The following is a 121482-nucleotide window of genomic DNA, read 5'->3' on the forward strand; positions in this document are numbered from 1 at the left end:
GGCTGGGGGAGCTCGTTCACGATGTCTTGGGTGAAGAGTAGCTCCTTGGCGGGCTGGTTGTTAGGTTCTGTGGGTCGGACTATAGGAGGAGTCACGCTTCTGTCAGTTTGGCTGCATTCCAATTTGGTCAGGCGTTGCCTAAGCACCCTGATCTTCACATCCCTATTGTCTGGGGCCGCATGCATGGTCCTTTCTTTCTTTGGCATCATAGGGCGGTCTTTGATTGAGTTGGATTTGGTAGTGGAGACTGGCCACTGTTGCAGATGTTGGCCGTGCCTTTCTTTCACCGAAACTCGGGCAGAGCAATGCGTTATGCCACGATCATCACATACATGAGATCGGGTTGGAAAATCCGATCTTCTTGATGGTTGTTGCCTTTCTTGGTCAGATCATGCCCCATGCTTGTCCGAGTGGCACTTTTTGGGGTCCTTGGGGCGAGGATCGGTTGTGTTAAGTGTTTGGACAAGAAGGGGGACGGTTTGAGGAGGTTGCGTTGTTTGCCCCAGTGTTTGCATCATCACGATGATCTGGTCAACCTTTTGCTGCATCGCCTAGAACTGGGAGGGGTCAACCGTGGTCTAATGTTGAGGCTCGTGGTTTGGAGGGTTGCAATGAGAGCAAGATCCCCGAGATGGGGATCAACCTATAGAGCGGTCGGATGCATTTCTTAGCATGGTTCTTGATTGCACAGAGAGATAGATTTTGGAATGGCTTTTTGTGCGATTCTCACAGACGACACCAATTTGATGTTGTCTGATCCAAGGTATCCCGAAGCAAGATCGCGGTTAGATAATCCTGCCAATTGGCGAAGCCGATGTGGAAGTACGAAACCGCGCACCAAGATCTGAAACAAGAAAGTAGTCGGAGGCCCGAGGAGTTGTTCCCTGGGTAGGCACTGCAGCTCTCAAGTCAATCAACAATAGTGGGTGGTCAGGCCAAGCAGTTGAGAAAAACGTGTTGGTTCGAGTAGGGGTAACCTACTTATAGCCAAGGATTCATGTCCTGTTTGGATGAGGCTTCCGGGGTTGTTAGGATGAGGTTGTCCGCCGAGGTCTTCGGGATAACTCCTAATCCCCAGCGGAACTATCCTCTTCATTCTCTTTGTCTTTGGGAACCTGTGTCCCATAATTTTCCATCCCATCTACTCAAACAAACAGTGAAACAAGGGAATTTAATGGGAATATCCCCATTTTCCCATTCCCATCGTAAGAACCAAACAAACCAGTATAGTAAAGCCACCCTCAAGAGCTTGATATATTTCTTCTTTATTTATTTTTCTTTCTCTTGTAGACTTTAGTGTATATGAACCATTCATTATTTGAATATTTGTATATCTTAATATGGAAGAAAAAAGTAGAGTAGTCCTATTAAATTTAGTTCATTTTTTGAGAGCCAATTTTAGTCATTTTTATGGGATAATTGTAGATCCATAATTATGAAAGAGTTATTTGAAGTCCCTCTCACTATTTTTAACCCAAGAAAATATGGAAAAATTAATCCCTTTAGGCTTAGTTTGGTTTGTGAGGTGGGAAGGGAGAATATGGGATATTCTAGAATATTCTTCTCTTCCCATGTTTGGTTTATGGGATGCCATGACATGGGATTAGAAAAATGTGGGATTATATATAAATCCCAATTGTTGGGATGTGAGATACTGGAATACCACCATTTTGGTGAGAAACAACCGGGAATGGAGGGGTAAACTTGTTTAATAAAAAAACACCTTCATTGTAGTGTTTATAAGAATTAATAACTTAATATTAGACTCATGACTCATTAATAAACTATTATTTATTTAATAATATATAAATAAAATAATTTAATTAAAAATAATTAACAAAAATATTAATCAATTAAAAACAATTTAATAATTAATTAATATTTCATAATAAATTATTAAAACCATTAATTAAGTCATAAATATTAAAAAAATAAAATATTGATAATAAAATACAAATTAATAAAAATTAAAATATTAATTAATTGATTGCGAAGAGAAAATAAGCATGATATAAAACAAACTTCATTTGATTACAAAAATAAATAAATTAATAACTTCAATTAGAAATACTTCTTACCAAGGTTTAACGTAATGACACTTCTTACCAAGGTTTAACGTAATGACACTTCTTACCAAGAAATACTTCAATTAGAAATCCTATATCTTTTGGCCAACCAAAGAAACATAGTATTTGTAAGTGTTAAATACCCCTAAAATTGACTCCCTATAAAAATGTTAGAATAACAAAGTAAAAATAAAAAGTACTTCATAATATCAAAACACCCAAAACGTATACACATGTATTACTTCTTAGCTAATCAAGCACTAACCTGAGGAATCAAACTATAAGAGGATGATATATCCGTGTATTCAACATCAGTTAATTACCGTGTACCGAAATGGAGACAAAAAACGGTTGAGTCTACAACCATGTGACCATCTCAACCACCAGACTTAAGTACCTGCCTGGCCTATGGAACGGACCTATTCAAGTAAGGTCATGCTATTCTATCTTTTGCATATTTTGAAGCAATGTTCAACTGTGATCGAACCATGATGATGTAACATATACAGATTTACTAATAGCCACTAATGCGGGATAGTTTTTCTTTTTTTTTTTTTTTTGGTAAGGATGTGGGACAAAATTCATCTAATAAAATAAATTCTCAAAATGAAATTGAAAACTTCCATCTATGAATCCAGATTTGTTACTCATCGAGCTTGCTTCACACCAATCTCACAAAGCTTTTAATTGTGCATTGAAAACATCAGTGTACTTGTATACTGTCATTTATGGGAAGATATGCACGGATGCCAGGTGTGAGTGTGTGAGGCGCTATGGGGAGCAAATCCAATTTCTCTATGTGTCATGCATGATGCAGCAAGCGGGTTCTAGACATAAATATTCATATATGTTAATTGTTTTTTTTTTTTGGAAGCCATATATGGATTAATTGTTGAAAAGTTCTATTAACGTGTTTGTAGGAAGCCCAAAAGAAGAGAGAGAGAGAGAGAAACAGCTTAAAACCAAAAAGTGAAATTTGGCAAAAGAGAGCTGAAAGCCTTTCTCTGAAACACTTAATATCAGAGCCAGGTTTCGATCCTGGGACCTGTGGGTTATGGGCCCACCACGCTTCCGCTGCGCCACTCTGATTCGTTATTTAACTTGCCTTAATCTAAAAAATTCGGTTTAATAGCTTGGGAGGTTGGCTTTTTATTCCACGGTTTAATCCCGCCTGCCACCAGTAATGTTGATGCATTTGAGCCCAGCGGAATATATATTTATAAGAAAAGGAAAAAAGGGGAAAGTCTTGTCAGAAATGGGCTGAGAACGATCCTCTACGGCCCGTAGAAACTCAAATCTTGAGATCCCAAGGCAATCAATCACGCTCTGATCGCACGGTTCGAATTCATCCACCAGACGTTGATTCCTGTCTCCTTAAGATTCAAGGATACAGAGGTACGAGCCTATAGAACAGATCCCGTTCAAGTAAGGTCGAACCCTTTGAAAGCTCGGGCGCTTTGAAGAACACGTCTACATAATTATTAACAACCGATATGGGACAAAGTGCAATTAATAAAAATATGCGAAGTCGGAAGCTTTGCCAGGTTCATGGGAATTGCGAAGATGGGGCGCTGGCCTTGTTTCGAACCAATGAAGGGGACTGATAGTGATAGATTCTTTCAGTTTATTTGGTGTTTTAGTTTCATGATTCATGGAACCTACAGGCTACAGGGTTGGGTATAGATGTTTTAGGTAAGGTAGGTCTGCAATTTACGAGTGTTTAGTCTTAGAGAATTCATCAAATCAAAATAAAAAAAATGCTTAAATACCAGAATTTGATTACTTTCTCCATTTAAAATGTTCTCTCAGGGTAAAATTTTCCTCACCCCACTCAAAAAAAAAAAACAGGCTATCTTTAATAGTTCATTTGGTACTTTACTTATCTTACTGATTTTTACAATACTTATTGTGCTCAATGCATACTTTCGAAAATAAATTGTTTTTGGAAAAAATAAACTGTCACCGGAAGCCTTTCTCCTATATCAGAGCCAAGTTTCGATTCTGGGACTTGTGGGTTATGGGAGCCCACCACGCTTCCGCTGCGCCACTCTGATTTGATATATTTTGTTTTAATTTAATTGAATATAGTACATAAAAGAAGCATGACCACCACAGCTATATATATTAAGAAAGGGATAAGTAGACTGTAATTCACATCCGAACTCTAAATTCCAATACTAGATTATAACAATTCAAAATTTCAAATACCTCCACCTAAACATCAACAACGCCTGCCTGTGTATTGACATCAATTCTGAATTGGCACTTACCTCAACTGTATGGTAGAGATAAGATTTCTGGGGTGGACTGAACACTAAAAAACTATTAACAAAAAGGTCATTTACTAGAATACATCTATAGTTTCATAGATTTAATTAAACCAATTTTATAATTTGTATTTTATTAAAAATACCTTATAATTTACAATTTAGTTACTTAGTGGCATTTGGTTGCACTTTTAAGATATCAGACCTCAAACCCGTTTAGTGTCTCCTCTTAAAACCGATCTGAATTTTGTTTTCATATCTGAAAATTATAATCCAGGAGCCGGATCTGAACGCACTCAGATGCATTTCAGAGACAGTGCATGGTCGAAATTACCCTTCAACTTTTTTCGAAGTGGCACACTCTCACACTTGGGCCGAGTGGTTTTAGAAACTTATTTAATGTGTTTTGCCACCAATCACACTTAAGTTCGGATCATTTGTCCCCTAGGGACAAAAATTTTTCTGTCCCGTCCAATACATTTTGAACACGTCATAGATCTTTCTACATTTGAAATTAACGGTCTAAACCTTTAACGGCAGCCTCGACTCAAAAATTGATGAAATGCATTTGAAATTTTGACAACCCGCCCAAACACTCAAGCCTTTCATTCCTTCCTCTATCTCGAACTCGTCTTTCTCCCTCTTCTTTTTCTTCCTCCTCTCTCACATCTGGTTCCACCAGTGCCACTGACCGCCAGAGATGTTGCTACCAACTGTTGGAGACGGTTGCCTCAGTCTGTAAGGTTTGCCAAAACTACGGGTGGAGATATCCATATTTTGTATCTAGATCCCTAATTGCCTCACTAGCTGTTTACTGGAGTAATTTTCAACCATGTACATAGCTGTAGGTTCACCTTGCAACCACCCATATTGTTGCCATCCATGTTAGTGGGTCAACAAGAGGCACATTACCCTAGAGGAGAAGATGGATGGGTTATTTAACGGCATAGGAGAAGATGGGGAAGTAGGTGAAGGGTGGTCACTGGATGTCTGATCTTATTATCCAAGGAAAAGAGATTAGGCCTAAATAAAGTAAATAAATAATATAAGGCTTTTCTTTTGCTCTACTCTGTATATAATATTACCTTTTCATTTCAATGAATGTTACATATGGGAATTGAACAAGCATGTTTTGACAAAATCAATGTAAAATTCAGCTATATCATCTGTGCTCGTCATCCTAGTTCTTGATCCATTTGTGCTCTATGGATTCAAAAATTTCATCAAAGATGGAACAAATTGGATTGCAAGCCTGAAATCCATTAAATTATTGTTGGTCAGATTCACATCATTATACTAAAATTAAAAAACATTGGCAATGTTTGATTAAAAAGATCGGTGTGGTTGTTTACTGATTTCTAATTGCCATTTAAAATCCCATATTTACAATATTACACTCCAGATTGTTGCAGGGGCGAAATAAGAACCACTAGAGTTGCAAGGGTGAGGCAAGGTTATGGAGTTGACCGGAATATAGCACCAGCGAGGGTTGCAGTGGCGAAGAGGGTTCCTGTGTAGCCAGAGTACAGCAGCGTATTGGTGGGGAGAGAGAAGAACTGTGAGAGAGAAACTTGAATCGGTGGCCGGAGTATAATAGCGTGTCAATCGGTGGCGAGAGAGGAAAACCGCAAGAGAAAAACTTGAATCGGCGAGGGATGGAACTATCGGCAGCTGTAGTGGCAAAGGGGCGGTGGGTGGAGAGGGAAGGAAGAAGAAGAGACAAACTCACAGTGGTACTTGGGAATGAAAAGAGAAAGTGGGTACGAAGGGTGAGTGGGTTAAGCGTATTTGATAAATAATGAATAGGATTGGATTGGAGGAGACAAAAAGTTTTCTGTCCCTAGGGAACAAACGATCCAAACTCTTTTGCCAGCACACTCTCACAATTGGGCCCAGTGGTTTTATACCACTTATCATTTGGCAACCAAGTTTACTTCCTTCCAGATCGGTATGCCTCCCCCTCCCCTCTATCTTATGTCCCAAATCCCAGGCACTGCTAAGGTACAAGTAGTTGACGACCTTTTGATAGAACGAGACCACATACTGCCTGAACTCAAGGAGAATTTAGTATGAGCCCACAACAGGATGAACAACATGGCCACCTTGAAGAGAATAGAGAGAATTTAGAAAGAATTGAGCCGGTGACATACAAACTCACCCTTCCAAATGACTGCAAGCTCCATTCGGTTTTTTATGTCTCTTGGCTCAAAAAGAGATTAGGCCCTACCAATTCCACCATGCCAACCCTACCCCCATTACTTCCCCATGGCATCATTCACTGACAACCCATGGCAATTCTATCATTAAAATGCATTTTGTTGTTGTGAGGACAATGGAGAGAGGTAGCGTTTACACAGAGGAGTAAGATTGGGAGTTTATACTTGAAGGGCATTTTTGCCTTTTACATACCACTTAACGACTGATTAACACCGGATACTAGATTGTCGCAAATTAAAAATTTGGGTATTAGATTGTCATAATTTAAAGTTCAGGTACTAAATTGGCACTCAGCCTAAAGTATAGGTTACCTATCGACAATTTTTCCTAAAAACAATTGTCTCCTGTCAATCTTGATTATGAAAGGATGCTCTGTTACACATGGGAAATGTAATTGCAAAGCTGATATTGCAGAAGGTTGTAATTGGTCACACAACCTCTAATACAACCTTCTCGGTTCAGATATTTCGGGATATTGAAAAATAGGTCACATATAATAAAGTGTGAAATGGTAATCTACTAACACCTATTAGAAGGTCAAGTTACTGACGTGGGTTCCTTGGGCGTTTTAAAATGTTATAGTGTGTTTTAAGAGAAATAGTGGAAAGTAAGGGTGATTTTTAACAAGAGAAAATTCCATTTTAGAACCTTGAACTTTGGGGATAGTGTTAAGTTGCTACCCAAACTTTCAAAAAGTGTCAAATTGGTCACTACCGTTAATGGACCGTCAGTTATCTGATCACTGATGACATGTTGATGCAGCGTGGAAGCAATGGAAATTGGAGCTGGCTATGCAAGCACTGGGTGTTTGCTAGCACCTAGCGAATAACACCGATTTCTCTAGGAGAGAGAAAAGGTGGCGAAAACTAAAAGAAGAGAACTCAAGAAAATCTGAAAAATAAGAAGTATGAATTCAATCATAACTCTGGGAAATATATAAGTATTTATAATACATTGAGAAATTGTAAAATAATTAGGAAAGAAAAAATGTAATTGATCTAAACATCTCAAACACATAGTTGGATTTAACTCTTCTTGATCTTGGTCTTGATAGGATCGAACTCTCTTGGAATTCTTGGGCTTGATCTTCCATCGTTGGATTTAATCCATGAATCTTGGAAGCCTTGGATTATCTTGATCTATAGGATTCTTGATTATCTTGAATTCTTGAATTATCTTGAATTATCTTGGATTATCTTGAATTCTTGATAATTCTTGAATTATCTTGAATTATCTTGGATTATCTTGACTTCTTGCCTTATCCTTATCCTAGAGCTACCGCCCCTAGGGGTGAGATGGGCTTTCTTGTGATGGGCCTCCATCATTCTCCCCCACTTGGAGAAAACTCGACCTCGAGTCGTGATTAGGATAGGCAAGTGTGATCTCTGGCAAGTACCGGTGAAGGTCAGCAATGTTGAAGGTCTTGGATATACCCATATGATCTGGTAGGTCCACTACATAGGCATTATCATTTGATGTAACCGTTTTCGGCCACGTACCAATGTTTTGTGATGTAAAATTTTTTGGCTAAGTACCTCGTTATTTGACCCGGTGGTGGCGTGCCTAAGTGATGAGCTACTTGGTGGTGAACTGCCTACTGGCGAACTGCTCGGTGGAGAACTGCTTGGGGGTGAACTGCCTGGCGGCGAACTGCCCGGTGGTGAACTGTCTGGTGGCGAACTGCCTGGTGGCGAGCTCCCTGGTGGCGAACTGCCTGGTGGCAAACTACTTGGTGGCGAACTGCCTGGTGGCGAACTGCTTTGTGGCGAACTGCCTGGGGGCGAACTGTGTGGCGGTGAACTGCCCGGTGGAGAACTGTCTGGTGGCGAATTGCCTGGTGGCGAGCTGCCTGGTGGCAAACTGCTTGGTGGCGAACTGCCTGGTGGTGAACTACTTTGTGGCGAACTGCCTGGTGGCGAACTGCTTGGTGGCGAACTGCTTGGTGGCAAACTGCCCGGTGGCGAGCTGCTCGGTGGCGAACTGCCCGGTGGCAAATTGCCTGGTGGCGAACTGCCTGGTGGTGAATTGCCTGGTGGCGAACTGCCTGGTGGCAAGCTGCTCGGTGGTGAACTGCCTGATGGCGAACTGCTTGGTGGCGAATTGCCTGGTGTCGAACTGCCTGGTAGCGAACTGCCTACTAGGCGGCCGATGACTTAGAGAATGCTGGAGCTCCCTGGTGCGGCGCAATCCGACTGCCCTCAGCATGAGGTGGTCTTCTTTCCTTTGTAGGCAGTGGGAGTTGAGGGACCTGCAAGAACTCCATCTTTTCCTCCTCTTTGTAGGTGGCGGGAGCTAAGGGACCTCCGAGAACTCCATCTTTTCCTCCTCTTCGTAGGCAACGGGAGCTGAAGGACCTGCGAGAACTAAATCAGAGGTCCTGGGGGTATTTTCCCGGTGGGGGCTCTCCGACGCTTAAGTTAGCACTCTTATTGTAGAGAGCTTTGAAGATAATATGAGAGAGCTAGAGAGCATGGTTACTTCCCTTTCTTCATCCCCCTCCCCTTTGGGGGGTGAGGTCTTTATATACCGGAGTCCTCGCGGGTTAGGTGGGTGAAAAGCCTCCAAACGGTAAGACTCGTCGCATCCTGTCAGAACCGGGGTACGGTGGTTAACTCCTCGAGGTCGTCAGGCTGGCGCTTGTGTCAGGCGGCCAGGTCGGTGCTTGGGCCGGGTTGTCAGGGGGGAGCCTGCGTCAGTCGGCGGGTCAGTGTCTAGGCCAGGTCGTCAGGTCGGTGCCTGTGTCAGTCGGCGGGTCAGTGTCTAGACCAGGTTGTCAAGCTGGTGCCTGTGTCAGTCGGCGGGTCTGTGTCTAGACCAGGTTGTCAAGCTGGCGCCTGTGTCAGTCGGTAGGTCAGTGTCTAGACCAGGTTGTCAAGCTGGCGCCTGTGTCAGTTGGCGGGTCAGTGTCTAGGCCAGGTTTGTCGGTGGGCGCCTTATGGGCGGCTTGGCCGGATCATGCGCTAGGCTGGTCCAGGTCGGCCAGGTCGTGAAGGCCGCACGTCGCACGCAGCTCGCGCAAGCCGTGTGCAGTTCGCGCAGGCTGCGCACAAGTCGCGCGTGCTGCGTGCAAGTCGCGCAGGCGCGCGTCAGGCCACGCGCAGGTCGCGCCAGGCCGGCCAGACTGGTGCCCGGGTGGGTCACCAACTTCGTAAGTTTGTTGGCTGGGTGTTTTCCTAGTTGTCACAAGGTGCCACGTGTCACAATTTCACTGGAGGGCCAAATCTGCCCTCATCAATAGCCCCCCACTCCCGAGTTGATAGTAACTCAGTGAAGGGAGTAGATTTCTTTTGGCCCGTAAGTCGATGAGCTAGTAAGTGCTGATCCAATTACTAGTGTGGCCCGTTGGCTTTGGGAGCGACTTGTAGTCTACTCTTCTTTGACTTTTGCCCGTGCCGGAGAGGCGACCGGGTCTTTAGTAGTAATGTGGCTTGTAGGCTTTTGGAGTGACCAGTGGTCTACTCTTTTCTAACTTTGCCCGTGCCGGAGAAGCGACCGGGTCTTAAGTATTAATGTGGCCCATAGGCTTGGCTTGCATCAGCTTCGTAATGCCGATCACCTACTCCTACAAGAAGCTACTAGGGGCTCGACCTTCGGGGGCAGCACTACTAACTTTAGGTTGCCAGCTCACACGGGAGCCTTGGAAGGCTCGACCAGTAAGGGCACCTATGTAGTCAGTTGGCCGCCAACTCCCGCGGAAGCCACGAAGAGCTCATCTTGGTAGGGGGACCTTGCGGAGAGGACTGATGTGGCATTATCTGAATTGAAAGTAAGGTTGGTAGAGCTACTTAGTCCGTTAGCTCCCTGCATAGTCTCTGAGTTCATAAAAAATGTAAACTATAAAGCGATAGCTTCAATTTCTAAAAAGTGAGGACTTAGTTTTGGCAAGATGAGAACTTAGCTTTTGTAGGATGAGAACTTAGCTTTTTGTAGTGTGTTCCCACAGGCGGCGCCAATTGATGTAATCGTTTTCGGCCACGTACCAATGTTTTGTGATGTAAATTTTTTTGGCTAAGTACCTCGTTATTTGACCCGGTGGTGGCGTGCCTTAGTGATGAGCTGCTTGGGGGCGAACTGCCTGGCGGTGAACTGCCCAGTGGTGAACTGTTTGGTGGCGAACTGCCTGGTGGCGAGCTCCCTGGTGGCGAACTGCCTGGTGGCGAACTGCTTGGTGGCGAACTGCCTAGTGGCAAACTGCTTGGTGATGAACTGCCTGGTGGTGAACTGCCTGGTGGCGGACTGCTCGATGGCGAACTACCTGGTGGAGAATTGCCTGGTGTCAAACTGCCTGGTGGCGAATTGCCTGGTGGCGAACTGCTTGGTGGCGAACTGCCTGGTGATGAACTGCCCGGCGGCGAGCTGCTCGGTGGAAAACTGCCTGGTGGCGAATTGCCTGGTGGCGAACTGCCTGGTGGCGAGCTGCTCGGTTGCGAACTGCCTGGTGGCGAACTGCTTGGTGGCGAATTGCCTGTAGGCGAATTGCCTGGTAGCGAACTGCCTACTAGGCGGCCGGTGACTTAGAGAATGCTGGAGCTCCCTGGTGCGGCGCAATCCGACTGCCCTCAGCATGAGGTGGTCTTCTTTCCTTTGTAGGCAGCGGGAGCTGAGAGACCAGCGAGAACTTCATCTTTTCCTCCTCTTTGTAGGTGGCGGGAGCTGAGGGACCTACGAGAACTCCATCTTTTCCTCCTCTTTGTAGGTGGCGGGAGCTGAGGGACCTCCGAGAACTCCATCTTTTCCTCCTCTTCGTAGGCGGCGGGAGCTAAAGGACCTGTGAGAACTGAATCAGAGGTCCCGGGGGTATTTTCCCGGTGGGGGCTCTCCGACGCTTAAGTTAGCACTCTTATTGTAGAGAGCTTTGAAGATAATATGAGAGAGCTAGAGAGTAGGGTTACTTCCCTTTTTTCATCCCCCTCCCCTTTGGGGGGTGAGGTCTTTAATACCGGAGTCCTTGCGGGTTAGGTGGGTGAAAAGTCTCCAAACGATAAGACTCGTCGCATCCTGTCAGAACCGGGGTACGGTGGTGAACTCCTCGAGGTCGTCAGGCTGGCGCTTATGTCAGGCGGCCAGGTCGGCACCTGGGCCGGGTTGTCAGGGGGTGCCTGTGTCAGTCGGCGGGTCAATGTCTAGGCCACGTCATCAGGTCGGTGCCTGTGTCAGTTGGCGGGTCAGTATATAGACCAGGTCGTCAAGCTAGCGCCTGTGTCAGTCGGTAGGTCAGGGTCTAGGCCAGGTTTGTCGGTGGGCGCCTTATGGGCGGCTTGGCTGGATCATGCGCTAGGCTGATCCAGGTCGGCCAGGTCGGCCAGGTCGCGCAGGCCGTGCGTAGTTCGCGCAGGCCGCGCGCGTGCTGCGCAAGTCGCGTGTCAGGCTGGCCAGACTAGTGCCCGGGTGGGTCACCAACTTCGTAAGTTTGTTGGCTAGGTGTTTTCCTAGTTGTGACGAGGTGCCACGTGTCACAATTTCATTGGAGGGCCAAATCTGCCATCATCATCATTGATCTTCTTCACGATCTTGCATGGGCCATAGTTCCGGGACTTCAACTTATTGTAAGTACCCGCGGGAATTCTTTCCTTCATTAAGAAGACCATAACCTCGTCACCTACATCAGACACTTGAGACCGGCGGTTCTTGTCTGCGACCATCTTGTATTTGGCGTTGGTTTGCTCTAGCTTCTGCTTCACGACCTCTTGGATGGACTGGATTTGTTTTGCCATTTGCTCTGCTGAGATACTGGCGCTGTGTACTTGGGTAGCTTCACTAAATCCGGTGCATGGTTAGGGACTTTCATGTATACGATGGAGAATGGGGATCTGCCTGTAGAACTGTGTACTGCGTTGTTATAGGTGAACTCAGCCTGGGCAATGGCGAAGTCCCACTGTTTTGGTCTCTCCTGACATATGCTGCGAATTAAATTCCCTAAGGTCTGGTTTACCACTTTTGTCTATCCATCTGTTTGCGGATGGGCTGTACTGCTGAAATTAAGTAATGAATCAAACAACCTCCATAGGGTCATCCAAAAGTGTCTGAGGGACCGTGTGTCACGATCTGAAGTGATGGTCTTGGGTACCCCATGCAAGCGGACAATCTCCCTGAAAAACAATTTGGTTGTTGTGAATGCATCTACTACTTTCTTGCATGGGAGGAAGTGAACCATTTTTGAGAATCTGTCAACCACCACGAAGATGGAGTCCATGTTCCTCTGGGTCATTGGCAAGCCTAGCACAAAATCCATGGACAAGTCTTCCCATATAGTAGTAGGAACAGGTAGGGGCATGTAGAGACCTGTGTTTTGGGCTTGTCCCTTAGCTGTCTAACAAACATAACACCTGCTTACAAGGGTAGACATGTCCCTTCTTAATTTTGGCCAGTAATATCGCCCCTTAACTGCTTCTACTGTTTTGTCCCTTCCCAAGTGTCTTGCTAATCCACCCCCATGCAAATCCCTGATGATCTTTTCGCGGAGGGAAGTCCAAGGGATACACAGTTGTTCCCCTTTCATAAGGAATCCATCATAAATAAAGAAGTCTTATGTTGGCTGCTTGTTCACACATTTCCCCCATACCTGTTGAAAGTCTTCATCCTGGGCATATAAGTCTTTTAGGCACTCAAAACCCACAATCTCAACACTGAGGGTCTTGATAAGAGCTACACGCCTACTAAGTGCATCAGCCACTTTATTTTGCTATCCTGTCTTATACACAATTTTATATGAAAACTTATCTAGGAAAGCAGACCATCTGGCATGTAAATCACTTCTTAATTGCTTTTGCCCCCTAAGATATTTTAGGGCCTGGTGGTGAGTATAGAGAACAAATTCTTTTGCAATTAAATAGTGTTCCCACGTCTTCAAAGCTCTAATCACAACATAGAACTCCTTGTCATAAGTAGATCAATTTCTCTTGGCTTCACATAGTTTTTCACTGAAGAAAGCGATGGGTCTTTTCTCTTGGGACAATACAGCCCCTATGCCAACTCCGCTGGCATCACATTCAACTTCAAAGAATTTATTAAAGTCTGGCAAGGCAAGAACATGAGCAGTACATAAATTTTCTTTTATGAGAGCAAAACTTTGCTCTTGTTCTTCTCCCCATTGAAATCTACCCTTTTTCAAGCATTCAGTAATGGGAGCCATGATACTACTAAAATTCTTAATAAAGCGCCTATAGAAGGTTGCCGACCCATGAAATCGCCTGACATCTGTGACAGTGGATAGAGTCGGCCACTCCCTAATGGCTTTCACTTTTTCCTCGTCTACTTTCACTCCATCATTGCTTATAATAAATCATAGGAATAATAAACTATCATTCATAAAGATGCATTTTTTCAAATTAGCATATAATTTATTTTCCCTCAATGTTTGCAGACCTCCCTAATATGTCCCACATGCTCAGTGATAGATTTGTTGTATATCAAAATAGACTACCACAAATTTACCAATGAAGGGGCATAATACCTAGTTAATTAGCCTCATGAAAGTGCTGGGTACGTTGGTTAGTCCAAAGGGCATGACTAACCACTCGAACAAGCCATCTCTAGTCTTGAAGGTTGTCTTCCATTCATCTCCAGGGTGGATCCTGATTTGATGATATCCACTCCTAAGATCTATTTTTGAGAAAACTATAGCTTCGCTTAGTTGGTCCAACATGTCATCCAACCTAGGAATGAGAAATTTGTACCCAATGGTAATCTTATTAATGGCCCTGCTATCGACACACATTTTCCAACTGCCATCTTTCTTAGGTGTAAGTAAAGCAGGTACTGCACAAGGACTCATGCTTATTTGAATGTGTCCCTTTTAAAATAATTCTTATACATTTTCCCGTAAGATTTCATTCTCCTTAGGACTCATCCTGTAATGTGGGAGGTTAGGTAGACTGGTACCTGGAACAAAATCAATATGGTGTTGTATATCTCTCATGGGAAGGAGTTCATTTGGTAACTCCTCTGGAACTACATCATTAAATTCGTCCAGTAGTCCATGTATTTCAGCTGGAATTGTATTTTCATCATTAACATCTCATTTTACTACTAACAAATGTATTTCATGAGTATCCTTACATTCTTTAATAAATTCAGCATAATGATGGGTGATGGTAAGGAAATTCTTCTCATGTGTCTTTGGAGCATTTGTAATATTTTTTTCAGCTATGGGTAACAAAGTATAACGTGTACCCTATTTTTTCAGTTGGTAGGTATTATTCCTACCCATGTGCCTTGCATCTATATCAAATTGCCAAGGCCTCCCTAACAAAATATGGCAAGCATCCATATCAACAATATCACAATATACTTCATCATGGTACTTACCAATTGAAAAAGGTACCTTGCAGCGTTCTTCCACTCGTACGCCGCCTCCTTCCTTGATCCACCCAATTGTGTATGGGTTGGGATGTTTTTCAGGAACCAGTTGTAATTGTTGGATGACATCCCTGCAAATAATATTTTCATGACTGCCACTATCAATAATTAAATTAAATATTTTTTCCTTGACAGTGCATCTGGTACGAAATAATCTGTGCCTTTGAGAAGTATCCTTATTTTTCTAGGACAACATTAATTTTCTTACCACACAAGTATACTCCTCATATTTGTATGGACCTCCCCATCAGGTCCACAATATACTTCATCCTCAATATCTTCTTCATCCTCCATTTCTACCATATTAACTGCCTTCCTCCTGGGACAGTCACTGGATCTATGTCCCACCACATTACATTTAAAACATTTAATAGGAGCAGGCCTTGCATAAGGGTTAATGGGTTTAGGAGGGTTGGAAGGATTACCTCGCATATGTCCTCCTGTAGTAGCCTTACCAGCGTTACTTGTGCTTGCCGGGTTAGAAGGTTGTGCTGTCGGGAATGATTTGTTCCTGTCGACAGTTGCCGGTCTATTGTCGCTTCCGCTGTATCAGCGGTAATTATCACCGCATGCCTTGTATTGGAACATTAATTCTGCTTTCAATGCTAGGTTCCTTGCTTGCACATTGAGAACCATCTCAAACCGCTTAGAAAATGGGCTGCCTGCTGGTTATCACTTTCAGATAATTGATTTCTCTCAGCTAATCTCAAAAATTCAGATGTATATTCATTAACACTACGAGAACCCTGCGCACACCGTTGGTAAGATTCAAACATGTACTATTCATAATCTGGGGGTAAAAATCTACCTCTTATAAGTTGTTTCATGCGCCTCCAAGTTCGAATAGGACCCCTTCCTTCTCTCATCTGGGTCTCTCTCATACGTTCCCACCAAATAGATGTGCCTCCCTTTAATCAGAAAGCTACCAGTTTTACCCTTCATTCCTCTGGTATCTCCATATAATCAAGGAACCTATCGACTTCTGTGATCCAATCCAGGTGTCCCTCTATACCAAGATCTCTACTAAAAGTAGGAATATCTACCTTGAGTTTAAATTCATCATTATTCCTACGGGGATTGAAATTACATTGATTGTGCCAATTTCTACCGTTTCTGTCGTTGCCGGGAAGAACTGGAGCACCACCAAATTTGGAATCATCCTCATTGTCATCGTCAAGAATTGGACGTTGGGACACAGTAACGACGGGTGGTCTGTCGCGGTTGTCTCCTTCGATCTGTTGTGGATTTTCTTGGTTCTGTGGGACAACCTCCCGTAACAAGGTTTGTAGTTGCTCAGTCACCTCTGCCAACTGCCGCTCGATGTTACGTGTGGCTATGCGATGTTCTTCAATCGCTCTCCAACAGCTGGGAACCCCTGATCTCCGTCATGGGGTGGGTTGCGACTGCTACCATCTTGGTTGGCCATCTGACTGGGCGAACTTCCTGCTCTGATACCACCTGACACAGCGTGGAAGCAATGGAAACCGGAACTGGCTATGAAAGCACCGAGTGTTTGCTAGCACCTAGCGAATAACACCGATTTTTCTAGGAGAGAGAAAATGTGGCGAAAACTAAAAGAAGAGAACTCAAGAAAATCTGAAAAATAGGAAGTATGAATTCATTCATAACTCTGGGAAATAACAGTATTTATAATACATTGAGAAATTGTAAAATAATTATGAAAGAAAAACTGTAGTTGATCTAAACATCTCAAACACATAGCTGGATCAAACTCTTCTTGATCTTGGTCTTGATAGGATCGAACTCTCTTGGAATTCTTGGGCTTGATCTTCCACCGTTGGATCTAATCCATGAATCTTGGAAGCCTTGGATTATCTTGATCTCTAGGATTCTTGATTATCTTGAATTCTTGATAATTCTTGAATTATCTTGAATTATCTTGGATTATCTTGGATTATCTTGAATTCTTGATAATTCTTGAATTATCTTGAATTATCTTGACTTCTTGCCTTATCCTTATCCTAGAGCTGCCGCTCTTAGGGGTGAGATGGGCTTTCTTGTGATGGGCCTCCATCACATGTGCAACTTAAAATTTTTGAAAATGTTAAAACCTTCAAAAGAATACACTGTTCATTGTCCTCTACCTTGAGACTGAACCGATTGAGATGTTTGAAATTTTGAACTAATGAAGACACCATTCACTGTTTTCTACCTTTAGATGCTAGGCCCACTTCTAACGAAAACAGGACGGAAGAGAGAACCAGGATAGGTCAAACAAGTTTAAGAATGTCATACAGCCTGAGCATGGCTGGAGGAAATCCAAACTCAGACCTGATTTTGATCCTATCAGAAGATTTGAACTACTGGAGACTCACATCCCTCTTTCCCTCCCCACCCCTCCAAAAAAAAAAAAAGGATAAAGTCCCAAATTGAGAAGTATGCCACATCTGTAAATGATGCAGATAAAAAGTAAATAAGGCCAATGATAATATATACCTGATTATGGGGTTGTTGATCTCCTTTCCTGTCAAAATTGGTTAACTCAGGGCAAGATTTCTCTGTATTCAACTTTCCCACCAAAAGCATGTTTTCAGGCATAACTTTTTTATCTAAGATGTGTGCATGTGCAATTTCATCTTCTACGTACATCTGTATTTTTCTCATCTTTTTGAAACAAATCCTTGGAATTGCATTGGCAATCAGTATTTATTTTTTTGCAATCACTTTGAACCAAAGATTTCATCATGTCTGAATCAAGTGTTACTGAACAGCGTCTTCTTTTGAAGACAATGAAGATTTGAGTATTTGCTAATAAAGACAATGAAGATTTCATCACATTGTGGACCTCTTTCAAGGCGATGGTGAGACACTGAGACCGTCGGAGAGGCGAACAACCTTGTAAACGTCAGAGTAAGTGCCATAACCTACTTGTTCAAGAGTCTTGTATCATTGAGTGATTTCTATGCAGCTGAAGATGCTCCAACTTTTTAGAGGGAGGATCCATGGCGAATACAAGGCCTAAGTTTTCTGGTCACATCGTCAATCTCCATATGCATTGCTTTCGAGTTTTATGTGTGTAAGATGCTATAGCTTCAATGAGCATTTGTAGAGATATGGTTTTAGAAGCTCATTAAATAGCTTGGCATAGATCTGGTAAAAGACATTTTTGTCATTTTATATGACATTTAACGTATGTTAATGGTTTTGGACCAACTTGACACTTTTTGAGACGTTAAGAGTTAGACCTGTTCATAGGCCGGGTTTGGGTTTGGCTTTTGCCAAATTTTGAATGGTGCCCATCCCAAAGCCTAAACCTGATACAGTGTAAGTCAGGCCCGTAACCCGGCCCGTGAATGAGTCTATTAACGATTTCGGACCAACATGACACTTTTTGAAAGTTTGAGTACTCGAATGATACATTTGAAAGTTAGAGTAATAACTTGACACTACCTCCAAAGTTGAGGTACTAAAGTGGAATTTTACCTTTAAACAATTTCCTCTCGCGTTCTTTTGATAAAAATACATCATTCTTTTTAGGGTAAATTACAAAGACCCCCCTGTATTATAACCGTGAGACAAAGACCCCCTTTAATCCAAAAAGGCCTTGCAATATTTTTCAATCTCCATATTACCCTTCTAAAAGTATCCGGACGAAAAAACACTTAACAACAACGGTGATCCTCTTCGCCTCATATTCCTTCACATCTCTCTCTCTCCTCCGATCTCTCTTCAGTTCTTCCCGTTCCCCTTTCTCTCCTCCTCTTTCTTCTTTCCGCTCTCCTCTATTTTCCGTTCCTCTCCCCCATAGCCACCACATCTCGTTGCAGGCTAATTTCGGCATACCCCCTGCTAACACTCATTGTGTTCATAGAGGCAGGAAATGATCTCTATTCTCGGCTCAGATAGGTTAAGATTTCGTTTTCAATCAGGGAACGGGTCTTTGTTTTCCAATTTTTATAGTATCTCTCTCAAGTTCCAATATGAACCCGTATCGATTCTGTACCTATTGAACAAGGGGCTATTTGATTATGGCTTAAGTGGCCGAAATAACTGTTCCTCTGTTTCTTCAGTACTTTCTTCAGACATTAATTTTTAACGAGTTGATGAATATAACTTGCATGTTAATAGGATATTATCAAATGCCAAGATAATCACAAAACTTGGATCTACAAGTTTTATTCCTTGAATTTGCCATTCTGAAACTAGAAACAAGATAAAGTGAAGATATTTCTGTATTTATGTTTCTTATGGTCCTCAAATGGTTTCAACTTTCAACTACTTGTTTGCTAACTACTGGTCCTTTTTATTTGTTTTGTCATTTTGTGGATTTCGGATTTCCAATTGGCAATTGCAGTTTGCAAAAACAGAGGCAGTTGAAGAATATGAAACGCTTGCCTCTTGTTAAGAGTTAAGAGCTGCACAGACCTTCAAAGTTCAAGCTCTGCTTCCTGCTGCTATTGTTTCAGCCTGTAGATTCATGATTGGGTCAGGTGAGATGCTCTTCTGAAGTTTGTTGACGTCCAAGTGACAATGCATCAGCCAAACTCCTGGTTTTTTTCCCAAATAAAATAAATAAACGCATCAGATTGGTGAAACTGTAATTGAAGATGCAGAGGAGGTAATACCAAATAAGAACATAATTAGAGTTGGTGTTTTGCCTGGATTATCAGCAACAAATCGGATTACTGCCCATCCATTCACTGGAACTGCAACAGTACTCCTCATTGGTGGATCGACAAGATTGAACTTAGCCGTGTCAGTTTGCGTATTAAAATTCCCAAAGCCCTCTGCAACGATGTAGAAATCATATCCATGAATATGAATTGGGTAGTTCTCGGCTGAAAAGATACTTGTACCCTATAATACAAGTTCATCATCTTGTACCCTGTTCATCGTCTTCAACCTTGAGACGAAGAGGAGAGTGGCAAGGCACGGACTGCGTGGAAAAAGAAAGGAGAGGAGAGAAGGGGAAGGGAATGTAGAGAGATCGGGAGAGAGAGAGGGAAAGAGATGGAGAGAGAGAGAGAAATGTGAAGGAATTACTGCCACTGAGGTCAGATAAGATGAACAGTTTTTTTCTCGTCCGAATGGTTTTTACAAGGGTAGTATGGGATTAAAAAATATTAGAATGGCTTTTTGGATGGAAGGGGTCTTTGTCTCACACGGACCCATAATACGGGGGGTCTTTGTAATTTATACTTCTCTTTTACTTTTTGAGGAAGGATAAAATACAACACTCTCTTTACTTTTCAGAAAACGATGTAAAATGAACCAATTTGCTCAAAAACAACCAAAACAAAAACAAAATGCCAGAACAAAAAAGCAAAAGAGAACCTTTAACAACAGCCCAAACGAGAAGATGACCTTAAAAAAGTTGCAGGAGAATAATTGCAAGCAACCTCTCCCTCTCTCACCCAGATTTAACAACTCTGAGATCAATGAACGAGAGATGTTTTAGTTGCTTCCGTAGGGAATCAGACAATGTAACTGGCTTTTGTCTTTTTGACTTCAGAGTCGAGCTTCAATTCGAGTCGGCTACTAAAAAATGTCATTTAAACCCACTACAGAACTTCTCAAACCCACGACATAACCAGGATATACTGCACAAGGTAGAAGCTTGAAACCATCAGATATGGCGAGCATCATCCCAGAAGAGATCATGGTCGACATTCTCTCAAGGTTGCCCGCCAAGTCTCTCTTGCGATTCAGGTGTGTTTGCAAATCCTGGTACACCCTTCTCCATCGTCCTAGTTTCATTCAAATCCATCTAAATCGAGCTGTTGAGACCGAGAACGATCGCAAAATCATCCTTGCATGTTCCGGAACTCGAAGCCTTTACTCTGTAGACTATGATGCCTGTGACAAGGCAGTACTACTTAAGCACCCACTTGGGAAATCAGTGGTTGAGCTGTTGGGTTCCTGTAATGGCTTATTGTGCACCAAGGCTTCTGATACGGGTGACATGTTCATATGGAATCCATCCACTGGGGAGTACAATATAGTACCCAAAACTGATACTAAACCCTGGAACGATTCCGAGGTATGGCGATTATCTGTTTTTGGATTTGCCTTTGACCCAATGGTTCACGATTACAAGTTGGTAAAGATTGTGTCCATTTATAAAGCAGACATTCACTTCTGTGAATCAGAAGTCGAGGTCTACACGCTTGGCAGCAATTCATGGAGAAGGATTCCACACATTCCTTTTAAAATTTTTGGATACTATGCTGGGGTGCTTGTCAATGGTGCTCTTCATTGGATGGCTTCTAATGGATCCTCCGAATTGATTGCTTCTTTTGATGCCATTACTGAGGAGTGCCGGGAGATACCAAAGCCCCAATCAGCTTCTGAGCAGTTGTTCAATTTAGGGGTGTTGGGGGGATGCCTCTGTGTCTCTACAGCTCATGGTGTTGGTGTCATGATCGAGCTTTGGATGATGAAGAATTATGGTGTTGGGGAGTCTTGGACCAAAATTTTTACAATTTTGCAACCTATGCGGACCACGCCTCTTAGGTACTTGAAACCATTGGGCTATATGAAGAATGATGAAATTCTAGTTGAGCGTGGTGATGGAAAGCTGGTTTTGTACAACCCAATAGCTGCAACAATTAGAGATCTTTGCATCCAGGGTATTTCTGCTACTTGGTTCAATACAGAGATTCTTGTGGAGAGCCTGGTTTCTCTCTATTCTCAAAATGGAGTTGATGGGCAGCAACAGGCTTAAGAGAAAAGGGGAAAAAAAGAAAAGGTAGAGTCTTAGAAATTTTAAATAGAAACTGTACTCTTTTCTCTTGTAATAGCCTTTTGCCATGTCGGGGATGATTGTCATTGTTTCGAGTCCAGATCTGCTCCTCACATGGACCTCACAGCATGTATCTGCCGCATATCGGAAATGTCTCCCGTACTTGTATGTTATTATTCATAGGAGATGTTCCCAATACACGGTGAGATGTGGCTGTCAGGTCGGGTGTGAGGAGTGCTCTGTGAGGAGCAAATCCCAATTCCATTGTTTCGTCTCTGACCCATTAAATAAAAAATGAACTGTTTGCTCCATTGTGACCTGGGTGACAAAGGTTCAAATCTTGGAAACAGCTGTATGTGTAGGAGTAAGGATGCGTACATATGTCCCTCCCCAGATCCCACATTGGCAGGAGACTTATGCACTGGGCTGCCCTTTTGGACAGAATTGCTTGTAATGAACCAATGATGACAATAACTATATATCTGCCTTATTATCCATCATATGATTTCTTTGTCTTTTCTGGTTCAGTCATGATGAAGTTCCTAGCCTCAAATATCAATCTAATCTAGCTTTAGAGATGGTTAATATAAGAAACTGGTAGGTCGCTCTTTCTCCTGCAATGGAATGGGAATTTCATAATCCCTCTTCTCCAATTATGCTGTTCTAAAATATGTAGAGTTAGAAATTCAGGACATAGTATTTGAAATATATCTCCAATGGTCTTTTTTTACAAAGAATTCACTATCCTAATCTGCATGTATTTGATTTATACCCTTCAATATCTCATGTGATTTGTTTACTTCTACTAATGTAGGTGATGCCGGAGTGTAAGTGGCAACAAAAAGCATATGGGAAGGAGTATACAGAAGAAAATGGATAATATAGTGAAAATAATTATTTTACTATGTAACTTTTTGACCATACATCTTCTGCAATGTGAAGTTTATGTCATAACTGTTAAGTTTGTTGATGTTCTGGAAGTTGGAGCAAGAAACATGTGGGAAGGAGTATTAGCAGAAGAAAATCGATAACAGAGTGAAAAGAATAATTTTACAATGTAACTTTTTGACCATACATCTTCTGCAATGTGAAATTTATGTCTTGACTGTTAACTCTGTTGATGTTCTGGATAGGTGGAGCATTGGAGATTCGCACCCTTTTGGTTAATAGATCATCTAGAATATGAAGTTTGTATCTGAGTTAACTCTAAGGATATAATGTGCTTAATAATTTTCATTTGTAGCTTTTATTTTCCTTGAAATCGAAGCATTGGTCCTCAATCTCACTTCACAGCAAACTACCTGATGGGTGCTGTATTTTCATGCATGAACCTAGATTCTGTAAAGACCATTTGGTATGGCAGTGATACCATTTGTTCCAGGAGATTGAATTGATTTAGAATTGATGCTATAGGCTTTTGAGTGATGAAAAATAAAATGTTGTGTTAAATAAACAGATTAGATATTTCACTTATTAGTCCTTATGGTTGTAGAAGAATGTAAAGCTTCAGTTCACTCTTGTGGTTTCAGATGGAACACAGATATGGAAGCACAAATATATTGAAGGAAGATTGACTGGACTAAAGAAGGGTCTGTAACCCAAAACTGGCATACAAGGCTGGGGAGTATTGACAAGATACTTTATAATGCCACCTAAGTCCATAGGCTCATTGATAAGACCCTAGCCGTTTGAAGATTCAAGATGGAAATTTTCTACCAACAGATGAAAAGAAACTATATATAATAATCCCTGAACTGAGGAACCAATGAATCTAAAATATATCTAAGCAACAGAACCATTTCCCTGTTGGTTTTTGAGGAAGGTCTGACCAGATTTCATCCTTCTCCTTCTCAGTCTCTGTGCAATTGCAAAAGCCAAATCTAGGGACTGTGAAGCATTGAGCCTTGGATCACAATGTGTTCGGTATCACAAATTCAAGTCATCAAAAGTCACTGTCCTTGATCCTCCAATGCATTCTGTAACATTCTGACCTGTCATCTCCAAATAAACACCTCCAGGGTGGCTCCCCTCTTGTTCATGAACATCAAAGAATGCTCTCAACTCCGACTAAAACAGATAGAGAAGCAAAGCACCTTATTAGTCCTCGGGATGTAGAAATTGAGTGCAAGATAACTAAATGGTTTGGGCAATACTTTAATCTGATTGGCTGAGTTCTTACCCTGATTGCATCAAATGAGCGTGTCCTGAGGCCACATGGAGCCTTAATGGCGTTCCCGTGCATAGGATTACTCACCCAAGTCACAATAAGCCCAGCCTGACGCACAGCCCTAACCAGGTGGGGGAACTTCACCCGCATGTTTTCAGCTCCCATTTTAGTGATTATTGTTAGCCTCCCAGGCCTGTTTTGAGGGTTCAGAATCTCACACAACTTCACAAGCTCCTCGGGTTCCATCTTGTCACTCACCTTCATGACAAGTAGCAATTTCATGTTGAGCCCTAGAAAAAACTCAATCTTAAAAACTGAAGAATTAGCTTAAAATAATGTAACCACTCTATGTTATCTTAACAGCAATAGAACAACTAACTGGTCATGACAAGTAGAGAGGAAGGGTTTGGAAGTTAGGATCAGAATAACCCTCAGAAAAAATTAAGAGAAAACTAACAGATCTTTAGATGGTTAATGTGGCTCACCACCTACCTTTATGCCAAGAGGATTGGCTACTCCCCTTAGGAACTCAACATGAGCTCCATCCAACTGTCGAGTTCTCTCACCCACCCAAAGCATGTGAGCAGAGCAATCATAGTAAAGGCCAGTTGTTGAATCCTCCCTTGTTAATGCCTGCTCATATGGCAGATGAAGGCATTCATGAGACGTCCAGAATTCAGTGGCTGTCATTGTAGGATGATCTAGATCAAGTCCAGCAGCAGCCATGAAACCCAGAGCTTCATCTACCCTTTGTGCAAGTTCCATGTACCTGTCCTCAACCAGTAAAGTATATCTACCAAGTATCAGCAAAAAATATTCAATATAACCACAGCTATCTGCATTAAGAACTAGATCTTGGAGAGGTAGAGAAACCTGTCTCCTTGCTCAATGTGTTCTGTGAAATCTAGGTTCCATTGTGAGACTCTTTGCATATCCACCGGTAGCAAATGCTCTAAGAAGATTTAATGTACACCCAGACTGGTAATATGCTTTTATCAGCTTTCGGGAGTCTGGTGTTCTAGATTTTTCATCAAAAGCATGACCATTGATGATGTCTCCTTGATAAATTGGGAGCTTCACCCCATCTCTGGTCTCAAATGAGGTAGACCTAGGTTTTGCAAATTGGCCTGCCATCCGTCCCACCTGTTCCATAATCAAAGAAGAGAAACTTCCATCAGAGGAAGTACTGAAGTATCTTATCAGAATAAACAACAAATTTCTCCAGAAAAAAAAACCAGCAACGTGTTGCAACTGGAACACAATATATACCGAAATTCCTTTTCTCAAGAACAGTTATCTATTAAGTTTAGTAAAGTGTATGACAAGATTGCATATTTCATTTTTCAAAGGAAAAAGCTATAAACTGAGAATTTTTCCTTTTCGCAGCTGATAAGAGTTAATCCAGCCAAATATATGAAATCACGGTTCAAAGTATCGATATGTATCATGATTGACCCCTCTGAACCGGTTTTGAAAAATAAATAAATAAAACTTAAAAAAAGTATCTATACAGGCTGATATGCCCTATCGTATAAAATGCTAAGCAGATTAACTGTTGATTTTTAACCCTACCGTATGAAATGCTAAGCAGATTAACTGTTGATTTTTAATTATTCTCTTGTTCCCCTCTTTCACCTCAGGCAAGTATAAAGTAACATGGCTCAAATAGAAGGAACCAAACTATTCTTCTTAACCCAAATTCTATTCCTTGATTTAAAAGGATCAAACCCAAATAAATACGAAGAGATTTAGACCCCTCGATAAGACACAACTAGGGCATCTTTAGATAACATCAGTGATTATGACCGAAGATGGAATCAGACACATAAATAATGAAAATGTGCAAGCAGCCACAGTGGACAACGAAACCCAATAAAAATACAGATGACTAGAGAAAACAAATATTTCTACATACAATTGATGGAAATAGAAATCTTCCTGTCAGTTGAATTAACATCACAGAAAACCAGATTATGGGAATATTTTTGTGTTGAGAAATTAGATCGCTAATAAGACAATACACGTATAAAACTCTGTTCTTTAAAAACCTTGAAATACATTTGGAAGTTGAGATGGCAGACCAAAATGGCTTACCTCTCTTTCCATTAGTGTTGCATGGAATGGACATGGGCGCCAGAATCTGACACGTGTCCAAGAGTCTAACTCAGGAAAATGGAAGAAAAGCAGGACTGATGAACATGTCTATGGAAAAATCTTATATTAGTAAAATAATTCATAGGGAAATTTTCCCATTAGTACATTATACTTTGGGTTTAGTACCACTTTTGTTCCTAAACTTTAAAATGCGACAATTCAATACCCGAACTTTCAAAACATGACAATCTAGTACCTGCTATTAACTAACTTAACCAGCCGTTAAATGGCATTTAAAAAAGACACAAATATCCTTCAAGTGTTATCTAATTTTCTTTATCAACCATCTAAACGTCGACAGAAAAGTAGTAGTCCTAAATCTTTGCATTTTCCATTCAAAAAAGTTGAGGTCATATTTGAGTGGGCCATATGGTGATCCCAACTTTTTTGAATAGAAGAGGAAAGGATTTGAGGTTGTTAATTTTTTTTGTCAATGTTTGGATGGTCCATAAAGAAAATTAGATGACACTCGAAGGACATTTGTGTCTTTTTCAAATGTCACTTAACAACTAGTTAACATCAAGTACTGGATTGTCATGTTTTGAGAGTTCCGGTACTGAATTGATGCATTTTAAAGTTTGGGGACCAAAGTGGCAGTAGGCCCAAAATACATGGTACTAATTGGAAATTTTCTCTAATTCATATTTTTAGAATTCTAACATTATATACCCACAAAAAATGTAACTGTGCTTTTGTTACTAAATGGCATTTGATGCAAAAAATGGATCCATCTTGTAGATTCATGTCATCAAATAAAGGGGAAGATAAAAAAGGAAATGTTATGTAGAAGTGCTCTCAAGAATCTGTGGAATGCCCAATGGTTGTCCATTTAGAGGGTCCATATATGCTTTCCATGTTGGAATTTCAGCTTCCAAGATGAATTGTGGTTCTCATCACGAGATTGCTCTCATCTGATAACCACTCTAGTTAGGCGAGATACATGTGGTGGTGGCCCTGAGAGTAAACGGTCTGGTGGAGAAACTCCATTACAGGCTAGAGCTAAATAACCCCTCTTGTTATTTTAGAAGCATCCATATCAGAACCACAGCATAAACATATAAAACAACAGGAAAAATGGCAAATCCAGATCTCAACAAGCTGTGAATTGCTTAAAGAGAAGCACCTAAACATCCTATGTAAAAAGATGAGAAAAAATTTTATGAAGGAAGATGTAGGGTATCAGAGCCTTCTCTCTCTCTCTCTCTCTTCCCTGATAAATCATCACAATGATCAACTCAACAAAGCCGACTAAATTTGCATGGAACAAATTAATTTCTAATAGAAGAGCAATAATGGACAAAGTTGAACTAGCGTTAAAACTATACAGATAAAAAAAATGCTAACATATTCAGACATGAAATCCATAGAATATATACAACAAGAAAAACCCGAGTATGAGATCAAGAGCCATAAAAGACAGACCTTGATGACAGGCATCTGAGCTCCGAAGGTCAAGATCACTCCCATCTGCAACAAAACCCTGAACGTATCCCTTACTTTGTTTGCACTGAATTCCTTGAAACTCTCAGCACAGTCTCCACCCTGAAGCAGAAAATCCTTTCCAACAGCTGCATTCGCAAGTCGTTCCTCCAACTTCCGTGCCTCCCCGGCGAAAACAAGTGGAGGGGAGCTCTCAAGCTGCTTCAGAACCTTGTCAATCTCTTCGTTACTTGGGTAAGCTGGAATTTGAAGAACTGTCTTTGTTTTCCAGCTATCGGGAGTCCAGTTCAATGACCCAACCTTGGTTTGGACAGCAACAGTTGAGGCAGGTTTCTCTGCTGGGATGTTCAGGCTACCTGCAATTGCCAGGGCCATTGCACGTACAATTCGAAGCTCAGGGAGAGTGACTGGGTTCCTCCTTTACTCTAAATAGTTTGCAGAGAGATAGAATGATCCAGTAGGAGAGAAGCAAAATCTATATGAAGGTCCCTTCTCTTCTCCGAGGTTGGTTTTCAATTGCATGTCTTTGCAGTTTTATAGATGGAATTGTCTATATAACTCACGTAAGTACCCTGGGAAAATAAATTTAGTTTGACAGTTTTGACTGTTCACATTAGTGGAGAATTAGAGCAATCTATCATCCCACGCACCATTTCAAATTCTATGTTTCTATCATCTCAAGGGCCCAAAGTATGGTATTGCAAGAGACTAAGGAAATTTTAAGTCATTAAACATATCAATATTAGTGAATTCATTTGTTTTAAAATGGCTTAAAATTCAAACCATCTCAACATTTGATCATTGTAGCCAAGGTTTAAAATATCATATGATATCATCGATACAGTGTCGATATAAAAAACCATATATATATATATATATATCCTCTACAATAGTCTTTTGTCATTTCATTGTTTCCTATTTTCATTTCCACTTTTTTGGTGGTTCATTGCAAAAATATGGCAACTTGTGGTCGGATTTGTGATGTTTTAGGTCTTTATTAATATAGATTTTTTCCAAAAAAAGAAAAATCCAAAAATTACAAAAGTAATTTATTTTGTCTTAAATAATTTCTGTCAACGATTTATCGAACCCACTATAATAACAATTTATGTCAAAAATGATATTTTATTTCTTAATTTTTGGTAATTTACATAAATAAAAATAATAAAAAATTAAAGTAACTATAATAATATTGTATGCATCTTAGGAATTCTAATGGACCTTATATATTTTTAAACTAAAATGATCTATTTCTTTAAGCTAATAATTAATAATTTAATCCACAATAAATAAGTAAATAAAACATATTGATTATTTGAGGAAAAAATATTTATTAAAAAATTATGAATAAACAACAAATTATGTTGAACTTTTGGTTATATCTGTAATGTTTTAGGCTTCTATTAATAGATTTATGGGTTTTTACAAAAAAATTGGGAAAATCCAAAACATATATGAGGTCCATACGTTACTTATTGTAATGTGTTTTTCATGTAAACTATTAAAGTATGCATTTATTATATGTTTATACATAATCCAAGATTATTTCAATATTAGATTTTATATTATTAATATATTTGTGAGATTTATGTATCTAAGCATATCCATATCTTTCTACCATCTTCATACATATTCAAAACGTATGGTGATAAATATATCCTTTTCCAAGCTTATTAATACATTATATAGTTGAGTATTCATCACTCTCTGTTTTGTGATTTTTTGGGTAGAAGAGGAATCAAAAGAAAGCTACAGAGAGTACAGGGAGTAACCAGACCCCACAAATCATAGAAGAAAACACAAGACATCTCTCTAATCTCACCACCAGATCTCATAGACCAAGATCTCAGTCTAGCTAGCTTCATTTTCAAGTCAATCAACAGCCCTAATAGCTTCCCTATAGATATGAATGGATATGAGAAAATCTACATTTAACCCTTTATTTATAACAAAATACAACCAATTTTAAATTAGGGAAAATCTATGATGTGGGAAAGACATATTATGGAAAGAGTTTACCAATCAAAACCCACCCATAAATTTTGATAAATAACACCTGATTGACTATCACACTTATGATTCTAGTTGACCAGTCAGAAGTTATTCAGATATCATATCTTTCCTGTATCATAGTTGAACCCAATAAATTATATAAATTATTCTCCAGGGGTATTGATTTTCTTCCGCAAACAGTCCACTGTTCACTCTCTAACAGCAACTGCCTTGACAACATTGATGGAGACCACATCTACCACACAAACCCGGATCTGCTCCCCACACAAAGCTTCTCACACCAATCCCATAACACATTGCAACTATGCATCGGGAACGTAGACCCCATGAATGACAACATACAAGGGGTAGGGATAAAATGCTCCCAACAGGCCACTGCAACGGCACATTGTGAAATTACTTAATTAAAAGTTGTCATCTAAATAGTTGTCTGAAAGTAATGTGGAAATTAATGGCTATACAACTATCAAAGTTATGAACATTGATGAGAAGGCATGAAATAAATGGGGTTTACTAAATTGAAAATTTAGACATAAATAATTGTTGAAGATTGCTAGGAAAAAATCAGATTAAGGCTCAGTTTGGAAGGAATACATATACGAATATGTAGAGTGTAAAACCTTATATTTTGTATGTATTTGTACTGTACATACACAAAATACCTAAAAATTTGCAATCTAGGCTTTTGGGCTATGCATAGGCCGAACTAAACATTCTATTAATTTGTCTTTTAGGCGACCAGTTTGGGAAAAGTACAAATATATACCGTACAATACAAGATTTAGAAATACATTATACAAGCAAGGTGCCAGCTAGCTAGTTGGTAAGGTTATAAATACAAATATGTGCAATGCAAGTACATACAAAATAATACAAATAACAAGGTCTTACACTCTACATATTTGTATTTGTACTCCTTTCAAATTGAACCTAAAAAAACAAAATAACAAATCATTCAGTTGAGCCTCTTCATCTGTTGTATCTAACCACTAACCGGTAACCACTCCACCCTTGAGTCAGTGTACAAAGTCATTAAAGCTGTTCTTTGTGGGCCATGTGAGAATTGCAGCATATTGAATTATCATACCCACAAGAAGTCAAATTATATTATGGACATATAATCTGGCAACATGGCAATTTTATGTCTAGTCGTTGGGAGGCATGCCCTCATACTCCCATTCCACCTCCACCAAGCAAGTAGTCATTGCAGTGCAAATGACCAGTACAAAAGCATGGAAGTAAAAATAAAATGAAAGTGAATTCTGGTTAATTTCTGTTTTACGTTTTACTTTACTTTGCTTCAGATTATTCATTATTTCATTTGCAATGCATGCAAACAAAACAAGGTAGAACCTGAAAATTTAAAAAAAGTAAATCAGAATTTGCTCCCAACTCATTTACACTTATATACTTTTGCACTAATGCAAATAAAATTACAAACAAATCAAGTCAGTTTGTTAAGGATAAATTACAAAGACCTCCGTGACAGAAGACTCCGTTACTATATTGTTTAATCTCCATATTACCCTTATAATAACTATATGGACAAGAAAAACACTCTTCATCTTCCCTGACCTCACGTACACTAAGAACAGCGGCGGACCGGCAGTAATCCCCCTCTACCTCGTATTCCTTCACATTTCTGAAAAGGTCAAATGGCTTAATTCGTTAATTTTCTGGGTTCCGACGTCTTCAGACGATCCTGTTGATGAAGAGGTTACGAACACCGAGTGGTTCTTTCTTGTGCCGATGACGCAGTCGTTCATCAACGGTAGTGGCCTTCCTGCTCAGGCTTTCTTCGCGTCGTCTCCGATGTGGCTTACTTGGGGTGAGAGGCTTGCGAGTGGGCGAGACAAGGTCAAATTTTTGGCTTGCGGACGATGGTTTGTATACCTTCGGCCAACGGTGTGGTTGAATTGGGTTCGACGGAATTGATTTTTCACAGATTGAGAAAGCTTGAACTCGTGACAATCACAACACCATAAGTGGCTGAGCAAATAATTCTATCAGCAATCCCATGGCTCTGAGTATTTGAATATTTAGCTCTGTCTGCAACAAAACAAGCTATTTCCCTGGAGCTCAAGCTCTGATTTAAGCCACTTACAGAAGCGTATCAGATTGGAATTCTGGCCATGGAAGCCTATATAAACATCACAGCTCCTGAGTTTTGCATTAGGAGAGTTAGAAACGGAGGTTTTCGCAAAGGAAATCCGAGGGACAGGGAAGGTAAGTGAGATTTCGGGGAGGTGCAGGTCACAAATTTAAGCTTTTGGTCAGATGGGTCATCGCAGAAATCCAATCTTTCTGTTTCTGGTGGAGGGGTGTAGGAAGAGCTTGGGATGTCATTAGATACAGAGCCACAGTGAGAAACCGGAGGAGATGGATGTGTTGTTGGAGTTGGGTTTTCTGGCGTAGTAGATGGAGTCACGTTTTCTGTTGTAGTAGATGAAGTCGCGTTTTCTGGGGGTGGTGGAAGCAAGGCCCTTGGAGATATGTAAGGTGATTGTAAAGCTGAGACGAATGCTGATGATGGTGGGGAGATGAGGGATGGGGAATTCAACGGGGATGATTCAATTGAGCTCTTTATGCATGGTGAAAGCAAATCGGAAGGAGATACAGGGAGAGATTTCTTACAACTCGATTGGCTACTGCAGGAACTTGATGTCCTGATGGTCAGAGGCTTAGTTGGAACTACAGAACTCTCTTCCTCCAAAGCTATGATATCTAGAGAAAATGACTCTTGAGGAAGTTGAGATGGTGATGTTGCATCCATGAAGAAAATACAAGCTTGGTGGCAGTTGTAATATCTCAAAAGTTCAAACAATGCTGAAAAACCAGAATCCTAGAATAGATTAAATCTTCATTTCCTGTCGAAGAATGGATGCCATATAGTCCTACTAATAGATTCTCAAGAGCAAAGCTGTTGAAACTAGTCATTTCCCAGAAGACCAACAAGAAAACTTACAAATTTGCTGTAGTTGATCATGTTGGCAATTGCACAAAATGGTGAATCTGATGAAAGACCAATGTAAAAAATGACTATAGGAGAAGAGCCAAAAGAAGAAACATTTAATGATTTTATGTTTAGATAGTTTGTGGGCCTCTCAGATTCAAAAGTTCAAAGCCAAAAACTTTTTCAGCCACGGAAGAAGATCTGAGTGGAGAAACAAAAACAAAGCACATTTCCCAAATGGGGCACACACCAATGACCATGACCAACCCGATACTCTTCCACTACATCCACATCTCAAAGACTCAAGTTGACATAAGGATAAAGGTCACAAGTTCGCGGAAATCTAGTTCAAGGAACAAAGAAATGACCAATGGTTTCTCTACTTGATCCCCATGATGCAGAAGCAAAGACGATAAACAAGAATACATCAGAAAAGATCCATCATCAGAAAAACCAAAATACTGCAGAATTGACCTGCATCTTTCTTCCAGTTCAGGCACAAGGATAAAATTGTTTCGATGAGATTGCAATGTTCTCAAAATAACCGATGCTGCTAGAAAGGCAGAGGTGGATAAAATTGTTTTGGATGAGACTGCACTGTTTTTAGAAAACATCGTTCCGACTTTGGAATCACGAGCCCTCCTCTCTCTCTCTCTCTCTCTCTCAATCGATCTGAATCGATCACTTACGGATCGGAATACCATAAGTGAAAGGAGCAAGATTAAATTAAATGGGTTCAATAAGGGGAAGGGGAAGAAGAGAGATCGGGGGAGAGAGAGAAAGAGATACTGAAAGAGAGTAAGAGAGATAGAAATGTGAAGGAATCTGAGGTAGAGGGGAATACTGCCCATCCGCCACTGCTGTTAATGTATGTGAGGTCAGGGATGATGAACAGTGCTTTTCTTGTCGAAATAGTTATTACAAGGGTAGTACGGGGATTAAACAATATTGTAACGGCCTTTTTAGATGAAAGACTAACGGAATGGGGTCTTTGTCTCATGGTCATAGTACAAGGGGGTCTTTGTCGCAAAATAAAGTACAATGGGTCTTTGTCACAGACCCCATAGTACAGTAGGGGTCTTTGTAATTTATCATTTTTTTTAATTACAACACTGGATTAAGGGATTAATCTATTATTATCTACTATATATAAAAGTGTGAATGTAGTGTGAAAGCTTCTTTTGGAGTAAAATTACCTTCTATTTCTTTGTTTGAGAAAGGGTATAAAAGTCATTTTATTATATCTTTAATGACAGCTTTAATGGCTACTAAAATGTCCATATTTGTGTATTTAATCCATCTCTAATTGTAAGGATTCAAGATGTAACTTCAATTATTACTTTCCACCTTATTTAATTTCCTCTAATTAAGTCTTATACTTAAGGAATTAAATCCCATTTTATCTTACTAAATCATATATTTTAAGTTATTTTTCACTAATTAATGCTACTAAAGAGATCTATGTCAATGTTTTTAACAGTACAAATCCATATATTTTAAAATTAACTAAAAAACAAAATCATTATTTATCCAAGTGGTGGTTAAGCAATTCAACCATCCGAATCAAATTGATCAATCTATGAAATCGTAGTTAGGTAATAAAATTTTAAAAATAAAAATAAATATAGAAAATTAAAAAAATATATATAGAAAAAATAGACACATTTGTGTAATCAAATTATTTTTATTGATAATGAAAATGAAATACATAATATAAAACTAGCCAAAAATGAAATATAAATATTAATAATAAATAATCCAAATTTTGGGTTAAATGTATTAAAATTTAATGTCATAAATAAATAATAAAAATTAATATAATATAAAAATATAAAAATACATACATTTTGCAAAAAAAAAATCAAACACATGTATAATATCATATATTTATCAAATTAAACAAAAAGTAAGTGTAAAATATTAGAATTAGTTTTACACACAAAAGTACAAAAACTATAGTAAAAATTGAACACATCTATAATTCTATATTTACACTATTATTAAAAATATGAATAAGATTATGGAATTTTCTTTTGACTAAAATACTCATTTTTTAATTTAGGCACTATTTAATTATGAGGTTTAAATTGTAAATTGAGCTACTACTTTTTATCACATTCAATTCACTACGTTTAAATCTTATATTTTTTTTATAAATGAAAAAAAAAAGATACACAAAGAAAATAAAACATTACAAAATGAAAAATCTAGCCAAGCAATAGGGGTGCAAATGGATCGAATCGGGTCGAATAATAGGATTTGACAAAAAACCGAATCGAATTTGGATGTGTATGTGTTATTTACAAATATATTATTTATATTGCATTTTTTATTGAATACTTGTATTTTTTTGTTTTTCTTTATTTAATTTTTTATACTTTAATTTTCTTTTAATATTTTATTATTTTTTAAATTAAATTGGAATGGATCAGATCCAAATATCTGACTTCCTCATCGGATTTGTATTCAAAGCCATATATATATGAGATGCGATCAGATCTGTTGTTAATAGTATTGAATCAGATTCGGATATACCCTGGTTCGAATTTGATCCAATATGTTCGCATCCCTACCAAGCAGGTAGGCTTGTCAATGATACCTGAAACTTCACAAACTCATCCGATTATCACATATTTGGATGAGATGTTTATGTAATCAGATTTAGATTTTGCAATCTACATATGACTAATAATATAAAATATAAAATATAAAAACAAAAATAATACATGAAAGTTTATAAAAAATTTTGGATATATTATTACCCTCATTATCATCATCTAGAATTGCTACATGCATGCTTAATAGTATTGTAAAAAGTGGATACTCTAACCAACTTAAAAGGAAACCCACCTTCTAGGAAGTCCTTGGGTTGCGCCCTAACTTTTATTAATTTCTATAAAAAAAAGCCATGAAACCCACACAAACATCTGAAGTGATTTCCCACTTCCATAATCCATTATATTTTTTATCCATATCTTAGTGTCATTTCCTCAATTGCAGTCAATATTTAGTGGGGTTGAATGGGAAACAAGTTTGGTGTAGTATAAGTTGAGCTCATATATATTCCCTCCCTTAACCAGATCTACTCCAATGAAGTGGTGTGCAAAGCAGAGAGGTCAACAATGAAAAACAATGAATGTTGTTGCTGTAAAATGTAAACCTTCATTTTGTTAAATGAGATTAACTTGTGGGATTTTCAGTAAAAGAAAATATTTATGAGATTGAATTGATATAAATGATGTGCCATGCAATATGCAAGTAAAAATAAAATGATTTTTTTTTTTTTTTGTTTTATATCTCTCATCTCATTGATTTGATTTAAAAATCAAAACAAGGTAATTACCTTTTTATAAAATATTAACTATGAGTAAAATACTGTCACTTGGAATTTATGGCTGCCTAGAATCCAAGGCAAGTATTGGTATTGTATAGGTGGTGTTTTGCATCATTGATGTTTTTGAAGATAACGACCACGCCTTGGAATTCGGTAAAGTAATTCCAGGTTTTATGCATATTTTATATTGATATTTGGTGCCAATTAGGCTCTCTGACAGACAAAAAGCTGAAAATGTTATTTTCATTTCAAGAAATGTTAAAAGGATGTTTTCTTCCAAAATGATAAGTATTATCTAAGAATCAAAAGAACATGAATAAATGTTATCTAAGAAACATTTACTTGGATAAGTGCATTTGCATAAATGAGAAATTTGTAAATGAATGGGACCTAAAATAAATAAGAAAAAGTGAAACAGAGAACATAACATTATTAATGGCCCCAACACTGATATGTATTATGTAGCACATCAATTAAAAAGAGAAAATCTATGATAATAGAAAGAGCTTTGACCAATGAAAGCACACCTTGGCATTTTGATCAATACTGCTTGATTGGCGTTAAGTTTTTCCTATATCATGTATTTCTTTTATTATAGTCGAATCCTAAAAACCTGATAAGTAGCAGGTGATGTTAAGTCGGCCCGCTGCTCTGCAATTCTGCGTGCATTATCAATGGCCTCAACACTACCATTATTGCTATCTACCAAAAAAACACATAAAAAGAAAAACTGGTGCTCTTTGTTTTGCTCTTACGTTTGTTTGTCACTGAAAATAATAATCTGACACCAAAAATTGGATCCACTATTTGATATTGTATTTTCTCTTATCTTTTAATTATTACCGGCAAAGTCAATTGTTTTGTAGTTCGAAACAGTTGTCGATGAAACTGTACGATCGGATCATTCAATCCATGACACGGTGTTTTATTGTCGGACAAGTACGGATATACACGACGCACAATTCTGAGTTCCAGTCCCCGCTATAAATTACATCCAGCCCGTGAATTTGATATTAATTTACGGTCAGATGCATTTTTCCTGTATTTTAGGGTTATAAATTTCTGATTTGGGTTGATTGGTCATTTTCCTTTTTATTTTTTATTAAAAAGATTGCAGAATTCTGAAATTAGGATTATGTGGATTCGGCATTTATAGTAACTTCCTTACGTATTCATCCCATCTTTACCGTGGGACTAACAATTTTGAGGTAGACTGAATAATTATTCTTCCTAAAAAACTATACATATTAAAATTTGTCATGTCATCATACCTCTCCATGCTTCACACCCCTTCTTAATTTTTTGTTTTTCTGAAATTTTTATTTTTTTAATTTTATCCATTAAACTAATAAATAAATCACACATGCTTAACTATTTCTAACAACCATAAAGAATGATGGACTTTTCTAATGTTCCAAGTGGCACTAATTTCCTCCACTTCCTCCTAAATTATCTCTAATTCCTATTTATCTCCTAAATTATCTCTAACTCTTATTTATCTCTTAAATTATCTCTAATTTACTAGAGAGATTTTCTCCTAAACTATATCTAATTCTTATTTATCCTCTCCCACTTTTTATCTATATCTATCTAAAGAAAGTTTAGATTAAAAAAATTCAGAACTATTTAAATGTTATAACAAAATTATATACTAAATTTAAAATATTTATGCAAAACACAAAAAATTAATAAATTTAATAATATTCATATTATTAATAATTCAATATTTTTACAAAATTCATCACGAAACTATGTAGTAACAATATAAATTATTATTTTATGAATTATTCAATTTAAATATTATTAAAATAATAAACTTTAAAATTAAAACATAAAGCATTATTTAAATATTTCAATAACTAAAAATCCTAAATAAAAAACAATAAAAATAGCAAAATAATATAACAAAGTATTTAATATTATGTAATAACATTAAAATAAATAAAATTCAAATAATGAAAATTTTTAAATATTTTACATATTATTTAAATATTTAAATAACAAAATATTTAACAAGGCAAAATTTTAAATAGTTAAAATAACGAAATTATGTAATAACTTAAAAAAAATAAAATCTTAAAAGTAGAAAAATAATTATAATAGAATTCATAATATTCATATTAATAATAATTTAATATTTTACAAAATTAATATCGAATTATGTAATAATAGTACAATTATAATTTTATGGATTATTAAATTTGATAAATAATTAATATTTTAAGAATTTAAATAACAATATTATTTCAATAACTAAATAATATTGTAAATAACTAATTTCACTTATATCAATTAATAATTATAGAAAATAACTATCAATAGAATTATATTTATTAGTAATAATTTTACAATAATAGTGTATATTCATTATATATTTATATATACTATAATTAATATTTATTTTATTTTCAGCAATTATTTATTTTTTTTCATAAATATGCTTTCAATAATTATTTATAAACAACTATTATTTTTATCCAGTCCAGTTTATCGTATTTATTGTATTTTTGTTATAAATTTTACTTTTAGTAATTATATATTTTTTATAATTTATAGATTAATACTTATTAGAGATTAAACTATTTTTTAAGATTACACTATTTATTGACTAATTTAATATATTTTTTGTATTTATTATATGTTTGTAATAATTGTATTTTTATTATCTATCTATCTATCTATCTATCTATCTATCTATCTATCTATCTATCTATTTATCTATCTATCTATCTATCTATCTATCTATCTATCTATCTATTTATCTATCTATCTATCTATCTATCTATCTATCTATCTATCTATCTATCTATCTATCTATCTATTTATCTATCTATCTATCTATCTATCTATCTATCTATCTATCTATTTATCTATCTATCTATCTATCTATATATACATATATACAAAGCGGTCAAGAAAATTTTCTCCTTTTTTTGAATTTTTAATTTTTTATTCCATGTCATTTTTTTAACAACCAATGAGATGCACTTTCCCAATAACTTAAATAATCCCTTCTTCTAAACTACCTCCGCCTCTATCCCCCACTTTCTCCAAAATTATCTCTAATTCCTATTTATTTTCTAAATTATCTCTAATTTCTATTTATCCTCTCCCCTACTTTTTATCTATATCTATCTAGAGAAAGTTTGGATTAAAAAATTTAAGAATTATTTAAATATTCTAATAAACATTTTAAAATAACTTTAACATCTTTATTAAAAACACAAAAAATAATTTTATATTTTCACAAAATATATCACAAAATTATGTACTAAAAATTTAAATTATGTTTTTTTTTCTGGATTATCAATTTAAATGTTTTTCAAATATTTAATAATACATAATAGATTTAAATAAATAAAATTACAATAACAAAAAAATTAAATATTTTATAGATTATTTAAATATTTAAATAACTAAATATTTATGATAACTAGATTTTAAATAGTTAAAATGACGAAATTATGTAATAAATTTAAAAAACTTCTTCAAAGTAGAAAAATAATTATAACATAATATTCAAATTCATAATAACTTAATATATTATAAAAATAATAATGAAATTATTTAATATATATATATATATATATATATATATATATTCCTATTTATCTTTTAAATTATCTCTAATTCCTATTTAACTCCAAAATTATCTCTAATCCCTATTTATCCTCTCCCTTCATTTTTATCTATATCTATATAAAGAAAGTTTGGATTAAAAATTTAAGAATTATTTAAATATTCTAACAAAATTATATGATAACTTTAAAATATTTATTAGAAAAACAAAAAATAATTTTATAAATTTATTACATAATTTTGTCATTTTAACTATTTAAAATCTAATTATGATAAATATATAGTTATTTAAATATTTAAATAACCTATAAAATAATTAATTTTTTTGTTATTTTAATTTCATTTATTTAAAGCTATTACATAGTATTACATATTAAAAAAGTTTAAACTGATAATCCAGAAAAAAACATAATTTAAATTGTTAGTACATAATTTTGTAATATATTTTTTTAAATAAAAAGTTTATTCAAAGTTGAAAAAATAATTATAACATAACATTGAAATTAATAATAATTTAATATATTACAAAATTAATAATGAAATTGTGTAATAATAGTATAAAATATGATTTTAAGGATAATTAAATTCAATAAATAAATAATATTTTAAATTTTAAATATTTTACATATTATTTGTGTATATAAATAACTAAATATTTTAAATAGAAAAATATTTAAATAAATAAATATTTTTACACAATATTGTAAATAACTAATTTCACTTATATCAAGTAATAATTTGAGAAAATAACTTTTTAAAAAATTAATATTTATTACTAATAATTTTAAACTCTTAATCTATATTTATTATACAATTATATATACTAAAATTAATATTTATTGTCTTTTGTGATAAATGTATTTTCAATGATTATGTATAAATTTATTTTGTTTTGTTGTTTAACAGAAAACTTTCAATAATCATTGGAGATTAGATTACTATTATTGAAAATTTTAAATTTAAGTTCTTGTACTTATTGTATTTATTGTATTTTTGTTATATGTTATTGATTAATATTTATTAGAGATTATACTATTTATTGATTAAGTTAATATATTTTAGTACTTATTGTATTTTTATAATTTCTGTAATTATTGTATTTTTCATTATCAATATATTTTTAATAATTGTGTATTTTTGCTATAATTTTTCAATAATTATTGGAGAATAAACTATTGTTATTTATCAGAGATAAGACTATTAATTTAACTAAAATAATGAGTGTTCATGAGTTGGTTCGGTTTGGTCATAGGCTATTTGACTAATCAAATTGGCCTGGTTAGGTTAGAGAGTTGGTTAACTGAAACCGACTAACCTTTTGTAAAAACTGACCCACTCAAGTTGTATTGGTTTGGGTCAATTTTTTGGTTTGGTCAGTCTATTCAAAAGATTTAAACTTAAAAGTTTAATTTAATTTAAAAAATTACAGTACAATTAATAAAAAATAATTTTAATATTTAGATTTATGATTAAAAATTATATTTAAATTTTAAAATATTAATATATATCCATGGTTAGGTTGTTCAATTTTGGTCGATTTACAAATAGCCAAAGTGAAACTGATCCAACTTGGTCGAATTGGGAAGTTTTTGAACGAAAGCCAACCTAAAATACTAGAAAACGACCAACTCGGGTCAAGTTAATTGGGTTGGATGGTTTTCATCAATTTGATAAATAAACCTAACTGAAATTAATTATTGTTTATTTTTGTATTATAAAAATTTTATTAAAATTAATATATAAAATATGAATAATTATTAATTTTTTAAAAAGTTAAAAATATAAAACAATTATATACTCTTATGTGTTTCTATTAGGCTCATTTACTAGAACACACTTTTAGGGATGGCAATTTTCTCCATCATTGTCGGGGACCCGACTTCCTTGACCCATGTGGCTGGGGATGGGAATTGTTTTGGTGGGGTGGGGACGGGGGTGGGGATTGATGTCCTCGCATACTATTATATATATATAATGTTATTTATATTAAACATACTATTATATTATTTTTATATCAAAACATATTTAAAACATTATTTATAATTTAAAATTTTTATTTATTTTAAATAAATTTATTTAAAAAAAATACTATTATCTGAAAATATTTTGGGGATTTGGGTCCCCACGGGGAACCCATCCCCGTCGAGGATCAGGGATGGGGGTTAATTTTAGAGTTGAGGTCGAGGACGAGGAATATGATCCTTGCCCCGTTTACATATTTACTTAAACCTACCTTATAACTTTCATTTTACTGAAACATCCCATATATTTTACAACTTATTTACTTAATCAACCTTTTGTTAAGGAGTATTTGTTTTGCCATTAGGTCCATGATTTTTTATTCCAAAAATACCCTTAACACTTTTTTTGTATAGAAAAAAAATTGACCAAATATAGCTAATAGAGTGGTTGCACGTGTCTTATTAAAGGCAAAAATGGTATTTTTATTTTCTTTTGATTAAATTTATTTAAATGAACATTACAGTTAACACTATCATTTTTCACTGTCATCTAATGAAAGATTGATTAAATCCATTGCAAATTATAAATAGTGTTTTAGTAAAATACTAACTGCATGGTAGATTTTAGTAACTCCGTGAAACTATAAGGAGTATTTTAGTATATGACTCTTTCTATTATCTAGCTTTCTCTTAATAAATCCCATACATCGCACAAGTCCCCGCTTGTTAAAAAATAAAACAAAAATATTATCAAAGAGAAATCTCTTAAATTTTACCTAATTTTTAAAAACTAATTCCTTAATTTCTTTTTAAGTTTTCTGACAATTGATATTGCCGCTGGACAGAAATCTTGAAATATCTATTCACCCTTCATTATTCTTCAAATTTTCAAATACATATTACGTTTGTTTGTCCCATTTCGTGAAAATAAGTATTAACATGGTCACGGATGACTTCATGGGTCACTGTCATTCGACTTGGGATGAGAATTTCATGCCCGGTCAAACTATTACTTATCCCATGATGGAATGTGATGAGAGAAATACTGACCTAAGATGATGATAAGAGTATTACTGGGTCATGTGGCTGAATTCGGTTTACATGAGTGCAAGCCCGTGCTTACACTGTTCCTCACTTGCAATCTTACATTGGGAATATCTTTCTATGAAATAAAACATACAAGTATGGAGATATTCCTAATGCAAGTTGTAAAGGCTGTTTGAACACTGCATTGATGGAAGCCGAACTCCATGTGGCTGCCCAATTTTCATCCATATTTCCTACAATGTAAGGTGGTGTTTGGTAGTATGAAAATAATGGTCTCTGTCCACAAAATAGTGTGGACAGGAACAGACCACACTCTAATTTATCGTCCACAGTATTTTGTCGTAGATGGTTCGTGAGAAAGTTTCAGTGTAACACATTTGTGTTACATTGGTCCAATTACTTTCATTTTATTTAATCTTTTAATAATTTTAATATTTTATCAATAAAATAATAAATTTTAATGTTAATTTTAGCACAAGTTTGACGGTCCTCATTCTCAACTCTTTTTTCATTATTTAAATATTATTTTTTTATATTTAAAATAATATTTTTTTTAATTATTTAAAAATACAATTGTTGTCTATATATCCATGCATTTTTTTTTGAATTTATTTACCATATAAAATGCAAAAATTAGACATTTATGATCGAATGTATAGATCTCCCATAAAATGTATATGAAATACATGGAATCAAAAAACACCTATAGAACACCACCATGGATATGAACTAGTCCAATTCAAACAATCTATCTACAGTTTAGAACAATTGTGGATTGCGATATGGTGTGGACTCATCCACACTACAGAACACCCCCTAAAGTTGTGAAATCAAATATACTTTTCTTTGGTAAAACAAGCAATTGTTCTACAATAGTCCCCAACCATCACAAGACCTAATAAAAGTAAGATGCCAAGGCAACCTTGAAACACTAAACAAAGATTCATTCAAGGCAGTATGTGATATGCATCGAGTCAACCAATCAGCAGCTTGATTAGCGTCATGGAAAACATGATGATAGCTGACACCACCACATAAGTATTGGCACTCATCAAGCACAATCTTCAATCTCCACGAGACACCCCTTAAAAAGTCAATGACAAACTTAGAATCTCCTTTAATGATATCGGAAAGCTTCAATAGTTAAGCATGGCCTTGTGAGTTCCCTAAGCAACCCATGCCTCACCAAGATTAATCGTAGTAATGCCCAAAGGATAGGCTTTAAGATTTCTAGTAATACAAGCAACAAGGCATAAACTATTGAGATCATGTAATGCTGAAAGTTTATGTATATCTAGCATAAACCATTGGCGCATTTCTAGCAATACACCAGTGGAGTATTGTTTAAGATTTCTAAAATTCTTCCCTTAAGCTGAGTTTGGTTGCAATGCAAATAAATTTGCACTGATGTAAAACCATGGCAATGCAATGGCAGTGCAAATGATTTGAGTGTAAATTCTGATCTATTTCTAATTCAAATTTTAGCTTATTTTATTTAATTGCAGCAAACTAAGACATAGAGCAGAATGAAGTAAAATCCAAAACAAAATTAAATAAAAACATTGTATTTTTTACATTTGCACTCCCATACATTTGTACTAATGCAAATAAATTCGCATTACAACCAAATATAGCCTTGTATTGGTCCACATCGGTGTCTAAATTAACGCTGAACACTAGGGTACTAATAAAGTAATAATCAAATATATTACTTGATTCCATACTGTTTCTCTTTCCCCTTTTCTATTTATTAGTATAATGAGAATGCAAATAAAACTTCAACTTCATGTCATAAAGGCATCTCAAACCTAAATTCCAATATTCACGCTGAACACTAGGGTACTAATAAAGTAATAAATCATATATATTACTTGATTCCATACCTTTTTCCCCTTCCCTATTCATTAGTACAAGTGAGGTTGGCAAAAAATAAAATTTCAACTGCATGTCTTAAAGGACATCTCTCACCAAAGTTCCAATATTTATGTTAAGATATAACATATGGGGAAAAAAATTAAAAGAGCATTTTTTACCATAAAGGGCAAATTTGAGTTTTAAAAAAGTTACAATAGTCGCATGCAATCACATGTAGATGATATGTGATGACATTTTAACGATAGGGGTAGAGTTAATCAATTGTCGTAAACGTAGGAATACTTTTGGTTTGAAGGAAAAAGTAGGAAAAGGAAGGGAAACATGTACAAACCTTGTATAGGTTTTCCTGTCTTTTCCTTCTTTTCCCTACCTTTTCCTTAAAATCAAATATTTCAAACAGCAAGGGTCTTTTGATCCATTTACTAAAACTTAGAGGTAGTAGAGATTTTCCCTTTACAAAGTATGTGAGAATTTAATTCATTTATCAACAAAATTGTATGATGTATATATATCTTCCTATGTATTAATTGTAATGGATTTTTTGTATGTATTTGTACTTTATTCATCATTATTTCAACCTTGTATTTTTCAGTGTATTTGCAATATTTATAGCAATTTCCCTAATATATCTATCCATCCAAACATCTCTATATTTTTGCATTAGGGGTCAACTAAAAAAACCAAAAAATTGAACCGACCAAGAAAACCAACCAAAACCAAACAAAAAAAAATTGATTAACCGAACCAGTCAGTTCGGTTTCAATTCAGTGTTTTTAAAAAACCGAAGGTACTGGTTCGGTTTTGGTTAACCAATATAAAAAACCAAAGGTTAACCAAACCGACCGGTATACATATATTTTTATATATTTTATATATTTATGTATATTATATATTTTATATATTATAAATTAATAATTTTTTTATTATATTTATATATTTTTATAATATATTATAAAAACTAAAAAACCGACAAACCAAACCGATCAACCGGTTAACCGATTGGTTTTGGTTTGGTTCCGATTACCGATTTTTGAAAATCGATGCTTCCAATTCGATTAAAGAAAATGCCCCACAGTTTGGTTCCCTACTTTGCATTGTACCCATGCATTTGCAAAGCATGTCTATATCCAAGCTTAGAAATACAATACTTGATACAAGAGGTGTTCACGAGTCGATTCGATTCAGTTAAAGGGTGTTTAGCCAACCAAACTGACCTAATCGGATTGTGGAGTTTGCCACTAAAAACCAATCGATCATTAGTAAAAACCGATCAATTCGGATTGTATCAGTTTTCAGTTTGGTTTGCCAATTCAAAAGATTTAAACTTAAAAAAATTAAAAATTAAAAATTAAATTTAACTCTAAAAAATTACATTGATATTATTTAAAAAATAAAATTTAAATTTATAATATAAAATATTTTAAATTAAGAAATAAAAAAAATTTCCAATTTCCCATATTAAAAAATTTATATTTACAATGTAAAACACACACATTCTTTTTTTCATGACACCAAAGAACTAATGTTGAATTTTGTAACATTTCCCACATTATTTTTTTCACATAAACAACCTTTTGTACAATAGGTAGGGCACTAGTCTATAAGCAATAAAATTTAGTTCCCTATATGCAGATTACAATCAACTAATGAAAAAAAAATTTAATTCCCTACAATCACACAAGAAAAATCTAAATACAAGTCATGGAAAAATTTGGAGGGCCATGGTGAGATGAAACACTCCATACTACATGGTTTTGACTTTAGAGTGTGTGGTCACTCGTCAAAGACGTCGAGGCTTGTAAGTAACAAAGTAGCGATAATTAGATTCGCTTGGAGACTGCGTACAAGTTAGTTGAACTTTTTAAACTCACAACATGGATGGATACTTGGCATCAAGGAAATCCCTCAGCGTCCGAGCAGCTTTCTGACTACCCATTAGTTCCGCTAATTTCTCAACAGGAAGCAGGGCAAGTTCTGCCAAACTATTACACCCGTCCATAATAGCCCTGTAGTTGGAATCTGTCACCCCTGGGAGCCGCCTCAAGAACTCCATAGCAGAGGTGTTGTAAGTTTCAGCTCTGTCATGCAGAAAAAAGGGTATATTAGTTTAATGAAAGATAGCATTGAATTGGTACACATGCAAAACTATTTACAGTTATTACAAAAGTTGAAGAATGAAGATATCCAACACCAATAGAAGAGAACAACTGCTGGGCAAACTTAATAAATTAGGCATGCCAATTACTGAATGACTGAAATTGAACCTCTGGAGTTTTAAAGGATGGTTCGATGAGGGGATAACCCTTCGTAATCCTACTTGAATAGGAGAAGGTCAAACAATTTCAGCAGCTAATGGTTTCGCCAAGTTGAAATTTGATGGAAGAAGTGAAAGGAATAGGTGATTAACTTAGCGTCTGTTTGGCATCGTTACCGTTGCTCTAGAAAACAGTGCCACGTCAGAAAAAGCAGTGCTCTAGGAAATGGACATTTGTTTGAAATTGTTTTTTCCATAAAAAAAAAACAGTACTCCAAGCCACCTTGGAAATCGGGAAAACATGATTTGGAGCAATGTCGAATTTGGTGTTTTCTGGAGCTGCAGCTCGTTGCTGCCAACATAAACATGAGGTGGCAGTGACGTGGCACTGGATAATGAGTACTAGTGCAAAAAATGTTTCCTGGAGCATTAATACCAAACAGAAAACGTTGATGTTGCTCCAGAAAACGTCCTACCTAACAGCAACATTTCCAAACAAAAAAAAAAGACACCATTTTCTCAGAAAACAGCACTTCCAACCCACACATCAGCAGCACCATTTTTTGATGCCAAACATATACTTAGAGAAGAGGTCTTGGTGACAATGGTAGGCATACAAAGGGCAAAGGAGATTATCATTAGAAAGCTGATTATTGAAGGTTATTCAAAATTGGTGATAAGTTGTCTGCAAAAGGGGTGGGAAGAGGTGGAATGCTTTGGGCACTGTTGTATCCTTTTAATGTTCATGAGGCTCAATTTGGGAAGAGTGCAAATACAAATATTTACAGTGCAAGTATGTCCAGTGCAAAACCTTATATAAGGTATTTCTAAACCTTGTACTTGCACTGTACATATTTGTATTTGCACTCTTGCCAAATGGAGCCTTAATAAATTGTGTTTTGTTTATAGATAAGAAAAATATAATCTTCTATCTTAATAGAGATTGAGGGAAATTTATGTTATTTCAATGTCTGTCTGCCTGAATAATAATAGAATGAGTATGGTTGTTTTGTTTCTATCTTCAAGGTAAGAGGGAGAAATAAGCAGAGGTATATTAGAGATTTAAGCAGTTGTCAAAAACAAGGAGAGGTTCAAGCAATTTACCCTTCTATATATTCACGTACATGAAAGCAAATAGATAGAATAATACAAATAACAGGTGTCATGGCTAAAGCTACTGTTAGATGAGAATAGAACGTGAGTTGATATGGTTCAAAACACTCTTGCAGGAAATCAATAATGTAGGCCTGAATGGGGAAATAGGCTCCAAGTGAGATTTTAGAGTGAAAATCCAGTTGGATTGCTTGCTGTTTTGAAAAAGATATTAGAGGAAGAATGAGGAAAATCAAAGGGGACCCTATAACTGTAAGACTTAAAACTTAACACAAAAGGAGGGGTAAAAATTCTTAACCCTCCCAAGAAAGCAATTCAGATTACAATGTTGCCCATAAGAAATTAACTCTTCCCACCCGTTGTTTGGCCAATGAATCTTCCAAGGAGTTGGCGCACCTCTTTATCGATTGAAACTTGACTTCCATATTTTGGGTTAGATGTCTAAATTTCTTTTTTTCATTCAGAAACTTCCAGACTACAAGTATCCTTCATCAACCAATTTATAGTCAACTTAGAGTCACCTTCCCCTATCAATTTTCTGATATTTAACTCTTGCGCTCTTTTTACCCCTCCTTTTGTACCTTTTCTATTATTAACTTTTAATAAAAGTCTCTGTTATTTATCAAAAAAAAAAAAAAACTTAACACAACAATGACAGGACAAATAACTCCTACTAACTGGACCTCACCGTGAATAATTAAAATGACCAAAATACTTTTAGATGTATTTTGACAATATCACGGATGAAGTTGTATTTTGACAATCGAGCAACCTCTCATTTTTGTAGCAAAAAGTAATTTAAGCATATGGAGGTGGACTGACCCTTCATCCCTTGGTCAATAGAGAGTTATCATTCTCAAAGATCACAGAATAGAATAAATGGACAACTAAGATCAGTTTAATCCTTCGTTTTAAAGAACTGCCCGCAAACGGAACCATTCTGGCCACAGGTTTCCAGGTCGATGGACCAACCGTTCGATTCAAACGGACGGCCCATTCTGACAGACAAATTAAAAAAAAAAAAAAATTGGTCAAAACCATTGAACGGGTCAACAGGTTGACTTTTTCAACGATTTTTTGCCAAAAACCAGATTTGGGGTAAAACGGAATTGATTGCTTAGACGATTCCCAAGCCGAACGGTCCAACCATCCAGGTCAACAGCAGTTCGAAAACCTTGGTTTAATCTCCCTTCCATTTTCCTTCTCCCCATCTTCCTCTTCTTCACTTCCATTCACTTCTCCTCTTCCTTCACCCTTCTTCTTCTTCTTCCCCTCTCTCTCCCACTACCCCAGTCTCTATCTTCTCCTATAACCAGCCATTGGGGTGGATTCAAGTCAAGCCAAGCCGAGCCAAATACTTGGCTATTCGAGTTTGGCTCATAGGAATAGTATTAGCCATTAGGCTCGAACTCAATTCGAACTAGAGACTTGTGCTCAAGCTCGACTATAAGCTAAGTTTGTTTTTTGAAAAAATAAAAATTATATGTATAAAATTATTTTTTTAATTTTCAAACAAAAAATTAAGAATTATAAAAATTGTTTACTATTATACATAAAAATAAAAATATTATTATATATAATAATTTATTATATATGTATGCATATAATACAAATTATTTATTTAATACTAGGTTTGCAAGCCTCACGAGCCAAGCTTTACTAGGCTTGAGTTCGGCTCGATTAGCAAATGAGCCTATATATCGGACTCAAATTCAGCTCGAAACTCAGTTTAAACTGAGCTGAGTTAAGCTTTTCATGACCCAAGCTCAAATAGCTCGTGAAAGGCTCGGCTCGAGGCCACCCCTACTAGCCACCCTCTTTCTGATTGACAGAACAGAAAGACCACCGTAGAACTTCACAGCATCTTCACAGCTAACCCACCCACCCCATGGATCAACATTACCCTGAGACCTACCAGCCACCCTCTTTCTGTTTGATAGAGCAGGAAGACTACCATAGAACTTCACAGCATCTTCACAGCTAACCCACCCACCCCATGGATCAACATTACCCTGAGACCGTTGGACACCCAACTCCAAACCATCATACCAGTTCAGAACTTCGGATCTTCAACGCTTTGATCCCAGTGTATCACCTATCATTGAAGCTCGTCATTTCCATTCCCACCTAGCAATCGGTGACCAACTGACTCCACCATTGCAGCTCTTGAAATCAACCACCTCCTCTGGCGTTCTGTAATTTCTATATTTTGTCTGAATTTTCTGATCTTTTCCCTACATTTTTTATATTTTTTTCTGTAACTTAATATATTTTTCTACATTTTTACATGATATCTTTTATTTCAATCAGTTTGGGTTGGATAGGGTCCAATCCAATTCATTTGGAAAATATGGATCAGACTGGTCCCTCTGACCATTAAATTCGGGCTGGATCAGATTTGGACTGTTTAAGCGTTGGCACCCCCCTAGGCAGGTGCCTAGAATTTTATTTGTTAAAGAAGCCTAGAAATTGAAATCATCATATGGACTTCACTTTCTTCTTGATGTTTCACAACAGGTTCAGCCTACCTCACATCATTTTCCACAATGCCATCGTCCGTGGGAACACCAACTCTCATTGCCTTGCTCTCATCAGGCTCATCCTGATTTGCCTTTAGTGAAGCAAAAATCTCAGCTGTGGCGTGTAAGCTGCGGGACCAGATAATGCGCAGGCGGGGAAAATGCAAAGCAAGCAATGACAACTTAGATATTATGCTAGTTGGTGAAACATCATCACCAATCTCACTTGCAGACTGCCAAAAAAACATGTCAATCCAATAAATAAAACAGAAAATATAATTAAAAAGGAGCCTTTACCACATTTCTCGAAAAGTACAAATTATAGTTACCTGAAAGGAGAAGCTTTTGTCTTGTGAAAACTCAATTAGAAGCACAGGTATGCGATAGTAGCGGACCATTGTTTCCACCTGGTGATACAGGCGACCTGACGAAAAACTCTGAAAAAGATCTTGGAGACTCTTTCTCTCCACACAAATTAATGGTGAAAGGACATAGTCTCCAACTTCCAAGGTCACTGGTATAATGCGCATGCCCCTCTGGTGGAGAACATTTGGAAGGCTGCTTGCAAACTCCCTCATGTCCACTATAACCTGCAAAAACAGAATGAAATATCCCAAAGTTTAATGTTGGATGATAAGATATTGGAACTCTATTCACATAAAAGGCAAACAATCATCTACCTGCATATCTTTCTCCACTTCCTTCCTTCCACCTGCCTTTCTAGTTACTGAGTTCTGTGAAGCAAGAGATTGTGCCTCATCGGAGCTAGTCAATCCAAGACATCGACCATCCTAGGAACATACAACAAGAAAACATAGATGAAATCAGATAGAACCTGGAATTTGTTTAAAGAAAGGAAGAGAAATAAAAATAAAAGAAAGCTAATGTAGCATGACAATAGGCATTAAGGGGATTAAAAGTTAAAGCTCTTTTCTCCTTTTCTTGGTACAATTCAAGTTCCTGTCTCTGTAGTCTGTACCCATATGCTAAGAGCTGTAGCAGGGTCATCTTCCAACAAACACAATAACAACAATTTATGTATGTATACACAAGTACATACTTATGCATGCATATATGTACATGTGTGTATTTATGCATGTACAAATGACAAAACTAAAACTTCATACACACATACATAGGCATGTGAATGTCTTTTTTTTCCTGACAGTAATGATATTTTTGTTGAAATAAATGCATGTGAAGAGGCACAAGAGCTGCCATCTTTGGGATCCTGAAGAGAATTGCAAGAATAGAAGACTTAAGGAGGCAATAATTGAGATTGTGTCACCAAGAATGATGAGCTGGATCAAGAAAAAAACAACATAAAGTGGGTGTCAAACATGTGTCTACCCACTCAAATGGTAGTTACCTCCACTATAAAGAAAAACAAAAAAACAAAACAAAACAAAAACTCATTTCAAATTCAAATGATGTACCCATAAAGTGGGCTATTATTTAGAAATAAAACTTAATTTAATCTCTTAAATTAAATAACAAATCTAAACATAAAAAATCAAATAAATATTAACCTAAATTTACAACATAAAAATGGGTGTCAAACAAAATTCTTAGAATACAGGGATCATTCTAATAGTGATGATATATTAAGAGGACGGCAGTATACAGAAAATTCGTCAACTTCTAGATCTATTATCTCCTGAGATTGAAATTCGCCTGCCTTAGATCAGACAAACTCAACTTCGATGGGTGTAGCCTTGGAAATCCAGGCTAATCGGGAATTGGAGGAAATTTCAGAGGCAGTTCAGGAGTCATTCTTTCTATTTTCTCAGGCCTTATAGGTGTGGAGGACCCTACAGGGCAGAATTACTTGCTGTCCTCCAAGGATAGAAAATTGGTAAGAGGTTGAAAATGCGGAAGTTAGTGATTGAAGGAGGAGACCCAAAAACAGTAGTGAGGTGGCTAAAGTATGATAGTCACAAAACATGGCAATAATGGCACATCTTAAGGGAAATCAAGCAACTTGATGGGGAGCTGATTCACTTGCAAGACAAGGGGTAAACAGGGATTTTTTTTCTGAGAAAAGGTAAAGCATGAATTCCATTAATAAAAACAAAAGGATCCCTGTATGATAAGAGGCTGTACAAACTAGTGTGCATGTAAATATAATGTGGTGTTAAGTAGCTAGGCTAGCTTAACATTCGTATATGCCCTGTACTATATTAATCATTTTTTAAATCAATAAATCTATTTGTTACCTATCAAAAGAATGTAATGTGTATGCTGCATATAGAAGCGACAAAATTGTAGTTACATATATGCAAGTAAATAAAATGCAGCTATAAACATTGAGGGCCCAAGAGACAATCAGTTTCCAAGATTACTTTTTGTACTTCACAAGTCTGCTAGACAAAGTGTTTCTACAAAAGTGTCAATGGAATGTGCAGTGTATAAGGGAAGCAAAAAGAATAAGCCATAAATGCAAAATAATCTCAGACTGAAGCTTCATAATTCATCCAAATGCAGAAAATTAGCATATGAACCGATATCATGCCATATAGAATACCATTTGATATAAGCACAGAAACAGAATATCCTAACTGACCAAACAAGGCAACCCAGTCACCACTCAACCTTACTGTTTTAAATTTTAATATGCCAGTTCAGGCAGTTTTTGTGTTGAACAACCAAATCAAGTTTGAAAAATTGGACCCTGGCTCCTTTCCATTGTAATGCCAGGTCTGATTTCCAAAATATTGGATAAAGGAACAATTATTTTATTCAATCAATACAAACGTTGTAAATCAAGAAAACACAGGAAAAATAAAACGACTACAAGATGGAAGGAAAAAAAAAAAAAGAGCTCAAAGGAATAAACCTGATCAACAGGAATAATCATTAGTGACTTCTGCCTTATCAAAGATTCAAAAGCTCCATTTTCCCTTCTAATACTTGCCTCAAACTTTTGTACTTCAGCAGAGTCTTCATAGAAAAGAAAATAAACTTTCAATCTGGCTGATGGATTTTCTGCTTTATAAATTTCAATTTCCCTAACAAAAGCCATGTCTGGATGGTAAACAACAATTACAGAAGGCTTCAGATCATCAAGTATATTATGCTGCTCACTTTCTAGGGCATGAAAATGAACTGGTGGGAGTGGCTTAGCATGTGTCAAGCCTTTAGCATCAACCCCTTGATTGTGCTTCCGGAGAAACCCTTTTTGTATATATAGAGCTCCATCTTCACCTTTATTGAAATCATCCACTTCTACTGGGTCATTTTCACCACTTTTGCCTTCATTGTCAGATATACATGTTTCAGATCTATTGGTTTTCTCTCTTTTCTTAACATCGTCTTCACATCCTGAACTCTTAGCATTTACTAGAGCTTTTTTGCCCCTTCTTTTCACTTTTCCCTTTCCACATCCTCCAACACCAGGAGTAGGAGGAGGATTATCTCCAACAGAAATATTTTCTGCTACTGGATTACTTAACCCCGATGCTGCTGCCAATAAGGCATCACGCTCCAGCTTGCTGATACTGGCAGTTTCTGCATTCTGCCCATGTGTACTTGGAAGCACCCCATTCAGAATGCCAAAACCTTTAGGCTCCTTAAATTTTCCATCAAATACACCAAAACTTTTAGGTTCCTTATATTTCTTTCTATTATGTGTTTGTAAGCCATGCAGATCAACTTTGCTCCGCAGGTACTTTTCCCACTCTTCTTGCATGACCTTGTGAGTGAAATAAAAAGCAACTCTTAGCACCAAATACAATCAGCCAAGATAAATCATCACATGTATCAAAGAAAAAATTGAACAATTACTGTTATACAACCTCAGATCATATCAGGCTGTACCAATGCTCCACAATGAGAATTTAAAGCCAAGATACTTTTTTTATTTAAATAACCCACTTCATAATGTTTGGGTTTGCAGAAAACCCACTTTCTAATGATGTGTGTTTTGCAATCAGAAATGCATTTCCTAGAAAAAAGACTCCTCAAGGAATATTATAAAATAAACTTCAAAATGTCTTAGTTGCTCATGCAGGAAGCATGGTACACAGTTAAAATAACAAGAGTGCACAAATACCATGCAATTTCAACTCAACATAACGAACTTCAGACAACAGAGAAAAAAACAATTCTACAAGATCAAGTTCAGAATAACCAAATTATCCAATTTAGGATCTGCCTTTTACTGAATACAGAAAGTTGGACATGAAAATCTTGTCGCAAATCTAAGATTAGATTGTGACAGAAGAAATATATACAATCATATATATAAAAACCTATAAAAAACCAGTATATACAATACTAATTGTACTTAACAAATTTGATAATTTAATGTTTTCCCCTAATGTCACAATTGCTTATAAATAACCTACTAAGGCAAAATGGACAACACAATGACAAAACAAATTTTCTGGACCAAAGAGCTGGATAAAACTATTCCTTTGCTTCAATGATATGCTGCTGATGCTGTATAAACCAGAAAGACAATGCATAACATAATTTCTGCAAATGAGAATGTGCAATTATCTAATGCAGAGAAAAGAGACATGTCATAAGATATTAGATGGAATATTGACCTGCTGTGGGCCCTTCATTATGTAATCTTCAAGCTGCATGCATGACCGTTCATCTTTGCAAGCTACCAAAACAAGGCTGCTATCCTCTACTCCTTCAACCATAAGTTCTCCTTCCCTTGACAGAGCTTGATTTTGTCTTTCTTCTGCTATCTCTTCCAACACCTCCTGAAATGAAAGAAGTATCAAATAAATTTAAAATTGAGTTATCAATACAATAATTTTTTCTGAGTCAAACTTTTATGAGGCTAAAAAAGTCATTTCCAACATAAATGTGTGCTTGAATTTGGGACTAGATTCTTAGTCTAGAGCCCCACAATCAATGAGCTAAAAATTATTCCTAGTATTACAAAGAAAAGAAATGAAACTCACTCACTCACACGTAACACCTTCCACTTTGGTGCTTCCTCCAAAATTTCCTCAAGCACAATGCCAGAATTCGCACTCGTGCCAGCAGAATCCCCATTAGCTACATACCCAGAGAAATAAGTAACTAACAAAATCTAATGAAACATGCAATGATCAAAACCTGATGTCTTCTGATACCAATCTATTTGTTTTGATTATTGCTATATGCATAAGATACTAAGATTTAAGGGGGGAGGGGGGACGACAACACCCTAACTATAGACTATCAAAACAACCCACCCTTGCACCTTGAAATCAACTCGCTTAGATAAACAAGAGAATGCATTTATGGTAAACCAAAATCTAACTATCTAAGGCATCATACTTGAAACCATTCAATGTTAAAATTATACCATCTTTTTCATTACTTGCATCCCCCTTCACTTTCCTCTTCTTGCTCGCGACACTCTTAGACTCCCCAGCCAGGTTTGCACCATCTGATCGCACCACCTGATAAACCCGTTTCTTCGCGAATTCAAATATCTTATGGCTTGAATCCGCAAAAATCCAAACAGACCGAACACCCTCTGACACTCTGAGAGTATCCAAATACTTCAAAAAAGCCACTGCGTCGTACCTAAGCAAATCAAACATGAGAGATTGATTGTATGTAAAACCAAGATTACGACCAGACCAAATAAACAACCCAAGACAATGGCAACTTTCTAGATTACCTGACAAGATAATCCACCAATTTCCTTAAAGTCTTCAAATCCCAAACTAGCTGCTTCGTCTTCATTCCCAACGTATGCCAAATTGGATCCAGTTGCCGCCTCACGATCTCGTCGAACGACTTAAACAACCCTTTCTCCACCGTCAAATCCTCAACATCAACCTTATTCGTCTTCTGCATCTCCTTCAAGCAGGCATCCATAACCTCGATTACCGCCTTCTGAATTCCATTCATGAGGGGCGACAGCTGAACCCTAATATCCACAACCGTGGGAGGGTCTCTCTCCAAGTCCTGAGACACATAGACCTGAAACCTCGGCCAGAGATGCAACCTCCTGACGAACAAGCACTTCATGATCCGTTCGGCCTTGGAGAAGCCGGAGACCATGGCGTGGGGCTTATCAGAGAAGGCACGAACATAGGCGGTGCGATTGAGGGAGCGGAAAATACGAACAATAAAGGCCTCTGTGCAGGTCTCGGAGAGGTTGTGGGCGTTGAGGATGATGAGACCGGCAAGGTTGGAGGTGGGGACTTTGGAGTTGAGGAGATCGACGATAAGAATCCGGGAGGTGATGAAGAAGATGGAGCCGGAGGAGTAGAGGGAGTGGCGGAGTTGGGCGGAGAGGTCGGATGTGATCTCGGTGGGAAGATCGGGGTTGGGATTAGGGTTTTGGAGGGATTGAAGGGATTGGGTGATGAAGGACTTCTGAGAAGGGGAGGCGGAGAGGATGAGAAGAGTCCCTTGAGATGGGGAGTGGAGGAGGAGGAGAGAGGCGATGAGTTTGTGGAGAGCGAGGCCGGATGAGAGAATGACTAGACCTCCATTCGAGTCTTCGAGAAGGTCTGAGATTATGTGTTCATGGAACTGTACCATATCTCACTCTCACTCTTCTGTCGTTGCTTCAATCCCTTGAAGATGGCGGGAAGAGGAGGGGTTCGTTCGTTGGAGTCGCTCCTCTTTCACCTCACGTAGCGAGATTCAAGTTTTCACCTGCTTTTGGTTGAAGGAACAGACAGACGCATTTGAATCCCTTCTATATTTGTCTCTTTTCGGAGGTGCATTTACGAAAGTACCCACATGAGTGACTTTACCACGTGTCTTATCTTTTAACAGTGGATTGGGGACTTCGTGGCCCCATGTGTATGGAGTTGACGTGCTGGACCATAATTGGTCAAGTCTAATGAATAGAGCTCTGTCTCCACATCTCACCTGGGACTCGATGTGCGGAGACAAATTATGTTGAAAACGTGTTGGCACAGTTTTTTTTTCGTTACGAGGGGCCTGTTCTGTGGGGAGCCCATTCGAACTTTCTAGTAAATGGTGCAATCTAATATATTAGTGCATTTCCACTCCCTCCTTTTCCATCTAATTACGAGGAGAAGCCCATGGCCACTTTCATTTCAAAAGAGGCTTGACCCAGTCTCGCCTTATTTATTTATTTATTATTGGCATGAGGTCCTCACCCAATTACTAAATAATCTAATTAGTTCATGTCTGCATAGAATGTGCCAAATTATGTCCTAATGGCATACTTATCACGCATTTCTTCTTTGTTTATGACTGAATACTTTTCTATAAGGCTGATCTACTGCAAATCAAGACCCTCAAACAAATACTTCATAACTTTCAGAAGATATCAAGACAGAGAATCAATTATGGGAAATCTAGCTTGATGTTTAGTAGAAATGTACCTTGTAAGCATAAAAAATTATTCTTCAGAATTCTCAAGGTGAGCAAATCCATGTGGGGTACTAAATACTTAGGTTCAAGAGTAGAAATAAATGTCAAAAACTAGTTTTCTTTGCACATACATTCTAGAATTAATTAATGGAGCTCAAAGCTACTTTCTTAAGTAGGAAGAACCACATTAGTGAAGTCATTCATGCAATCCATTCCAAATTACTCAATGGCATCTATGGTTATTCTTAATAAGTTTCATACCCAATGTGACAAGCTTACAAGGGACTTTGGGTGGCAAGCTGAATTGCATAGTGTTAAACATACTATCTCATAGAAAAAAATTGTTGTGGTGTTTGGCATCGATGAGAAAATGGCGCCATGTAAGCACCACATTAGAGAAAGTGGTGCTTACAATGCCCTCTTATTTGGTACCATTTTTTCTAAAAAAAAAATGTTGCTCTAGACCACGCCTTGAAAATCAGGAAAGTGTGATATGGAACAATACCAAATTCAATGTTTTTTAAGAAAACTGTGCATTGCTACCAGCGGTGCAATGATGTAGAATCATCTTTGGCGTTGGATAATATAGATCAATGTTGAAAACGTTGCTACCAGCACTTGTACCAAACAAAACTAGAGCTATTTTCTCAAAAAAAAAACACCTATATGGAAGCACCGGTTTGAAACAAAAAATAAGCACCATTTTCTGATAAAATGATGCTTACAAATCCACATGCCTAACATAATTTTTATGAGAAAACGGTATGATGTTCCCATTACCAATGCCAAACACCTACTATGCCTCCCTAAAGCAGCTAGAGGACTAGGATTTAGTAGAGCTTACTAATGATTTAAGCCATGTTCAACAAACAGATATGGAGGTTGTTTACTCAACAGAACAGTCTATGGTGCCAACTAGTTTTTCCTAAATGTAATCCTTTCTCGGCAAAGAAAGAGAGGCAAAATTCTAAATGGTGGAAACAAGCCCATAGTTTATTGGCTAATTTAAACCCAAATTTGCTATGGATTGTCAAGGATGGCTTGTCTATATCAGCTTTTGATGATCCTTGGGTACCAACTTTTCTAAGTGGTATATTGCTACCAAGTCCTACATGTGAGTCACCTACCCTGAAGTCTGAAGTCGAAGGTAGCATACCTTCTAAGTGGGGAAGGTACATGGGATCTGAGAGTGTTGCAACAATTATTTGATGTGGCTACAATGAGTCGCATCACACAAATAAGACCTCAAATAGATCTAGTAAGTTATCAAATGATTTGGGAAATAAGCAATTCTAGGGTTTATATAGTTAAAATCTTCATATAAAAGTTTTCTCCCATTATTCCCTTCCCCTCCAACCCCTCACTTCAATTGGAATCTACTTTGGAAGCTCAATATCCCTTATTGATGCCAAGTCTTTATTTGAAAAGCTGGGACGGTGTATTAACAAAGGACATGTGTGCTAAATGGCTATCTCCACATGATCAAATTTGTTGTTTCTATTTACAACAACAAGAAACATTTCATCATCTCTTCTTTACATGCTCTTATAGTAGGGTTGTTTGGTGTGAACAGGGGTGGAGCTAAGTATCTTTGTGGGATACTCCCCCCACCCAACCTTTTATTAAAACAATTATTAATATGTGGTTACTAAGTGGAGGTTGGATCAAAATCTAATAAACTAGTTTTTTGCCCCCTCCCCCCAAAACATCAACTAAAATGTAAAGGATTACTCTTTAACACTCATCCAACTCTCAAAATAAAACAAAAAATATTTTTTTTCTTTAAAAAAAATTGTAATAGACCCAAACCTTCTAAGGCCATTTTCCCTCAAACCCTACTTCTTCTGCTCCCTATCTCATTTTATTGTGTAACACTTTAATTTAGCCCCTCCAAAAGAAAATTCCTGGCTTCTCTACTGGGTGTGAAGCACAAATTGGGATTAACCCAAACACAATGGTAATTCAACCTTTGCAACTCTTAATTGAAGAATGGCTTAGTTCTTTGCAATTCCAAATAAGCAAGCAAGAGATCTCTCTTCTTACATTGAGAAATTTTGTGTAATGATGTATTCCTAATATGGCAGGCACACAATATAAAAAATATTCGATGGAATTGAGATGATGCCTTCTGGTATAATAAGAAAAGCTAAATACTACCTCTCCAGTGGCAACAATCTAATGGCAAGTGGCATGCAAATACATATCATCAACACGATAGGTGAAAGGGATTGTGCTTCTCTTCACATAGATGGCTCATTTGATCCAAATACAAGCACTGTAGGACAGGCTTTCATTCTCCAAGACACTAGTAGAAACCTCACAATAGTTGATGGAAGAAGTTGTTGGGCCATAGAAAGCTATGATATTGTCAAAAACTTGTTAATCTCTTCACAATTCATACCGGACCAAGTTCATGGGAAGAAGTTGTCCTTTTCGTTTCATGTAAATAGACGGTTAAATCCAATGGCCCATCTTTTTGCTTACTTTGCTTGTAAGGGTAAAGTCGCTATTGTATATAACTTTTATAGCTACAATCATCTACAAGTTATTTTCTAATCAATGAAACTGCTTTTGTATGCCAAGAAAAAAAAAAAAAAAAAACACACCAACACATTCTAACATCATCTCTGCACACACATCTCAAACAAATCAGGATTTGCTCTTGACAAAACTCACCTCATACCGACCTCACAGCCCCATCCCATCGTATATTAGGAACATCTCCCCATGAATAATAATACAATGTATGGAAGATGCTCCTGATGGATGAAACACATTGCGAGGTTGATGTGGGGAGCACTGTGTGAGGAGCAGATCCGGACTCATCTCAAACATGTTCATTATGTTGCGACGATCATGCTGAACGAGACCGGATTCAGTCCTCACACCATCCTCACAGCCTATTACAGCCGTGCATTGGGAACATCTCCATATTTGTATTTTTTTTTTATTTATGGGGAGATATCCTTAATACGCAACTGCAATTTGGCTGTGAGCACTGTTTTCTGAGGACTGAATCCAATTTCATGTTGAACGTGCTAGAAGAGTTTTTTATTGGGAGGAGATCCAGATTCTCATGTACACAATGTAGGAAAGGCTCATTCTTAACATTACCAATGCATGCTCCTATCCACTGAGCTTAAAAGGCATTTGGGAATCGCGTAGAATGGCAACGCTTTGTGTTTTCTATGTTTTATTAGTATATTCGATAGATTTTAGCCATTGAATCTGTGCATTCGTGCATGCATTCAAACACCATGAGAATTTGAGAACCCAAAATAAAATTGATTCAGTTCTCCAAGTCCATGGTCTTCAGAAGACCCACCACTATTCCATGAAAATACATCAAACCTGACATAAATATTCGATGGCTTCAATCCGTGCAAAGGGACTCTTGACTAAGGAATAGATCCATGTCCAAATTGAGTGATCATGCCTTAAAATGCTGGTGTGGGTGATACTTTTGGGCCCCAACTAGTTTGTTTGTTTTTTTTTTTTTAATACCAATTTTTTTCTTGATGATCATTTTGTTAATTTCCCTACTTTTTTTAAGGCACCCGGGTTTTCAACAACTTGGGGATTCAATATCTGTAAACCAGGCATACAAAATTGAATAAATTCAAGCTCCTACAAGATCCTTAACTCACAAACAGGGGCCCAAGAGTGCAAACAGATGCACAAAGTTGAGGGCATGCAATAACTAAGAACCATTTGAATCTGAGTTTGCATTTGTGTTGAGATTCAAGTCTCCATGACTCGTCCTGATTCTTCGGAACCTAAAAGGAATAGGTTTCTCCAAAACAGACACATTAATGTTATTCCACACATCTGGTTTAGTAGGAAGCTCTGCAATTTTCTCTGCAATTTCCATATCTTCAGGAAGAACAGACCCAAAAACAGTATAACTTTTTCTCCACTCATTGTGATTTGCTAGGCTTATAAAAAATTCTGGGCCAGAACCAACCCATGCAACTGAACCTCTCCTTATGGGCGGACAAGCTTCGGTTGGAATCTTCTTAAATGTGGTTCCTTGGGCTTCAAGTGTGCCCTGAATCAGTGCAAAAGGAGGGCCAAAAGGAGCCTGCATGGTTCACAACAGAAGCTATAATAGGAAGATAAGCAGAGTAATACTTGGGCTTAAAAAATTTAAGAATATTTAGGAATTTCTGGATCAGAGCCAGTGGTTTTGAACATCCAGATTTACCTTCAAAATCTCCAGAGCAAAGTTGTGATGGGCAATCAAAATGGTAAGGGGAGATGAAGCAGAATATTGGGATTCCAACTTCCAAAGTGGGCACACACTATTAGTAATGCATCCAATGTATAGCAAGTAAAACATACAATTTTTGGGGTTTTCTCATTCTATTATTTTTTTGGCTCTCCAATTTTTATTTATAATAAAAGGAGAAGAAACTTTAATTGATAGCTCAAAAATATTTCTCTAAAAAGACAAAAATAAGTATTGCGGAGATGTGAATGTTGGGCTTGAGATGGATGGGTGGTGAAACCAGAAAGGATTAGGATTAGAAATAACTACATGTGGAAACCTAGGAGTAGCCCCAATAGATGATAAAATCAGGGGAAGTAGGCTAAGATTAAGATGGTTTGAGTATATGCGCGGAGAGGGACCACCTTACACCACCAGTAAGAGCTAGGGGTAAGCCAAAAGTGACTTTGATGGAAGTAGTAAGAAATGATTTGAGGGTTCACAAATTAAAAATGAATATGGCCCTTGATAGAATAGAATGGTGAAACAGGATTTGTGTTGCAAATACTACAAAGTTGGGATCAGGCTCTATTAGATGATTTGAGTTGAGGGCAAAATTTATTCCATATGGGATGTACCATAGTTATCGAAAAAGGATAGGCTGAATCAACACCATTTTCTATCTACGAAGGCATCATATGTATACTTTGCATCAAATTATCCTTTCTTGTTGGTCTTTTTTTATTATTTTTTGTAAGAAGGCTATCATTTTTTTCTAAAGGTCCCAATTTTCACCTATTTTCCCTTTTAGATCTTTTTTACTTTTTTCTAAAGGCTACCTTGCAACTTATCTCATGGAATTCAGAAGGGGGAGAAAAAGAAAAGAAGGATTAAGAACTGAAAAAATGGGAAGACATTCAACTGTCAATATAGTGTCCACTGTACTAGCCTAATCAAATTTTGTGGATGAAGAATTGATGACTTTCAAAGGCAAAATTCAATAAATCTTACATTGTTAATGTTGTTTCCTTTTGAATCCCAGGAGCTTCCACGCCCTTCTGCACGATAAAATTGGCAACCCGCACAATGATGTAAACCCAACAGCTCAAGAATGTAGGCCACAGAATGCGGTGCACAGTCGGGAAAGAGCTGTAATAAATTGAAGATTATCAATAAAGGGGGTGGATTTTTTTTTTTTTTCTTATAGAGAGGTACAAGGGACTTCTGCATGTGGTCTTTAGTTCTATGAAAGTAATCAAACTAATGGAGTACTTAAAAAGGCAAAGATTACCCTGAAGATATCCTTGAGATCACAAAAAAGGATGCACCAAGCATGAAAATGGATCCACTCAAACTGCATCATCATCTACCAGTTCACTATAACTTGTCCTCTAGATGTTTTTACCATGTAACTCCAATCTGTCTGGTATTCGGCCCATGCTTGCACTTAAACCACAGCTTGTTCCAAGAAATTTCAACTATCAAAATAACATTATCACTAGAGCTGTCAATGGGTTGGGTCTGGTTCAGGGCAGGGTGTACCAGTCCCAAATCAATTATTAATCAGTTTCATATTGATAGACCCAGAGCCATCCCAATTATTAATCAGAACAATTGAGTCCGACCTGATTAGACCCAATTACACTTGAGATCTATAATTACCTATGATAATAACAATTTAAAACTTTATTTTTGATAATATTTTTTTAAGACAAATAAAAAAGAAAGTTCATTAATCTGAAAAAAGAGTACAATCGGAATGGCTGATGAGAGATCACCAATCAAAAGAAAAAAGAAACAAAATCCAGTGCAATAAAAAAAAAATTCAGTCCCTCCATTCCAGTTCCAAAGCAGACCAAAAATCAACCCCTAAATGACTCTCTTGACACCCCTGAAAGCTCAGGAAGAATCAAAATATAGTCCACAATTTTATTAAGGTTATTTTTTATAACCTTAATAAAAATGACAGTGAAATAGTAAACTGTTTGTATGTAGATAAAACAAGTGTTTTTGACCAAAATTATCTTATATACTATTAATCAAATTTACCCTTTTGGACATAAAATATAACAAAATTTACAAGAAAACCAGGAGAACTTGATATATTATTAACTATATAATTGGTTTGGGTCTGAATCAGTTCAGAACAGAAACAATTGGTCCCGACACAATTATTAATTGGGACAAAACCACAGAACCAGAACCAATATAATCAGTTTGGTTCTGTTGGATAGACCCAACCCGTTGGCATCCCTAATTATCACCCTAATCTTGGGCTATCCTTGTATGCATGCTCTTATCTCCATGAGATATCATCTTCTTACTACATCTTCCACCCAAAGTGATGAACAAGAAAAATGCATAGAAATGAGAATAATCCTACAGCTTCTATTAAATTTTGTAATAAAAAAGAAACTTATTAAATGACATTCATTCCCAACTATCTATCCCTCATTCAAACTTTACATTCATACCCTACCAAATGCATCTGCTAGGAAAAATATACAAGTATCAAACTTAAAAACCTCTGCATTAAGGATGTGAGATCTTTGGCAATACAAAATCAACATAACAACGCATAAATATCTGTATCATCAGGACTAGGTTGAAAATATGAGGACTTACTTTTATATGAAGAATTCCATGTTCAGTTTCCAAGCAAATGATACCCTACAAGGGGGGTGGGAATCAAAAAAGGGAAATTGATCAAACCACTTCAGATTTTCAACTAATCAGAAATCACCCGGATTTAATGGTACTGAACCCGGATTCAATGGTTCAGTTTCCAAGCCAATAACACATGGTGCATGGGAAATGGAAGACAATTATGATAAGAATTTCACAGAAAACAAAGTCCAATACAAACACTCATGACTATCTATTTCCATATTGCAGTTTATAAGAATGTGTACAGAATTTATCAAAAGGACAGTAAAAATATATATTATTCATAGCATTAATGGTATTTATCAAGAAGAATAAAGACCAAGTACCCATTTTCTTTTTGGAGTTAGCTCTAAAATCAGGTTTTGAATTGGAATTGAGGCCTCCATCCTCTAGTTTGAGCTCAAATGTTTGGCAGACTACTTTTAAAGGTAGAACTGGAATTAGACCCAACCATAGAATTCTCTTATATATGAGCATGTATGGAACTTCCAGAACACACTACATTGCATTACTGGTAATTTGAACTTCACCTGCAGCCAAAGAATCAATTGAGTAAACTACACTTTCACCAGCCAATTCTTACAAATTTCAACAGATTGTTCCCAACAAAACTACAACTTGGTGGTTCTCCATTGCTGCCATTGTAAACCAACCACTAGATTTCTCCTGGAATATTATTTTACTGCAGTTTGTGCGACAATGTCACAGCCCAAAAGGAAGCTGGAAAACTGGACCTTCAGTACTAGCCTACTGAAAGTCCGCAACCAAGTCTAACACCATCCTTGCTTACACTGCTTTATCATTCAGTTGTGGAATTTCCCTTAAATTAGAAATTGGAAACCTGGAAAAGGAATTATATCTCCCTTAGAGGAAGAATAACTTCAACAAAATCCACCTTTGCAAGCATCCCTATATACTACTTATCAGTATTCAAAATTCCAGTCAAGGTAGCAAAGAGATTGGTAAGTATAATGAGGAATTTCCTATGGCAACTTAGTCAGTCCAAAAAGACCACTTAATCTATTGGTGTACTGTGAGAAAAAGCAAAGAAGGATGCTTGGGTTAGGTAAACTGATCCTTAGAAATCTCTCTCTAGGGTGGCTATGGTTGTTTCCTCTGGGTATGAAAAATTGTGGCTTGTTATGATTAAAAGCATTCACTATATTTCATTTAAGAGTTGGGATGCTGGTCTAACCTCTAGAACCACTTCTGAGGCCATGTGGAAAGCCATTTCCTCCCTCTTAACTCTGTTCTTACTTATACAAGAATTGATATACCTTATGGAGAACAATGAAAATTATGGGAGGATCTTTGGCTAAGGGAACCTTTGTTGAAAGACAAATATCCTACCCTCCATTCCTTTCTCACAACAAAAACCAAAAAATCTCACTATGTGTTACTAAATCTACTCCTGGGACTGAGATGAGGCTAAGGGAATGTGAAGCTTCACTTGCTTTAGACCTTATTCAACCTCTTGAGAGTGTCTCCTTTGGCCCATCTGTTCCAGAACAACAAGTGTGGTGTCCAATTTCTAATGGCATCTTCTCAACCACCTTTTCCTTCCTTGTACTTTCTAGATTTTTCTTCCCAACTTTCTGGCTAGTGCTATTTGGAAAGGGCAGGTTCTAACTAAAATGCTACAAAGAAGACTGGGCTGGTGCTTCTCTCTCTACATTTGACTTCTTTGCAAAGCAAGTAGTGAAACTATTTCTAACTTGTTAATCTCCTATACGTTTACCTCTAGAATTGAGAGTATGTTTTCTCTTTATTTAGTTGTAGGTGGGACCCTCCAGATAGTGTAGGCAACACTCATGTACCTCAATGTCAAAAAGGAGAGGAAAAATCTTATGGAGATGCTCTAGAGCAACAGTGCTCTTGGCGGAAGGAGACCTAAACATAACATTGAAGAGCTTATCAAACAGCAATTCAGGCCTATGGAAGAATATATTAAGAATATAAGAAAGCTGGTAGCGGAGTTGAGAGTTTAGGTTTGGCAGATCCCAAGGGAAGGAAACACTATGGCAGACATGTTAGCTAAACAAGGGATGAACATCAATGAACAGAATGTATAGATAAAAGGTTGTATTTATGTTGGTAACAGGGGCTACTAGGGGTCTTGCAGTGCTTGGCATTTTTTGTACAGTTATAGACATTCCTTTATATATTTAATAAAGTTCAAAGTTACCAATAAAAAATAATTTCAATTAAATTGCTAGTTGCTACTATGAGATAGCTCCAATAGAACCATTTCACCCACAGACATAGTCAGTCTACAGAGAATAAACGCCTGTGATCTCCTTCAGAAGAAAAGCTCGGGAAGACTTTACATTTCTCACGCCTGTTGCTTGTGTCTCAAGATGGAGAAACAACTGATCACCTTCTTATTCATTGCAAGTTCACTCAAAAGGTCTGGCTGCAGTCCTTAAACCTGACAGGTTATCATTGGGTTTTCCCAGAGCACATTCGAGACTTTATTCATCAGTGGCAAGGTTATGGCCTAAGCAGAAGAGGCAAAGCCTACTGGCAAACGGTGTTACATGCAGTAATGTGGGGAGTTTGGGAGGAAAGAAATAAGCGCTTATTTGAAAATAAACTCAGAACTCTCATTGAGTTAATTTCAGAAATTTCCTATCTCTGTAATTTATGGGTGGCTAATTCAGAGCTGTTCCAAGGTCTCTCAACTGATGATCTTAGCAGAAATATACAAACCATTCTAGTTTTTCCACACTCCACTTAGACTCCCTTAAGACAACCAGTAGTATTAAGTGATGGTGTGATGATTTTACACTTCGATGGGAGTAATGCAAGTAATTGGGAGCATCTTGAGGGATGAAAGAGTTAATATTTGTTGGGTTTTCAGTGGCCCAATTGGATTTACAGACTCAACTAACGATGAAGTGCTGGCTGCTCTCACTGGAATCAGAATAGTAAAAAGCTTGGGTATTCAGAATCTCTCCATAGTAGGAGACTCAGCAAATACCATTTAATGGCTAAGGGATAAGGAAGGGGTCCTCGGAGGTTGAGCCACTACTTGGCAGAAGCAAGGGTCTCCTTGAACTGTCTAAGTGCAAATCTGTTTTGGATCCCAAGGGAGCTAAATCCTATTGCAGATGGCTTAGCTAAACTAGGTGCTTGCTTAGAAACGCTGTATAGTGACAGGCATTTTTTCTTTCCTAGTTTAATGAAATTTGTCTAAACTTTTCTCCAAAAAAATATAGTCAAATCCAATTCCATGACACCAAAGATGCCACCATGTCTCTACCCTCGACCATAGCTACTGCACCGTGTCATCTTTAATCATCATTCAGCTATTTACAGTCATAAGACTTACATCCCACCAAAACATCAGATTACAAAAAGAAATAAGGATTTAATGCAGTTTCTGAAGGCGCAGCAGGGGTGTATAAATCTCCATTCTTTACTACATGGCATCTGAACAACATATTTCTTATCATACAATTTGAAATTTCTGAACATTCCTTGAACTGCAATTTCTAAAGCCTATTCCAATGCCTTAAAGAAAATACATCCTTAAGGTTGTGTTAGCCTGTTAGATGACAACGCAAAAAATGGAATTGAGTTCCATCTCTGACCCAGTTGCATTGAATTTAAATGATTACTCTCCCATGGATTTTCAAAGCAGAAAAAAGATTGGATTGGAAGGTTTGAAATCATCTGTTTCTGAATTCTGCACCACTATATATATCCTTGAATTCCTCAACCCCAAAACCACCTAAAAGAACTATTTTCTAGTCACCTTGAACTTTTTGTAAGGGATTTCCAAAATGCCACCTAATGGAACTTCATTGATAGAATTCAAGGATTCAAATTGGCTTTCTAAAACAACTTTCAAGAATTTTTAACTTCGACATAAACCAGTTCTGAAGAAAATGTTTGTGTTTGTCTTCATGCCTCTAAGAAGCATGAAACAAACAGAGTGGTAGGTACCACTTCTGCTAATTTGCTTGATTATCATCAAACTACTATTTGTTCATTGTTCATAACTCTCAGCCATGTCAAAACTACCACCAGATTATTTCCTAGGTTTTAGTGCATAACTGCCACAAAAGATATGGATCTATATAGTGGCATTTATAATATTACAGCAACAAGAAAATTATTTTATTTATGTACAGGACAGGGTATTAACAACTAAAAGTGTAAAACCTTAAGGGAGGTCTGCATGCTATGTATAGACATAACATGATTATTTTTGGTTGTTCAGAAGAACTGAATGAACCCTTTTTTTTTTTTTGAGAGAGAGAGAGAAGGTAGTAATGAACCAAATAGTTTTATCTGAGCTGCTTGGACAATTAGTTTCATATAGCTCCTTCCCTGTCTTCAATATCAACTGTCCATTTGGAGTGAATGCTCGTCTTCTAAGAGATAAGACCATAAGCATCACCAACATTGTTTGACCAGCAAGGTTGTCCATCAATTTGCCAACTTTTCAATTACAGTGGTGCTAGTTTCCAAATGTCAAACAAGCAGGCTATAATCTCAGCAGAAAGTATCTATAGGAAAGAAAAGAGATGATTCCTTAGAATGCTAGTATAATTGTGACCATGATTCAACAAGTTTTTAAGCACCATCTGTGTAAATCAAAGCAGTCAACTAGTGACAAGTGTCATTAATTTCAATGGAAAAGGATAATTATTCTAGACCTACTATAAGCATAATTAAACTTCTCCAATCTCTTATTTTTCATCATATTTTCTCTATTGTGTACATCTTTCGGTATTTCTCCTTTTCAGTTGCAGTAAAACATGTGGAAAATAGCTAATATGTTTCACACTGAAAATTTTCTGCCCCTTTTAAGTTGAAAGAAAAGGAACCTTGTAAATAAAAGTGCTCTGTTTTTAATATCTAAGATCAGAAAGGCCAGGTAGGATGAAACAGAATCGTTAACTTCATTCCAAGGCTAGATAATGTAAGAAAAAGCAGTTAAAAGTCTTGAAAACTACATACATCCCCTTTTCCAAATATAAGCCCAGAAGTCCAAATTTGTTGATCTCCCGACTCCTGGTGATCAGGAGCCAATGCATCCTTCTGCTTCTTCAACCAGCACTAAAAGCAAGAAGATGATATAAGAAAATTAGGTGCTGCATAAGGAACAGCTAAGGGTATATATCCATCTAAGAAAGCCATATACAAAAAAGGCCATATGTCTTGTTAACTTTGACAAAGTATGCAGGAAAATAACTTGAAAAGAATAAGTATGCCAAACCTATAAAAGAGAAAGAATAAGTATTGCAAAAAATAGTCAAATCCCAACCAGTCAAAAGGAGCACTTGAAAGCACAACCACAGGTAACATATAAAACTCTAAACCTTTCATGTAATGTCTGAAAATTTATAACACTCAAAACGTTTAGAGGTGGAATTGTTTAATTCGACAACGGTGCATCTGGATGCACAACTGACTTCCATTGGACTAGCATCCCCCAAATCGTATCATTAGAGGCATTTGAATGCAGAATTGCCTCATTCAAAGCCGTGACAAATAAGCAATTGGTTTCTTGAATCCAAAGACAACTCCCATTTTAAGTTGTCATCGTAGCTAATGCCCTTGTGCATTAGACGCTCTGAAATTAAACAGTCTGGGCATGCTGTTCTAAAACAGGTATTGATGCAACCAAATAGCAGATTGCATCTTCCTCTATCTCCAGTAATAATCTAGTGACATAAACATATATGTTAGAGTTCAATACACTTAAAACCCTGAAAGATCTATACATGTCTCGTGCGAACAAAATCACAGCTCAACCAAATATCAGATTGCATCTTCCTCTGTCTCCAGTAATAATCTAGGGACATAAACACATATATTAGAGTTCAAGAGTTCAATTCAGTTAAAACCCTGAAAGATGTATAAATGTCCCGTGCCAACAAAATCACAGCTCAATCGTTAAATGCGGGACAATTTTAGTTGTATGAGACTGTTTTGCAGTTCATATTGAGTAACGATAAGAAGAGAATGAATGAAATAAAGAAAAACCCAGATTATATTCTAAATTAATAATCACAGCCCACCCAATTAACGGAATAAGAAAAGACGACTGAAATTGAAAATCATCTAATTATACCATATAGAGAACACGAAAAGAAAATGGAGTGAATATAAGAATTCACAACTCACCTCACCAAACTTCGGACCACAAGTCTCTCTGTTTCCGCAAAAAACCCACGTATCGCACAAGCAGGGCCCATCTCCGCCGCTGCACATCGCCTTGCATGCTCGACAACACTCCTCTGAACTATTAAACTTGAAATCCGTACCCCACTTCACAGCAGACCCCCAAAGCTCCAATTTCTCGACCCCCCTGCAGCATTCCCCTTCCTCTGACCCCAAAACTTCCTCCCTATCACCACTGACATGAGACGACGATAGCACCGTAGAATCGAAGTCTAAAACCGAAGAAATGTTCTTTGGTCGGACCACCATGGATATTAACATGTAAACTATAGAACAGGAGGCGAGACCGATCAATAGAAGGATCAAAGGAGCCCAACGGCTAGCTTCTGAGTCGTTTGACTTCCGGCCCATTTGAGATCGAAAGCTGAAGAGAAACAACCAAGAAATGATCTCTTCCTCCTTCTTAGCTTGGCCTTGGAGATTGTGTGCCGAAAAAAGAAAAAAGAAAAGGAAATGGGCTGACCTGAAAACAGGGGAGACTGTAGTAGGAGAATTATTATACGTGAGGTCCAAAGATTCCCAGAAACTCAGAAAGTGGTGCAGACGTGCAGTCAGTCAAGGAGAAACAATGAAAGATAAACTGGAGACGAATGTGTTCAACTTCAACCGGAGTATTGGGCCGGCAGCCTAAAAACCGTTTTGGCTGCCGGTTCTAGATTCTGACAGTGTCCGGTCCGGTCTAAATGTAATATCTAATTCTAACAGCTTGGTAGCACGTGGGAACTTTCTTTTTTAATGCACGAGCCAAACGAGCTTGGTAGCATCATGTCCTTTGTTTAGCTTTTTACCTCTTCTTGTCTAGCATTTCGAGCTCAGCTAGTCGTAGCTTTACATTCCCATCCTCTCTAATCCCCTCTTGGATAGCCATCCTTAGAGAATTCATTTGTCTCTCTAAGGGGAGTACAACTTCTACATCATATACTAAAGCAAAAGGAGTTGCATTTGTAGTGGTGATGTAAGATGTTCGATATGCCCATAAGGCCTCATCCAAACGTTCATGCTAATCTCTTTTGGACTTGGACACAATCTTCTCAGAGGGTTTTGTTAAAGGTTTTTGCAAGTTCATTGGCCATTGCACTATACATGGTTGAGAACCTCTGCTTAATGCCAAACTTGCCACAAAATTGTGTGACCAATGCTATTGAGAATGGCTTCTCGTTATTCGTCATAATGTAGCATGGAACGTCATAGTGGTAGACAATGTGAGTCCGAATGAAGTTAACAACATCTTCTTTCTTTACTTCTCGAAAAGGAACTACTTCAGCCCATTTGGAAAAGAAATCTGACACATTTTGGCATATTCAGTAAGTCTTGTATCATTGTGGGCCAATGGAAGCCCATCCACTTAAGGTGATCATGGAGCTTAGGTCCTGATTGATGAGCACCACAAACTCTAGAGTGTGCTTTCAAGTTCACTTTGGATTTCGTCTTCGTGGATGCACCTCATGTAGGCATCATTGAAGGAGTGTCTGTAGAGGTTGTCATTGTAGTATAGGAAACAAGGTGCTCGATGCCGTATCTCAGCTCTATGCCTGGGATCTTCAGGCAACTTCTCATACTGCAAATAGTCAATGAAGGATCGTCTCTAGCCCTTAACCTCCATAGTAAATACAAAAACCACTTTACTTTCCTGTTTTGTCTCTTCTCGATGTGACTTAGGGGGTAGAACCCATTTTACACAAATGGGTATTGTTGTTGCTTCATTACCCGTAAGTGCTAAGCTTGTTGCTAGATTAGCAAGGGCATCCGCTTACTTGTTTTCGCTTCCAAGTACGTGCTCAATGGTAGCATGCTCGAACTCTTTCAGTAATTGGATTGCATAATGATGAAAGGGAACTAGGTAGTTGTTGCACACCTCATACTCTGTCTTCAATTGGTTGATTACCAATTTCGTGTTCCCATATATTGTGAGGTGGATGAATTTCAAGTCAAGGGCCATTTCTAAGCCAATGATTAAAGCTTGGTACTTTATCAAATGAGTAGGTAAGGAGTTCTCTTTGTGGCAAGACAAATATAACACCAGTACCTACACCATCTTTATGTTCTACTCCATCGAAAAACATCATCTGTGTTGGTAAGATGTCTATGTAGAAAACCTCCTCATTAGGAAGGTCTTTGAAAAGTTCCCAATTTGATGGAATAGGGTGATCTGCAAGGAAATCTGCCTATGCCCATCCTTTCACAGCCTTCTATGGGACATAGGTGATGTCAAATTCTAACAAGATGAGAGCCCATTTAACCAATCTTCCTGAAAGTATAGGTCGTGTCATGATGTAATTGAGAGGATCTGCCCTTGAGATAAGGTGGAAAGTATGTGCTAACATGTAATGTCGTAGCTTCTTCGTGGCAAAAATGAGAGTAAGACAAGTCTTCTTTATGTGTGATTAGTTCAACTCCGCTCCTATTAGTGCCTGACTAAGGTAATAGAGTGCATTCTCTTTTCCTTCCTCATTTACTTGTGTCAACAAGGCTCCCAATAATTACTCTTGTGTTGTGATGTATAGGATGTGTGGCTTCTCAGGAATTAGTGCGAAAAGTACCAAGGGTTTGAGGAGGTATTGCTTTATGCTTTCTAAATCATTTTTGTAGGCCTCATCCCACTCAACTATTTCAATAGCTTGTTGAATGACTAACAACGACCTACCAAGTTGGAGATGAACCATCGAATGCAAGCCATCCGTCCTTAAAGACTCTTCAACTCATATAGGTTTCATGGCTCTAGCATGTTTTGTATGACATCAATTTTTAATTGAACAATTTCAATTCCTCGATGATGAATAATGAACCCAAGGAACTTGCTTGAGGTGATTCCAAATGCACACTTAAGAGGATTCATCTTTAATTGATATCTTCTTAGCCTATTGAAGATGTTATGCAACTCATTGAGATGGTCTTCTCTCTTCTTAGACTTGAGAACCTAGTCATCAATGTAGCACTCGACCTTTTTGTGAAGAATGTCATTGAAGATCCGTTGTATCGCGTGTTGGTACGTAACACCGGCATTCTTAAGCTCAAAATGCATCACTTTATAATAATAGATCCCCTTTGGTGTTCAGAAAGCCATGAGTTCTTCATCTTTAGGTGTCATACAAATTTGATTGTATTCAATTCAACCGTCCATAAAGGATAATGCCTTGTGCCCTGTAGTTGCTTCTACCATGAGTTTAGTGATAGTCAAAGGAAAGTCGTCTTTTGGGCAAGCTTGATTTAGGTATTGAAAGTCAACATAGACCCGAATTTGGTCATTCTTCTTCATCACAAAGACAATGTTTGCAATCCAAGTTGGATACTTCACCTCCCAAATGAAACCACCTCCAATGAGTTTGTTTATTTCTGCTTTAATTTGTGGAATCAACTTGGACCGGAATCAACGTTGTGCTTGTTTAATTGGTCGTACCCCGTGCCTAATAGAGAGGTGGTGGACAGAAACATTTGGGTCTAACTCGGGCATTTCCTTATATGTCCAAGCAAAGGCATCATTGTGCTCTTGAAGTAGTTTTAAGTATTTGGCTTCTTCCAGGCTAAGGAGTGCATTGATGCAAATTGGTCTAAGTTCCTCTTCAGTGCCAAGGTTCATCTCCTTTAAGTCATCCATTGTTTCTTGGCCTCCTTCTCCAAAGGTAAGTAGGGCATGCTCAAGTTCTTCATCTAAAGAAGTGCTTGCTTGATCTTCATCCTCCTCCTCAATGGTGATATGGTTAACCGAGATAATGTCTTCATCCTTAGTTATCACTCACTTTGTTTTTCATTTCTTGTCTTGGTTGAAGGTTGAACTTTGATTGAGAAGATGATGGAGATGTGATGACAATAATCTATTGTCTAATTGTTAAGGTCTCAATAGAGGAAACTTCAAAGTTTTCCACCATCTTCATCCGAGAATGAACAACACTCTGAGACTGACTTTTCCTTTGTAGCAATGGTGCACTATAGGCTTTGACTTTTTTGTTGGAATTTTTTCTTTATATTGTCACCCTTAGGCCCTATGCGAGAGAGTACTGAAGTCCTTTGTAGTTGAGCAGATGACACTGGAGTAGCATCTTGTCCTCCAAGCCTGTCGAACACTGGTTGTCTTTCTCTCGGTTCTTCTAGTCGGACTAAGATTGAACTCTGTTGCCTATGCTTTTTCTCCTTCTTGTCTACCACTTCTATGGTGACGTGGTTGGACGATGCCTTCCTCTGTGAAATTCGAGTTGGTGGATTTCAATGGTATCCTAAGCCAACATTTTGTTGAAGGATATGGGAGCCTCTACATTGTAAAGTTCTTTGTGTCTTTGCTAGGCCATAGGTTTGTCCACTTGTGAGGACTGGCTCAAGGTCCCCTAATCAATGATTTTCACCTTTTCTGTAGCCTACCTTCTTGAGGAACTTCTCAGCGTTGGGATCAAACTATCCTTCTTGATGCTGCCCTACTTTACTAGTTGATGAATCTTTAACAAATCCCTTTAATGGAGGTTTAGAGACCAACGACTTCGATGCTATGGAGATTGGAAGCACAAACTCCTTCTAAAGGAAATTGTCATTCCCTTCTCCTCGACTTTGGTGTGTAACGAAGTCTGGGGGTTGATTGGTTACAAGGAAAGGAAGTCAATGGTGGAGTTGTCAGCAAGATAGCAAATGCATGTTGGTTTTGTAGAAGCTTCTTGTCACCACTTGAAGATGTATTTTCTTCTTTGTGCAATGTGTCTTCCTTTTCCTTCCAAACCTTCATTATGGAAGATTTTGACACAGAGACCGAAAGAGCTTCAAATATAACATTGTTAGCATAGAACTTAGCATCGGCAAAATGTGCTTCCGCTTTGTTGAAAGGCTCTAACTCGACGACTAGTTTCCTCTATTTTCCATTACGGTAGTATTTGAAGCATCGGTGCCATGTTGAAGAAACCACCCCGGTCTCACGTAACAAAAGATGTTGCAAAAGTAGTTGGTAGGATGTCTTTGCATCAATGACATGTAGAAGGGCCAAAGATGTCAAGTCCCCTATTTCTATCTCGAGACGCACTATGCCAATAGCACACTCTCCCTTTTGATTTAAGCTTGGATTGTCAACTTGCTCTTTAGCAATTCATCATTGTCAATCCCAAGTTGTTTCATAGTGCAAACTAGCATGATGTTGACGATAGATCTACAATCAATGAGGATACATGACATCTTCTATTCATGAACATATCCAACAATATACAAGAGTCTGTTGTGTGGACGTGAGCCAAGATGTAAATTCTCATTTGTGTTAAATAGTGTATGCCCTTAGCTCTAATCAGATTGATGTACATATCCATTTATTGCAAATGAATAAAAGTGCATAATTGTTTCATGTTATAATTGGTGTGTTTCTGTGTAATCACACTTAAATTGGACACTTATGATACTCGTGTTAGTTTAAAATGTTCTTAGCCGTTAAAAAGACTTGGGGAAATTTATCCTACAAAGGTTGACACTGATGTACTATCAAGAAGGTTGGGGCAGTTTGTATCATCTGTCGGGGTTGGACTCGAAGCACATGTAGTGTGTGTTTGTTTGAAACATTGAATTCATACCATTTTTCAGTTATGTCCTCTACCTTGGAGACTGGTGGGCAAAACTAGAAAGTTACACATAACCCTAGACTCGATTATGGTACAACATTAGTTGTTGGATTGGGTCATCTTTGATATTCTAATAAGTGAGATCCCGGGAATCAAAACATATATATGTTTTGAGGAAAAATGTTTGCAAAAGATTTTAATTCCTAGGACCCATAAGAGTAGAGAGTGCAATACTTCACCTTGCAACTAGGGGAGAGGTCCTTCTCTATTAGGTAGTGTTTGATCATAATGGGCTAAAAGGTTAAGTGTAAGAGATCATTTATGGCTTTTTACCTAATGAGCTATATCTTACTAAAGTCAATTATCCTTGGCTCTCATAGGATGACTGAATTCAATGATCATTTAATGTAAATGTTGGGCCATTAAGACCCCATACTAATGGATTCAGGGATTCACTATACTTGATGGTGAATTCGGCCAAGCCTTTGGCCGAACTCATATGGGCTTATGTAAGGTCATTGTTGAGGTTCCACGCCATACAAAGAGAACCAAATGGGCCAGCAACTACCTAGGAACGTGAGCCACTTGCTTAATGGGCCTAAAGCCCATGATTAATTAGATTAATCAAGTGGTCACATGACAACTTAAGCAGTCATGTGACTTGGGTGAATATGGGTATGAATAAGGGTTTGGATCAGTCATTAGGATAAGAGGATAAATTTTATACACTTAGAGAGTCCAAATCCAAATAAAGATTTGGATTAGGAACCTCCTAATTCGATTAGGAGTGGTGATCCTTAAGGTATATAAATAGAGGGGATTGAATCTGCTCCAAAATCACATTGCTTTCAGTTCTCTCCCTATACTTATCGCCACAAAAACCCTAGTTCATTCTCCACCTTGTGGCTGTTCTTGATCAGTCTTGATTTCTGATCTTTTGCAAGAAAACATTGGAACAATTTCGTGCTCACCTCCCTTGCTTGATTCAAGCTGTTGGATTATAGTTTTGCTGAAAACTGCATTATTGAACCGACTTCAATTCAAGCTTCACCATTTTTAGTGGAAGCTGGTTTTGGAACTCTTTTTGGGCGTGAACTACCACTTTGGGAGCTACATTTGTGGAATTCTATCAGGTATTCTTCTCCCTTTTTTTGGTGTGAAATTTGGTCTAGTTTCGGTGTAAGAATGATCGTTGAAAAATGTAGTTTTTCTAAATCTAGGAATACGATTCTCATAAGGGTGAAAGAAAATTTTTAAAATTTTGCCCATCCATACGATGGATTTGCCCTTCCTTCATTGTGAAGGTAATTGTTGTCATGCAATCTATGTAGTCATCCCCTTTTGGTACTTGTTGGGGAGAATCAAGGTCTTCGCCATTGCAAAGCGAACCTTCTACAGCAATTATAGTGCTCGAATAAGGCTCAAGTGGGATGGCACTTCCTTTAGTTGCTTTGTTATTTCTTCATCACACTGGGGTCATCTTGAAGAAGTTGTGTCATGTCTTTGTCATCGTTAGAAGAAGCTTTTTCTATTGATGGTGATGACTCCTCTTCGTCAACTGCCACCATGTATGCTACTACACACTCTAGAAAAAATTCTCTAGGCATGAACTCCCAGAGGGTTATTGGAGTTAGATGAGGTTGTTGAAACACTTACTCCTCACTAACTGGCAATACCTGAGGTGCTTTCTTCTTTGGCACTTGCTTCTTCTTGGAGGCGTTGTGTACTCGTCGCTGCCTACTAGTTCGCTTTGGTCTGGTTGACGCAGGGCAACAGGATGAGGAGCCTTGTTCTTACACCGATAAACGATGGTCCATCTGATCTCGTCTTGAGGAAATGTTTCTAAGTCACTAGAGTAGATGGAGATAGTCTTGCCCCATTCGAAATGATTCCTTCGGGTTGGTGTCGTACATTCTCTTGGGTTTCTTTTTGGTGAAGGTGGACCACCCATCTTCTGAAAATAACGACTCTTCCTAGTAGTCCAAGTCATCAGTCATCAGCTCATAGAGAATTAAGATGTTGGGATTCCCGAACTTTGGCATGTTAGGATAGGCATAAACCGTGGTCACCTCTTAATCAACGATAAATCGAATAGAAATTGCCCCCTTTGGGAGGGATTCTATAGGAAAGCCATTGTTGGGGGGTTCAACTACCTTGCCCCCGGTCTCCATAATTTAAGAAGAATCCACTAAGTTGTGTTGTGGTGTTGACTTCTCTTTTTTCGGTGCAGAGTTCCTTGAGGTCTAGAAACTCAATGTAGCTTTAGTCGAGGAGGAAGAACATGTGGAGGGTTGCAATTGTACTGGGTCAAAAGACCCAAAAGTCACCAGGGTGATGTTAGTAGCAACGAAATTGTCACCAAGATCTAACTCAATCTTTCCTTGTTCTGCAAGATGAAGTATTTTTCCATTCAGGAAAAAACACTTTTTAGTTGGATGACTTATTATCCGATGGTACTGGCAATACTTGGGATCGATCATACATCCTTGCTCTTTAGGTCATTTAGGTGGTGGAAGCTCAATCAACTTTGATTGGAGTAGTTGGTTGAGCATTTCTAGAACGTCGGAGTCAAGGAATGGATACTCCTTTTCTTTTAGTTCCTTCAGAGTAAGCCTAGACTTCTCTTGGCCTTGGTTTGCAAAAGATTTCACTTTAATCTCTATCTTCTTCTTGTCGGAGATCTTAATTAGTGTAGTGGTAGTATTCATGACTTTCTTTCATTTAGAGGAGGAGGAGGTCTTAAGGTCCTTCTTACTTTCCTTCTTCTCACGAGGATCACTTAGTTGGGGATTCCCATGCTTGACTATCTGGATCTCCAAGTCATGAGCTCAAGTAGCTAACTCTTCGAAGGTGGTAGGCATATTCCCTTTAAGACTGTGGAGTAGTCCCCAATGCATCATTTGGACACATGTGTCTATGGTAGAGGATTGACTGATTTGTTCCTTGCACTGAAGGGCAAGGTTTCTCCACCGTTCGATGTAGTCAATGACAGACTCATCCTTTCTTTGTCTTATGGTAGAGAGTTCTGGAATTCTCTCAAGCTGGTCCCAACTATCAATGGAGTCTGACTGGAGGTCGGCGTACCAATCAAAAATTGTAGACTTAAGAGAGTGAACAAATTGCTTGACCATTTGGTTGTTGTAGATTCTCGCATTGTTTCAAGTCTTGATGAAGTGGGTTACGTGTTGCCTCGGATTTCCCTTCTCGTCGAACTACTGGAACTTAGGAGGTTGGTAGCCGACTAGTATGCGCATCTCATCAATGCGACGAGTGTATGGTTTGACATACACTAGAGAAGTTTGTGGAACTCCTCCATATTGAGCCCTTATGGTGTCAATGATCTTGCATTGGAGTTGTTGCACTGTTAAAGAGGTGACAAAGGCTTGGGTGGTGTCTTGCATCATGTTTTGCAATGTGACATGATCTGCTCTTCTTGTTGCTACTTTAGTTGCTCTTCGAGATTAAGAGTCATTGGAGGAATGAATCTTGGAGGGTGAGAAGGTCATTGACTGGATTCCGCTTAGCGTTTTGTATCTCTAGTTTGTCCAGAAGGCAATCTAGAAATCTTTATCAGCGTTGGAGCTCTTGAGGTTGTCAATAGCTTTGGCCATCTTTTGGAGTCGTTCTTCCATTGTCACGGCTTCTGTCTTCATCACCGGTATGACGCCACTAGAAGCACAGTAGGAGTTGTATAATAGAGAGGACCATGACTCTGCCCTCGACCCATTGTTGGATTGGTCATCTGGAAGAAAGTGTTTTTTTCCTTTCAAATTAAAGTGTAAAGAGTTGAGGAGGCTTTGATTTTGGAGAGTAGTCGCCTTGGTGATTTTCCGTGTTGGAAGCTCCACTAGAGATGATAGTTGCACTTTGTTGGATTTCGCCATGGCACGTGTGATAGGACGGTTGTAGGAATAACTGAAAGCACCATAGGGCTTGTTGGAGGAAGTTGCAACTTTCTTGGTAGCCATTAGATGACTGTTGTAGTTATTGACTCGAAAGATAAGAGGAAGAGAGTGCCACTAGGCGTGCCAGAAATTTGTTGACACAAATTTCATGTATTTCAATTAACACAAATATGGAGACAAATTACAAAAATGAAATTGTAATAAAGAAAATACAATGGATTTGAAATCTCTTTGATTTCTGCTCGATGACATGAGCAACCTCTGATTAACGGTTAAATTTGGTGAAGACGAGGCCCACTAGTGTGTTTCTCGTACTTCTTGAAGTGTTGATGTAGATTTCCTTGAACTTGGTGTTTTTGAAGATTTGGTGTAGATTTCTTCACTCCGGGCTTCTCACTTGATAGGATGTGAAGGATGCTTCTCTAAAAAGGGCCCTTTTGTAGTGGCTTGATTTTCTTTAGAGAGCTTGAATCCAAGTTAATTGTAAAGAAGTAAGAAGTTTTTCCCTTCTTTCTTTTCTCTTGATCTTAAAGTTGTTGGAGTTTGTAGTTGGTTGCAATCCTCAAGTATTGGTGTGTGAGAGCTTCTTGCAATGTGATTGTTGAAAGAAAATGGAGGCCCTTTCTTCCTAGGCAAGGCTATTTATAGCCAAGGGTTAAGGCTGCCACTTCAGCCTACTTAGCTAACCAATTCCATGTGAGTGGGGTTTTGGGTTAGGGTTAACTCCCATGCATGCATCATTATCTAGGAGTTAGTGGTCTTGCTAATGGGATCACCCTATTAATATAGGACATGGACCATATTGGACTCAGTACACTTGGATCCTTGAGCCACTAAGTCATATTTATGTAGACTAGAGCCTTAGGCCCATGGAGGTCCATATTAATTTAGAGGCTACTATGTAAATTAAGCCTATTTGTTTGCATCTCAGTGTGAACTCTATGGGGAGATATTCCTAATACACAACGGTGGTGTTCTGTGGATATGAATGTGGGAACAATTTATGGGTAATAGATCCACAATGAACTACATGATGCAACGTGTATTTGCCTACTTATTCGATTTGTGGTTGTGTTTGATTCTGGTACTATCATTAAGAAATGTTCCCAATATAAGGCGGGGATGTGTTGTGGGACGTTGTGGGGCGTAGATGTGAACTCCTGAAATGAGTGCTCAGACGCTCACTACACTATTATGGGATTCTGGTAGGGGAATAGGGGTGATCATGGCCTAGGCCAGGCTTAGCACCTATTATAAAAATTATACCCCAGGCGGGGTTTGTAGGGGTCTCATTGGGCTTTCAGCCGAAGCCATTTAATACGCTAGGTTTAATTTATATAATATTTTAAATGTCATTTCATAATATTTATATATTCTAAAAAAATTTGGGAGAATGACGATTCAACCCAAGATCAGAATTCTTAGGCCCAAAGTACAGTTGAAGTAGGTGCCAACTCTTAATTGAAGCCAATTCATGGGTGGGAATTGGTGTAAGGTGTAAACATTTGACATTTTGAATTTGTATAGGTCTACAGTGGATTTCAGAAATCTACAATGGGCCTGTCTGTATTTTTCCGAAAAAATTTTGGGCTGGGCCAGGCCTAGACTGGACTTAACACAAAACCTAGGTTGAAGCCTAGAATTTTTAGGTCAGATTGAAAATGATCAACTCATTCACCCCTAGTGTCTGATAATAGAACTAGCAAAATAGAACATTACTTTTGATGGCTTTGTTACAAATTTTGGTGGTGGGTCTTTTTTTATTTATTTTTTATGGTGCTTCTTATGCAATGACCTTAAGATCAAAAGTAAATAGCGAAAATACACATGTGAGTCAGATTCCCAAACACACACACACAAACAAAACAACCTCTATCACATTGTCCAGTTTTCCCCAAAAATAAGTATGGTTTTGAAACTATACTTTTTTTTATCCGAATTTGAATTCAAAATCAATTCCATCAATTTGAATTATCCAATTGTCCAAATTTAAATTCAAATTCAATCCCATCAATGGTGATCTGAATTTGATCCATTTTATAATTAATTGGCTCAAATATAGCTCCATCATTATCCAATATGATATAAGTCATAGGTTCAGGTTTGATACATGTTATTGTTTGATTCATTTTATTCATGGAATACAATATGAAAATCATTTTTAATTCAATTTTATGATAATTCAAACAATTTTAATTTATATTCAATATCCGATCCCAAGTCTGGTAAATTAAACCTTGTAAAATTAAGGAGTATAAAGTATGAATGTAAGCCCACAAATACTGAGTGTTATATGTACGAGTTAGCCATATGTTTTTGGCTACAAGTGTGGTAAAATAGGATTCGAGATTGAACAAAACGAGCTACTCGATAAATTGCTTATGGAGAATAATTTTTCCACCACTTTAAAATTGCATAAATCAGACTGGTGTAGCAAAGCATGTACACAATTTGAGAGAGTGAGCTATTTACAAGTGCCCTTATGACTTCTAACTTGTACATCTTATATTAAGTGTATGAGAAACATCTATCTGAGCTTTATATGGTGATTTAACTTTTGGGATTTGACCAAGACTGTTAATTAATTAGTTTCATATATATATATATATATATGTGTGTGTGTGTATGTACGCATGTACGTATGTATATATATGTGTATGTATGTATGTATGAATGTCAACAATTTTAAGTTTAAAAGCTTTTTTTTTTTGAAAAATATGATAATTATACTCCTTTTACATATAATAATGCTAAAGGAAGTGCAGAAATTGGGCCAACCCAAGCCCATTACTCCCCCCACTCAAGATGGGGGAGCGGGTGGGTGTGATACTTTCAACCTGACCTAGAAATTCTGGGCCCAAGCCTGCATCAGCTCCACAAATTTCAGATTTCTGAAGTATTGGGGCCCAAGCCCAGCCCAACCCATACATATTTGTATGTGTTATTTAGAAATTTTGGGCCCAAGCCTGCATCAGGTCCATAAATTTTAGAGGTACGAAGGATTGGGGCCCAAGCCCAGCCCAATCCATACATATTTGTATGTGTTATTTATAAGACCCTTATTTACACATAATTTATACATGTGCGCATATGTTATTTTATAGGGACCCAGTTGATAGTTGAGTTGCTCTTTCTACAATTTGAGGTGGAGTATAAATCCTAATTCTGAAGCATTTTCCACTTACATCCTTCCACAAGAGGCAGATTAAGAAATTTAGGGCTTGTTTGGCTTGCAGGAAAAAAGGTTTGAAATCAGAATCCAACTGTTGCTCTTTCTACAATTTGAGGTGGAGTATAAATCCTACTTCTGAAACATTTTCCACTTACATCCTTCCACAAGAGGCAGATTAAGAAATTTAGGGCCTGTTTGGCTTGCAGGAATAAAGGTTTGAAATCAGAATCTAACTGTTTGGTCGCACAGAATCAGAATCTCATATTCATTCCTGGTGGAATGGCATTCCCCCATTTAAGGGAATGGTCATTCTCTCCCCCTCCCTTGGGAATGAAATCCCATTCCATCTAGTTCTGATTTCCATTCTTATTCCTGTCTGAACCAAATAAACTATGAGAATAGGCCATTCCGGTTATGATTTTGGAGGATTTCGATTCTGATTCCAATTCTAATTCCAACTGTAAACAAAATGGATCCTTACTTTTTTTTCCATTAAATCAAGATGTTTAGTGTTAATTTTCTTCTTTATCATTATAGTCCACCATTCCCTTCTAGGACCTTGAATCTGTTGATCAACTAAGGCCCAAACTTGTTGGGCCTCTATCCTCCACTCCCCAAAAATTCAGTCCAAATTGATACCTCTTATTGTTAAAATTGGTTTTACTGGAATTTATTTCAGATTAATGTCCAAAGAAATATTTTTGCTTTTGGGGTGCATCTAATTCTTTTATAGCTTTCAAAACATTTGCATCTTCATTAGCCCCTCAAACTTTTGTTTTGCGACAAAAACCCCTCACCCCTCTAAACTTCTAGATTCCAGCACTTGACTCCAAAATAAGAGCATTTGAAGCCCTTAGGTTATGTTTGGTTTGAAAAAGAAGGTAAGGAAAGATAGGAAAACTATACAAAGTTTGTAAAGGTTTTCCTGCATTTCCTTTCCTTTCCCTACTCTTTCCTTCAAACGGACATACCATTGCCTTAAACTCCATGACATTTTTCCAATAGACAAGCCTCTAAGCACAGCCGCCCACTCTTACAAAATCTATGGACTATTAATTTCTATTGCTCAGGTGTTCCAGCTGCAAAAATTAATCTTAGATAATAGTATAATACAAGAGTGTGACTCAGAAACATTGCTCGATCTGTACTAAGTTTACATCAACCATGGTCCTGACCCAGTTGCCGAGACATCATTATTGTTTTATTTTTTAGGGCTGTTTATGGGTCGAGTTGGGTCGGTTTAATAGATTTTTTTCAACCGACCCGGCCTAATCGAGTTACTTAAAGAGCAAATCGAAACTGACCTGCCATTAAGCAAAACCGATCCGTCGGTTTGGCATTGTTTGTGAACAGCCCTATATTTGGTGTAAAATTTCCTACTCAAAAAAGGAAAACAATCCTAAAGACAAAGTACTTCGCATTTAACTAATGTTTTATTTTTCTTTAATGTTAAAAATAAGTAACTAACTTGAAAGAATAAACTAGGATAAGAATTATCTAGTTAGGAAAATACTAGGAAATCAGAAGCTAACTAACTCGGTTCGGTTTTGGTTTTCACACATGAAAACCGAAACCAAACCGAATTATCTGTTTATCCCTCTTCACAACCCGAAGCCAATCGGTGGTGAAGAAAAATCGACCAAATCAGATTGGGTCGGGCCAGTTTGATCGGTTTGCCATTGTTTGTGAACAGCCCTATTATTTATGCACAAATTCCTTTTATTTACTAAAATGATTATTAGACCCCTTTTGGTTTATGGGAATAGAGGTCTGAAATCAAAATTGGAATCGCCAATTCCAATTCCAATTGTTTGGTTGAACGGAATCAAAATCCTATTTCCGATTTGAGGGAATGACCATTTCCTCTCCCTCCTATGAGAATGAAAACCCATTCCAATTGATTCTAACTTCCATTCCAATTCCTGTTTGGACCAAACAGATTTTATAAAAATAGATCATTCCAATTCTGATTTTGAGGAATATAGATTATGATTATATAAACCAAATGGACCCTTAGTTCCTTTTCAAAGTCCATTCGAATTTGCAAAATGAACTGGACATCATAACGAATGGAGGGAGCTTATTCAAGTTGGGGCCTTGCGGGGTAGGGGTAGAGAATTGGTTTCACTGTATCCAAGCATTATCTTTTTCTTTCATTAAGTCTTCTCTGGTCTGCACCGTTAACCATCGGAGTTCCTATAATATGTATAGTTCCAAATAATATATTCACTTTGCAGCCGAGGGTCTGAAATCATAAAACACAGTCCTCGGTTCAGCTAGCTATCCTGAATCGGTGGACCCCTCAATAGAAGAGAAACAGAAGGTTGAAGCCTTCAGGGAATCATAAAATTTGTTAAGACCTTTCTCCCAACAACTTGCTGTTTCTCTCTTATGTTCTATACCAAACCAAACACAGCCTTAGGTTGAACACCAAAGCTGATCATCTTGGATCTTTGGGTCAGCTCCCCTTTCTGAGCTGATTATGAAAGGCTAATCTGACTATCCCCAAAGAAGCCCAACAAAATATTGCACTGTTATTTACAGTGTTATTAGGATTAGAAACTGGTTTGGCTGGTTTGGCTTGGAGTCGAGCACCATGGGCTTTTTATGAAGTTGCACCCAAATTGAATGATGCCTCACCAGTCACCAGCTGTCAAGGATATGCTTGAATTTGTCGGCTTCCTATGAAAATGTTTTTATGATAATATTGGTAAATTAAGTAGATGAACCTATCCGTCCTATCTTCCTTTTTTCTCACACTTTTAAGACAGCACAAAGGTCATAGAAGTAAAAAAAAAAAAAAAATCATAGAAGTACAGATGAACTTACCTAAACAGATTTTAATTATGAAATGCATAGAGAAAATGTTTTCTCTTCTATAGGGGTGGACTCTAGCCGAGCCGAGCCAAGTCGAATAATGCAAGGCTCGAGCTCAGTTCAAACAGATTTTAATTATGAAATGCATAGATAAAATGTTTTCTCTTCTATAGGGGTGGATTCTAGCCGAGCTGAGCCAAATTGAATAATGCAAGGCTCAAGCTCAGCTCGTTTCATAATCAAGCCAGTGAATTGGGTTTGAGCTCGATTGAAGCCAAGCCGAGCTGAGCTCGAGCTTTTATAATACCTCAATTGACAGAGGCACAGAACCTAGATTAAAACTGTGTACTTGTCTAGTATTTGATAAGCAGTTTTCTCTGTCAACAAACCAGGTAATATTCTCAAATTAAACATATCAAATAATCAGGCACTTCTGATAATGTAAACAAGTAGGCGTAGAGAGAAGCAAGCATGTAACTAGCTTTAAGCCAATATAAAAAAGTAAAATACACAAGACTAATGGGTTAATCTATAAGCAGAAGAAAATCAAACCAGACCCATGTTCCAACTTCAATTTACTTGGATAGTGTCTGCTGCCAGTATATCTTGCAAAACATTACTTCTTCTACCATAAACCAGAACATAATTTCTATCCAAGTCTAATAGCATGACACTATACAGAAAAGGCAACAATATAGTACTTCTTAGATTACCAATACTGCGGAATACATTTTACAGATGCATGCCTTCATAACAGCAGAATGCAAACTGAGATTATACTCGGGATGCGTAGTCAACGCTGTTGTCCACCTCAGATTCTACATCAGCCTCCCCATCATCAGGGTCAACCAACCCAAGTGAAGACGGTCCTCCAGCTTTGGAACTTTTTGCAGGTACACGTGCCTCTTCAATAATCCGATTTATTTCTTCAATGCTTTGAGCTGGTTGGTCCTTGTTTGGATCCTCATAATTTTTCTCATATTCAACTAGTTCCTTTGGCAAGTTCTTTAGAAACCAAGGATGCTTTTTTATCTCTGGAATGGTGATCCTCTTCAAGGTGGATAAGACAGATGATGAACCACAACGTGTCAAAATTATGATGGTGTTGAAAAAGAATCAAATAGTTACAGACAGAAAGATACCTTTGCTGGATTAGCAACAAAAATTCGAGTAAGGAGCTGTCTGCAATCTGCTGAGACACGTACATAGTCAGGTATGGAGTACTGAACTCCCATTATTCTCTGTTAAGCATATTGCAGGAGATCAGTTTGTTGGTAGAATCAACTATGGATTCAAATATACATATCTGAAGGGTAATAATTACAATGGTTCTACAAAAGAACTCACACCAATGGCCTTCCGAATATTTCTAGGATCATCAGGATCCTCAAATGGATATGCTCCAACTAACATGACATAAAGTGTCACACCACAGGACCAAACATCTGCAATCTGCAATTGAAGAAATGCCAAAAAGCCATGAATGTTATAGATAAAAAACCTAGATCAATGATATAAAAATCCATAACATGCATCTCTCTGATTACTGAAACCATCTTTGAGTTTTGTAATGGAAAACTCATTCCTGAGGTTGTGATAAAAGACAGATGTAAAAGAATGGATTGGGTTCTGTTTGTTGGGTAAGTGAACGACAAAGGCACCTAATTCTACAATCCATATTATCCAAGTGTCAAGCTTCCAAAACATTTCATCACCATCTTCATATAAGCCCTATCCCAACTATATGGGGTTGGCTACAGAAATCCTGTTTCACAAGCTTCCTGGCCATTTAAAATATTAAAATCCAGATTACAATCTGAAATGCCTGTTTTTTTATCATGCCTTTGTTGAAAAAAATCAAGTAATGAATTTTCTGGTGATGTGAATATTGAATACATGGTCATACAAAATAGCAGGATTATCCTCATTTCCTTTCAGCTGAGGTCCACCTTACTACCCTATGACTAGTACGAGCTGTATTGCTCCCCCCCCGAAAAAGAAAAAAAGAAAAGAAAAGAAAAAGCCTCTCTAAACTGGTTTGCAAAAATATCAGTGAAATGGCAATGGATGAGATACTTTTGATGAAATGTAATTTCACTTTTGGACCATCACCCAAGTAATGTTCATATGTAAATGGTTAGAACTAGTATCCCCTGTACCATACACCAACATAAATAAATATCAAAATCCCAGCAAACTTCCCTTTTTTTTCTCCTTTTCTTTTCCCCTGATCATTAATCCCAGAAGAAATTGATTGTATTATTTCACCTGTTAAAGGGAAAGTTAAATACCTTGCCATCATATTCCTTCCTTGATAGGACTTCTGGAGCAATGTATGCTGGTGTTCCTACTGTTGATTTTGGTTGTGAGTGCAGTAAAGCAGACTGCAATGTAAGGGGAAAAAAGAAGAAAAAGTAGATTAGTCAAAGTCCCTGTTCACGATACCAAAGATTAATCCAGAACCAGAAAATCACAAACCTTAGAATAACCAAAGTCACATATTTTAAGACGTGGTGTTGCACTTCCATCCAACAGTGTATTCTCCAACTTCAGGTCCCTATGACAAATTTGCTGCACAAGAAGCAATTATCAACATCACTGTACCATGAGAAGATCATATTCTAGTCTAAACATCAAGAAAAAGGATGATATCATACCATAGAATGGCAGTAGCTAACTCCAGAAATTAGTTGTTGGAAGAAAAACCTAGCCTGTTGCATATAAAATTATTGCCAGAACAACTGAAGAATTAACTCTGACAATATGAACTTTGATATGCATGAAAAAAATGCAACTATAACCAGAGAATATAGAACCAAAAGGAGATAAAGAGATTACGTATCAAGACTTTTACCCACCTCATCCTCACTAAATCTACCAGCACTGCATATCCTCTCAAAGAGCTCACCACCAGCTGCATATTCCATCACTATAGCTAGATGTGTTGGTGTCAACAAGACCTGAAGGCAGATAATTATAATTTAATCTTTTTTTTATGTTTTTGATTCTATTCATATCCCATCATATACAACTTAACAAACATACAGAGGTATCATCCATGAAGATCCATAGTTATACCATACAACATTAGTTGAAGAAGTGTAGAAATTTAGTACAAATATTTGGTGACAAAATTCAAGTAATATTTTGAAGTATTTTATTTAATGACATAAGACTGTAAAGAAAATGCACAAACTTGAATAAGATATAATGTATCTCCCCAAAGGTCTGGATCCCAAGAAAATGGTCCAACAATCCTAAGGGGCTGCTTAATAACAGAATAGGTGACTGAACTGAATGACTTATTACTTTGTCTTTTAGTGAACAATTTATTAAAGAGGTCGAGAGCTCTCCTTAATTAATGAACCTGAAGTTGAACTGATTAATATAACCTTGAATATTTTAAAAGACAAATAGATAAGTTATTCAGTTCAGCTACTTCAGCCATTAACAAATGGCTCCTAAGTCACTCAATTCTTCTTTTGTCTTTAATCTGCATTGTGTCAATTGCTGAATCAAGCCAACAGGAAGTTAAACAAGAAGTTAATCTGCCAGTGCAATGACCAATACAACCTTGATCACAGGATGTTAAACAAGAACCATGGAACATCATAATCCAACAATGGTGATACTTTATTCATTAAAAAAAAAACAATGGTGATACTTCATCATGTAGAAGAGCCAATGCAACACTTGATCTTATCAAGGTCAAAAGAAATATTACCACCTAATATTTCTTTAATTAGATGCAAGAATCATTTTAATTAGATGGAGATCAAAGACTGTCATTGTCCTCATGATAAGACTGCACCGGGTCATTACTTGGAGCTCAATCCAATGAGAAAATGCTGAGTCCAATTATTAATTAGGTTATTTTGGTTCTTAAACAGCAGACTGACCTGAAGCAATCAATCACGCTTAACCTATTGGCACTCAACTTGTTGAGCAAAGAAAATGCCCAAACCAAAATTTGATTATTAACCAGATCATGTTGATCCAATTCCAAAATAACTGGTGAAGCAAACAACTTTGACATTTTGCTAATAAATGAATATAATAGTAGTGTAAACTGTAACTGGTCAAAATATAGTGCAAACTATAAAATAAGTGAGCAAAGTGGCTAGTTTTGTTTCATGCAATCTTCAACAAAGGATAATGCTTCCAAGAATATTTGGAAATGCAAAATATGGCATTTCTATCATAATAAATAATTACACTGTCATACTCAAGAGTTGTAAAATAACCAACTGGACCAGACATGGTAAAGCAAGATATATTCAACACTACAACATTGTTATCTGAGGTAATTACTTTACGTGAATCACCACTATCAATTTCTTTTTCATTTTGTTTTTCATTTGGAGGATTTGGAGACCTTAGGGCTCTCGTTTCTTGTAATGGGTATATGGCATACCCTGCCCCTTGTCCCTCATCCATTGCTTCCATCAGTGTAATCAAATCGAGAAGAACCTTACACAGATCAAGTAACATAAAGTCATTCCATGAACTTATAATACAAAATCCAGTTCGTGCTCCAACAATATTTACTTGTCAATCAAAATGGATGCCTTACCTCCTTAAACCGGACAATGTTCGGATGCCTCAAAGCCCTGTGATTGATTATTTCCCTCTTAACATTTTCATCAATCTGAACCAAAATCAGAATTCACATTCAGAACAACCCCACAGCTATAAGCATGATAAAACTGTGAAGAAACAAAACGAATATCAGGACAAAACCCAATTCAAATTGAACTTCAAGTTACAAAACGGATACATCCCAATCAACGACATATGAGTTGTGGGATTTCGAATGTGAAAGACCTCAATACGCAAAGTATAAATCAAATGAAAACTCAAAAAAAAAAAAAAACAAACCCATCCCCATTACATCACCAGAAAAGATTTTAATTATGCCATGCTTAATGAAAAAAAAAAAAAAAACACAAGTAACAAAAAAGAATCAACTATAACAAGTTAAAAAGAAACGGAAAACTGAAAAGGTAAAGAAACAAAGATCAAAGGAATTCGGGATCCCACTTTGATGAGAAACCTAATTCAAGCAATGCAGCAGTGGACAGAAACAGAAAGTAAAGAAAAGAAGTGGTTACTAGATGATCACCTTCTTCCCCCTCTCGATATACTTAACTGCAACAAGCTCCTTCGTCTTCTTGTCTCTGACTAGCCTCGCCACACCAAAGTTCCCCGACCCAAGTTCCTTCAAAGGCTCGTAACGCTCCTCCATCCCAATCCAACACCCAAAACAAAAAGGGAAGCAGAGAGACAAAAACTCCGGGAGAGATGAATCGACGATTGATGATAAGAAAAATCAATCAAGTAAAATTATTGAAAACCCAACACAACCAGCAATTATACAATGGATAAACAACCATAAGACAGAAAAGACAGTAACGGAAACTCAGTGGAAGATCCAAAGAGTTACAGTAACTGAAACTATTGCAGGAACAGGAAGAGAACAAAAGCCTATGCCTGATCAAAGCTTCTAAAGAACCAGGAGCTTCCCTTCCACTTCCTGCGATCTCTGTTCCTCAGAGAATTGAAGGGCACGTAAGGACGAAAGTGTCGCTTCTAAGTGTCGGTCTTCGAGAAAACAGAATTCGGTGCCAAGTGGTGACTGGTGAGTGCTGACAACCCAAGACTTCTCTCCTAACACGCGCTTACAAAACCACATTGAGTGCATACGTTTCTGAGGGGGGGGGGGGGGTGGAGACGTGAGAGGAGGATAAAAGTCACTCTCGGTGTCCGAATTCGGAAACGTCTAATATGCGTCGCGTGGGTCCCACTCTTGTGGGGGTCCTGACTGTGGCTGGCTGGCTGATTGGTTAGTCAATTTTGGGCTTTTCCTTTAAAAAGAACGAAGAATCTTTACCAATCACGTCTCCTCCGAAATCTGCCATGCGCTCACGAGTCTGAACCTGCTTCCAACTTCACGGTCCCAACCATGTCCCAGCACGCCATTGCGGCTGTTGGAAGTATCTCGCCGTGAACGGCTGCGATGTTCTCGATGCACGGATGCGATTAACTTGTTGGACCGTGTATTAGGCGCAGATCCGAGACGCTCCTCTTGTCTTGAGCTGCTTCAGTGCTTCTGCTTATAGCGACGTGTAGCCGTTGGATGGGAACCTTCCGCATCATCTACGTTTTGGGGAATTCCTATTGGCCGATGAGGACGGGTCCCACTTTAATAGGGCGAATTGGGTTGGATATTTTTTGGGTCGGAAATTTCGGGCCTTCCTAAATAATGGGCTAGCTTGGGCTAAAGACTGAAATTTCCCTTTTGCTAGATTGGGGCTAAAATACATTCCAAAGCTGACAATCTCTAATTACCAATTTCGACCCAAAAATCCATAATTACCTATGATAATAATAATTTGAAACTTTATTAAAAAATATCGGTTAAGAAAAGTAATAACCAATTCTGATCCAATATATATATATCATATCACGAATTCACATCTTTGCCCCACAGCATATCCTTGCCGTTTATTGATAGTATCTTTTGATGATAACTGATGATGATATCATCATTGGGAGATATTTCCAATACACAACGGGGATGTACTGTGGGGTGGTTCCTTGTGGAGTGGAGATGTGATCTCATAAATAACGATTCCAAATCTGCCCCTATGTCCCACAGCATATCTCAATTAGATATTGAAAATATTTTTCAATGATAAGCATGGGAGATATTCTTAATGCATAGTGAGATGTGAGGCGTTTTTGAGATGTATGCGTTTTTGGGGCGCATTCTTTGAGGTAGACGTGAACTCACAAATGACAGAAAGTTGCAGCCTCGCATTAGGAATATCTCTCACACTTTGCATTTTTTCAGTTATCATTCGAGTTCAGATTTGCTCCCCATAATGCCCCACAGCACTTCCCGATTTTGTATTGAGAACATCTCTCGATGATAAATAAGACATCATCTGCAGATGTGAGCTCTTATCACTCATGAGAGATGATTATGTGAGGATGAAATCCATATTTGTGGGTATTTAAACCTGCCATACCAGGAAGTGATTAAAGGTTAATTGTGTTCATATTAATTAGGGTAAATTAAAGACCCCTGTACTATAGGGTTTGTGATAAAGACCCCCATGTACTTTGTTTTGTGACAAATACCCCCTCTACTATGACAAATACCAGGAAGTGATTAAAGGTTAATTGTGTTCATATTAATTAGGGTAAATTAAAGACCCCTGTACTATAGGGTTTGTGATAAAGACCCCCATGTACTTTGTTTTGTGACAAATACCCCCTCTACTATGACTGTGAGACAAAGACACCTTTCCATTAGCTTTCCATTGAAATTCACCGTTATAATATTTTTTTAATCCCCATACTACCTTTGTAATAACTATTCTAATAGAAAACATTGTTCATCTTCTCCAACCTCACGATACATGAACAGCGGTAATCCCTTCTATCTCAGATTCTTTCACATTTCTCTCTCTCCTTCTCACTCTCCTCCGTTCTCTCATCTTCCCCTTCCCCTTTCTCTCCTCCCCTTTCTTCTTCCTACTTTCCCCTTTCCCCTTGTGGAGAAATATCTACAAAAACAGTCTTCTATCTATATGCCCATCATGTTCGGTTTCATTTTACTTCAATCAACATTCCAGTCATTCTACTCCTTCCCCAATTCACTTGTTGAAATTATTTTGCCTCAACCGAAAAGAATTGCTACATGGTAATTGCAAATGTTCTACTGAGAAAGATAAATGATGTAGCACAATCCGGTCACTCCTATCTGGCGCTCGCGTGGCTCCTGAGATGTACCTGAAACAAGAGGAAGGAGGAAGAACTCCCGGGGGGTTTCCCGGCGGGAACACTCCAATGCTTAAGTTAGTATTGCATACAGGAAGTAAAGAGAGAACGGAGGCTAAGAGTGTTGGTTGCGCTAGTGATTTTCAGATACCTTGTTCCTTGAGGGTAAGTTCCTTATAGCTGAATTCCGTTGCTCGCGGCCCTCTGACTTTTGACATGGCAGGTATAACCGCCACTGTCAGTCTGTCGTAGCCACTACAGGCAGGGCTGAGGTGGCAAGCGCGGGGCCGTCGTACAGGGTACGTGTCTGTCAGGTGTGGGACGCTTTCCTAAAGGTGGCAGGCGCGACGAGGGGACATGCCTGCAATTCGCAGGTTTGTCAGGTACGGCGATCAGGCAGGAAGCCCTCCTATGGTATACCGAGCTGTTCTCTTACGAATTGCCCTGAGATGGGCCGTCCCTTAAGTGACGGGTTGCCTACAACCGGTTATGCCGAGCTAGCCGACCCGAGGTCTTTGTGCCCCGGGGCATCTAAAAAAGAATCGGTGCGTTCTTTCTTGGGAGTGGCCCGAGGTCCATTGGGAGGAGCTCGGGTCTCAAAAGGGGTCAGGGTGCCCCGAACTCGGGACCCCCTGAAGTTCCTTGACCCCGAGGAGGAGGTGCGGGCGAGGCGGCTTTTGGCGAGTAGTTTACCTACCGAGTTGCCGTGCTGAACTCGGTGGGACTTCCCCACCGAGCTGTGCTCTTGTTCATTGTGCTGTCATGCTGAGTCACTGTTTGAGCTAGGTCACGCCTACGTGTACTTGAGCTACGAGGTCTAGCCAAATCACCCTCCATGAATAAATATTCCCCCTTACTCACGTATATTTGAAATTATTTAATAAAATAAATAATTAAAGAAATAAAAAGGGGATCAGGATTCAGAAGGAGTACGGACACATGGCAAGGTGGGTCTCTTTTAGAGTTTTGACCCATCCGACTCCTTTAGAGAACATTGAGTAGGGGGGTGTGCAGGTTAAGCTTCATTGCAGATGCAAACATCACTGCAATGCAGAGGCGGGTCTCTTTCACTTGATTTGTAGGCTTTTTTTTTTTTCTGATTTTGATGGGAGGTGATGCTGCGCAATCTGGCTGCTCCTAGCTAGCGGTGGCTTAGCTTCCATTTGACAACGGATGTGGAAAATATGCACAGAAAATCAAAGAACCCGGGGGTGGTTACCTGGCGAGGTCGCTCCGATGCTTAAGTCAGTATATGCAAACTGAGAGTAATCAAAGAGCAAGAGAGCTAGTAAGCAGTAATTGCACATACCTTTGGGCCCTGGGAGGGAGGCCTTTATATAATGGAGTCCTCACGGGCTTTACGGAGTAGTTTCGTGATCTTTGCCATGATAGAGTATGTTTTCGTGTTATCTGGAGATAACGTTATCAGTTGATAAGGTTAATCACTTCCGCCCGAATCGGACGGGGAGTTAATGCTTAGTTGTTGTGAGATATGATCCCGTGAAATTTAGGAACCGTTAGAGTGATTATCGGGATTATGTTGAGGGTAGATCGGTATACCCGAGCTGGATTCTACCTGGAACTGATGTTCTCAAGCTAAGGGTCATACACCCCGAACTGAATTATGAATTGATGTCGCGACCTGGTACCGAGGTGCCCTTAGCTCGGAATGGTTTCAGCTCGAAGGATCCCTAGCTTGGGGCAGTGGAGTATTACTTTGTAACGAGTTGGCTATGCCGAGTTGTCACCTGTCGAGTCATGTCCATGTGTCCCCTTATTACGAGGTCGGGCCGAATCACCCTCCATCAGGAGGTGTTATTGATCTCAACACTGTCACCTGCAATAATGAAGATGCTTCAGCGGTGGTCGAGTGTGGACTTGCTTTGCTCTCGTCACCGTCGGCTTTGGCTTCCCCCGTGTCCACTTCATTGTTTTCATCGTCTTCATTGCCGTCAGCGGCAAGGGGTGCAGTGTATTTGGAGTTGTGGCATGCTTGTATGGGGCCGCTTATATCATTGCTGAAGAAATGGAGTGTTGTCATGTACCTTGTTGGAAAATGGGGTCACTATAACTTTTGAGGAAAAGCTTTGAGGCGCGTCTGAAGACACTGTCTTTAGAACGTTATTTGCCCCCACTTAGTTTCATTGAGTTTGTTGTTGGGTTATAGGCAAATCCATTCCTATGATACAACAGAGCCTTGGGTGAGAATCAACAACCAATAAAGTTGAAGAATCTCCGAAGAAACCTTCTGTGAGATTGTAGCAGACCAGACTAAGAAAAAGAGAGAGAGAGAGAGAGAGAGAGAGAGAGAGAAAGTGGATTTCAAAAATGTGTGTTTATGAAGTCTGATTCATGCTCCTTAAATAGTTTATGAAGAGGTATGAAGAAAATGTAGGTGCTGATTCAGAGAAGGCACCTTGAACAGTCACAAATTCAAACATTGTGACTGTTTAAAAAGTAATTAACAGTTTGTCATGGTTATATTACAGGGGGTCTTTGTCACAGACTTGATAATGCGGGGGTCTTTATAATTTATCCTATTAATTCTCCTGATTTCCTTTTTAAAAGTTGGTCAATTTTGGAAAAGAGAGCTTGATGTCATAAGAGAATTATACTTTAGAAATTTAGTGATTCTTTCACCCTTGGTCCTAGCCTTAAAATGTATAAGAAATTAGGGTTTTGACCATTTCTTAAATGAGGGAAGGGACACCCCTGTATTAGGTAGGACAAATAATTCAGTACATATTCATTAAATTCTTTTGAATGGGCTTACATACTTCTTAAATGACCACAATAATTTCTTCACCTTTTACAAAAAAAAAAAAGAAAAAAACAATAATTTCTTCCCTCAAGATGGTGGTGGCTCTTGTGGGTTTGAGATTCCACCGGTTATTTTGATATCGTGGAATTGAGAGAAGTGGAACTCGAATTCAATTCCAATTCAGCAGTAACTTTGAACCGCTGTTGACTCGGATGTCCAGGCAATCAGTTTTGTTTCATCTCCAACTCGTTTTTTTTTTTTTTTAATTATTGATTGATTAGTAATCCATTAATTCAGGTGATTGAACCATCGACCCATTTAATCCGAATTATAATTTTAATAATTTTTATTTAGAGTGAGTTGTCCATTCAAACCGAAAGGTCGAGCCAGAACTTGAAAACTGGTGGTCAAAACAGTTCTAGCTCCAAATTGGTTTTTAAAACATTGCAACTCAAAAAAAAAAAAACTTTCATCCCATCTTTTTGGATTTTTTTACATACCCAGAATTAGATGCATACTGTGAAAACCCCTTAGCAAAAAGCTTTACTATATTCATCAATTAAATAGGTAGGAATAGCATTCTTCTACAGAGTAATAGATTGTAAATATCAATAGATTGGATCGATGCTTTTGGGGTAGGCAAATTCTGGGCCAAGTTTAATTATTCTCTGTGAAGTAAAGAATATTAGGCCAGGTTTGTAGAGGGGGCGGTGTTCTTTTGTTATGCATATAGGTTGGAATAAATGAATATGTCTTTCTTTCCTTTAAGAACGCCAGGCTGCCAATTCAGTGAAAGTGCTGAAACTGAGATGCTCCAGGCTAGTTCACTAAAGTTTGGGTAATAAAAATTTTCATAATCTATATTTAGAGAGAGAGAGAGAATCACTGTTAATGTTTTCTTTTATCTCAAGTTGAGATGTTTTAATCACATACAGAATACCATTTACATCACTTACTAGAAAAAGCGATTCGTTACACAAAAAAAAAAAAAAAACTTTGGCGAAAGTAATAAAAAACGATTTAAGTGTCTATAATTTATAATTTAAGAAGAATATGGCATTAAACAAAATGGAATTGCGAAACATGATTCATATCCTATGTTAATTAGGACACGGCTTAGATGATGATGAGACCTTAATGTTGTTAATTTTGAGATAGAAAATGAATTAGCATAATTTAAAGGCTCAAATGAGCCATTCTAATTTCAACTGTTTGGTCGGGCAAGACTGGAACCCATTTCCATTCTTGGTGGAACAACCATTCCCTTCCATTCTTTTGAAAATGAAATTCAATTTCTATTGATTTTAATTCCTGTTTGATCAAGCAAGGTTATGGGAATAGACCATTCCAATTCCAATTTCAAGAAATTTTAATTCTAATTCTGACCATGAACCAAATGGACTCTAATTAATTTTGATTCCGATTCCGACTATTTACATTCATTTCTAGTCTTCCAATTGGATGCCTTCAACTGATAAGATTGTGCAGACTTGGATTAGATGACATCATTTAGCCTAAGCTAAAACCCTAAACCTGATTTTGAGGCCCATTGATTAAATGACTCAAGATAAGCCTAACTTGTCAGGCCAAGCCCAGCCAATACTCACCCATAACCTTCAGGCTTGGAATCTGATCATGAATTTAGCCTTCAACAACTGACCAACAATCCACTTGCCCACCAGCAAAAAGAGAAAAAAAAAATCTAAAGATAAAGTTTTAATAGTTTATAACCTTAGAATATGAACAGAATGGTGCTTGACATGGGTTTCCTTTTTTTTAAACAATAGAGTAGATGAGTGGATAAGCTTCTGATGAAGAGTTTGACGCACACTTGCTGTATATGCATGTGAATGTGGGTGGACAGAGAGTTGATAAGGGTTCTATTTTTTATATAAAAAAGACAGGTTCCAGAATCAAGATTATTTAAGGAAAAAGTTTCCATCTATCATTAAAATATAAAGGGTCCAGTGATATGTAAATAAATGAAAAATATCCTCCTCCTTTACAGATAGACTTAATGGAAGGGGAGTGGAGATTGGGGGAGGAAACATTAAAATATATAATGTTATTTCTTCAGATGGTTTGAAACGTAAATCCTTGTCCTAACTACACGGGATTGGTTACATGAATTTTATTTTGTAATTTTGTTTTCTTTAATAATATATCTTCGTTAAATTATGAATTCTTAAATCATTTTTTATTACTTTCATTCAAATCTTTTTCGCCTGCTCCAATTCTTAGTCGGTAATATTAATATAAAGGATAATAACAAAACCCGCATCTCCTATCAAAACAAATTTAAAACGAACTTTTTTTTTAATAAATTATTTGGTATTTACTTCAAGTTAGTCTCATTCTTATAAAATATAATGGAAATGTCCATAGAGTCCCATTCAAGATACTTTTGTTTCTTTAATCTTTCAACTGTAAATACAATTTATGTTTCCAAACCGTATACATCTACTATACTGTTGATTTGGAACCATTTCTTTCTTATTTATTTTGAGTAAATGATAGAGTATTTACCAAAAAAAAAAAATTCTATACATTCTTGTATAGGAGGTTTTTCACGCTCCCCTACCTACGTTGCTTGTGACATCTATGAAGGGTTATATGGAAGACACTTGAGGGACAGAGCGCTTGCCCAAAAAGCACTAAGGCAGGGTTACTATTGGCCCGCTATGTAGGCAGACGCACTTGATCTCCTCAATAAATGTGACAAATGTCAAAGGCATGCCAATATCCTCCATCAGCCTGACACTGATTTGAAGTACCTAACTAGCCCATGGTCCTTCGCACAGTGAGGAATCGAAATCCTTTGTCCATTTTCGCTGGCAATTAAGCAAAGGAAGTTCTTAATCATAGCAGTGGACTATTTTATGAATTGGGTGGAGGCCGATCCATTGGTGAACATTACAGCCTAGAACATCCAAAACTTCTTTTGGGAGAACATTATTTGTCATTTCGGACTACCCAAAGGTACTGATCTCAGACAACGGAAAGACATCAAGTTCCAAAGTTGGTGTGCCAAGATGAGGATTCAGCAAAACTTCGCTTCGGTGGCACACCTGCAGGCAAACGGACAAGTCGAAGTGATGAACAGGTCAATCCTTCGTGGACTGAAAACTCGCTTTGCGCGAGCTAAAGGGTTGTGGGTGGACGAGATGCCTAGTGTCCTTTGGGCCTACCGAACAACCATCAAGACTACGACTGGTAAAACACCCTTCAACCTCACGTATGGAATGGAAATTGTGATTCCGACAAAGATTGAAGTGTCATCATTGTGGCTCGAAACATACGGCGAAGAGGCAAACGACAACGAGCTCCAGACCAACTTAGACCAGGTTGAAGAGGTACGGGACTTGGACTACATCCGGACTACCGCTTACCAACAGCGAGTAGCTCGGTATTATAACGCTCTAGCTAGGAAGTGACTATTCTGGGTTGGTGACCTGGTCCTCCGTAGGGTGATGGTACCTGAGCCCGACGTGTATAAGCTCGGTCTGCACTGAAAAGGTCCATACCGGGTGAGATGGGTGTTCGGAGAAGGGACATACGAGCTTGAGACCATGGAAGGAAAACGAGTACCTCAAGTTTGGAACGTTGACAATCTGAGAAAATACTATCTATGAATTCACGACTCCAACGCAACTGAAAAACTACTAAGTCCACAAGATCATTGAGTTAACCAAAAGGATGACGAACTAGAGAGAGGACCCCGAGTCACTCCCAAAGCCTAAGGGTCATGATGTCGAGTTGATAAAAGACCTCAGCACAATATAAAACCCAATTGCCTCTTTGGCATGGGCAAAGAAGTCCTACTTGTCTCTTCGGCATAGGCAGCCTAAGACCTAGTCGCCTCTTCGGCATGGACATACAAAGACCTAGTTGCTTCGGCATAGGCAACTTAAGACCTACTCGCTTTAGCATAGGCAACCAAAAATCATAGTTGCTTTGGCATGGGTAAGTCAAAAGTAGCCCGTCATAGATAGGTTAGGCATATACCCTACAGTGTCTATTCACTCCACATACAACGACATCGGATTATTCCTACTCAGGTCTATCTCATCAGCTCAACGCTTCGGGAGTAATCTATACTTAGAAAAATTTTGTGCACAAGAGTTTTTGAACTATTGTATTTCATTAATGAGGAGATACTTGGAGTACATGGCAAAAAAAAAAAAAAACACGAGACTACAACTACTTAACCGAGCTCGGAGGCTTAGGACATCAAGTATGTATGGGGAGTTCAAGAAAAGAGGCAGATAAATGTCAATCAATTTGGGGCTCCTCGTCCCCAATAGTGGTATCAGCAAGAAGGTCAGTCTCCATGTGGTCCTTGGCAGCGACATCCCCTTCTCCCTCCCCCACTGTCTGTTCGTCGAGGAGGTCATTGCCACTCTCCTCTTCGAAGTCCGAGTCGTTAGCAGCCTCCCTGGTCATCTCCTCGGTAACTTGGGATGTGGTGATAGCGCTGAGATCGAGCTTGGGGAACTCATGTCACGTCAACCACCTGCTAAGTTTGAAGCCCTTGTGATAGGTAGCCGTGTCGGTCTCAATCAATAGATTATGCTGCTCCACTGAAGACTTGTATTCCTCGACAACCTTGACCTTGGCCTCCTTCAGCGCTTTGGTGAAGATCTCCGTGCACTCCTTCACGAGCTCCTCGAGGTTCTCCTTTTCCCTCTGGAGGGCCTCCCTCTTCTCTTTGAGCCTTTTCCTCTCCTCCCTTAGCAACATGATCAACGCCTTTTGAGCTCGTGCATCCTTCTCCAATTTATGGATCTCACCACGAGTTAAATCTAGCTCACGTTGAATGCTTCAAGAAGTCTCTTCGGCTTGGAGGGCCGCTTCAATTGCACCTCGGACTAATAAGCAAGAGTATGGATTGCAGAATTCACCTACCAAAAGAAGAACAAAAAAATCCAAGTATCAAAAAAGAGGCGTTAAGAATATAGTCCAAAGATCATGTATGTACTACCATGCAATGAGTCGCGGCTTTGGCCCCGAGCTGAGCCACCGACAGATTGACCCAATGTACAACCTCCTCTGAGAAGACCACTTTCTTACTCTTGAAGAGACCGAACCTTGGTGTCAAAATGCTCCGATCTACCTAGGAGGAGTCACCTCTCGAAGGGATGGCCACCTGAGTGTGCTGGAGCTCGAACACCGGGGCCTCCTCGAGTAGGTGAGGTGGAGAAGCCTTGCCTTGGTCTTCCTCGACCAAGTCAATAACCGGAGGGTGCTCGGGGATAGAGGCGTTGACGCTGGAAGTGATGGTGGCCTCATGGAGAGGAGCCTTCTTGGAGGCCCTCTTCTTTTCCCCCTTCTTCATGCTTTTGAAGAGCTCGGTAGAAGGATGTCAGCCATGGCTACTACAAAAAGTAACGAAGAGGGTAAATCACAAGATCAAGATAAGCCAAAGAAAACAAGTATGGCAATCGTGATGCCGACCTACCAAGAGGACTCAACCCATCTTGTATGAGCTTCTCTTCGGACATGAAGTTTTTGAACTTTAGCCTGAGCTTTGCCCAAGATCGGAGTTCCTCCCATGTTTGTTTATCCAACCTGACGTCGAGGTCCTGAATGGCAGGCCTCCAGTGAGTTGGAAATGGCCACCCTACAGTGTTACGAACCATGAAGTAGCACATCTTCTAGGCTAGGACTTTGTTTGGGAGGTCATGCAAGAGTTTGTACCTAGAATAGGGAGACATGTAATAACTTTGCCTATGCTCGGGGAGAACACAGGCTGAATTCTTTTTTATGGATAAGATCGAAGAAAAAGTGTCAAGGTCCAAAGGCCGGTTATAGTCGTGGAAAAGGGAGATGGTACCTATAATATTGCGGATCGAGTTGGGATCAAGCTGGTCTATGACGATGTTGAAGAATTTGACGTCCTCAACTATGAAAGGGTGAAGTGGGAAATGCAGCCTAGCTCTGATCTGCTCCTCGAAGACCATGATCTCGTCATGATCGTGATCCCAAGGAAAATTACCTGAGGGAATGCTATACACAAGGCTATCGGGTAGCTTGTACTGAGCTATCAGGGATAGAAGCCTATCAACTGTCATCATAGATGGGCCGAAGATGTCCGGTGCTCGACCTTGACGCGAAGTGGAGGCTGACTTGCCAGAGGCCTTGCATTCTTGCCAAGGTGAGTCCACTTCAGACGAGTTGGAGTCCACATCTTGCACTGAGGTATCCACCTTGACAAGACTCTATGGCCTGTGCTGAGGTGCCCACCTCAGCCCTAGTGGACTAGCTACTTTCATCAAGAAGGCTATCTAAGCTAACACTAGACATGCTGGGATAAAAGAATAGGGCAACGAAAATTGGAAACAATGAGAGGTGAACTCACTAAGAAAACTAAAGAAAGAGGGATGACCTCAGACACAGAGATAGTTGACACCGAGCTGGGAGACTTGAACATGATCTCAAGGAACTCAATTATGTGGTTTGTGGCAAGAAAAATGAGCCATTCAGCCCCTATTTATAGCCACCGTAGCCGAGGTTCAATGGCAAAGATCTGCAAGATTCAATGGTTCCTATGAAAACCAGTTGCACGCCACCTGAGGTTGGAATCGGTTGAGCACACATTTTGATGTCCATGGAGTTTATAAACAGCGTGATATCGCGTGTACCCAATACAGGATTTGGGTCATTTCCTGTTGAGCCAAGCAGGCATACAGGTCAGATCGAAGAACCGACCTCCATACCATCTAGACATCATGCAAAATCCACATGGGCTCATCATGAACTCCTCACACCGGGTCAGGACCCCTGGCACGAGGAGTGGGGGCCAATTGATGAGGGGTGATTTGGCCCAACCTAGTAAGTGAAGGACACGTGAATATGATCTTCTAGTAGGACGACAACTCAGTAAGGAGAGCCTTGTCAGTAGTTCGGGAGCTCGGGTGTTTGGGCACTTCGGTACCAAAGCCACTTTGGCACCCGAATACCGAAGTGAAACGTAATCGACTCTAGAAGCTTCTCAACAGACTCCAAACCTCCCAGGATCACGTTGCATAACGGCAGGCCTTATCCTCTCCCTACCTAGATTGGTCGTGAGATCAACGACAACTCAACTATATAAGGGCATCAACCCCCAAGACCTAGGGACGTGAAATTAAGTGCATTATAGCTCTCTCATTTTCCAAGTTCTCAGCTCACATATTACAGTTACCGACTTAAGCATCAAAGCAACATCGTCGGGTTAGCCACCCCGAGTTCTCTTATCCTACTTGCCTTGCAATTCGAACGATCTACTCGTCAATAGATATCCGAGCTACCCTACAACTAGGAGCATCTAAGTCGCGTACCATCAATGAAAATAATTGAAAAAAAGTTTTATTTTTTGTTTTTCTTTATTTAAATTGTTGTTTTTTTAATAATTTAATATTTTTTAAATTAAATTGGATCATATTAGATTCGAATGTCCAACATCCTTGTCGGATTCAAATCTGAATTAATATTTGTGAGATCCAATTGGATCTTCAAATCGGATTTAGATATGCCCTAACTCGAATCCGATCCGATCCGTTTGCATCCCTAGCCGAACTTGTAAGAAGCTAGCTAGATTTTATTATTACCTCTCCAATCTGAATGGTAAGGGATCTAAACATTCTTAAGACTCAATACTCTGCACAATAACCTCAAGAATAGCATTAGGGTTCAAAGCATCAATACATATGATATATATCATATTATCATGCATACGGGCTCTGACCAATTCGGCCACACCCAAATAATTGGACTTGCTCAAAACCCACTAAAAACCGACTAACTGGTTTAACCAAAATACCAATGAACCGGTCCCAATTTCGTAAAACTGCCCAAATCCATATAAGTGAATTTTTAAAATGTTGTTACCAATATTTGAACCCAAGACCTCTTAATTTTACAAATTACTTAGTTACCACTAATCCACCTCTTTCCTTATTTTACTTAATGACTATTTATTGTACATGTTACATAATTATGTATATGTTTTAACGAAAATGTAAGTTAAAAGGCTTGAACCCTAGCCATTTGTTTTAAAAATTAAGAAGCTTACCATCCGATCATATTTAAGTACATTAAAGTTATTAAATATATTATATATAGTATTTATATGACCCATAGTATATATGTACATATACCATGTCATCATAGTTTGACCACGGTCAAACCTCTGACCCATGAACCTCTCCTTTCTCCAGTTCTATGAACGGTCTAATTCTTTAAACATTATATATAATATCGCTTGCATATTGTGAATATTGTTGCTAATATCTCTCGCATATTGTGAATACTGTTGCTTTAAACCTTTAGGCTGATTTGAAGGACGAAGTAGAGAAAGTAAGGGAAATGTAGGGAAATCTTTACAAACCTTGTATAGGTTTCCTAACACTTCTCTTCCTTTCCCTATTTTTTCCTTCAAACCAAACACAGCCTTATTGTCATTGTCATGTAAAATAAGTCGGAAAGAGGAGGAAGAAGGATGTAGAGATGTGTGGTAGGAAGCAAGTCAACATGAAAATACTTTTCTTTTCAGTTATAAAAGTATCCTCCAATTTCATTCTATCAGATTTGAAGATCATCCAAGTCAAAGGACAAAAAGTTTGTTGGGTTGTTAGGCTAGCTTATCACGAGAAGAGAAGACAGCTCAACCCATCAGTAATCCATATAACTCTCTCTGTGATGATTTCCTTAGACGTCTAACCTGCAGTGGGTGGGCGGGTCCCAAGAATGACACTCAGCAGACCTTCTTTGATGATGGGCAAGCTGATTAATGGGTGTCTTGATACTATAAGCATGCCCATGTGATGGGCCATGGGCTGTAATTCAATTATGGGCCACAAACCAACTGAGGACTGACTCTTTCGTGTGTTAGCTGGTTTGTTTTAGCATTGATGCGGAATCTAACCCCGCAACCAATACTTTGGAGAAAAGGGGTCAAGGAAAAATCATTAATGGTGTATGGTACTGAACACCAAAAAAAAAAAAAACAAAAAAAACAAAAAACATAAAACAAAAAACAAAAACAAAAAATTATGAACCACAGACCTAGAGCCAAGATTCCTAGAGAAAGTTTCTTAAAACACTTCAAAACCCAATTTAGCTGGTGAAGGTTTTCAATTTTTAACTCAAATGGCAAAGAAAGATTTATGCCTGTTTAGTTTGCAGGAATGGGAGTTTGGAATTGGAATCAAAATGGGTCATTCCAAATCCAACTGTTTGATTGGGTGAAATTGAAATTTCATTCTCATTTCTGGTGGAATGACATTCCCCCGTTTGAGGGAATGGTCATTCCCTCCTCTGCCATTGAAAATAAAATCCCATTCCAATTCTTATATAAACCAAACACACTATAGCCATAGACCATTATGAGGAATTACAATTCTGATTCCAATTATAAACCAAAAGGACCCTTACTGATTTGGCCCATTAAAAAATTTACAATTCATACTTTTAAGTAATGAAAGTCCATTAAGAAAAGGATAGAAAGCAACCCCACAAAGTAAACAGCACGCGCAAAGCAAAGAAAGCCCATTCAGACCGAGATAAGCCAAACCATCCAACAGACGACATCCAAGCAGGCTATAGATATAGATTGAGATTGAAGTTGAAGTGTTTGAAAAGAATCGGTGAGATTGACAAATTCCCATGAGATGCTATCGAGCCAGAATCAGACCCATTAGAAAATTGATTTGGCCGAGTTGGGTGGCTCGTTGCAGTTCATTCCACAAAATTCCAACTGAATGGATATAGTAGGCTTTTGGAATGGATCAAGAGTTTTCGTGTGGTCCAGGGAATAGGGCGGTCAATGGACCGGATATTGGTCCAGTCCAATCTAGTCTATTATGAGTCCATTCAAATGGATGAGGCCAGTCCAATCCGTTTAATATTATTCTGGATTGGTCCAATTCAATGTCTAGACAATTCAATCTGGTTTTAATTTAGATTGGGTCTAATGTAAATCTTGTCCATTGACACCTGTACTCTTATGTTAATGAGTCAGATATTGGTTCAATCCTACCCTCTCCAATATAAATCCATTACAAGAGGATCAGGTTCAATCCAATCTAATAAATACTTTGGACCATTATGTCTGGACTGATCTAGTTTAATGTATTTTATTGGTCTGTCCAATTTGTTTACATTGATTTTGATTCAGACAGGGTCCAATCCAAATCAGATTCATTGTCACTCCTATTAAGGAAATCCATTACATTGATGGACCATGAATTAAACAAGAATATAAAATAAAAGTTTTTTGGTTCCAATAACTACACAACGGGAGTAGCCCATCCCAGACCCAAGTGCAAGCGGAATTCGATCTTAAATCTCTACTGCAACCAACAGAAGACCTTACCGATCAGACGATCGGCACTCAGAGTAAAAAATAAAACTTGCACTGCAGCACCATATGACACAAAAGAAAGCCTTATTGCACCAACTTTGTTAACTTAAGCTACAATATAAATCATAAATACATCAATTATTGCCCTATTTTAATAAAGATTGCGTCCCTTTATTTCATTGTAAAGGGTATCCTTCTCATCATCATCAAAGCCTTCTCCCAATTACATGAAGTTGGTTACATGAACCCAATTTTACTTCTGTTTTGCTTAATTATATTTTGACCTTTCGTGTGTTGCCAAGCTGTCACAAACAAGAGAAGGAAAAAAAAGTGTATATCCGGAGACCTTATATGGATAAAACCATGGTTTTGGAATCACCATTGACCCAGACAGTCGGATCATTCGGCTCAGCAAGTAATTGGTTCCATTTTATCTCAAACTCAGTTTTTGGCTAAAAACCATTAAATTGGTTAATGACCCGTTTGACTCATTCAATGGCTTTTTACTATTTTATTTTAATTATTTTTTTAATTTTTTTATTAGAATGAAATGTCCATTTGAACCAGATGGTCCAAACGTCAACCTAGAAACTGGTGACTAAAACGATTCCAACTCCGGATCATTTTTTAAAACATTGGACAAAACAATATTTTTCACCCATTTTATATGAAACTAAATTAAGCCTTGATGTAAACTGCAATTAGGTAATCAAGGCGGTGCATCTAATTGGGGAATCAACTAAACTAACCAGTTTCATTTTCTCTAATTCCCACGGTCACCAATTTTAACTTACCTTTGGTCACTTAACATTGCTCCATTTGAGGTGGTGGTGTGGCTAGGGTAGCGCATGCCCTCCCCATTAGATAATAGATATTATTATTATTAACCCTTTGTGGTCATTTAGCATGGCTTAAGAGAGGTGACACTTTTATTTCACCATTGTAATTTTATGTGAATTATGTAACATTTCTTCCACAATTGTAAATTATGTAATATTTCTTCCATACTTGTCCATTGGTGCAATACTACTCAGCATAAAATGCTCATATGAATCAATTAGTTTATTTATTTTGCATCAAATAGAACGCAGTGATAAAACAGGATTCATATGGCAAACCCCATATTATAGGGATAAGGCTTACATGATGATTATGATATTTTTATTTATTCTTTTAGTATTTCTGGAGTTATGAAATAACAGAATTAGAGTTGACAAAGCATGAGAAGGGCCCATGATTAGGGATGATCATGAAAATTCAAAAAACCAAACCAATGAGACCGAATTCAAAATTCTGATTACTGTTCGGTTTTGATTTAATATTTTTGAAAAATCGAATGTATCAGTTTCGTTTCAATTAACCAATACAAAAAAACCAACAGTTAACCAAACTGACCAGTATACATACAGACATATATACTAGTAAATTTGTACATGGCAATTTTAGATGATGAAGATAGTAATATACATCCAAATTATTTTAAATTTTGTATATGTTTCTATGCATATCAAATAATTTTATATTAAAGATATCCCAAATGTTTTCTACAAATATTATGTATTTTTTATTTTTTGTCTTTCTTTATTTTTTATTATTTAATTATGACATCACGGCTTGACCCATTTGACCTAGATGATTGAATTGCATATCCACCACCTTGACAGAGGACAATTTCATTTTTTTGTTCAACTTAAAAAAAAATGAGATTTATTGTTAAAGTATTGATATAGATCTAATAACGGAATTTATTAGTGAGAAAATATCTTATATATCATTTAATGAGATAGAATAGGCATTGACCCCTCAAATATATGACTTAATGAGAGATATTTGAATGAGGTGAAAAATAATAGTTCAAAATACATTTTTTGCCCTCACAATTAAAATAATAATGAGAAAATATTTCCATGTGCATAAAAATAATTCTTATTTATGACACTTGTTTTTGTTTAATGATGAATATACAATATTAGAGATGCAGCCAAATGTTTTTTTTTTTGCAAAATTTATGTATTTTTTTAGTTTTATTATTTTTTTTAATTTTTATTGTTTAATTATGACATCAAGTATTGGCACATTTGAATTAAAAGTTGATCTAGAACAAATAGGAAATCAATTTCATTTTTTTGGTTGGTTTTAAAATTTGTGTTTCATTTCCATTATCAATATAAACAATTCTTGTTTATGACACTTATTTTTGTTTATTATGATTAATATAAAATATCAGAGAAATGACCCACATGGATTCACCCAATTGACCCTATATGGTCAAATTGGCTTAGCCACCACTTGGATGGAAGAATGGTTTCATTTTCTTTTTCTTTTTTTTTTTTTTTTTGTTAAGTTTAGAAAATGATGAATTACTTAAACCTACCTTGAAGTTTCTGACCATTGCTGAAATCTCCCATGAAGTTTGGTAATTGCAATCTCTTCCATTGAACATTCTAATTCTAATATAGTTGCAAGCAGACCTCTCTCTTAGAATCCTCTAACAAAAGGCATACAAATGTCCAAAATACCCATGCAGTTACCATTGAGGCTAGTCTTTGCAGAGCATAATGCAAACTTTATGAACAAAAAAAAAAAGAAAGTTTAAAATTGGAACTTTTTGAGGTATTCATATGAAGGGAAAATTTATAAAATAAATCAATTTCGGAAAAGAGGTTGGAAGGGTTTGGGGTAGTGGTCGATATGAAGGGAAAATTTGGAAAATAAACATTTTAGTCAAAGTAGCAAAATGGTTATTTTGGACATTTTTATGCCTCTTGTTAAAGGATTATAAGAGAAGGGGTCTACTTGCAGTTGTGTTAAAAAGTTCAAAGGAGGTGATTGCAATTACCAAATTTCAAGGGAAGTTTAAGCAACGATTAGAAACTTTAGGGGGGGGGGTACAATTTTATCCTTTAAAAACATGGGTTTCATATTGTTAAAAAGTATTTGATAAAGATCTAATTATTAGAATTTATTAAATAAAAAAGACCTTATTAAATGCAAAAATTTAATATGAGAGATTGTGAATTAGTTCAAATAAATTTAATGAAAAGAAACTAAACGCAAAAATGCCATTTTTGCCCCTGGTAAAACATGGACAACCACTCTATTCTTCTTTATTTGATAAATTTTGTTTTCTATGCAAAAGTGTTAGGGGTACTTTTAAAATAAACAACCACTAAGTTTAGGGATGTTTATGGAATAAACAACCATGGAACATTTTCTACTTAGTTTAGGTAACTATGTTACTATATTCAAATGGAAAAACAAATATTTCTTAATGAAATGTTGATTAAGTAAATAAGTTGCATAAGGGTGTTTTAGTAAAATGCAAACTATAAGGTAGGTTTAAGTAAATTTGTGACCCTATAAAAAAAAGTAAATATACATAAAAAAAAATCAACTTCATGTGGATTGAACACTAAATTTTTTACTTATTACACTAAATTTTTGTTTGATATAATTAATATATAACATTAGAGATTTGTACATTTTTTATAATTTTTGTATTCCTATGATTATTTGTACTTTTTTGCATTTTAAAGATTTATTATTTAACTATGACATCGTCAATTAATTCATTTGACCCAAACCAATAGCCCACCATCCAAAAAGGACAAGAGTTTTCTTTTTTCTTTTTCAAAAAAAGAAAGGAAAATAGGTTGAATTTCAGGTGAATTTAAATTTTGTATTACATTTATATCATTGATAAAATAAATTTTTATGTATAATATTTATTTTTGTTCAATATAATGAATGTATAATATTATAGATGTACCCAATATTTTATTTTTTATAAATATATAACATTAGATATGTGCCCAAAATTTTATCTAGTTTTTTTTTGTGATTATTTTTATTTTCTATTTTTTTAAAAATTATTATTTGACCATAACATCATTTCATTTATAGGTTGGTTTTAGATTTGACATTCCATTTTCATCATTAATAAGAATACTTTTTATATTTTACACTTATTTTTGTTTAGTATAACGAGTATACAGTATTAGAGATATGCTTAATTCTTTTTGTTTTCTATATTTTATATTTTATTTATTTTAATTTTTACTATTAAAGTATGACATTGTTGATTAACCCATTTAACCCCAAATGGTTGAATTGCTTACCCACCACCGAGAGGGAAAGAAAATTGTTTTGTTTTCAAATAATTTTTTCAAAATATTTATTTTTATAGTAATAAAGTTAATGTTGTGGATTTAATTAGTGGAATATAATAATGAGAAAAATATATGTTAAAAATATGATGTAATGAGAGAATATAACTTGGCTTAAAATTTTATATTCCATTTCCATCATTAATAAAAATAATTATTATTTGCCATACTTATTATTGTTTAAGATGTCAAATATATGATGTTAAAAGTGTTCTGATTTTTTCTTTAATTTCTATTTTTTGAATTTTACATTATTTAATTGTGGCAACACTATTTTTGGTATTTAACACAACACACTAACTTCTCAATAGGTGGATAATTGTGGCAACATGAATTGACCCATTTGACCCAAAATGGTTTAATTTCTTACCACCACCTAGATGAAAATGTTATTTTTTCCATGTAGACTTTAAAAGTATAAGTTTTTATGTTATTGGAATTATTAATTTATTATATATGGATTTAATTAATGGAATTTAGTGATGAGAATAAATAAAGATGCTTTAAATATATGATTCAATGAGGGTGAATGAGAGTTAATACCTTAAATGTATGATTTATGAGGGGGAATTGAATGCATTGAATAATAGCATTCAAATTACATTTCTACCATCACAATAAAGGGAACATATTTCAAAATAGGGGTATTTTAGTCAAGAAAAAATCTAGAAATTGAGAGGCTATTTATACCTTTTATAGTGTATATATATATATGGTTTGATTATGATACCAGAAAGACATCGTATGGGAAAAGCTTATAGCCAATGAACCGATATCATAAATGAGGTGACCAATCAGGTGGTATTCAACAAATTCACAATGGTGTTTCAATTGGTCAAATCTCTTCCAATACCATGTCTTTCTGGGTAGATTTTCCCTAATATGTAATATAAAAAAGAAATCATAATTAGTAAGAACCATAAGGTGGAAGAAGAGACAATACATGTGTGTCTCTTGTGTTCACATTCTCTTTTGACATCCTCAAAGATGAATGTAGGAGTATAGCTTTTGAATAGGGGTGCAAATGGATTTAATCATGATCTGATTTGATCCTATATTCTCGGATTCGGGTAACCTCATTTTGAACCTTCAGATCAGATTGGATCGGACAATAGGATCTGATAAAAAATCAGATTGAATTCGGATCACCCCCTTATCTAATCCGTATTTACCAGATCCAAATGGATCGAATATGCAAGTAACATTGTTAAACCGGATTCAAATATATGTTGATTCAAATCTGATCTGATCCATTTGCATCCCTATTATTGAAATGGACCAGTACAAACTTAATGGTTCAAAATATTTATTAGATTGGAACGGACCCAATGCATTTGTGAGGAATTTATATTGGATTGGATCATATTGAACCAATATCTGATCTATTGATAGAATATAAGAATAGATATGTATATGGACAAGATTTGAGTTGGAACCAATATAAACATATTGAATGGTGCAGACATTAAATTGGACTCGTCAAAAATAGGGGTGTAAACAATATTCGAAAATCCGATTTCAAATTCAATATTTGACATAATCGAATCGAATTCGGATAATTCAAATATCTAATCAGTCGAATTCAAATATCCTATTCATACCAAATAGTTCATTGGATTAGAATTCAGATATGACATGATTCGATTCAATAAATATCCGAATTCAACCAATTATTTAATTCTTATATATAATATATAAAATATTTTATATAATTTATATATAATAATTAAGTTATATAAATAATTTATATATTTATATACTTTATTAATCAATCAAATTCGAATTTAGATATTAATTTTCAATATCCATTAGATATCGAATCGAATTCGAATATGAATTTTTCTTATCGGATTCGAATTCAAATATTGCCAGATCCGATTTGAATTCCATCCGTTTACACCCTTAGTAAAAGATGATGCAAAGTATCCATCGGATTGGATTAGACCCGGTCCATCTGTGACAGACTCATACTGGACCGGATTCAATTGGCACCCCTAATTGGAAGGCGAAATCTGGACATGGGTGATTGTTGTGTAAAATGAAAAAATAAATAAATAGAGTGGTCAAGAATTAGTAAAAGAGTGTAAAAAATAGCCAATTTACCAATGGCAATACTTGATCTGATTTAGACTCCGTTTATTGAGTTTTACCAAATCATTTTATCCTTGATTTGTCAATGATATGGGTTCAGCTATATTCTGAAAATTCAAATTTGGGAAAGCTAAATAGTTGACTCATTTTTTTCCATGAATTTTGATTTCCCCTACTTTTTACTTTATACATATTTTTTCCTATTTATTATTATATTATTAATCTATCATACTCATAATAAAGGTGATAGTCCTTATCAAGTGATTAGACTCGTAGGCCAGCCCATCCAATATGCTATTTTTTTAGCCTAGGCCTAAAACATTGTGGGTAAGGGTGGGTTCGAGCCGAGCCGAGCTGAATAGTATCAGGTTCGAGCTCAGCTCAAGTCAAAAGTTTATAAGCTCGAGCTCAGCTCATTTTATATTTTATAAAAATATTTATTATATACTTTATAAATATTTTATTATAAAAATAAAAATTATATATAAATTTTTATTTTATATTTAAAAATTAAGAATCATAATCATTAATAATTATAATATTTTTATTATATATATTATTTTCTATAATTTTATTATATGCATATATATTATATATATTCGAGCTGGCTCGCGAGCCTCACAAGCTGAGCTCTAGTAGGCTCGAGCTCAGCTCGTTTATTAATCGAGCCACTGAATTGGGTTCGAGCTTGGCTTAAACAGAGCCGAGTCGAGCTCGAGCAGCTCGTGAAAAGCTCGGTTCATTGCCACCCCTAATTGTGGGCGAGGCCAAGCCCAGGCTTGCATGAAGTCTCTTATATTAATTAGGAGATCGGTCTGGCTATGATCACCTTTTCTTTTCTTGGAAAATCCTGATCACCTACTTCTTATTATTATTATGTTAATGTTATATTCATCTCTACTACTATTACTAATACTTCATGATATACTATATAATACATATGGAAAATCAAAATTAAATTTGACTCTATCACTTAGCTCAGCCTACAGGTATTAATGGAAAAAACAAAATATCATATTTGTTATCTATTATTTATCAAATTTTCAAAATAAAATTGTATTGGTGAAAATTTTCAAGAGTTGGAATAAACCTATGGTCATCATCTTTTCCTTAGTTGTTCGCTATTCGCAACTACAATATTGAAAAAATGTCCAGGCAAGCTAGGGTGTTTCCGTGAAAGGGTATTGGTGAGTTGGGGCATTCACGGTTCGGTTAACCGAACCATGGCACTTTTTAAACTGAAACAGAACCAGTACCACTGGTTAACCGGTCCGCCAGTTTCGGTTTTTGAATGGTTTAGTTCTTTGGTTTTTTGGTTTTTTATATTTATAATACATATTATACAAATATATGTATAATATTATATAATAAATAATAAATGATATATAATATATTATAAATATTTGAAAAATATATAATATATATAATATATTTATATATAAATCATTATAAATATAATATAAGTATATATTTATATATATAATGAATATATGTTTATATATAATACATAGAAAATATGTGACATATATTAAAAATATATATACCGGTCGGTTCAGTTAACCGCATCTTGCGGTTCGATTTTCTCGATTCAATTCGATTTTTTGGTTTTTGGTTTTTTATGGACACCACTATTGGCGAATCATTTATCGAGGTGGCTCTAGTTTTCATGAGACACCAATCTATTCCATGGTTTTCTAGGTTTTAGACGGTGTAGGTTGATCGATCAATATTCAAAATTAGAAAGTTAAATATCTAGAAATTAGTTTTGAAAGTAAGGACCGACATGCCACAAACACGGCCTACACCTAGGAGTGCTCATGGTTTGGTTAACCGAACCGTAGGCTAATTTTTGAAACTGAATCGGGGTCACTAGTTTTTGGAAAACTGGTAATCGAAACTGAAACGAACCTGATCAGTTAACCGGCTGATCAGTTCGGTTAACCGCCGGTTTTTTGGTTTTTTATTATTTATAATATTTATTATAGAAAATATATAAATATATAATAAAATGCTATAAATATATATGATATTATATTTTAAATAATAAATAATATATTATATACCATTTCTAGTCCGACCCAATCTGACCTTTATGTTATTTTATATTATATTAGTCATCATCATCTTTATCATCTAATTAAGGCTATGTTTGGGAGTGTTTAAGTTAAAAATAAATGCTTACAAACAAATGTTTATTCAAATAAGTACTTATTTGCATTTGGCATGTTTGGTAGTTTTTTTCTCCAATAAGCACTTAAATAAACATTTGTGATTATTTTTTCTTTCATTTGCTTTCAAAATTTCAAAATATACCCATATGAAAGTATTTTTTTTAAATTACTCTTATAAAAACACTTTTGTGAAAGTATTTTTATGAAAGCACTTTTACAAAAGTACTTTTGTGAAAACACTTTTATAAAATTCAACTAGGCATAATTTTAAAAGTGATATTTTAAAATTCAACTAGGGATAATTTTGGAAAAAAAAATTGAATAAGTGCTTATTGTATAAGCACTTAAAAAAACTGGATGTTTGGGCTTAAAAAATAAGCCCTTATTTTTAAAATAAGCACTTATTTCAGGCTTATTTCCCAAATACAAATAAGTGCTTAATGGCCCAAATAAGTACTTATTTCGAATATTCACTTATTTTTAAGCACTTCCAAACATGGACTAAGTCTTAGCCCCAACTACAAGGAGTTAGTTACATGAATCCTCTTTTTCTATTTTGCTTTATTAATTATAATATGACATGTATATTATATATCATATATAAAATTTTATATTACATGGATTATAAATAATATATATTATATCTCTTATAGTGTACAAATATTATATACAATGTAATCAAGGGCCCGTTTGGTGCATCTTTTTGAAAAGATCTTTTGGTAGTTCTGACAGTCAAAAGATGCATTGAGCTTTTGCATGAAGATCTAAGCATCCCGAAGCTAGTTTGGCAGCATAACATCATTTTATGTCTTTTCGTGCGAGAATAAAACGCGAAAAATGCGAAAAGTTTCATTTAGAGCTTCCCAAAACCGGTCCAAAATAGACTTTTCACATCTTTTTGGTGTTCTAACTTTTTACAGCTAGATCTTCTATGAACCAAACAGGAATAGACCGAAAATCGATTTGCCCAACTTGTAAATAGCCGAAAAAGTACATGCAAAGGCATGCCAAACAGGCCTTAAATTTATAGGCTTGGAAACCTGGCCTGGTCTGTCCTCATCCATGACCGCGACTAGATGCAACTGATTGAGTTAATTAGATATAGACTAGAAATTCACTAACACTATGTTTGGTTTGAAGGAAAAATAGGAAAAGACATTTCCCTACCTTTTCCTTCAAACCAAATACAGCCTAAGAGTAGCATGGTAAAGCTTCCTAAAAAGTTCTTATAAAAAAAATCTTATTATTCTTTTGTTGAAACCATGTGGACTGTCTGCCCCACCCACTAATCTAGTGGTATTATGTTATTATTAACTGTTTTATGAACATGCTAAGATACTCTAGTCGGCAAAATTATATTAAGTTTGAAAACTAAAATAAAATTTAATTAATTGACATGTTTTATAAGGTAAGCAAAGGTTTGCTTATACTTTATGTCAAATTGTCAACTCCAACCTTACAAAAAGTTACAATAATTGGATATTTTATAATCAAAATCATCCTTCCACATAATTTATGTGGCATTAATGGTGTTCCAAGTCAGCAAATTAAAGTTTAATTTCTTTATTATTATTGTTATTAGTTTATAATAAAATTAATTAAGTGGCATTAATGACGTTCTAAGTCAGCAAATTATGCCATTGGTACAACGAACCCACCTTAGTTTTTATAGGCCCATGTGTTTAGAGAGTTGGTCTTATTGACAATCGACTACAATAGCATAGTCTGGTCTAGACAATTGACTTGCCAGAGAGAGGAAACAATGTTACCGGATCATTTTTTTAAAAGTAAATTTCACTTTCTTTAGTTGGAGCTAAGCATTGAGCCAATTAATTTTTGTTTTTCATTGGTGGAACCAGGTACTCTAAAGAAGAGAAAAGCATACCTTCTTGCTGCATTCTATAGCAGCTCTGAATTAGCTAGAGCTTTTTCCCAATTACTTCTATTTCTAGTCACATACAATGGTGGGAGTGAGAGCAAACCAGTCTTAGAGGTTTCCTTTGTGCCTAAATGCCTTAAAATCATCTTAAATTGATCACCTACAACTAGTGAGTTCCCATCAACTCTAGGATTAAAACAGCTCAGAACCTTACAGAAAGAGTAAGCATTGAATTATTAGGATAGCCATCACCTACCAAAAAAAGCATTTGGTTTGCGGGAATAGGGGTCTGGAATTGGAATCGGAATGGGCTATTTTGATTCTAATTGTTTGGTTGGACAGAATCAGAATTCTATTCATATTTCTGCTTGAATGATATTCCCCAATTTGAGAAAATGGTCATTTTCTGCCCCTCCCTTGGGAATGAAATCTCATTCCTGTTGATTCTAATTCTCATTCCTATTCCTATCTGAATCAAACAAACTATAGGAATAGATCATTCTAAATTTTCATTTCCAATTTCGACTGCAGATCAAACTGACCATCAAAGACGTGACGACTTCTTTGATTGAGGAGTAGGCATAGTTTCAGCTCGACGGCTAATAACAAGCTAGAAAAACAAAACATGTAGTTTATGCTTACGCATCAATAAGGTATAAACTGTATGAGCAGGTGCCCTGGGGCTTAGATAGCCTAAAAAGAATCATGGACTAGGAATAAAGCACATTAACCTACTCACTTCTAATGAAGTAAGCTTGTATAAAAAAAAGTTAATAGAGTCCCAACAAAATGATATGTACACAGATCTACAACCACACATTGGAAATATTCTTGTAATATTTATTGTTATTAATGTGATACTGTAGTGTAATGTGCACACGGAAGCGGCCAGCATTATCAATATACAAAAGTTATGACTCTTTCGAAAAATTCCCTCATTTTACATAATAACATTTCTTAACAAAGGAATATGAATAAATGCATTTACTCAAAAAAATGAACACATTCACATATAAGAATTCAATATTTTAAATTTATTCTTGTGGAGTAATTAGAATGGGAAGCTTTGCAACATGGGTATATCATTATGAGACTCATGGCATGCCCTCTAACCATCAATTTGTCCCATCATCCATTTCTAGAATACTGGTGACCATTAATAGATAGTTTAGGGATAGCTACAACAAAATGTATTAATTCATGTTTAAGATACATCCAAACTAGGGGTGGCAACGAGCTGAGCTTTTCACAAGCTGCTCAAGCTCGACTCATCTCAGTTTCAGCCAAGATTGAGATTGAACTCGAGCTTTAGCCCAATTCAGTGGCTCGATTATTAAACGAGCCAAGCTCGAGCCTATTAGAGCTTGGTTCGCGAGTCAGCTCGATATATATATATATATATATATATATATATATATATATATATATATATATATATATATATATATATATATATATATATTATAATTATTAAAATTTAAATAAAAAATAAAAAATTATATATAAATTTTATTTTTATAAAATATTTTTTTCTAAATATTTTTATAAAATATAAAATGAGTCGAGCCAAGCCGAGCTCAAGCTTATGAACTTTTGACTCGAGCCGAGCTACTATGTATGTTGCAGAATTGGTATTTGTTGAAAAATATGTATGAATGAATTACACCGTTTATGTAAATGGAACTTTTGGCCTGTTTGGTATTTTGAAATGGGAAATTCAGACCTACTATGAGTGTTGCAGAATTGAATGAGCATTTTCCTTGATAAACTTTCACTTTGTGAAATTAACTATTGATAATCAGGTTTGGGATGAAAGCACTTTACCATGATCGAGGTGTGTGAAAGCACTATCCTTGAAAACTTAGGCTCCATTTGGTTTGCGGGAATAAAGATTTGGAATTGAAATTGGAATGAATTATTCTGATTCCAACTATTTAATTTGGCGAAATCAGAATTTTCATTTGTATTCCTGTCTGAATCAAACCAACTATAAGAATAGACCATTCCAATTTCAATTATGATTTTGATTCCAAATGAATTAGCTTTCCAAGATTTGTAGGAAAAAGTGAAACCAAATAAGATAAAATGCATGTGAGGGGTTAGTCCAAAAGTCGAAGGCACTAAAAACAAAAAAAAATAATAATAATAATTTATAAAACACCAATAAATCTTACCAATACATCATAAGAAAAATAGATATCAAACGGGGGAATATTGATCCTGACCCAATTATATTTGGGACATATAATACAAATTCAGACCATGTATTCAGGTTGATCAATTTTGATATGTGAAGTGTCAAGTTTGCCCTGACCCATTAGTAGCCTGGAATTGTTTTCTTTAGAATCATTAATTGTGAGTTGTCGGGAATTTTCTTGTTTTTAAATAGATTTTATTGTCACATCACAGATGAGAACCACTTCATTTAGAATGATTGGATTTCACCCGAGCAAAAAACATCACTTTGATGTTTGTAAAAAGAGCCTTCCATTCCAAACAACCTCAAATAATAATTGTAGCCGGTTTATATTTGATCAATCCACCCAAAACGTTTCGAGTAGAAACTAGAGATGATGCAAATGGATTGGATCCTATTCAAAATTTTAAATTAGGGTATATCCAAGTCCGATCCCATAACGTGAACAACAAATCTAATTTGGTCCAAATATCTAATAGACATTGATTTGGATTTGAATCTATGAGAAAAGCGAATATTTAGATCTGATCTGATTTAATTTAAGTTTTGTTAATTAATAAATTATCAAAAAATAAATAAAATATAATAATTTAAATAAAAACAAAAAATGAGCATCTTTTCAATTATTTTCATCATATATATTATAAATAAATAAATAATATAATAAATTTATAAAAATAAAATATAAATAATATTATATATATTTATACAAATAAATAAATAACATGTATATATATATATATATATATATATATATATATATATATATATATATATATATATATACATGTAATCAGACCTCGAATCAGATAAGACGGTCCCATCCATTTGCAGAATCAGCGGTTATACCAAATACAAATACAACTTGTCAAGGAGAGCAAATTAGCCCTCCACTAGATTGCCCCCCACAATGTCTCACATCACATCCCTGCCATGTATTAGGAACATCTACCGATGATAATCTCAGAAATGATGTCATCATCGGGAGATGATTCCAATACATAGCAGGGATGTGCTGTGGGACATTGTGGGAAGCAATCTTATGGGATTAATTTGAAATCCCTGTTTGACATGGATGCGTCAAATAAATGGTTTTAGATACGATTGTTTTGGTAAAATAAATACGAAAATAAAGGGAAGCAAAAGAAGGGAGAAATCTGCATTGGAGCTGTCGGTGCTTTTCCGAAAAAATAAAAGGTTCGTTTCTAATTACGTGCGTCGTCAGGGCTATGTCAATGTCATGAATCACTTTTGAAAATCACTTCCTTCCGGGGAAGAAGCTATTGAAAGAATTTGGAATTTGGAAATCAATAATTCTGTCTGCTGTTTTCTTAAGAAACGAGCCTAATAAATGCAGTCTACCTGTTTATCAAAAAAGTCAAGTCAGAATTAGAATCGGCTTACCGAATACTGAATATTTGGTCAAGCCAATAGAATATTCCAACCCGACAAAGGAATAAACCCAAAAAAATCCAACAAAGGTATATTGCAAAATTAATGATGAAGAACCCTTGTAAATAAAGTTTTTTCATGAATCGGACTCTGGATTTTATTATATCGGATGGGTGAAACCTAACCGGGATAATTGAATATGATGCTGAATTGGGTATTATACTTTTTGAATATTGAAATTAAACACGATTAGATGAAAGTAGCATCAGGGGACCTTCTAGAAAGTCATGATTAAGACTCTTCAGACCATTGTGGTTAATACTTACCAATGTTTTTAACCGTCATTAATTCAGACATTCAGACCATTTGATCCGAAAACCGTTAAAGCAACTGATTCTCTTTAACCCCCTAAACTCATTCCTTCACCAAAAATTATTGATTTGGTCAATGATTTATTGACTATCAATTTATTCCATTTAGATAATGATTTTTTGTTATTTTTATTTTAATATTTTTTAATTAAAATGAATTGTTCATTCGAATCATATGATGAGACCACTAACAAAAAAACTAGTGGCCAAAGTGATTTCACTCCATATCTGTTTTTAAAACATTGATACTTATTAGTTATCACCACTCCCTTCTTCTTAATGGGCTGATCGGGCCTTAGATTGAGCAAGGTACGATTTGAGTTAAATCTGTTTACGGGTTGGGTTTTAATTTTTATTAATAAAAAATATCTAGATATAAAAAAAAGTAACTTGCCAACAACCTATCAATAATATCTAATACTGCACATCTTATTAGAAAATTAAGGGCCACCACAACGTCATACAATACATCTCCGCCATGTATTAGAAACATCTTCTAATGTCATCAGTTTTG

At 36.9% G+C, this 121482-nt stretch overlaps 4 protein-coding genes, 1 long non-coding RNA gene, 1 other non-coding gene and 2 pseudogenes across 10 annotated transcripts; 1 reads left to right on the top strand and 7 right to left on the bottom strand.

The window, feature by feature from the left end:
• Window positions 1-3083: 3083 nt before the first annotated feature.
• TRNAM-CAU (transfer RNA methionine (anticodon CAU)) lies at window positions 3084-3155 on the bottom strand. The gene has a single exon. It is a non-coding gene; the product is annotated as a tRNA-Met (tRNA).
• A 153-nt stretch (window positions 3156-3308) lies between these two features.
• On the bottom strand, window positions 3309-3501 carry LOC148880606 (small nucleolar RNA U3; annotated as a pseudogene).
• A 15523-nt stretch (window positions 3502-19024) lies between these two features.
• LOC148880607 (uncharacterized) lies at window positions 19025-20019 on the bottom strand. Its single transcript, XR_016104610.1, has 2 exons — window positions 19528-20019; window positions 19025-19416 (listed from the first exon to the last, which is right to left on the bottom strand). It is a non-coding gene; the product is annotated as an uncharacterized LOC148880607 (long non-coding RNA).
• Window positions 20020-20183: 164 nt separating this feature from the next.
• On the top strand, window positions 20184-22723 carry LOC148880608 (F-box protein CPR1-like). The gene is made up of 2 exons (XM_088962556.1): window positions 20184-21617; window positions 22426-22723. Exon 1 carries the CDS (start codon window positions 20502-20504, stop codon window positions 21591-21593), a length of 1092 nt encoding a protein of 363 aa, XP_088818682.1. The 5' UTR covers window positions 20184-20501; the 3' UTR covers window positions 21594-21617; window positions 22426-22723.
• Window positions 22724-23141: 418 nt separating this feature from the next.
• Window positions 23142-27747, bottom strand: LOC148880609 (phospho-2-dehydro-3-deoxyheptonate aldolase 1, chloroplastic-like; annotated as a pseudogene). Its single transcript, XR_016109641.1, has 5 exons — window positions 27355-27747; window positions 24652-24921; window positions 24271-24547; window positions 23791-24036; window positions 23142-23678 (listed from the first exon to the last, which is right to left on the bottom strand). The product of XR_016109641.1 is annotated as a phospho-2-dehydro-3-deoxyheptonate aldolase 1, chloroplastic-like (transcript).
• A 17907-nt stretch (window positions 27748-45654) lies between these two features.
• On the bottom strand, window positions 45655-56658 carry UVH1 (Restriction endonuclease, type II-like superfamily protein). 3 transcript variants are annotated; one of them, XM_088962559.1, is made up of 9 exons: window positions 55650-56658; window positions 55329-55552; window positions 54948-55036; window positions 54571-54735; window positions 52935-53711; window positions 50701-50811; window positions 50350-50610; window positions 50030-50253; window positions 45655-46212 (listed from the first exon to the last, which is right to left on the bottom strand). In XM_088962559.1, the coding sequence occupies exons 1-9, from the start codon at window positions 56519-56521 to the stop codon at window positions 46002-46004; spliced, it is 2934 nt and encodes a 977-aa protein (XP_088818685.1). In that variant the 5' UTR covers window positions 56522-56658; the 3' UTR covers window positions 45655-46001. The 3 variants fall into 3 exon arrangements, with proteins under 3 accessions (XP_088818685.1, XP_088818683.1, XP_088818684.1); XM_088962557.1 differs by having other exon boundaries at window positions 52857-53711; XM_088962558.1 differs by having other exon boundaries at window positions 52857-53711; window positions 54957-55036; window positions 55650-56640.
• A 4232-nt stretch (window positions 56659-60890) lies between these two features.
• LOC148880611 (uncharacterized) lies at window positions 60891-71001 on the bottom strand. The gene is made up of 6 exons (XM_088962560.1): window positions 70861-71001; window positions 70341-70761; window positions 69171-69269; window positions 64161-64205; window positions 62547-62684; window positions 60891-61409 (listed from the first exon to the last, which is right to left on the bottom strand). The coding sequence occupies exons 2-6, from the start codon at window positions 70746-70748 to the stop codon at window positions 61029-61031; spliced, it is 1071 nt and encodes a 356-aa protein (XP_088818686.1). The 5' UTR covers window positions 70749-70761; window positions 70861-71001; the 3' UTR covers window positions 60891-61028.
• Window positions 71002-86269: 15268 nt separating this feature from the next.
• LOC148880612 (serine/threonine-protein kinase SAPK3-like) lies at window positions 86270-91571 on the bottom strand. 2 transcript variants are annotated; one of them, XM_088962562.1, is made up of 10 exons: window positions 90936-91523; window positions 90387-90461; window positions 90125-90283; window positions 88672-88773; window positions 88471-88524; window positions 88292-88384; window positions 88105-88197; window positions 87161-87265; window positions 86956-87054; window positions 86270-86863 (listed from the first exon to the last, which is right to left on the bottom strand). In XM_088962562.1, exons 1-10 carry the CDS (start codon window positions 91056-91058, stop codon window positions 86588-86590), a joined length of 1179 nt encoding a protein of 392 aa, XP_088818688.1. In that variant the 5' UTR covers window positions 91059-91523; the 3' UTR covers window positions 86270-86587. The 2 variants fall into 2 exon arrangements, with proteins under 2 accessions (XP_088818688.1, XP_088818689.1); XM_088962563.1 differs by lacking the exon at window positions 90125-90283 and having other exon boundaries at window positions 90936-91571.
• Window positions 91572-121482: the final 29911 nt, after the last annotated feature.

This window comes from Nelumbo lutea, chromosome 1, assembly GCF_056320005.1.
Source record: "Nelumbo lutea isolate HS-2025 chromosome 1, American lotus-T2T, whole genome shotgun sequence".
In the NCBI taxonomy this organism is placed as follows: Eukaryota; Viridiplantae; Streptophyta; class Magnoliopsida; order Proteales; family Nelumbonaceae; genus Nelumbo; species Nelumbo lutea.

What these genes read in the sequence shown, in the direction of transcription:
- LOC148880608 (XM_088962556.1), top strand. Translation starts at nt 20,502, where the DNA reads ATGGCGAGCATCATCCCAGAAGAGATCATGGTCGACATTCTCTCAAGG.
- UVH1 (XM_088962557.1), bottom strand. Translation starts at nt 56,521, where the DNA reads ATGGTACAGTTCCATGAACACATAATCTCAGACCTTCTCGAAGACTCG. An exon ending in TGATTATTCCTGTTGATCAG is followed by an intron (nt 50,812 to 52,856) that starts GTTTATTCCTTT and finishes GTATGTTCCTAG; the next exon opens with GATGGTCGATGTCTTGGATT. An exon ending in AAGTGGAGAAAGATATGCAG is followed by an intron (nt 50,611 to 50,700) that starts GTAGATGATTGT and finishes CTGTTTTTGCAG; the next exon opens with GTTATAGTGGACATGAGGGA.
- LOC148880611 (XM_088962560.1), bottom strand. Translation starts at nt 70,748, where the DNA reads ATGGGCCGGAAGTCAAACGACTCAGAAGCTAGCCGTTGGGCTCCTTTG. An exon ending in GTGGTCCGAAGTTTGGTGAG is followed by an intron (nt 69,270 to 70,340) that starts GTGAGTTGTGAA and finishes TCTTGCTTTTAG; the next exon opens with TGCTGGTTGAAGAAGCAGAA. An exon ending in AAGGAAACAACATTAACAAT is followed by an intron (nt 61,410 to 62,546) that starts GTAAGATTTATT and finishes TGAACCATGCAG; the next exon opens with GCTCCTTTTGGCCCTCCTTT.
- LOC148880612 (XM_088962562.1), bottom strand. Translation starts at nt 91,058, where the DNA reads ATGGAGGAGCGTTACGAGCCTTTGAAGGAACTTGGGTCGGGGAACTTT. An exon ending in ATATCGAGAGGGGGAAGAAG is followed by an intron (nt 90,462 to 90,935) that starts GTGATCATCTAG and finishes ATTTTGGTTCAG; the next exon opens with ATTGATGAAAATGTTAAGAG. An exon ending in GTAGATTTAGTGAGGATGAG is followed by an intron (nt 88,525 to 88,671) that starts GTGGGTAAAAGT and finishes TATATGCAACAG; the next exon opens with GCTAGGTTTTTCTTCCAACA.